The following is a 106,733-nucleotide window of genomic DNA, read 5'->3' as shown; positions in this document are numbered from 1 at the left end:
TTGGTCGCAAATGGGTTTTCCAAATGGACAATGACCTCAAGCATACTTCCAAAGTTGTGGTAAAATGGCTTAAGGACAACAAAGTCAAGGTATTGGAGTGGCCATAACAAAGCCCTGACCTCAATCCCATAGAACATTTGTGAGCAGAACTGAAAAAGTGTGTGCAAGTAAGGAGGCCTACAAACCTGACTGAGTTACACTAGTCTGTCAGGAGGAATAGGCCAAAATTCACCCAACTTATTGTGGGAAGCTTGTGGAAGGCTACCCAAAAAGTTTGACCCAAGTTAAACAATTTTAAAGGCAGTGCTACCAAATACTAATTGGGTGTATGTAAACTTCTGACCAACTGGGAATGTGATGAAATAAATAAAAGCTGAAATAAATAATTCTCTCTACTATTATTCTGACATTTCACATTCTTAAAATAAGTGGTGATCCTAACCGACCTAAAACAGGGAATTTTTACGAGGATTAAATGTCAGGAATTAAGAAACCTGAGTTTAAATGTATTTGGCTAAGGTGTATGTTAACCTCCGACTTCAACTGTACATGTAGAACACATTGAACCTTTACTTGGAGAATAGTAGCCTGAGAGCCTGGCTGTCACTGCTCTGTTTCCTGCTCCTACAGACACCGGCAACAGAGCACAAACACCTTGGCTCCCAGGCTAGGAGAAATTGTTAACAAGATGAGGAACCTTAGCAGAGATGAGCATTTTGTTGCCATGGGAATCCCAGTGGAACATCTTTTCTCCTTTTCTTTCAGACCCCTCCCTTTTTCATAATTTTTCTCCCATTGCAGGCGTATGGATTAAATAAGTATTCCTCCTCAATCTACACACAATACCACATAATGACAAAGTGAAAACAGGTTTAGAATGTTTTTTAGCAAATGTATTAAAAAAAAAACACCTTATTCAAAACTATTCAGACTCTTTTGCGATTAGACTCAGAATTGAGTTCAGGTGCATCTTGTGGTAAATTCAATGGATGGACATGATTTGGAAAGGTACACACCTGGTTATATAAGGGACTCTAACCCGGAAGCTTATAAGAAATCCTGCTATGCCCTCCAAAGAACAATCAAACAGGCAAAGCGTCAATAAAGGACTAAGATCAAATCGTACTACTCCGGGTCTGATGTTCGTCGGATGTGGCAGGGCTTGCAAACTATTACAGACTACAAAGGGAAGCACAGCCGAGAGCTGCCCAGTGTCACGAGCCTACCAGACGAGCTAAACTACTTCTATGCTCGCTTCGAGGCAAATAACACTGAAACATGCACCAGCTGTTTCGAAAGACTGATCACGCTATCCGCAGCCGATGTGAGTAGACCTTTTAAACAGGTCAACATTCACAAGGCCGCAGGGCCAGACGGATTACCAGGACGTGTACTGCGAGCATGAGCTGACCAACTGGCAAGTGTCTTCAATGACATTTTCAAACTCTCCCTGTCTGAGTGTAATACCAACATGTTTTAAGCAGACCATTATAGTCCCTGGGCCCAAGAACAGTAAGGTAACCTGCCTAAGTGACTACCGACCCGTAGCACTCACGTCTGTAGCCATGAAGTGCTTTGAAAGGCTGGTCATGGCTCACATCAACACCATCATCCCAGAAACCCACTCCAATTTGCACACTGCCCCAACATATCCACAGACGATGCAATCTCCATTGCACTCCACACTGCCCTTTCACACCTGGACAAAAGGAACACCTATGTGAGAATGCTATTCATTGACTACAGCTCAGCGGTCAACTCCATAGTGCCATCAAAGCTCATCAATAAGCTAAGGACCCTGGGACTAAACACCTCCCTCTGCAACTGGATCCTGGGCCGACCCTAGGTGGTAAGGGCAGGTAACAACACATCTGCCACGCTGGTCCTCAACACGGGACCCCTCAGGGGTGTGTGCTCAGTCCCCTCCTGAACTCCTTGTTCACTCATGACTGCACGGCCAGGCACGACTCCAACACCATCACTAAATTTGCAGATGACACAACAGTATAAACACCATGGTTCCAGATGATTGTGGACTACACAAAAAAGAGGACAGAGCATCGATGGGGTTGCAGTGGAGCAGGTGGAGCAGGTTGAGAGCTTCATGTTCCTTGGTGTCCACATCAGCAACAAACTAACATGGTCCAAGCACATCAAGACAGTCGTGAAGAGGGCACGACAAAACCTATTCCCCCTCAGGAGACCGCAAAGATTTGGCATGGGTACTCGGGTTTTCAGATCCTCAAAAGGTTCTACAGCTGCACCATCGAGAGCATGGTTGCATCAATGCCTGGTATGGCAACTGCTCAGCATGCAACCACAAGGCACTACAGAGGGTAGTGCGAATGACCCAGTACATCACTGGGGCCAAGCTTCCTGCCATCCAGGACCTCTACACCCGGCGGTGTCAGAGGAAGGCACTAAAAATGGTCAAATACTCCAGCCACGTTAGTCATAAACTGTTCTCTCTGCTACCGCACAGCCAGCGGCACCAGAGTGCCAAGTATAGGTCCAAGAGGGTTCTAAAACAGCTTCTACCCCCAAGCCATAAGACTCATGAACATTTAGTCAAATGGATACCCAGACTATTTGCAGTGCCCCTCCCCTCACACCCCTCTTTACACCACTGCTACTCTCTGTTGTCATCTATGCATAGTCACTTTAATAACTCTACCTACATGTACATACTACCTCAAATAACCTGTGCCCCTGCACATTGACTCTGTATCGGTACCCCTCCTGTATATAGTCTCGCTATTGTTATTTCACTGCTGCTCTTTACTTGTTACTTTTATCTCTTATTCTTATCCGTATTTCTTTTAACTGCATTGTTGGTTAGGGGCTCGTAAGTAAGCATTTCACTGTTCTGTTCTATTCACCCCATGTGACTAATACAATTTTATTTGATATGGTCCCACAGTTGACAGTGCATGTCAGAGCAAAAACCAAGCCATGAGGTCGAAGGAATTGTTTGGAGAGCGAAGAGACAGACAGAATTGTGTCGAGGCACAGATCTGGGAAGGGTATCAAAACATTTTTACAGCATTGAAGGTCCCCAAGAACACAGTGGCCTCCATCAGTCTTAAATGGAAGAAGTTTGGAACCACCAAGACTCTTCCTAAAGCTGGCCGCCCAGCCAAACTGAGCAATCGGGGATAAGGGCCTTGGTCAGGGAGGTGACCAAGAACTCAATGGTCACTCTGACAGAGCTCCAGAGTTCCTCTGTGGAGATGGGAGAACCTTCGAGAAGGACAACCATCTCTGCAGCACTCTACCAATCAGGTCTTTATGGTAGAGTAGCCAGACAGAAACCACTCCTCAGTAAAAGGCACATGACAGCCTGCTTGGAGTTTGCCAAAAGGCACCTAAAGGACTCTGAGACCATGATAAACAAGATTATCTGGTCTGATGAAAACAAGATTGAACTCTTTACCCTGAATGCAAAGCGTCACGTCTGGAGGAAACCTGGCACCATCCCTACGGTGAAGCTGCAGGAACTGGGAGACTTGTCAGAATCGAGGGAAAGTTTAACGGAGCAAAGTACAGAGAGATCCTTAATGAAAACCAGCTCCAGAATGCTCAGGACATCAGACTGGGTCGAAGGTTCACCTCTCAACAGGACAACGACCCTAAGCACACAGCCAAGACAGCACAGGAGTGGCTTCAGGACAAGTCTCTGAATGTCCTTGAGTGGCCTAGCCAGTGCTTGGAACATGTCTGGAGAGTCCTGAAAATAGTTGTGCAGAGACTCTCCCCATCCAACCTGACAGAGCTTGAGAGGATCTGCAAAGAATAGGAGAAACTCCCCAAATACATGTGTGCCAAGATTGTAGCGTCATACCCAAGAAGCCTCGAGGCTGTAATCACTGCCAAAGGTGCTTCAGCAAAGTCTGAGTAAAGGGTTTGAATACTTATGTAAATGTGATATTTCTGTTTTTTAAATTATTTTATTATACATTTGTATAATTTTCTAGAAACCTGTTTTTGCTTTGTCATTATGGGGTATTGTGTGTAGATTGATGAGGGGGGAAAACTATTGAATCAATTTTAGAATAAGGCCGTATTGTAACAAAATGTGTAAAAAGTCAAAGAGTCTGAATACAAATGCACTGTATGACATATCCTTATTGGCTCACTACTAGAGGGTGGTGTGTGTGTGTGTGTGTGTGTGTGTGTGTGTTTGGTTTCACTATCCTTGTGGGAACCAGAAATCCTCACAAGGATTGTAATTGGGACATTTTACCAGTCTCCACAAGGAAAAAGGTTTTTAGTCTTACGGTTTGGGTTAAAATTAGGGTTAGGCATTTGGTGTTAAGGTTTAGGGAAAATAGGATTTTGAATGGGAATCAATTGAAACAAACGTGTGTGTGTGCACAGAGCACAGATATTGGGAATGCCAAGCAGTGTGTGTGGGAGGTCTAAGGGACAGACCATGGGTGCGTCCCAACTGGTACCCTATTCCCTATATGGGTCCTGGTCAAAAGTAGTGCACATTATAGGGAATAGGGTGCCATTTGTGACAGAGCATTATATTTATAGATTGGCAACTTGACCTTCACTGCACAGTATCAGCCATTTTAGTGTCGCTCCTCCAGATACTGAATACAGACAGGTAGCATAATGGATTTAGCTGCAATGCAGTGCACTCATGTTTAGCTTCAAGCCTAAATTATTATCCCTATGTGTACTAGTACTACACTTAGTAAAGCAGTCCCATATACTCTATATCGGCGCTTTTTCTTCTTGATATGTTGCATTTTGATTAACTTCGTTTAGAGTAAATGTAAGTTGCACTTTGGGTATGTTTTAAAAGAGGAATTTAATGCAAACACCACAGGCCTAATATCTGGACAGAACTGTGAAGTTTATGTATAACGATAAGGGCATTTATATTATTTTCACATAACTGTTACATAAGTTTAGTAAGCAACCCTTTGTTATGCTGTGTAGGTTTTATGTTAACAATAAGCCTCTCCTAAAATGTTTTTAACTACAGTACATAAATGGTGCAAACCCTACCAAGGTCTCCTTTTCATAGCAGCATCCAGTTGTTCTCACCCAACAACACCTACTGAAACTGAAGAGGGGGATTGTCACGACTTCTGCCGAAGTCGATGCCTCTCCTTGTTCGGGCGGTGCTCGGCAATCGACGTCGCCGGTCTTCTAGCCATCATTGATCTATGTTTTATTTTCCATTGGTTTTGTCTGGTCTTCTTACACACCTGGGAGTCATGGCAGTTATTCATAGTTGTGTTAATTGTATTGTATTAAAAGGGCAAGATTCACACAAATGACAGAGATGCACATGTTGTATCCATAGTTATGTTACATGTAATGATTTGTGCACAGTAGTTCAAATACACCATGTATGTGGACACCCATTCAAATTAGTGGATTCGGCTATTTCAGCCACAACTATTGCTGACAAGTGTATAAAATCGATTGCACAACCATGCAATCTCCATAGACAAACACTGGCAGTTGAGTGGCCGTATTGAAGATTGGCAGATTCCAGGAGAACGCTATCTGCCCCAATGCATAGTGCCAACTGTAAAATTTGGTGGAGGAGGATTAATGGTCTGTGGCTGTTTATCATGGGTCGAGCTAAGCCCCTTAGTTCCAGTGAAGGGAAATCTTAATGCTACAGTATTCTATATTATTCTGTGCTTCCAACTTTGTGGCAACAGTTTGGGAAAGGCCCCTTCCTGTTTCAGCATGACAATGCCCTGTGCACAAAGCTAGGTCCATACAGAAATGGTTTGTCGAGATTGGTGTGGAAGAACTTGACTGGCCTGCACAGAGCCTTGACCTCAACCCCATCAAACTATTTTTTTGGATGAATTGGAGCGCCGACTGCGAGCCAGGCCTAATCGCCCAACATCAGTGCACGACTTCACTAATGCTGTTGTGGCTGAATGGAAGCAAGTCCCCACAGCTATGTTCCAACATCTAGTGGAAAGCCTTCCCGGAAGAGTGGAGGCTGTTATAGCAGCAAAGGGGGGACCAACTCCATATTAATGTCCATGATTTTGGACGAAGATGTTCAATGAGAAGGCGTCCACATACTTTTGGTCATGTAGTGTAGATCAAATTCAGTTTAAATTATAACTTTTTTTTTTAAAGATGAAAGAAATGATTGTAATTACGTTCATAAACAATTAATGCTTAAAAATGACTGTAGGTGTAGATGTGACTGCAGTAGTATAAAGGCTGCACAGTATACAGCCAGCTCAGACTGAACAAAGCATTGATAAGGGAACAGAACGGAACAGAGTTTTATTTCCCAACCAAGGATGGAAAAGTTCCTTTGGCATCACCTTACAAACTGTAGGCTGCACTTCTATATAATAAGACAGTTTGCTCTCCTGCGTTTGGTGTCCTAATTTTAGCCAACAAATTATGCTTTGGGACATTTTCACCGTCGTTGGTCCACTTCTGAATTCAAACAGTTTAACCACCAGGTTCGGAAGATAGAGAGAGCATGGCATAGGAGCTAACCAGACCGTGGAAGAGTGGTGTTAGGCTATAGTGATTCAATCTCATTCAAATTGCAACCCCCTCTTTATACTGTACAAGTGCATACCTATATATGATGAGGATATACAGTACCAGTCAAATGTTTAGACACACCTACTCATTCAAGGGTTTTTCTTTATTTTTACTATTTTCTACATAGAATAACAGTGAAAACATCAAAACTATGAAATAACACACATGGAATCATGTAGTAACCAAAAAAGTGTTAAACAAATCAAAATATATTTTATATTTGAGATTCTTCAAAGTAGCTACCCTCTCCACACTCTTGGAATTATCTCAACCAGCTTTATGAGGTAGTCACCTGGAAAGCATTTCAATTAACAAGTGCGCCTTGTTAAAAGTGAATTTGTGGAATTTCTTTCCTTCTTAATGCGTTTGAGCCAATCAGTTGTTGTGACAAGGTAGGGGTGGTATACAGAAGATTGGTCAAATTTGGTCCAAGACCAAGTCCATATTATGGCAAGAACAGCTCAAATAAGCAAAGAGAAATGACAGTCCATCAATACTTTAAGACATGAAGGTCAGTCAATCCGGAACATTTCAAGAACTTAGAACATTTCTTCAAGTGCAGTCGCAAAAACTCAAGTGCTGTGATCAAACTGGCTCTCATGAGGACTGCCACAGGAAAGGAAGATCCAGAGATATCTCTGCTGCAGAGGATAAGTTCATTTGAGTTAACTGCACTTCAGATTGCAGCCCAAATAAATGCTTCACGGAGTTCAAGTAAGAGACACATCTCAACATTAACTGTCCAGAGAAGACTGCGTGAATCAGGCCTTTATGGTCAAATTGCTGCAAAGAAACCACTAGTAAAGGACACCAATAATAAGAAGAGACTTGCTTGGGCCAAGAAACATGAGCAATGGACATTAGACCGGTGGAAATCTGTCCTTTGGTCTGAGGAGTCCAAATTTGTATTTTTGGTTCCAACCGCCGTATCTTTTTGAGATGCAGAGTAGGTGAATGGATGATCTCTGCAATTGTGGTTCCCACTGTAAAGCATGGATGAGGAGGTGTGATGGTGTGGGGGTGCTTTGCTGGTGACACTGTCTGTGATTTATTTATAATTCAAGGCACTCTTGACCAGCATGCCTACCACAGCATTCTGCAGTGATACACCATCCCATCTAGTTTGCGCTTAGTGGGACTATCATTTGATTTTCAACAGGACAATGACCCAACACACCTCCAGGCTGTGTAAGGGCTATTTGACCAAGAAGGAGAGTGATGGAGTGCTGCATCAGATGACCTGGCCTCCACAATCACCCAACCTCAACCCAATTGAGATGGTTTGGGATGAGTTGGACTGCAGAGTGAAGGAAAAGCAGCGAACAAGTGCTCAGCATATGTGGGAACTCCTTCAAGACTGTTGGAAAAGCATTCCAGGTGAAGCTGGATGACAGAATCTCAAGAGTGTGCAAAGCTGTCATCAAGGCAAAAGGTGGCTACTTTGAAGAATCTAAAATCTATTTTGATTTAACCCTTTTTTGGGTTACTACATGATTCTGTATGTGTTATTTCATAATTTTGATGTCTTCACTATTATTCTACAATGTAGAAAATAGTAAAAATAAAGAAAACCCTTGAATGAGTAGGTGTGTTCAAACTTTTGACTGGTACTGTATATCTTTGTAGTTGTCAGTGATCACAGGGAATTGTTTCCCATCACCCAGAGGGGAAGTAAGTGTCTGCTGTGTTTTGGCCCAATGAGGAGGGTAAATCCCTAACTATACTTCACTATGAACCCTGATTTTACTTGGGTCTGTCTTCTGTGTATTTGGGTCATCCCAGGTTATCAGACTAGTGTAATCAAGGATCCCAGACATTGGTAGAATCCCTTTTGGTGTATAAAGGACCCACACCGGGAAAGTGTAGTTGAATATTCTATTCCCTCCTGGACCCGCTGAGAAATGTAAGTGTCTGCTATGTTTTGAACCACTAGCTAAGAAAATGTTGCTGTCTGTTGTGTTCAGGTCGCTGGTAAAAGCAGTGTTTTGGTATATGAAGGGTTTAAACATTGTTTTGCCTCCACACTGAGAAAGTGTATCTGTCTGCTTTGTTTTGGACCCACACTAAAAAAAGTGTAAATGCTGTGTTTGAGAAAATGTCTTTAAACGTAGGCTGTTGTATAATCCCTCACAGGGCCCCTTTGCTATTTTTGTGCCTGGGTCTGTCCGCGTCATGCTTGGGTATTTTCTCTGTTGACTAGCTCACATCAATAGATATTTGAACGAATACTCAGTCAGCCTGCAGCAGCGGCAAAAACGTAAGATTTTTGAGATTTTACTCCTCGCTAAATCTGATCATTGTTGTTATTACTATAACCCAGGGATGGAGAATGGACCGCTGGAATTTGCAAAATGAGGTATGTCACATGTGACTGGCGATATGGGACAAGAAGGGAGTATACTAATGTCAGGTTTGTATGAGGATTATATTTGCATGTCTGTCTGTCTGTTGCTTAAGGAGATACTATTTTCTTACCACAGATCTTGTGCTTTAACTGCATGTATTCTGAGTAGAAAACAGCCTCATCTTGCATTGGTGTTCAATCTGCATGCTGTGGGCTGTCATGCCATGGGCTTTCTGCCTCAGTGTCCCTGGCGCTATGTATTTTCCTTATAAGATGTATAGATGAGGGGCTAGTGTTGGCCTACATGGCTGTCATCCCTGTTATGGGATATGTTCTGTATAGCTTGAACGTGATATGATGCAGTGGTATGATAAAGTCGTTTTCAATAACCTACATACAGTATACTTCCCAATGTCTCCATTCAACATGCTTCAGCTGCTGTACCATCCATGTCTTATCAGCATATACGGTCAGATCCATAAATATTGGCATCCTTGATAAAGATTTGCAAAAAAGGCTGTATAAAACTGATAATACAAATTCTGAGCTATATTGTATGCTAAAAAAAATGGGGAAATTATATTATGTTAATACAATTGCTCAGAGAAAGATATTTTGTTTAATGAGTAATACATTCAAAGAAGATACTCTAGCACTGACCACTTGCAAGGATAACCACACTGAGCCTTTTTCTAAATGTGTTATGAGATTGGAGAGCACATTGGAAGGGATCTTAGACCATTCATCCATACAGAATCTTTCCAGATCCTTGATATCCTTCGTCTGCATGGATTGCCCAATTCAACTCAAACCACAGGTTTTCAATGTGGTTCAAGTCCAGAGACTGAGATGGTCATTGCAAAATGTTGATTTTGTGGTCAATGAACAATTTCTTTGTGGATTTTGATTAGTGCGTGGGGTTAATGTCTTGCTGGGATCCACTTGCGGCTAAGTGTCAGCCTCCTGGTAGAGACCACCAGGTTTTTGACTAAAATGTCCTGGTACTTGTTAAAGTTCATGATGCCGTTGACCTTAACAAGGGCGTCAAGACCAGTTGAAGCAAAATAGCCCCATAAAAGCAAAGATCCACCGTCATATTTTACTGTAGGTATAAAGTACTTTTCTGCATTTGCTTTCGTTTTTCAATGTCAAACTCACCACTTGTGTGTGTGTGTGTGTGTGTGTGTGTGGCCAAAGAGCTCTATCTTCATGTCATCTAACCATAGCACCGGTTCCAATCCAAGTGCCAGTGCTATTTATCAGGGGCTCCCAAGTGGCGGAGCGGTCTAAAGCACTGCATCTCAGTGCTAGAGGCATCACTACAGACCCTGGTTTGATTCCAGGCTGTATCACAACCGACTATGATTGGGAGTCCCATAGGGCGGCGTAACAAAAAAAAATGTGGTCAGATTAAATCAAAATAGAGCTCTTTGGCTATGCACAGCAGTGGTACAGTAGCATCTTTCTGTGAACAGTTTTGATATACCATGAATGAGATATATTACTGTAACGTGCGACACGACCGTTAGCTTTACCCACATGAGGAATAGATAGACTTAAAAGAGATTGGGAAGTGTACATACTAAAGGGTCTGTTCCCTTCCCTCTCTCTCTCTGTGGTGTAATTCAGAGGCGAGGTATGCATTGTTTCAATGAGGCGGGCTTATCTCCCTGACACCCTGCACTTGTAGTTCCTCCTCTCATTGCTTTAGTTGGGAAGGATGGAAAAATACCCAGCTATGAGGTCAGAACGACCTTGAGGAGAGATAGATCCCCTGTCCCCTCCCTCTCAAGGCTTCTTACAATGTTGTCACCTCTGCCCTGATACCTCTGGAAACCTTCTCTCATAGAATGTTCCAAAAATCCACCTTTTACAGTACACAGAATATACTGGATTCTCCTCTTTGGTGTGTCTGTCGAAGTGAGGAATGCAAAACTCTATCTGATTACTGTAGTCTTTAGCCATATGTCAAGTGGGAGGATAAAGCACTTCCCATTTGAATATTAGTTGGACATACTTGCAGTATAAGCACAGCCTCTTTGATTTAATGCGTGTTTTATCTCTGCATCTTGAGTCACCTTGGATTTGTATCATCCCCGAGAGAGAGAGAGAGAGAGAGAGAGAGAATACTAGGATGGTTGTAAGAAAGAGAGCAGTAGGAAGAAACAAAAAGAGAGGGCGTCACTCATAGAATGTCCTAATTAAGAGTAGCTCAGTGGGTTTGAACCAGATAATCTTACATAACCTCGTTAAAGAGCACACAGCCTTTGATACAGAGAAGATGAAAAAAATGTTCCCTCTGAGACGCAGCATATTGTGGAGCCCCATGGTATAGAGCTGAGGTATGGGACAAGATTACATACCCAACCCCATTGCATTTTGCTGAGGTATGGGACAAGATTACATCTCATTCTACGGACCCTGGTCAAAAGTAGTGCACTATGTAAGGGATAGGCTGCCATTTGTGATGAAGGCATAGTAATAGCTCCGAGATCCAGATAGCCCCATGGTATGGAACTGAGATATAGGACAGGATAATATACAGTATGCACATCCAATGTCTTTGAGTTTAGAGTCCAAGTGCACACAAATACAGTACGCACACACACACACACACATTGTGATTGTAGTGCACAATGTGTGTGTGTAATATGAGATACTATCAGGTAACAGGATTTGAAAAAGTCTAGTAAAGAGCCAGATTCTTCTTTCCTGCTGTGAACACTGGTCATTATGTACCAAGTTTATTTGAGGAAGGAACATAAGGTACGTTATTTTTGTAAGTAAGCCATCTTTGCATCTACCGACTCATCTTGTATTCTGTCTTTGCTAGGGATAATGCTTGGGTGTCCTTGAGGTAATGTTTTGAGGTATGCAATTTCACTGATAATAATTTCAGCTTTCTGATGTCTTTCAGATGACCCTTTATCTCCACATATTACTACATTTACATCACAGACATTATTGTCTGTTGGATATCAACCCTGAAGAGGAACCGTCATGGAGTCACTAGAAGCTACTGTGGAGGTGAAATGCTCTAAAGAGGGTCTGAAAAAGACAGTTACACAGACAGAGTGGGCAGCACCAGAGCCTACAACTGCCCAAACTAAAATGCCCCCTTCGGCTGATTCTGAGGGGGAGGGGTGGCACCAATGCCCACAACCTGAGGAGGACCAGAGTAGAACCACATGTGGTTCAACAGACAAGCCTGACTCAGGGAAACTAAGACAATTAGGGAAATCACCACGCCAATTACAGGATCAAGCCTGCAGTCATCCTCATTACAACGTATTAACATCATATCCACCACTGGGGAGACAGGCAGTTCCCTTTGCTCAACAGAAAACGGCAGATCGCTCGGTTTCTGCACTTCCGCTATCCCATGGCAACTGTGAAGGGCCCTCTCCTCAGAGGAGCGCCCCCAGTTTACCCGCGTCTCTTCAACACTGTTCCCAGTCAGGGATAGAGGAGCTATCCAAGGACGTGTGTAGTAAGCTGGAGCAGAAACAGCAGCAGAGGCCTGGGAAGTATGTTTGTGATTATTGTGGGAGGGCATGTGCCAAACCCAGCGTACTTAAAAAGCATATTCGCTCACATACTGGGGAGCGACCCTACCCCTGCGTTCCCTGCGGCTTCTCTTTCAAAACCAAGAGCAATTTATACAAACACAGAAAATCTCATGCTCACTCTGTAAAAGCTGGGACCGTGCCAATTTCAGAACTGGGTTCTTACAATGCCAACATAGAGGACCGGGAATCTTTAGAAGGAGAAGGAGAGCTATACTCTGACGCTGAGCAGAGCTCTGACACGGATGATGACTATTCATCGTTCTTGGACTCTGTTTCAGTCGAGGAACCAGATAGCACCACTGCTGTGAAAGTACTGAATCTCATTGCCCAGAAACAGGGAGTTACATCAACATTATCTGAGGAGCGTTCAGCCAGGCTCCCAGAGATCAATGGTGCTCAAGCTCCAGCAGTTTCTCAGGTCAGTCGTGCAATTCAATCCAGCGCCATCAAGCAGAGGCTGGCACTCCGGCTCTCAGAGAAAAGGAGCAGTGACACTGACACATCTCTCTCCCTGCCTAGCCAGGGAAGCAAAGGCAGCACAGACTCAGGCTACTTCTCACGCTCTGAGAGCGCAGAACACCAAACCGGTGGTCCTCCCAACACAAACGCCAAGTCCTATCAAGAGATTATGTTTGGGAAGTGTTACAAACCGAACCCGAAACAGGCCATAACTGTTGTGACTTGCACTACAGACTTAATAAGTGATCGTAAGTCTTCAGAGCGAGGTGTTTCCCGTGTATTCACACAAGAAAAGGAATCAATGATAGAATCGATCAGAATTAACACACATTCATTTACAAGGGAAGAAATTAAAGAGGCTCAACTAGAGCTCTCCGATTCTGGGCAGCTGGTGCGGAGCAACTCGATGCCCACGTCCTCAGCTGCGTGTCTGGACATGCCACAAGGCCTGCGAGGCAGCCACTCCTTTGATGAGAGGGCGTCCCCTGGAGGTATTAGGAGACTCAGGCGACAGGCTGCCTTTGAACACTCTGCACACGATGGACACACAGAACTTCCTGACCACTACGGAAACATCTCTGATATTTCCAACCTTGGAGTAGAGATGGAATTTGCGACGAGGAAACGACGGAAGGAAAACTGTATCAGGGAGGAGGAGGATATAGCAAGCCAGTATCACACAGACTACGACCACACTGAAGAGACGAGGGACTGTGATTCAAAGCAAGCCTCTCAAGGTGCTCTAACCACGACTCCTTCAGTGAAAGTACATGCCCAAAGCGTGAATACACAGGATAGAGCGCACTGTGATAGACTGGACATGGAAATGTTGGAAGACACCACAGAGAAGAGAGCTTTAGGTAATGTCATCTCTGTGATTCAACACACAAACTCCTTGAGCAGGTCGCACTCGGACGAGTCTTACAACCGCCAGAGACGAGAAAAGCCTTCCTCAATGGAAGTGGTGGAGCAAACCGAAACCCGAGATAAAAGGACTGAGATCATTGCACACCAATTGAGTGACAGTAGATTGTTAGATCAATCATATCAAATGACACCTAAGCTAGTCCGTCAGTCCAACATACAGGTCCCAGAGATCAGGGTGACTGTAGAACCTGACAGTCCAGAGAAAGAGAAAGCAGCGGAGGTGAAACAGGTGAAGGCGAAGGAGCCCGATAGATATGTAGAGGAGTTCCAATGGCCTCAAAGAAGTGAAACCCTGTCTCAGTTCCCCCCAGAAAAACTCCCTCCAAAGAAGAAGAGACTGCGCTTAGCTGACTTGGAGCACTCTTCTGGTGAGTCTAGCTTCGAGTCGGCCTGTACGAGCCTCTCCCGAAGCCCTAGTCAGGATAGCAACCTATCCTACTGCTCCAGCTTCTCGTTTGACCGAGAAGAGAGAGAGCGAGAGTTAATCCCCAAGCCAGCTCCCCTGGCAGCTAGACAGGATGAGTTTGGAAAAGCGTTGGAGTTCTTAGCTGTGCCAGGAAGCGCCCACTCCCTCTCTGTCCTGAACCAGCGTCAACAACATGAAATGAGACGCTCCTCTTCAGAACAGGCACCATGCAACTCTCAGCGCAGAGAGCTCCCAGAGGTCCGAAGCGTATCATTTGACTACGGCAGTCTCTCTCCAATGGCCAAAGTTAGACATGCGGAACTCGGCGCCAGTTACTCAGAACCCAGACGGGGTAACTTGGTAAGACAGGCGTCCTTGAATGTTGACCCTGAATTTACACATCCAGTCCTTCCGCTAAATATTCTTCCTCAGTACCTCAGCAATGCCCTGTCGCTCTCAACCACTTCTCTGCTCTCGCAGTCTCTGCCAATGTTTGCCCCTCAGCCACCACACTCCGGTCTCTTAGTTCCTGTTAGAGTACAGGCTCACGTGCCATCTTACGGTAGCATTACATACACCACTGTGTCACAGGTTGTAGAGGATCCATACGAAAACTCTCTCACTTCTCACTTTGCACATTTATCCACAAATTTAGATGCGTTATTAGGACACCCCCGAGGACTGTTGACCAACAACCCAGCCCAGATTCAAGTTCTAGATCTGTCACCAGCTAAGTTTAAGACAGGCATCCCACTAACCCTGACCTCCAGGACTATCTCCACCACCAACTGTGGATCCAGTGGTGGATCCAACAAGCGCATGTTGTCTCCGGCCAGCAGCTTGGACCTGTTCACGGAGGTAAAACAGCAGAAACGTGTCAAAGAGGAGAAAATGTACGGTGAGATAGTGGAGGAGTTGGGTGCTGTGGAGTTAGGGAACTGTAATGTGACCGAAGAGAGCAAGTACAGTTTAAAGACTGAGTTTAAAAGTGACACCAACCAGGGAGCATCACTGTCAGGCCTTTCTTCTATATCCTCTTTGTCTGTGTCATCCTCACGTCATTCTCAAGACGACCGAGCAAGTGAAAGCTTCATCTCACCTCAGCAACAAGGGTCAGAATGTCCTGATTCCCCTATGGACAACTCCCCAACTGAAACACGCCTACATCCACCCTCTCTGATTTCCCTAAATGATTTCAAAGAGTCTGGCAAGGACAGCAAGGCACAGATGGAAATGATGGTGCAGGTAGTCAAAGGTCAGGGCATCCTCATCTCTGACGGTGAAAACACCAAACTGATATCTCAGTTTCCAAGTCTTCGCACAACGACAGTTGTGAGTTGGTGCTATCTGAACTACACCAAGCCAAACAGCACTCACAACACTTCTCCTATGTCCTCTATGTACACTACGTGGTGCGTCAGTTCCCATAACCCCAACCCTCCTAACCTCAACACCAGTGCAACCCTGGCTCTGCTCCGCTCCAAACAGAAGACCAACACATGGGTGTACACCATGGCTGCCATGTACCAACCTGGGACTGGGAAACTGGTCTCCTCCTCACTCTTATGGAGGCAGAGGCTTGAGCTGGTGAGAACCTTTATTGTTCATTTTTGATTTAGTCCAAATCACCCTAACATTTCCATATTGTAGGTTTACCATCCTTGACTCAAGTTACATCATAAACTATCTAATATTGTATAATATTGTAACCATATTACATTGTTAATATCCTGTATTACCTAACTCCATTACCTAAACATATCTAAACTGCATGTTAACAGAATGTATATTCTTGACCTCCCGAGTGGCGCAGCGGTCTAAGGTTGCTGCGTCACTACAGCCTGGGGTTCGATCCCTGTGTCATTATCGGTCGTGACCGGTAGTCCCATAGCCCAGCGTCGTCCGGGTTAGGGGAGGGTTTGGCCCAGCGTCGTCCGGGTTAGGGGAGGGTTTGAAACAGCGTCGTCCGGGTTAGGGGAGGGTTTGGCCCAGCGTCGTCCGGGTTAGGGGAGGGTTTGGCCGGAGGGGCTTTACTTGGCTCATCACTCTGACTTTGGTTGTCAGTTGAACGGTGTTTCCTCCGAAAACATTGGTGCGGCTGGCTTCCGGGTTAAGCAAACGGTTTGGCGGGTTTCTGGGGACGCATTACTCGACCTTCGCCTCTCCCGAGCCCTTTGGGGAATTGCAGCGATGAGACAAGATCATGGAGAGAAAATGGGGTTACATTTTTTATTTATTTTATTCTCCCTTCATATTAATGTTTATTTATCTGGCTCATTTAGCTACAGAGCAAACCGGAGCTCAAAGAGCTGGATGTGATCTCCTGTGGAAGGAAAGTGAAGGATGCCAGCTGCAGGGTAAAAGCAGCGAAGGAGGACTGGAAAGACATGGAGGTCTCCTCGAAACAAACAGCAGCGCCAACACCAACACCAACCCAGATCAAAATCTTTGAAGGAGGGTCAGTTATGATACTATCACATGAATCAATAAGCAAGAGAATGTTCATTATAATGTTAGCTTGTAATGTTTTATATAGGGGTAACGCCTGGTGGTACAAAATATTTGTAACTTTATTTATTTAACCCGGTAGTCCTATTGAGGTCAGAAGGGTGTTCTGGAATTAGATGAAATATATGTATTCACGTAACTTAGCTTTTTTTTATATAGAACATCACATTAAGGATCGTTTCCCTTCCCTCAGGTTCAAGTCCAATGAGGACTATGTGTACGTGAGGGGCCGAGGCCGAGGAAAGTATATCTGTGAGGAGTGTGGCATCCGCTGTAAGAAACCTAGCATGCTAAAGAAACACATACGCACCCACACTGACGTCAGACCCTACGTTTGCAGGGTCTGCAACTTCGCTTTCAAAACGAAAGGTGGGTATCCCGTCTTTTTATTCCATTGAAATGAATGAAACAAGAGATATAAAAGCACTTTGTGACAAATGATGATTTAATTGATTTGATTGATTGATGACAATAGGAACATTTATTTCCAAAATGTACAATTGAATGGTAATGAATGTAGTAAGCTCGACAAGATACATCTTTAAATGTTTGTTGTCCTACAGGAAACCTGACCAAGCATATGAAGTCAAAGGCTCACATGAAGAAGTGTCTTGAGCTTGGTGTGTCAGTCACAGTGGATGATACAGAGACACAGGAATCTGGTAAAATATTGACCAATGACCAGTATACTATACTTCACTCCCTAATATGAATTATTCAGATATGTAACACTGAGTTAATGACAGAAAGGAATTTGATATTATATTTGTCTTTATTTTTTCCTGTTCTTTCAAACAATACAGATGACATCCAGCAAGACTCGAAGACTGGGGTCTTGAGCTCAGCCAAACACCAGTTCTCAGACGCAGACGACTCCGATGGCATGGATGAAGAGATAGATGACATCGACGAAGATGACGATGATGATTACGACGGTGGCTCCACTCCAAAAATCCACTCCCGGAGCACCAGCCCTCAGCCCTGTGACATAGCCTCTCCGTCGGTCACAGCTACCACCATCACCCAGGTTGTGTCGTCGGCTCTCCATGGCTGTACCCTCAGTACCTTCCGTTCTCTCCCCAGCTGCCTCACCAACTCCATCGTGCCTCCACCGTGCCATCCCCACACCTCCATCTCAGGCAAGAGGACAGGGCCAGACCGGAGGACTGTCTTGGCCTCCAGCCTGGACAAGGAGCAGAGTGAGAGAGAGAGGCTTGTGGAGGAGGACTGTAGCCTGGCCATGCTGTCTCCTGACCAGGGTTGTCTGTTCACCGGTCTGCTGTCCACTGGCTGGGAGTCCCCTCTGAGGGAACGGTCCCCCTCCCAGCTCCGCTACCCATCACCCCGTAGAGACCTCTCCCCCCGGGGTCGCTTCTCACCTCGATGGGACACCTCCCAGCTGAGGCCCAGCTCCCCCAACCTCACCCCCATCCAGCACCTCTCCCCGGCCTGCATGGAGAGGCCCCTGTCCCCAGGCGGAGTGGACCTGCCTGGGAGGAGGGAGCCATCGGCCCGGGGCAGACAGAGGGTGGTGCTGAGGGCTGTGTCTCCACGTAGAGGGGGCTCGCAACACAGAGGGTCTGGCGATAAAACCAAGCGACAAGCCAAGGCTGAACTTGTCGACAAGGGAGGATCCATTGAAATGGATTTGGTATGTAATATAGTTGTATACACTATATTATACACACATGTTTAGATTGACTAGTATGCTTGTCCATGCAAAACTAGTTGCACTGACTTCATTTCAACCATCTTTGTCAGCTGGGTTGTTAGTATTCTTGATATAAAACCTTTATTCATTTTTTTTCCCACCCCTGGAGTCCCTGCATTAAACTATAGAAAACTGTCTTCTGGTAGTCACTATAACTTGTTGTTTTTAGGATCAGAGGAGAAGCACACTCCCCAAACTGCCTGGTCCCTACATCTCCAGTTGTACCCATCATAACGTCCTCAGCCACCTTCCCCTACACTCTCAGCAGCAGGCTCAAACTCTACTCCCCATGGTCCCTATCGGGGGGATCCAGGTACTGCGCACTTTGCCCTCCTGCAGCTCTGACCGGACCCATCTGTCAGCCCTGTCCCATCAAAAGACTGAGCTCCACCAGGACAGCAATAAGGAGGGATCTGTCTGTGTGGCGGGCTTCGGTGCAGAGGACTCAGTAGCCCAGCAGCAGGAGAAGGAGTGGGAAAAGGAGAGGCCGTCCCCCCACCAGACACCCTGGGACTCTGAGGAGGAGAAAGATCCTGTCTCTGTCCTCACGGTCAGGGACCCTAAGCAGGAAGAGGGTCTTCAGACCTGCACCAAGGCCATCGCCTCCCTCAGGATCACTTCTGAGGAGCATCTATAGACTGGGGTTGCATAGGGCTCTGGCCAAAAGTAATGCACTCTATAGGGAATAGGGTACCATTTGGGACATACGCTACATGACCAGAAGTATGTGGACACCTGCTCGTCTAACATCTCATTCTAAAATCATGAACATTAATATGGAGTTGGTCCCCCCATTGCTGCTATAACAGCCTCCACTGGACTTGCTTCCATTCAGCCACAAGATCATTAGTGAGGTTGGGCACTGATTTTGGGTGAATAGGCCTGGCTTGCAGTTGGTGTTCCAATTCATCCCAAAGGTGTTCAATAGGGTTGAGGTCAGGGCTCTGTGCAGGCCAGTCAAGTTCTTCCACACCGATCTCGACAAACCATTTCTGTATGGACCTCGCTTTGTGCACGGGGGCATTGTCATGCTGAAACAGTAAAGAGCCTTCCCCAAACTGTTTCTACAATGTTGGAAGCACAGAATCGTCTAGAATGTCATTGTATGCTGTAGCGTTAAGATTCCCCTTCACTGGAACTAAGGGGCCCTTCCTGAACCATGCAATACAGTTGGCACTATGCATTGGGGCAGGTAGCGTTCTCCTGGCATCCACCAACCCTAGATTTATCCTTCGGACTGCCAGATGATAAAGCGTGATTCTTCACTCTGGAGAACGTGTTTCCACTGCTCCAGCTGACGCTTGGCATTGTGCATGGTGATCTTAGGCTTGTGTACAGCTGTTCGGCCATGGAAACCCATTTCATGAAGCTCCCGACGAACAGTTCTTGTGCTGACGTTGCTTAGAGAGGCAGTTTGGAACTCGGTAGTGAGTGTTGCAACCGAGGACAGACGATTTGTACGCACTTCAGCACTCGGCGGGCCCGTTCTGTGAGCTTGTGTGGCCTACCACTTCGCGGTTGGGCTGTTGTTGCTCCTAGACATTTCCACTTCACAATAACAGCACTTACAGTTGACCGGGGCAGCTCTAGCAGGGCAGAAATGTGATGAACTGACTTGTTGGAAAGGTGGCATCCTATGGCGATGCCATGTTGAAAATCACTGAGCTCTTTAGTAAGGCCATTCCACTGCCAATGTTTGTCTATGGAGATTGCTCGATTGTATACACCTGTCAGCAACGGGTATGGTTGAAATAGCCGAATCTACTAATTTGAAGGGGTGTCCACATACTTTTGTATATATAGTGTACATTGGAGCTTCCTCCAGGAGCAGCTGAGCCTCTCATCCATCGCCCAGTCCCCAGCTTGCCTGGTCCTAGATCTGTTTATGCTGTCTTGCCAACTTCTATGGTCACATAGGAGTTGGCAAGACAGCACAAGAAGATCTGGCACCAGAATACATCCACAGTCCCTCTCAATCTCATTCCTCTAGACAGACAGACAGACAGACATACATACAAGATGACTTCATCCAGTCCCTTTTGGTTGGGTGTTGGAGGCTCTCCTCTCAGTCGGTTCAGGTTTCTGCATGCTAGTAGTGTAAAGGCCAGTCATCTAACACGCCCCTCCCCTCCTGTCTCCCTCCCACAGACTATATCTATATCTGAGCGAAGAACAAACCTTGAAATACAGGAACAACACAAGACTTCATGCTCTCTATGAATTTCTCTATGAATTAAGAGTTTTTGAACATTTAGGTCAGCAGAATCCTTATAGCGAAGGACAAGCAAGAAGTCAGTTGAAGCGGTGGACACAGGTGCAAAACATGGTGTTAAAGTAAATGCTTATATATTAGTTAAGCTTGCATACACTTGCACACAAACATAATTATTGATGTTGATTATACTCCATAACCCACTCTTAACACATACAGTATGTGCATACACATGTATATGTGGACATGTATACGTGGACAAGCATTTCGCTACACCCGCAATAACATCTGCTAAATATGTGTATGTGACCAATAACATGTGATTTGATTTGACAACTTTGAAAATAGGCTGTTATTGTATTCATATCGAGTGATGATAGTTAAGGGTTTGATTATTGAAAACATTGGAGAGGGAGTAACAACAGAAGTATCTGAAATATGAAAGTATTTGCGAATGGAGTCTGACCAAATTTAGCATAGACTTGCTTCTTGTCCAGTTTGGTGCTTTTGATTGAACAGCAAAGGTCTGTCTGGGCCTTTTCTTTGCTTTCTACCTATGTTTTGAACGAGCATATTAAGCAAGGGAAAAGTGAATATCATTTTTAAGGAACTTTTCATCAGAATTGTCTGACGTGACAGTGTTATTTATTATCAATGAATATTGCACTAAAACATATATTTTACTTTGTGGAATGAAATTGCTGATTTGTGCCGCTACATTTAATGTAAATGTATCCATTTGAAATGTTTTATGTTGCAGATTCTCAATGTTGTGTTTTCATCTTTATGCTATTGCACAAATAGAGAAGTGAATATTATGTATACTGTGAGATGTCTTTATATATTAGAAAAGTACTCTCTTGTTGACGATGGAAAATATTTGACTACTATTTATATGCTGTATATTATCTCCACTTATGCAACAGTGTGTCCCCACTGACCGAAGCGTATGAGATCCTTATGATGTCATGTCATTGCTTTATAACTTATGGCTTTGAATCAAAAACTTGTTTTTGTTATTCTGGCCACTGAACCTTTATGAATTGAAATAAGCACTTTCCTCCTAACTTTGATAACTGACTGAGGTGGTGAGTGAGGAGAAATAAAAAAACAATCATGTGAGCTATTGTGAGTTCAAACATTCCACTTATTTTAAGTGATCCTTACCTGCAGTGCCTTCAGAAAGTATTCACACCCCTTGACTTTTTCCACATTTTGTTGTGTTACAGCCTAAATGTATTACGTTTAGATGTTGTGTCACTGGCCTACACCCAATACCCCATAATGTCAAAAAGGAATTATGTTTTTCTAAATGTTTACAAATTAATTTAAAATGAAAAGCTGAAATGAGTCTTGAGTCAATAAGTATTCAACCCCTTTGTTATGGCAAGCCTAAGTATGTTCAGGAGTAAAAATGTGCTTAACAAGTCACATAATAAGTTGCATGGACTCGTGTCAGCAATAATAGTGTTTAACATGATTTTTGAATGACTACCTCATCTCTGTACCCCACACATACAATTATCTGTACGGTCCCTCAGTCGAGCAGTGAATTTCAAACACAGATTCAACCACAAAGACCAGGGAGGTTTTCCGATGCCTCACAAAGAAGAGCACCTATTGGTAGATGGGTTAAAAAATGTAAAAAATCAGACATTGAATATCCATTTGAGCATGGTGAAGTTATTAATTACACTTTGGATGGTGTATCAATACACCCAGTCACTACAAAGATACAGGTGTACTTCCTAACTCAGTTGCCGGAGTGGTAGGAAACCGCTCAGGGATTCACCATGAGGCCAATGGTGACTTTAAAACAGTTACAGAGTTTAATGGCTGTGATAGGAGACAACTGTGGATGGATCAACAATATTGTATTTACTCCACAATACTAACCTAAATGACAGAGTAAAAAGAAGGAAGCCTGTATAGAATATACATATTTCAAAACATGCATCATGTTTGCAATGTGGAAATAAAGTAAAACGTACAAAAATAATGGCAAAGAAATGTACTTTATATCCTGAATACGTTATGTTTGGGGCAAATCCAACACAACACATCACTGAGTACCACTTCATATTTTCAAGCATGGTGGTGGCTACATCATGTTATGGGTATGCTTGTTATTGGCAAGGGGGTTTTTTTGGGATAAAAAGAAATGGAATTGAGCTAAGCACAGGCAAGATCCAGAGGAAAACCTGGTTCAGTCTCCTTTCTGACAGACACTGGGAGACAAATTCCCCTTTCATCAGGACAATAACCTAAAACACGAGGAGAAATATAACCTGGAGTTGCTTAGAAAAACAATATTGAATGTTCCTGTGTGGCTTATTTACAGTTTTAAATATAATTGTCTTGAACATCTATGGTAAGACTTTAAAATGGCTGTCTAGCAATGATTAACAGCCAACTTGACAGAGCTTGAAGAATTAGAGACTTACCAAGAAAGACTCACAGCTGTAGTTGCTGCCAAATGTGATTCTAACATGTATTGACTCAGGGGTGTGAATAGTTATGTAAATGAGATGTTTCTGTATTTAATTTTCAATACATTTAGAAAAAAAACAAGAATACAAATGTTTTTTTTCTTCACTTTGTCATTATAGGGTATTGTGTGTAGATGGGTGAAAAAAAATCTATCTAATCCATTTTGACTTCAGGCTGTAACACACCAAAATGTGAAATAAGTCAAGGGGTATGAATAGTTTCTGAAGTCACTCTAAGTATGCATGTACAGGACATTTGCGTTTTACAATTTTCTTCCCTTTTAATTTTAAGTGTGAATGTTCTTTTAGGTTTTAGGTAAAGAAGATGGGTGGATTAATTAATTTGTTTCCGCTAATAATGTAAATAATTGTACACTGAAATTCATATTTCCTTTTTGCGCAATCGTTTTTTTCTGGGTTGAATTTGCAGTGTTGATTTCACAACTTTTTATGTGGATTGTAGATATCTTTTAAGAGGTAAACAAATAATGGCTGCGTTTTAAATATTGAAGTTATTAACATGACGTTAGCAAATTGACTTGACATTTACAGTTTCACAGCTGAGACATGAGTGTGGATTGATTTGAAATACGTTATACTCAGCTTTAACTCTCACCATGATGTCTGTGGTAGCTACAGTGCCTTGCGAAAGTATTCGGCCCCCTTGAACTTTGCGACCTTTTGCCACATTTCAGGCTTCAAACATAAAGATATAAAACTGTATTTTTTTGTGAAGAATCAACAACAAGTGGGACACAATCATGAAGTGGAACGACATTTATTGGATATTTCAAACTTTTTTAACAAATCAAAAACTGAAAAATTGGGAATGCAAAATTATTCAGCCCCCTTAAGTTAATACTTTGTAGTTTGTACTTGGTTGGGCAAACTCCAACTTTTTTTTTTAGATGCATGCCAGCAAAGTCACTGCACAACACAACACTAAACAATACATGAATTGCACTATAATGGTGTCTTGTGGTGCCCACAAACTATTAGGGCCTACATAAAGCTGAGCTTTCTTTTCAGCACCATAGAGTGAATCCTTACCACTGCTACACCTGGCTATCAGCAGAGCCTTGTCTAGCAGCGAAACAGACTAATTTTTTATTCATTTTTAATTCATCTTTAATTAACTAGGCAAGTCACTTAAGAACAAATTCTTATTTACAATGGCGACCTACCAAAAGGTCTCCTGCGGGGATATGGGCTGGGATTAAAAAATATATAATAATAAATAAATATAGGACAAAACACACATCACGACGAGAGACAACACTACAATAAAGAGAGACCTAAGACAACAACAAAGCATGGTAGCAACACAACATGATATTATTTCCTTAAAAAAAAAACATAGCTGATATGGCTGACTTGCTTAAACCAATGTGGTTTCTACTGACAATTGAGATGAACAAACTATGGCATAAGGTGACGTCGAGTGGATAAGAGGAATTCTGTAATTTCGATTAAGACATGATGAATGAGCTAGGATGGACATAACTATTTGGTCAGCACTTTTGAAATATACAGCGACAGAATTTAGGACATGGGCCATTCTTACAGTATTCTCCCTGTATACCAAGTCAGAACCGTAGGATAAATAAAGGGGGGCATATAAGCAGACAATTGTGCATCGCCCCATGGACCTGCCGGTCACGACAGAGCCTGGGCTCAAACCCAGAGGTGGCACAGCTAGCACTGCGATGCAGTGCCCTAGACCACTGCGCCACCCCGGAGGCCTGAATGTTTATCCTTTTAAGCTTGGAAAAGAGACCCTTAAACCCAGACTTGGACCACACACCCACTCCACAGATAGCAGATTGCTTTGCAACACTTGCTGTTAGCCACTGATTCCTTCCAAACCACTCATTGTTGAATTTGCAATTTCCAACTTGTTGTGTAATGTTTATGTCCAATGGCTGATGAGCACTGATATGTTTTATCTATAATTTCTCTTCATATGACAATGATTTGCCAGTAGATTGTTGACTTTTTTATTTTACCAGGCAGGTCAGTTAAGAACACATTCTTATTTTCAATGAGGGCCTAGGAATAGTGGGTTAACTGCCTTGTTCAGGAGCAGAACGACAGATTTTTACCTCGTCAACTCAGGGATTCGATCTTGCTACCCCTCTTCTTCCTCTTCGATCTTGCTAAGTCCAAAGCTCTAACGCCCCGGCTACCTGCTGACTTGATTCTTGATGATAACTGCTAGCTTGCTAGCTAAGATTTTGAAAGTACGATGATCACTCCAATCAAAGCTACTGTAGATATAATGTGATTTGATGTCATTTTATCTATGGCCTTGAGCCTTCTTGGATGGGCAGTTCTAATGTAACTCTATGGCAGCACCCAAAGGGGTTCTTGCCATAATATGGACTTGGTCTTTTACCAAATAGGGCTATCTTCTGTATACCAACCCTACCTTGTCACAACACAGCTAATTGGCTCAAACACATTAATTAAGAAGGAAAGAAATACCACAAATGAACTTTTAACAAGGCACACCTGTTAATTGAAATGGTTTCCAGGTGACTACCTCATGAAGCTGGTTGAGAGAATGCCAAGAATGTGCAAAGCTATCATCATGGCAAAGCCTGACTACTTTGAAGAATCTAAAATCTAAAATATATTTTGATTTGTTTAACACTTTTTTGGTTACTACATGATTCCATGTGTTATTTCATAGTTTTGATTTCTTCACGGTTTTTCTACAATGTAAAGAAAAACCCTTGAATAATTAGGCGTTTCCAAACTTTTCACTGGTACTGTATATATAACTGAGAATAAAAATACTAGGCAACAGGATAGATAATAAACAGTAGCAGCAGCGTATGTGATGAGTCAAAAAAAGGGTCAATGCAAAAAGTCTGGGCATCTATTTGGTTGACTATTTAACTAACAGAAAGTCAGTGTTAGTGTTAACTCACCAAGTTACAGACTTTGTACCTCTTATTAAAGCAGTCGCTAATTCCCTTGATTGGTTATTGACATCGTTACAGGACAGTCAGGATAGAGAAAACACAGTGATGTTTCAGATTATATCATATTTGTCCTGGGAGGGAGAACTCTCCAGAATAAAGTGGATAGAGATTTATATTATACTGACATCCTCTGGTGATGAATGATCAGTACAGACAACTGTTCCTTTGAGAAAGGGGAGAACGTCAATTGCACCTAAACACAAACCTTCATATTCCAGCCACTGTTACTAAGAATACCATGATCAATTATACAATGGATTTCGTGTGTGTTTTAGTCATATATTTTATATATATATATATATATATATATATATATATATATATATATATATATATATATATATATATATATATATATTGTTCTAATATGCTGGAGGGTGAGCAAAATATGATTGCTGGTTTTATTGTTTATGAATCTACATAGTACCATGGGTCGCATTAGCTTTCAGAAATCAGCATTTTATATTGAAAGTCAACAGTGGTATTTTGCGTTAATGAAGTGATTGGGGCGTGCAAGAACTAAAAGATGCATGGCCATCATATTTCTCAATGTTTATCGTAGAAAGAATTTAGCCAGATACATTTCCTAATGTTTTGTTTAAAGAATCTTGCATTTCAACTAGCTACCAGAGAAATACTAAACAGGAGGAAAGTACCGGACAAAATTAGTCTACAATAGTCTGCATATCAGTCAGAGCAAAAACATTTCATCCGAGTGTGGAAGTGAAACTAAAGCAAGACAAATTGTCATTTTACATGAATGATTTGGAGCGAACCGTGTCTGAAACCGAGCAGAATTTACAATAAGAAGCATTTTATAAAACGCAACAAAAGATGTAGCCTATTTTCTGCGTTGCATCTTTCCTTTTCTGCGTGACAAATGCGAATCCTGCGTTAACGCGACCCCTGATAATACTGTTACAAAGTCCTTAACGTTTCTTGGTAAACATCAACATAACTCATGTCCGTAGGTCATTGCAAGCTTAGAGGCATAAGGTTTGTGTGGTTTTCATTGTGGACGTTTTGAACAGGGGATGCGATTTATATATTATTATTTCTCTATGGCCTCTCTCTTTCTGTGTTGGTTTCAATATGTTCCCCCCTGTCTCTCTCAGTTGTGTCCCGGTGGTTTATTTTGAGGTCTTCTGCACAGCTGTTTTATCTGTGGGGCCAGAGTTAGAGCACCCCCTCCCCCTCTCCCTCTCTTACCCCCCTCTTCACGTTTCCTTTCCCCTCTGCTAGATCCTGGACCTTTTGGTAAGAAGCAGTTCAATATCTTCTGTGCGTTTGTTTGCAGATATTTGAGTTTTGGATGGTGTAGAATGAAATATTTTCATGGGTATATGTTTTCTGTCTTGTGCATTGTACGTTTGAATGTATTTAGGATAAGCTTACTTTTGGGGGGGAATGGGTGACTTGTCACACTCGTGAAGCAGTGCAATGTTTCTATCGTGATGGAACCTCTTGTTCTTTGGTATTTTATGAGAAGTTGTCAGCTACAGTATAGGCCAAATGCATTTTTACATGTCCCGTTGTATCAAATGAATGTTCTGTTCAAAGTTTTTCTTGGAATGGATTAGGAAGGCTATAGAAATAGATATGTCTTAATTTCTTCTGAGTAAATGTAAATTCTAACTCAGTTGGGTAGTCACTTAAGTACTTTGCTGGATATTTAAAGTTATGTTTTTAAGTGTCATTAATCTATCAAGTACTTTAACAAAAAATATTAGTGTACTACAATTTACAACAACAAGCTAAGATTGTGAAAAAAAATCAATAACATGCCCATATTAAGAAGTTCCTAAAATAGCATATGGGCCCAGGACAGGTGCCATGTGCTCGGACTACTCTGCTCTGCCTGTGAGTTGAGACTGAGTAGAGGGTATGCACCCAGGCAGCAGGCTAATTATATGCACATTAACAGGCCACAGTCAAGCACTATCAGACTTCGATAGGCAAACAGACAGTGGAGGTTGATAGATTATAAATTCCTCATCGACTTATGTCATGAAGGGTAATAAAATACATAAACAATAGAAAACAGTTTAAATAATATTGGAAAAGATTGTTTCAGCTATTCTGATAAAGATTGGTTTGACCTTGGCTTTTCTTATACAGCAGTATACAAAATTACTATTAGTATATAGCACTGCTTTTAATTTCCAAGCTTGAGAAACTAATCAGGGTGTTTTCATTGTGAGTGTGTGAAATAGGGCTATAAGATTCGTCTCATTAACCGTCATCCTTCACAGAAACATTGAACTTGAACAAGAATATGTCCATATTAGTTCAAGTAGTTCTAATTCTATGCTGTATTATATCATTATATCTTAGTGCAAGCCTTTCAGAATGGAGACATGTCAGGTGAGTGACCAGGTGGATCCAGCCCAGTGCCAGGGTCAGGTGGACCTGACAGAGGACCTGAGCAAGCAGCTAGAGGACATCATTAGTACCTACCAGGAGGCCAGTGAGGAGCCTGCTGAGCAGGAAGAGGTGGAGGAGGAGGTTCTGAAGGAGCAGGTCACCAAGACCTCCGCCAAGGACCAGAAACTTGAGAAGAAGATGCTGAAAAGCCTTGGTGGGTTGTGTGTTCTTCTTCATCTTTCTTCTTCTGTTCTATTTAGCATCCATTCAGCATCAATAGTTGTTAGTGTTACAGTGTATCAATAGTTTGTGTTATTAACTGTACACTAACATGATCTCTATTCAGGCAAAGAGGCCATGCTATTGATGCAGAGCTTGAACAAGCTCGGCACTCCAGAGCAGAAACTGGAGGCCATCATCAAGAAGCACGCTGATCTGGTGAGTGGACCATGCTGAATTATACACCGGAGGTAGTAGGCCGTGGTGTCCAGTAGAGAACTAGATGTGGTCTTTGCCCGTGTACATTTGTATCATCTGTTCATGCTATTTCCATGCACTGCTCGTTTCCCATGCTGTCCGTATTTGTGCTTTTGGTTCCATTGCTGAAAGAACATATCTATTTTCGTATTGATTTGTCCGTGCCATTTGACTTTGCACACAAGGTCAGAACAGCATATTGACTGCATGACAACTCGTGTATGAAGAACTTTATGTAGACTCAACGTTTTATATTATTCGTGGTGAAGCATATAGTTATATTTATCTAACTGGCTGCTAACCAGTACAATATCATTAGTCTACACCTATGCAGCAGTATTCGCTTATTCCGCACATATTTGTTTTGTGAAGAACAAAAATGATGTGTGTGTGTGTGTGTGTGTTGGTAGCTGGAGGAGCACCGGGGTGACCAGAAGCAGCTGAAGGTTCTGCAGAAGAAGCTTCTTCAGGTGATGAAGGAGAAGGACCAGCTTCAGAGTGAACACAGCAGAGCGGTTCTGGCCCGCAGCAAACTGGAGTCTCTGTGTAGGGAGCTGCAGAGACACAACAAGACACTGAAGGTGGGCCTCTCTTTGTAGCATATACTGTAGTACTATAGTACACAGATTGCTCTGTGTAACGTCCTAGGTGAGGCTCTCTTCTCACTGTTTACAGCCAACCAGACTTAATCAAATGCATATATCAAATACTAAACTGTGCTTGATTTCATATTCCCTATACAGTGGAACCAATGGAATAGTCCTGAAAGTTCAAACTCCAAGCTAAATCAAGCGCAAACTCCAAGCTCAAATACTGACCCAGGTCTGATGCAACAACCAGTGGTGCTCACTAAGTTAAAATTGTGTGGCATGTGTATGGTTAGGCTAGAGTTAGGGCTCTATTCAATTTGTTAAGCTGAAGCGCTACAGATTCCGCTGTTAGAAATGTAAAGGTCATTTCCGATTGAGCTGACATATGCAACATTTCCCCTGAATGCAGTCTCCACTCAAGCGGGAACATTGCCTTTAAATTTAAATGATGCTGTAAAGATGAACTTCCGGGATGCGGATTGAATAGAGCCCTTAGTATGTGCGTACACGGTCTATGTGTCTGCTTGTATGTGCAGCGACATTACAGTACATATTTCCTTGCATTATGAGTATATCTGTGAGTGTAACTTACTGTGCATCAGGTGTCTGTGAGTGTGAGATCAAGATTAAGATAACGTTATTGGTCAATTGCACACAAGGTCCAACCTAAATTTGACTTCCGCTTTTAACCCAACCCTTCCGAAAGACGCGCATACCTATAGAGGTTTTGGAGAGGTGCGGGGGCTGCCATACTGGGCGCTCGGGGAGCTGTTTTTGTGGGGGTTAAGTGCCTTGCTCAAGGGCACAACGACAGGCAATGGTGTCTAGGATTAGATACCAGGAACCCTCCGGTTGCTAGCTCACTTCCCAGCATTCTAGCTGGCAACCCATTGCTAGGCTACCTGCCACCCAACTAACTGCATCATCCTGTATAATGTGATCATGCAGGAGGAGACCCTCCAGAGGTGCAGGGAGGACGACCTGAAGAGGAAGGACATCACCACTCACTTCCAGAGCACGCTGACGGACATCCAGGTCCAGATCGAGGAGCACAGTAACCGCAACACCAAACTCTGTCAGGAGAACAGCGACCTGGCAGAGAAACTCAAGAGCCTCATCTCCCAGTACGACGCAAGAGAAACGGTATGGGGCCTTGTTACAGACGCTCCGGACTGGAGTTTGTAGTGCAGTTTAAACTGAATGTGTTTATTAATATCAACATGCTATAATAATCATATATTTATTTTGTATAGCGTTTTTCAATACAATGAGAATCTTAAAGATGCTTTAAAACAATAAAACAAATGTTACTATGTGCGTCTCTCTAACATACGATATGTCACAAACACATTTCAAATTCCTTAGCCACGGCATTCAGTACTCAACTGAGATAGAGACCCCCTCATTATTGACCACAACAGGCCCATGCCACACCAGGAGTCACTGTGTGACAACAACAAAAACTTGCTCCTCCATGATTCGAGACTCAAGAGCATGCTCAGTTGTTAATTTGTCTCATCTTACGTTTCCTTTTTAGTAATTTAGCAGTGCATTAATCTTAAGATAGCTGACTCTGGGTTCGCGCCCAGGCTCTGTCGTAACCGGCCGCGACCGGGAGGTCCATGGGGCGACGCACAATTGGCCTAGCGTCGTCTGGGTTAGGGAGGGCTTGGTCGGTGGGGATGTCCTTGTCTCATCGCGCACCAGCGACTCCTGTGGCGGGCCGGCCCAGTGCGCGCTAACCAAGGTTGCCAGGTGCACGGTGTTTCCTCCGACACATACACATTGGTGCGGCTGGCTTCCGGGTTGGATGCGCGCTGTGTTAAAGAAGCAGTGCGGCTAGGTTGGGTTGTGTATCGGAGGACGTATGACTTTCAACCTTCGTCTCTCCCGAGCCCGTACGGGAGTTGTAGCGATGAGACAAGATAGTAGCTACCACAACAATTGGACACCACGAAATTGGGGAGAAAAAGGGGTAAACATTTTTACAAAAATACAAAAAATCTTAAGATAGCTAGGTGAGACAACCACACATCACAGTCATAGTAAGGTAAATGTTCTTCAATCAAGTAGCCATCAGCAAAGTCAGTGCTAGTAAGGAAAGACAAGTGTGAGTGTTTGTGCAAAGAAGTAGTTTTTTTAGGTTGTTTTTTTTCACAGTGTTGTTAGTGTCTGATGAGCTTGGCTCTGTTCATCTCCTCTGCATAAATGTCATAGTTCTCCTTTCAAGTAAAAATGTTACCACTAGCAATATACCAATGATTAATACTAGCCCTTGGCTCCTGTCTTACCGTGGTTGTTGCGTCAAACGTGTAATGTTCGTCTCAGTGAAAGTGACCCAGTCTCCCTCGTCTTACCTTGCAGAACCTGGAAAAGGTATTCAAACATCGAGACCTGCAGCAGCAGTTGTTGGAAACCAAACTTGAACAGGCAAACATATTCATTAAAGAGGGAGAGGAGAAGCACAAGCGAGAGAGGGATCATGTAAGTTAGCATCTTTCAGCAAGTCTGGACTGGCTTAATTGATTTTATACAATTTAAGATATTTTATTCATATGTGTTTGTTATGTAAGAGTTTAATCACATGTTCAGTACATGTTTTAATACTGTATGAAATATGGATCAGTGCATGGAATAAGTTAGACACTGACATCAAATATTTTTGAGAAATTCCATTCAGTGACAAAGCAAATAATTATTAACTGATTTATTTTTTATAAATTGTATTTCTCCAAAGTTGATAAATAAGGCGGCACAGTCACAGGTGAAGGTGCAGATTCTGAAAGAACAAGAGGAAGGGATGCAGGCCCAGGTAAATGGAGACGGTCTCTGTCTGTCTGTCTGCCCGGCCCCCTCCCCTCGTATTTTTGTCTGTAATGTATTTTTCCTTGTGTGTCGGACTGTGTAAGACTAGCTGTCACCATTGACGTCGGCTAATAGGGATCCTAATAAAATACAATCAAAATCTCTTGTCTCTCTCTCTCCGGGTCTGTCTCTATATTTTACAAACTTAACTTTCCCATTTCTCCCCCCAGTTGTCCATGTACTCTGAGAAGTTTGATCAGTTCCAGGGGACTGTGTCGAAGAGCAACGGAGTGTACGCCAGCTTCAAACAGGACATGGATAAGGTAGCCTAAGTCTTGTTCTCCGTATATTACTATCTCCTTATCTGTAATCTTATGTGGTCAATTTTGTTGCCATGGCACAAATACATTCCCTTTGTTTACTCTTCGATTTAACTGACAAACTTTCAAATGGGATGGGTTTTTGTCTTGTAGATGACCAAGAGAATGAGAAAGCTGGAGAAGGAGTCTATTCAATGGAAAAGCCGTTTTGAGGGCTGCAACAAGGCTCTTATTGATATGCTCACAGACGTAAGATACCATACACATGGCGTACAGTTTTCACCCATTTTTTGAATGTTACTTTTACGTTCACGCTCTGTCATAAACATGATGATAGACAAACAAGCAACAGAGTTAAATATGACTCTTCTTTGACTCATGGTGGAGATAGTGGCTGCATACCAAATGCACCCTATTCCCTAGTGCCCTACGCTTGACCATAGCTGTGTTGACTTTATGCACTATATAGTGAATAGGATACCATTTGGAATAATACCTATGAGTGATCTTTATGAATATCAGTACTGATTTTCACCCTGTATATTTCTACTCCGTTCAGAAAACCCTGAAGGAAAAGGAGTTTGAGCTGTTCACCCTGAAGACCCAGAAGCTGGAAAAACTGTGCCGGGCGCTGCAGGAGGAGAGGAACAGTCTCTCTCATAAGCTCCAGGAAGCAAATCCAGCGGCTGCCACCAATGTAGCGGAGATGAAAGAAAATGAGACAAAGGAGAACCCAGAGGTACCTGCTGCTGAGAAGCCCATTGAGACACCCTCTGAAAACCCCTCGAAAGAAAGCCCTACTCTCAAAGTACCTGTTGCTACAGAAACCCTCGCAGTTGTAACTCCTGCTCCGGAAAAACCTGCTCCTGCAACACACCTGACCAGCGAGCTGGATAACCTGAAGGCCCAGAAGTCCCGTCTGCAGGAGATTCAAATGTCGTTCACCCTTTCCAACATTGTGCCACCTGAGTTCTTTGACCACGACGAAGAGGAGGAGACCACCACAGAGCCACATGGACACAGGGAGGCCCCAGAGGCCAGTAGTGAGGCCAGCAAGACCCCAGAGGAACATCACATAGAGGGGTGTAATGGAGACAAAATGACAGAGGAGACCACTGGCCCTTTTTCTTCTTCTTCTGCAGCAGCTGAAGGACACGAGGCCCAGGAGCAGAGAGATAGGGAACTGGAGACAGTTGACTAGACTATGGTGTAGTTACAGTAGGTTACAATCAGAGATGAAGAACATGAAGTGATCATAACTTATTTGACTGGATTTTTTAAGAATAAACAATAAAAACGTGCTCTTGTTGTCTTCTTTCTATGACTCCATGTTAGAAGAGAAGCTGAGAAAGGGGAGTTGTATAAATGGGAAGCCTAACACTGGATTGATTAGGAGTTGTATATCTTGTATTTATTACACATCTTTGCTAGTAGTTAATCATTAATCATACAACATGGCTGAGAAAGAGACAGATGCGAAGACTTATGCGAAAGCTTTGACAAGTTTTGTTGAAAATGGAAAAGCCCTATTGGAACTCGCTGAACAGGAGAGCAAAGAGGGTAGGTTGTGTGCTAGGCCTACAGCTAGCGCTATCTGTTAAAGTTTCATGATTCATTCCTGCTCAACATGGACAATATGTGGAAGGCTAATGAGCTGTTGGCAAATGGCAACAGTAAGTTAAAGTCAGCAATGTCCTAAAAAGAGGTTATGATTGTTAATTAAATAAACATATATCATTTATAGGACTTCTGCAAGACTACATCAGGAAGAAGATCCGTATTGAACTGGACCAATCACTACTGGGACTTATTCCAGCTGGGGCAAGGTTATTCACGAGGTTCTGTATTACATTAACAAGTTATTAACCCTTTACAATCTGTTTATAAGCACATATTGGCTGTCAAACTGATCGTCTTTCAGGCCCTGAAAATATACCCTGGAAATAACGCAAAATCTAGCCTATATAGATTCAATGATTATTATTGGAAATGACTACCAAATATGTTTGCAAACAATGAAAGACGTTGATTATTATACACCGCCAGCATGTCAGTGAAGAAGAAAAAGGACGCTGATGAACTATGGAAGAGAAGCTACCAGTAAGACATATAGCAAAGCTATGTTTCCCAATCCAAACCATTGACTTTTGAATGTCAACACCTTTGTGAGATCAACTTTATTAGAGCCAATGTCTTCAGTAATAATTAACTGTTTACCTCATTAGATTAACCTTTGAACAGCTCGTACAGAAGTTACACAGTTATTGTTCTCTCTCTAGATGCGCTGAATTGCAGGATGCTGTTGAGGACTTCTTGCAGCTGGGAGTAAGCTGATATGGCTGTTGCTAGGCCTGTGTTTGATATTACTTGCATGATTCTGTGTAAAAACTCTTGTGTATTAGCTTAGCAGGTTAGCGTTTTTTTCTTGCTCTGGAGGCAGCTACCGCGCATTAACACTTCCTTCTGCCGACATCCACTGGATGTGCTTGGTAATAGGTGCAGTGGGATAGTTTTCTGGAGTACTTGGACAAAGAGCTACATCTGGGTGATAGAATCTTTGGTCAAGAGCCACAAGTAAAATGCCTGTCGCCTGACATACCCCTCATTGATGCCCAGACTGGAGGGTGAGTTTGATGATTTTGTCTTACATGGCATCTTCTTTGTGATAGACAATAGGTCAAACCAGGGTATTAACTTCTGCCTGTCAGAAGTGACGTATTTCCTCTGTCTCTCTGTCTTTGTTTCAGAACTCTGACGTTAGGGAAGTACCTTGGGAGAGGTGAGAAAGTGCTACTTGTGTTGATCCGTCAGTTCTCCTGCCTCCTCTGTCGAATCCATCTGAAAGATCTGGAGGCCCATAAGGTGAGCCATGTGTTGACAGTTGGTTCTAAGGTTTATGACACACGTAGTTGACTCTTCTCATCAGCATTAGTTCTCTGTGCATAGCCCATAACCTTTATGGATACACAGAACTGTGATAAAGAAAGAATATGCACGTCCATATTCAGGTGCTGGACAGAAAATAACATATTCAAGTTGAGGCCATTACACAGAGCCCTGTGCCTTGTGTTGCAGATTGCCCTGGATGCATGTTCAGTGCAAGTGGTGGTGGTGTCATTTGGCTGCAGAGAGGGGGCGTTGCATTGGCTGGCGGAGACAGGTTGCCAGTATGACATGGTGTTAGACCCACACAGGAAGGTTAGAGTTACCAGGCAAATTGATTGATTTAGAACGAGGCACCACTTCCTGATACTTGTCTGACTGAAATTATTTATGTTATACATACTATATAGTGCATGTCCTACTACTATTAATTTACAATGCACTATAAACAGTCATGTTATGTCGGGGGATTGCAGGTGTACAGCGCTTTTGGCTTGAGAGCATCTCTAAAGAAAGTGTTGAACTTCAACAACATGCTCCTCTACGCTGAATACGTTGTGGCAAACCTGGAGTTTCCAAAAGGTCTGCCGTCTATAGAAGATGATATGTTTCAGGTGTGGTTGTGAGATGATCAGACACATAAAGAATACATTCACTAAGGAGTGTACTTTTATGGTTATATTTTTGCTCATTCTGTTTTCCATGTTTTCTCAGCTCGGAGGAGACTTTGTCCTGGATGACCAGGGGAGGGTGCTGTTCTCTCACTGCTGTGACAGCCCTATAGACAGACCTGCTGTAGAGGACATACTGAAAGCCCTATAGAATGACCTGCAGTAGAGGACATGCTGGGTGCCATTCAGAAGGGATACCCAAACCTGTCAGGTTCAACATTATGTAAAATGACCTCATCTCATCTGATACAGAAATGGCTTTATCACAGGGAGATATCAGCTATAGACTATTGCCCTCAAATTCTTCCCCCCTCTAATCAGGGACTGATTTAGACCTGGGACACCAGGTGGGTGAAATTAATTATCAGGTTGTAGAACAGAAAACCAGCAGTACTCCGGTCAACCATAGGGTAAGATTTGAATACCCTCTGGACTGAGATTATATTAGCCGCTCTCTTTCAATAGCTGCTGTACAACTCTGGCACTGGAGACTATAGTCCAGGGGTATTCAATCTTGCCCTACGAGGTTACTTCTGGTTTTCTGTTCTACTAATTGCACCCACCTGCTGTCCAAGGTCTAAATCTGTTCCTGATTAGAGTGGGAAGAATTTTTAAAAAACAGTGGAACTGGCTTTAAGTTCTAGATTTGAATTTGAAGCAAATCTTACATGCTCTAACAATCTATTAGAAGACTCTAGCTACACACTAACAGCTGATCAATCGAGAGAAACCTTATATGATATTCCCTAATTTCTTGTGAATTATGATTTTTATTGGTTTCCAATGAGATTTCTTATTATTTGCTTGCTGTTGTAGACCTGTTTGAAAGTGTTTCGGCTGGCGTAGATGTCGGTGATGTCACCATATGCTCTAACTTTGAGCTTAGTTCTTCTACGAACTGGGGCTACAAAATGTGGTACATAAGGTGCAAGCGTGCAGCACAGTTTTGATGATGTTGCTTAAATTCATGATTACACATAACCTACAGCACCAGTAACTAATATATTATTAAAGGCACTGCAGAAGAGGAGTTCACCTTATGGACATTCTTGGAAAGCACCCCCATGTCACTGCAATAGACACAAAGAGAAATAGTGTACTATTAAGGACCATAACTTGACTTCTTCACTTTTAAAAGGGCTAACTGCAGCAAAGATGGTGGATAAATGTTCACTCAGGCCATTTACCGTTGTCTACTTAAGGGGGTGGCTTAATGATGATTATATGATGTATATGTAATTGTATAGACATACAATAAAATTACCTAGGTGCATCAGCTCAACATTCTCAACACTACACTCTAATGGACATTTTGTCAAATGCAACCAGAAAGACCCCTCAATTTCAATGACTGTTTTATTGTCATCAGAGTCAAATACAGCAAAATAAACGTTTTTAATTTTGGTGAGGTAATATCTTTCTAAGTAAAATAATTGTACATGCTGTCTTACCCACTTCATACGTATATACTGTATTCTAGTCATGGCCCATCCTGTATAACTACTGCTGTAGATACCTTTTTCTATTAATATACTGTCTTCATTTCTTTATTTTTTATTTTGGGGATTATTTGAATATTGTTGTGCACCTGCAAAAACATATGCAAATCTATATTTGCGACCAATAAACTTTGATTTGAAAATGCAGCAATGCTAGCTTTCACTAGCAAGCTAGCTGATATCAGATTTGAGTCAAATGAAATTTACCATTTGATCATATTTAGAAAATGTATTTCTGTTAAGAAAACATTTATTTCATAATCCCATCCCATCCCCCCCCCCCCCCCCCCCCCCCCAAAAAAAAACTATTTCTCCATTAAAATGATCTATAGGAGTCAATAGGCAATTGGCATAAGGGGACATTGTTCAAATTAGTAATTTCAGTTCACAATTACATCCCATTACAAAATAATGGGATGTAATATCTAAATATCCTGAATATCCTTGCTTATTTATTTTTATAACCTTAACATTATTTACCTCAGAACGCTATGCCATTTTACTTACCATTATGCATCTGTTCTCATGGCCCTATGTTCCCTCAACCTATGTTCCCTCAGCCCTATGTTCCCTCAGCCCTATGGCTCTTTGCATTTTTTACCTTAAACTGAGGCTTTGGTGGTGGGTCACCTCCTCCCTGCGCCTGCCGGCCCAGTCGCACACATCCCGCATGGTAAGCCTATTTTATTGGTACAGTCGGTTTCCGCCTCATCTCTGCTGTAACACTTCGAAATCGGGTTCTGCTCACCATTCCCGCCTCTGGTGGTTGCACATGGTCATGAAACTCGAGTACTCGAGTATTTGGATATGCATCTTCATCATCGAACATGTCGTCCATCTTGCTCTGCAGTTCTTTCGCTAGCACCTCCTCTGAATGTTTTTTTTTTAAACATTTTTTTAAAATTATTATTATTTTTAAAATTAATTTCAAATCAATACATAAAGCACATGAGGGAACACAAGCATACATGGATTACAAACAATAGACAATCAAGCTAGGGGGTACAATATCACATTACAATTACACAAGGACCTTAAGGGACATGCATATACTTACAATTCTAACAGCTTTTTTGTTAGTAGAGCATTTAACCGTCTTAAAATACAGTTCAATTTCTTTTTCTAGGGTACGAAAATGTGGTTTTCTGTTTGTAAATTTACATTTGTGTATATGAAATTTGGCCAAAAGAATAATGAAATTAATTACATAAAAATGATTCCGCTTATTTCTATTGTATGTAAAGAATCCAAACAGTACATCTCTCCACAATAGTGTAAAATCTTCATAAATGTGTTCAATTATAAACCTACTGATGTCGTGCCACAGTTTTCTTACATGCATACAATGCCAAAAAATATGCACAACTGTTTCTGGGTGGTCATTACAAAAGGAGCCATTTGAGTTGATGTTTTCCTTAAACTTCTTCATATAGTGGTTGGCAGGATAATATTTATGAATAATTTTAAAGGAAACTTCCTTAATTTTGTTAAGGTATGTGTGTGGCAACATCCAAACTTTTTTCCAACAGATATTCTCAATAAATCCATTCCAATAAGGCATGACATAAGGTATAGCCTCCTCTGAATGTTGTCACCCCTCGTTTGGTGCCGGTGATACCTGAAGTGTGCATACTCATTTAAAAAAAAATCTTTGCTCGAAAAACGAGAGAAAAGCACCAATAGTAATGTTTGTCAATTTTGAGACGCCATAGTCAAAATAGTCAGAATTAATCTAAGATAACTCAAGAAATCTTTCATTCATTGTAAAGTTTTTGCTGGGGAGATCTTAGTCACACAATTTGACATCTAACTAAGATGTTTGGTGCAGTATTTCTCAATGAAAACATGTGCATGAAAATGAGTCGTCTCTCGTTGAACGACAACAAAGACTTTATTGAAGAATCCCTACTCTTGACCAATCACCAATGAAGGGGCGTAGACTTCGACTACGGACTTCGGATTGCCTCAATACAATTTGTGTCTTCATTTCTTTATTTTTATTTAGGGGATTATTTGAATATTGTTGTGCACCTGCAAAAACATATGCAAATCTATATATGCGACCAATAAACTTTGATTTGAAAATGCAGCAATGCTAGCTTTCACTAGCAAGCTAGCTGATATCAGATTTGAGTCAAATGAAATTTAACATTTGATCATATTTAGAAAATGTATTTCTGTTAAGAAAACATTTATTTCATAATCCCCCCCCCCCCCCCAAAAAACAAAAAAATTCTCCATTAAAATGATCTATAGGAGTCAATAGGCAATTGGTATAAGGGGACATTGTCCAAATTAGTAATTTCTGTCTGAACAGCTGAAAAAACTCCACAAAAAGTAATCATAATATATGCATGAACTTCCGAATTGTTTTTGGCTTGGAAGAATGGGAACGCCTTAAGTCGCTCTACATACAAAACGAGGCAACAGTGATACAAAACAGGGCAACGGTGTGCTTTAGGACCATGCAGACGCCTCATTACTAGACTCAGCTAAGGTCTAGAATTTAGGGAATGATTTGTACTAAATACAGTACAATGCTCTTAGTTTCAGAGATGTTCAGGACCAGTTTATTACTGGCCACACATTCCAAAAGAGACGGCAACTCTTTGTTAAGGGTTTCAGTGACTTCATTAGCTGTGGTTGCTGATGCGTATGTATTTGAATCATCAGTATACAAGGACACACATGTTTTGTTTAATGCCAGTGGCAGGTCATTGGTAAAAACAGAAAATAGTATTTGCATTGTGTCCAGCCAACCCCCACTCTCTGTTTATCATCTATGCATAGTCACTTTAACTATACCAAGCTTATGGGTCTGCTGTCAGAACCCGAAAAGGCCGCTTTACCACTCTTAGGTAGACAAATTACTTTGTCTTCCCTCCAGGCCTAAGGACAAAGACTTTCCTCTAGGCTCAGATTAAAGATATGACAGATAGGAGTGGCTATAGTGTCAGCTATAGCCATCCTCAGTAGCTTTCCATCGAAGTTGTCAATGCCAGGAGGTTTGTGATTATTACTTACAAGCCCTTAACCGACAATGCAGTTCAAGAACGAGTTAAGAAAATATTTACTAAATAAACTAAAGTGAAAAATAATAAAAAGTAACACAATAAAATAACAATAACGAGGCTATATACAGGTGGTACCGGTACTGAGTCAATGTATGAGGGTACAGGTTAGTAGGTATGGGTAAAGTGACTATGCATAGGTAATAGACAGCGCGTAGCAGCAGTGAAAAAATTAATGGGGGTGTGGGGGAGGGGGGGTCAATGTAAATAGTCCGGGTGGCCATTTGATTAATTATTCAGCAGTCTTATGGCTTGGGGTAGAAGCTGTTAAGGAGCCTTTTGGTCCTAGACTTGGCGCTCCGGTACCGCATACCGTGCAGTAGCAGAGAGAACAGTTTATGACTTGGGTGACTGGAGTCTTTGACAATTGTCTGGGCCTTCCTCTGACACGCCTAGAATATAGGTCCTGGATGGCAGGAAGCTTGGCCCAGTGATGTACTGGGCCGTACGCTTTACCCTCTGTAGCGCCTTACGGTAATGCAACTGTTTCTTTCATTATTTGTTTTTTCTATGCATGAATATGATGGCTCATTGTTCATTGTTGGCATTTCCTGCCTAAGTTTGCCCACCTTGCCAATGAAGTAATCATTAAAATAATTGGCAATATCAAATGGTTTTGTGATGAATAAGCCATCTGATTCGATGAAAGATGGAGATCAATTTGTCTTTCTGCCCATAATTTCATTTAAAGTACTCCAACGTTTTTTTCCATTATTGTTTATATCATTGAGCATAGCTTCATAATACAGTTTCTTCATTTTGTTTAGTTTTGTCAGCTAGTCAGATGTTCAGCCAGACTTATTAGCAACTCCTTTTGCCCCATCTCTTTCAACCATACATTATTGAATTTCCTCATCAATCCATGGAGCCTTAACAGTTCTAACAGTCAGTTTCTTAACAGGTGAATGTTTATCAATAATTGCAAGAAGCAATTTAATAAATTCATCAAGTGTGGCGTCTGGATGCTGCTTATTAATCACATCAGACCAACAAATATTTTTCACAGCAAAATATTTAGTATGATCTCTTATACACTATTTTAAACCCAACTTTTGGAACTTTGGCTTTCCTTGATATAGCCACTATTTTGTGATGCGCACTGCATCCAATGGGTATGGATACAGCTTTATAACGAAGTTCTACAGTATTAGTAAAAATGTGATCAATGCATGTGGATGATCTTGTTCCTGTAGTGTTTGTAAACACCCTGGTAGGTTGATTAATAACCTGAACCAGATTACAGGAACTGGTTACAGTGAGAAGCTTCCTCTTGAGTGGACAGCTTGATGAAAACCAGTCAATATTCAGGTCCCCAAGAAAGAAGGCCTCTCTGTTTAGATCATATACACTATCAAGCATTTCATACATACTATTTACATACTGACTGTTAGCACTTGGTGGCCTATAGCAACACCACAAAGGAAAATGCTTTAGATGAGCCAAGTGAACCTGCAACCGCAACACTTCAATAACATTTGACATAAGATCTTCTCTAAGCATTACAGGGATATGGCTCTGAATAAAAGCAGCAACACCTCCCCAATAAGCATTTATGTATCTTCTATAGATGTTATATCCTTGTATTGCTACTGTTGTATCACCAAATTAATTCTCTAAGTGTCACGATCGTCTTCCTCCTCGTCTGAGGAGGAGTAGTTGGAAGGATCAGAGGACCAAAATGCAGGGTGGTATGTGCTCATCGTGAATTTAATGAACAGAGAACACTTGAACAAACTATACAAAACAACCGTGAAGCTATAATAAGAACTGTGCTGACACAACTAACATAGACAATCACCCACAACGGCAAAACAGGCTACCTAAATATGGTTCCCAATCAGAGACAACGACTAACACCTGCCTCTGATTGAGAACCATATCAGGCCAAACACAGAAACAGACAAACTAGACATTCAACATAGAATGCTCACTCAGATCACACCCTGACCAAACAAAACATAGAAACATACAAAGCAAACTATGGTCAGGGCGTGACACTAAGTGAGTCTCAGAATTGGCTAATATATTCATGTTATCTGATGTTAGCAAGTTATTGATGTCATGAACCTTATTTCTAAGGCTACATATATTAAGATGGGTAATTTTCAGCCCTTTCCTGGGTAGAGACAGACATAATACTGAAAAGAGCAAACAAAGCAAAAGAAAAGCATATACATTCAGCAGTCCATTCATAAATTGGTGTGTGTGTGCTGCATTGTTGAAGCTACAAACCCATAGGCTTGGTTCTCCCATCCCTTCTTACCCCTGAACTTATTTAGGCTTGCCATAAAAAAGGGGTTGAAAACTTATTGACTCAAGACATTTCATATTTTCATTTTTAAATTGAATTTGTAAGAATTTCTAAACATAATTCCACTTTGACATTATGGGGTGATTATTTAGGCCAGTGACACAACATCTCAAATGAATCCATTTTAAATTCAGGTTGTAACACAACAAAATGTGGAAATATGTGAATACTTTCTTTTTTTTTTTCATTTTTTTTTTTTTTTCACATCGCACGAGCAACAGCGGTTTATATTTTTCATTACAACCGGAACACAACGTAAATAGCCTGTTATTTCAGGAAGTGCTTTTGTTTGTTCCCCTCAGAATAGCTTGGAAAATTGGTCTGGGACTGTCTATTGTATCACGTGTTACAGTGTATTTTATAAGAGCCCCTTAATATAGAGCACAGCCCAATCCCCTAGCCATTGGCAGGGCTGGTTAATATAGAGATCCAAATGCATCCTTTCAACCAGTACAGGAACCCCCTCAACCACCATCGTCCCTCCCAATGTAATGGTGGGTGTCAGCATGTGAAATACAGCCAGACTCTTTTACTGGGCTATAATAGAACCACTCCTATGGAAAGCTCAGTGTCCATGGCAAGACCTAGATAGACAGATAGCCTGGACAGAATAGCCCAGACAGCCAGAAGAACCTCATCCCAAACCAGGCCTAGTATCACTGCCAATATACAGTACCAGTCAAAAGTTTGGACACACCTACTTGAATACTTTCTAAGTATGTGAATACTTTCTTAAAGTACTGTATTTAGTCCTGTGAGTTTACATATAGTCAGTGCAAGATAGGGTCCATGCAGATAATCCGGGTAACCATTTAATTAACTATTTAGTATTCTTATGGCTATTTAGCAGTATTTTGACTTGGGGGTAGAAGCTGTCTTGGAGCCTGTTGGTCCGAGAGCCAATGCTCCGGCAGCGGTTGACGGATGGTATCAGAGTGAACGGTCTATGGCTTGGGTGGCTGGAGTTTTTGGCAATTTTTCAAGTCTTGATCTGACACGATAGAGGTCCTCTGGATGGCAGGTAGCTCGGCCCCAGTGATGCACTGGGCTGTCCGCACCACCCTCTATTGTGCTTTGCGGTCGAGGGTGTTGCATTTGCCATACTAAACGTTGACGCAGCCAGTCAAGATGCTCTTGATGGTGCAGCTGTAGAACTTTTTGAGGATTCGAGGGCCCGTGCCAAATCTTCTCAGCCTCCTGAGGGGGAAGAGACGCTGTCATGCCCTCTTCACGACTGTGCGGGTGTGTGTGGACTATGTTAAGTTCTTAGTGATGTGGACGCTACTGGTGCAGGGGTCAGCTGTTTGTTCACCTGCCTGCCATTGCTAATAACCTATACACAACTGCCAGACTACAGTGAGGGTAAAAAGTATTTGATCCCCTGCTGATTTTGTATGCTTGCCCACTGACAATGAAATGATCAGTCTATAATTTTAATGGTAGGTTTATATGAACAGTGAGAGACAGAATAACAACAACAAAATCCAGAAAAACGCATGTCAAAAATTTTATAAATTGATTTGCATTTTAATGAGGGAAAATAAGCAAAGACAAAAAAAAACCTTGCTCACCAGAATAATCGATAGAATGAATGCTTCAACCTAGTTGACATTGGTAAAGTTTTGTTTTCTCTTTCCTCTTTCATCTCTGCTTCTCTCATGCAGCAAAGACATTTAGGGACTGAGGAGAAAATGCAATAACATTTTGTTTTAACTGAAACTAACAGCTGTTAAAACGACCCAACATGCTTTAGATAAGATTTTAGTTGACTTGGATGGATATTTGATGTGGTTGAAATACTATCAGCTTTAATGTTGCTGATTACCTCAAATACCTCGACACCGGTGCCCCCGCACATTGACTCTGTACCGGTACCCCCTGTCTATAGCCTCACTATTGTTATTTTACTGTTGCTCTTTAATTAATTACTTTTATTTCTTATTTTTTGTAGGTAGTTTTCGTAAAACTGCATTGTTGGTTAAGGGCTTTTAGGTAAGCATTTCACTGTAAGCTGTTGTATTCGGCGCATGTGACAAATCAAATTGGATTTGGTTTAATTTGATAAATATAGCAGCTTTATGTCTCAGATGAAATCATTTTTTCCCTCATCAATCTTCACACTATACCCCCAAAATGGAGCTGCAGTCCAAACCGTTCAGACGCTACAGATGTTTTCCCGAGAAGACCGATTTTCAGGATGTCTCACAGTCTGACAAACACCGCTCTCGCTCTGCCACCTTTTACCGCAGATGTGGAAGGGCGATATCGGCGGGTGCGGTGGATTGAGACACAGCCCATGCAAAAAAAACATCTCTCTTGCTTAAACAGATGGATTTTGATGGGGATGTTTTTATTACGTTAATTAGATGTCCTCGGGGGCGCGGCCATTGTAAGCCAAGGTTAAAAATCCGTCTTTAATCTTTAAACTGATTGAAGTGGATATAACAGGTGACATCAATAAGGGGTCATAGCTTTCACCTGGTCAGTCTGTCATGAAAAGAGAAGGTGTTCCTAATGTTTTGTACACAGTGTAGATATGATACGTGAATGGATTTGTAATGCATTGTTTTCTCTTTATTCCCCTGTTCTCTCTCTAAGGTTCAAGAGCACCGTTGATTTTCAAGGGCTGGTTCTACGCCTGGGGATCACAGGATACAATTTCTTCCTGAATGTATTTATCTCTGCAGCTGTGGAGCTGCTCACTGGTCTCATCTTCAACTGCTGGTGGACAGGGTGGGATGGAGACCCCTCATGGCTGTCTCCAACTTCATATGAGTCGCCGCCTGCCTCATAGTCCCCTTTGTTTCAGTAGGTGAGTAGGTGTAAGTCTTTTTATTTGTTGGAGAATCCTTTTCCCGTATTTACCTATTTGATTTAGAACAGCTCCTAATGTAGATGTATGGGTACGGTAGCAGAATGGAGAACGTGGCTGGGGTTCCACTTTGCTCTTGGTGGTGGCAATTCAAACTGAATAGTGAGGTTAACCAATTTAACTCAGTTACCCATTTCCGACGATAACTGACATGGGAAAGCTGATCAGAATAGATTCATGTTGAAATGAGAGCTGCTTTTTCCCCTTTTATGGATGATCATTTTTCACTCTTTCTTTTTGATCTTTTACTGTAATTTTGAGATTGTCTGTTGTAATCCCATCATAAAAATGCTGGGATGACCATTCTGCTTCATTTGGCCATTACAAATATATATTATGTAGTTTACCACCCTGCATCCCATTGCTGGCTTGCTTCTGAAGCTAACCAGGGTTGGGCCTGGTCAGTCCTTGGATGGGAGGCCAGATGCTGCTGGAAGTGGTGTTGGAGGGCCAGTAGGAGGCACTCTTTCTTCTAGTCTAAAAAAATGCCCCAGGGTAGTGATTGGGGACACTGCCCTGTGTAGAGTGTTGTCTTTTGGGTGGGATGTTTAAATGGGTGTTCTGAGGTCATTAAAGATCCCATAGCACTTATTGTAAGAGTAGGGGTGTTAACCCTGGTGTCCTGGCTAAATTTCCAAGCTGTCCCTCATACCATCACGGTCACCTAATCATCCCCAGCTTACAATTGTCTCATTTCTCCCCTGTAACTATTCCCCAGGTTGTTGCTGTAAATGAAAATGTGTTCTCAGTCAACTTACATGGTTAAATAAAAATCTATTCAACCTTTTCTTTTCATCTTCCTACAGACTGTGTGGCTGATGAACCCCATAGCGATCATTGGTCAGGCTGTTGCCATTGGAATCGAGACTGAACTTTGCCAACTCTAAGCTGTATCCAACACCTCTCAGCAAATAATAAAATGAAACTCATTAATGCTGCTTAATTCTGTTTTCACAACCTGGATTACATACTGGTAGTAATACATGCAGTAACATACAATAATAAGGTATTATACTACATATATTGTGTAAACACATGATATGACGTAGTGTACTCTATATTGAGGCTCATATTCAGTAACGTTTTTTTTTTTTACACTGAGTATACCAGACATTAGGAACGCCTTCCTAATTTTGAGTTGCATGAACACTAAAAGTTGTCGAAGCCGTATTCACCTGGTCAGTCTATGTCATGGAAAGAGCAGGTGTTCTTAATGTTTTGTATACTCAGTGTATATTCAGCTCATATTTCTGCATTTCAGAACTGTCGGCTACACTGCTTGATAATACTGTACCATGTGTATCTGTAGGTGTCATGTCTGTGCTGTACAATGGACTGACAATTTGCCTGAGACCATAGAAGACGTGGAGAACTTGAATGGTTGTGTTAGTTTGTCTTAGTCGCTTAATATGCCCATTCTGCATTACCAGGAGATACAAACAAAACACAAAAAGGAAAAGACTCCAACAGAGAGGACTACATCATGTAAACTATTTCATATATTTGTGTAAATTATACACAGTATTACACAATTTTTTCGGTTACTCAGTGAGGCTTGGGAGGAAGAAAAGCAACATGTAGAGTAGGAGGAAGAGAATAACAAAAAATAAACACTTGTCTTTCAAACACTGTTTATAACATCATGAAATATTTGTTTCAAACCATAAGAATTGTGTTTAATGCACACTATTTTATGATGAGAATAAACATTGAAAGTCATTTTTTACAGTAAAACTTTCTGGAAAATACTACTGATGGGATACAAAAGCATTTTCAACATCCAGACGACAATAGCATATTTTTTTAAAAAGAACATTTAATTGGTTGTTCATGTATATTAGGATCTTTGTTCCATTGTGAGTTGTCCTGTAAGCTTCAAGAGCAGCAACAAAAGCTGCCCTACATTAATGATCTGGTTGAATGGGCTGGATTGATGACCTGTAAACCTACATTCTAGTGGAAATCACAGATATGCATGAGAAGTGGAATCCACTCAAGCGTGATCACTTCCTGGACCCCACTAAAAGAGGGTGGAATGCACTCATACGTACTGTAGCAAGCTGGGGCAGAGTTCTAGGGTTCAGGGAATACCCATAGCCTATAAATCATGCAACTATCTTCATGATCAATCTCAATGATTTAACTCTGTACAGTCCACCAGATGTCAGCCGTTTGAGTACAGTATGTGCACCACACACACACACCTTGATGATAAGCCTTGTACAGGGGCATACCAGAAACCACAGGGGTGTAGGGGTGTTCCCACCGACACCCGATTACCCAGGACACCTTTACAGTAAAAACAACAGTTATGGGTCCCTAGACTTGATGTTGCTGTTATTGTTGATGTTGTTATGCTATAAGACTTTACACAGGAAATAGGCCAGTCTATTGTGGTCACTGCCACACATAAGGGTGTGATGACCTGTCACTAACAGGGTTGGATCCCAGGGACCGCTGAAGACATTAACATGACCATGTATAGGCATTCAGAGCACTCCTGTCATCGCTATAGGTTATGCAGAATAGTGCACTGGCTGAAGATTGTGGCCAAAAGCAACGATCATTGTGAAGATATAAGACTGTTACTTTAGTATTTACTCGGTTGACTGGACATGGCAGGGAAGGAAGAGTGGCAGAGATTAGCTGACATCATCCAACATTGGAACAATACCCGACTGGACCTGTTTGAGATCAGTCTGCCATGCAAGGTGAGTGGACTTCAGAAATGTAATCAATCAAATCTACAGTGGAATAGGAAATTATTGACTCCCTTGATAAAGATGAGAAAAAAACGACAAAATAATTCAAATACTGAGCTATATTATACGCTCCCAAAAAATTGGAAAATTATATTATTTTATACTAATACAATTGATCAGATAAATATATTTAGTTTAATAGGTATATATATATATTATTCTCAAAAAGGTAGAGATTAAAATTATTGACACCCATGTTTTCAATACGTTTCAAAACCTCATCCTGAGAAGTTAACGGCACTGAGCCTTTTTCTAAAATGTTTTATGAGTTGGAGAACACATTGGGAGGGATCTTTCTATTTCCATCTCATACGATCATAGCATCCTGGTTTCAATCCAACATGCCAATGCCGTTTAGCAAACTCCAGATTTTTACATTGGTTGCTCTCAATAAAGGCTTTTTGTCTGGCAACCCTATTGGCATGCGTCTAAAGAGCCTGACTGCCAATATGTCCAGCCTGAGACTCCCACCTCACCATTGTTACAGCCCCCCTCCGTTTATTGTAAGTCTCAACTTTTCAAAACAGTACTGCATTTAAAATGGTATGGATTGGTTCACATGTAATAAACTAACCTGTCTCTGGCAAGCCACCTTAGCTTTTTGAGAAGATAAACTGAGTGTGGTGTATAAGAAATAAAAGTCAACTGGTTTTAATAAAATCACAACTTAAACCATTTACATCTCATATACTTCCTACTGCCAGCCTATTGCTTATGTGTTGCATGTGAGTACCAATTACTTCAATAGTTAATATTTATTTTGAGAACTGTGACACATTAAAATGGTGATAATGTACAGTACCAGTCAAGTTTGGACACACATGTAGTAACAGAAAAAGTGTTAAACAAATCTAAATATATTTTAGATTTGAGATACTTCAAAGTAGCCATGCTTTGCCTTGATGACAGATTTGCACAACTACACATAGACAAGATCCCACAAACACCAAAGGTAAATGGCTACCTAAATATGATCCCCAATCAGAGACAACGATAAACAGCTGCCTCTGATTGGGAACCATATCAGGCCACCATAGACATACAAATCACATAGACCTACAAAAACCCTAGATATACAAAAAAAACTAGACAATACAAAAACTAGCATACCCACCCTAGTCACACCCTGACCTAACCAAAATATAAAGGAAACAGATATCTCATTTGTGACATGATGTGTCCGCAGCAGGATTAGTCTGTAGGACACCCACTAGACAGTGATTAGCTAACATTTTACTACTTTGTCCCAAACAGGGTACTATATCCCCCCATCCCCCCATGTCAATAGATCATGCATACTAACAACCTTCGCACACAATACCCACCACCAACAGACACCAATTAGTCACCCACATTATCCCTTCCTCTGATTTTCTCCAATTTACATTTCAAGTTACAAATCTCATCACCAGATAGCAGCTGGCTAATTACATTGATTTGCTTTGGAATTTCTAGCCAGCAAATTATGGAAGCTAGCTATGTAGATTTTGGTTTAGATAAACAAATGAAGATTGCTAGCTAGTTAGCTAAGTTAGCTGCTTGACTTCGTTCATCTACTCTTTCCCCTCTAGAACTTAGAGTTCCATGGAGTGATGCGGTTCTACTTTGAGGACCATGTTGCAGGGAACGTTGCCACCAAGTGCCTGCGTATCAGCAGCACCACCACCACTGGAGAGGTTATTGAAACACTGTCAGAGAAGTTCAGACCGGACATGAAGATGTTGAATACTCCCTATTTCCTGTTTGAGGTCCATGCTAACAAGGGTAAGATGGATGGATGGATGGATACATTAATTAAAGAGTACACTTGGGGGCAGGGCATTTGTGAACAATCCTATATTTTGAATAGATTGAGTGTATTATCTGGTAAATTTGTTCATGTTACTCTCCCACTCTTCGCCCTGTTAACCATGGCAGAAGAACGGCAGCTGGACCTGAGTGAAAAGCCTCTGGTTGTGCAGCTGAACTGGAACACACACAACAGGGAGGGCCGCTTCGTACTCAAGAAGGATAAGGACATTATTGTACATGTTACTGACTGCTTACTGTATTTATAATTTAAGCAGAATTTGCTCAGTTAGAAATTACTTTTCATGCCCGACCTAGCTTGAATGTCAAGGCAAGGAAAGCAATTTAGCTGGCAAGAGTTAATGCTTTGATTTCCCACTGTAGTGTTGTGTCTCTCTGTGTGATTGTGTGGCCTTTATCCATACAGGACAACAGCCCAGAGAAAAAGAAGGGAGGCATGATCCAGAACTTCAAGAGGACACTGTCGAGGAAAGAGAAGAAGAAGGAGAAGAAGAAGACGGGAGATGATGCTGTTAACCACTCGGCAAAGCCTAATGGGTCCACTATGAGGAAAGAGAATGGGTAGGTCTACGCCAATTAATTCATTAGCAAACAGAGAAGCATGACAGTAAAATCTTTATTTTAAATTTTTACTTTTTTTTTTAAACTCCAAGCACCCCCACTCTGGTTCACAAAAGTTCATGTTCAATGTTAAGTCTCAAGTTATAGGTATAGTCTTCTCTCCACTGCAGGCAGATATCAGCTTCTGTACCTGTGGAGAAGTCCTGGACCAACAAGGATATTGTTTCTAACCCTGACACAACAGAATGCAAGAAAAGTTCCACATGGCGAGGCATGGTCCGGAAGCATAACCAGCAACAAGACTATAGAACAAGGAATGAAAGGTAAACATGACCCCAAGTAATGTAAACATTTACATTTATTGACATGACCATGTCTTCTGTGTGTGACAAAAATGTGCATGTTTCTGGCATCTCTTGAAGCTTAATAAAATGGCTACTGTGGCTTTTGTTTTTTCATGATTCCGGTTTTGAGATATTGTTGAAGTGACTATTGGCTGGACAACTGAAATGATTACATCTTGTCTTAACAGAGATCAGGACAACATGGACCAACTTGCACTTCCAGTTGGTATTAAATTCAGGGAAAATTGTAAGTAATTCAATTTGACCATTGTAGTAGCACTGTAGTAGCACATTGTAATAACACATAGTAATAACATAAAATATAAAACAATACGTTTGTTGTCAGTCTCATTATCATCCTGTATTAATCTGCTGTCCTCTACTGGTGTCCCTCTGTCATAACAGCTGAGGACCCCTTCCTCTCTGCAGTCATCAACTACACCAACAGTTCCACTGTCCACTTCAAGCTCTCCCCTGCCTACGTCCTGTACATGGCCGGACGCTTCGTCCTCCACCGCCATTATAGTCACAGTCAGGAGACATCACAGAGTCATCGCCCCTCAGAGCACGCACACAGAGTCACCGCTACTGTCAACAAGATGGTAGCCATGACTGAGGTGGTCATCCAGGCAAGTGAGACCATGCATGCACCATCACAAGTTTGACTGTGACTTATACAGCTCAACTGGAAAGAGCATACCTCTACTACTTAATGGGTTAATTATGGTTTTGGTAACACTTTGGCCTTGAAGGGATACTTAAGCAATACGGTTCGAGTGGGTGTGGTATATGCCAATACGCTGTACCATGGCTATGGGCTGTTCTTATGCACAACGAAATGTGGAGTGCCTGAACACAGCCCTTAGCTGTGGTATATTTGCCATATATCACAAACCCCATACACAGTCAAATAGTATCTCACAAGCTACAATAATGAACTAAATGGGTTCATAAGCATAAGTCATCACCTCCCAGTCTTAGAAACAACATGACAAATAAAACGCGTCCAGCTTCTAGAATTGTCGTTTCTACCAGTGATCCTAGCAAGCACTTGTTCATAAGATGCTACTTCTAAAATTGATTCTATCCATTGTTTCATAGTAGGAGTGGCATGACCCTTCCAAATGCTAAGGATTACTCTAGCTGCTGTAACCAGACAGTGATCAGTGCAAATTCCTCATTTGACACCCAAAAGTACTCATTTCATTTTCAATTCTTAGCAGTACAGGAAAATGGTCAAATTCACACACTTATCAAGGGAACATCCCGGTCATCCCTACTGCCTCTGATCTGGTGGACTCACTAAGCACAATGCTTCGTTTGTAAATTATGTCTGGGTGTTGGAGTGTACCCTTGGTTTTAAAAACAAGAAAATGATGCCATCTAGTTTGCTTGATATACGGAAGTTGAAATGATTTTTGATATTGATATTTTAGCAATTACATTTACTTTTGATACTTAGGTATATTTCAAACAAAATACTAATAGACTTTTATTCAAGTAGTATTTTACTAGGTGACTTTCACTTTTACTTTAGTCATTTTCTACTAAGGTATCTTTACTTTTACTTAAGTAAGACAATTGGGTACTTTTTCCACCACTGGATATTTCAAAACAACCTTCCAGAAAGGTAGCGCTAAAGTACACTCCCTTATGGACTACCGAAGTGCGCAGCGGTCTAAGGCACTACATTTCAGTGCAAGAGGTGTCCCTGGTTTGAATCCAGGTTGCATCCCATCCTACCGTGATTGGGAGTCCCATAGGGCGGTGCACAGTTGTCTGGGTTTGGCTGGCGTAGGCTGTCATTGTAAATAAGAATTTGTTCTTAACTGACTTGCCTGGTTAAATAAAGGTACAATTAAAATTGTGTGAAAGAATTTCCCAGTGTCTTTTTGGCATTTCCAACACAGAGAATTGTTGGTCAGCCCCATCTTATAAAGCCTTGTTGGGGTCCAATAAAATATATGTAGTATCTTATACTGAGTAAGTTTCCCCCTGACTTCTCTTATGTTCCTCCTTGGACAAGATCTTCAACCAGGTATCATCCTCAATTTCACACTTAAGGTCAATTTGACATATTGTTCTGAGGTTTTTACAGTCTTTACTCTGCAGATGACTAAATATTGAGTAAAAAAGGGCTGCCTTATGTTTGGGAAATTCCAGTTACTCAGCTATTGGGTTCTTTCCTGGATTTAGTTGATAGCTGGTTGTGGACCACAACCATTTTAATCATATTGATCTTTCTGCATTTTTATACATTTGTCTTAATCTTGACTACTAGTGGCTCAAAATGTAGTCTTAATACCCAAATATTTAATCCCAGTAGGAACCCATTTGATATTGCATGTGGTAACAGTTCCAGAGTAACATATGGCATTAATTGACATTGCTTCCAATTTATTCCAATTTATTTTGTAGCCTAACAAATAGAATATGATTCAATACAAGTAAGTTCATGTTACAAGTAAGTAATTGTGGTACTGTTCAGAAGAGACTGCATGAATCAGGCCTTCATGGTTGAATTGGTGCAAATAAACCACTACTAAAGGACACCAAGTAATAAGAAGAGACTTGCTTTGGCCAAGAAACACGAGCATTATACATTAGACCGGTGGAAATCTGTTCTTTGGTCTGATGAATCCAAATTTGAGTTTTTTGGTTCCAACCGCCGTGAGACGCAGAATAGGATGATCTCTGCTATTTATTTAGAATTCAAGGCACACTTAACCAGCATGGCTACCACAGCAATATGCAGCGATACTATGCATGCCAGTCTCTCTTAGCTAAGAGTTGCGTCACATCTTGTTTTTCTAAGAAACATTATTGTATTGGAAATTCCAAATTGTTTGCTAGTCAACTTACACACAGCACTGACACACACAACTACCCCACCAGATATGCCACCAGGAGTCTTTTCGCAATCCCCAGGTCCAGAACAAATTCAAGGAAACATACAGTATTATACAGAGCCATGAGTGCATGGAACTCCCTCCCATCTTTTATAGGGCAAGTGAACAACAAAAAACAAATAAATCAACACCTCGCAGGACAATGTCTCCCCATGAGACCTACTTGTTGTGTGTATGTACTAACATGTATGTGTAACTTATAGATTCAAAAACACACACACACACTACATGTTATTTATTTTTTTAAATGTATGTCAATTGTAAAGTCTTTTGTCTGTAATTATTTTTCATTATGTGTCAGACCCCAGTAAGATTAGCTGTCGCCATTGTCATCGGTTAATGGGGATCCTAATAAATAAAATAAATATACCACGGCTGTTAGCTAATCAGCATTCAGGGCTCGAACCACCCAGTTTATAATGCTTGATAACTTGTTACAAGCATGCATGACACTTTATAATGTCTCATAATAAGGCTTATAAAATGTCCATATTTATTCCATCTTGGTCTTTCTCTCTCTCCCTTCCAGAAGCAGAAGTCCATAGCTGGTGCTGTAGCCTTCTGGATGGCCAATGCCTCAGAGCTCCTGAACTTCCTAAAGCAGGACAGAGATCTAAGCCCCATCACTCTGCAGGCTCAGGAGAACCTGGCACACCTGGTGTACAAAGCTTTCAAGTAAGACATCACATATAGCACTTCTTATCTCTTCTAATCTATGTAATTTACTCTGACTTCAGTAAATAAGGAATTCAGTAAATAAGGATTGTAGCTGCTGTTCTACTGTGAAGACTTTGAACTGAGCACATAAGTGATCTTCCCTCATCAGTCCTGATGTTGTACAGTATTGATAAAGCCCCCTGCCCCCCTGTCTGTCTGTCTTTCTGTCTTTTGTTCCTCAAGGTGTTTGACTCAGTGTCTGCTGGCTGATCTGAGCAGACACTTGCCAGAATTCCTTATTTATCCTGAGGGGAGTCAATCACCTGCAGGAATAGGTACACCATGAATGTTAACCACAACACAATCTAGTTATAACCTCTAACTTATTTTGTTTTAACCCGCAGCTTCCATATGTTAGTTTTGATCCAGTAGATATAGAACCATCATATTAGCATGAAAATCAACACCAGTGTGCTTATTTTCAATGTTTTTTAAAAGTTTGTTTCAAAACTTTTGGTCACTCGATCCTCCCTCCACCAGAGGGCGTACTGCAAACCTTGATGGGTGCCATGTCTCTGCTGCGTCGCTGTCGAGTCAACGCTGCCCTCACCATCCAGCTGTTCTCCCAACTCTTCCACTCCATCAGTGCCTGGCTCTTCAACAGGTGAGAGAGGCAGACATACAGTAGTTGAGGCTTTTAAATCACGTTTTGAAAACCCACCCTTTTAGCCTGGCCTTTAATCACCAATATTTTACTCATCTTTTTTGTTTCATGCTCTTTTATTAATCTCTTTTATTTCTTTGTCTTGTTTTAATCTCCCTGTTTTTCATGATTTTATTGTAAAGTGTGTCATTTTAAATGCACTTTAAATCATGTTTGATTTGATTCAACAGGCTGCTGAGCCCCAGCCCCCAGGGAGAGGCCTGCTCCCTGGGCCTTAGGTCCCACTACTGGGGGGCAACAATCCGCCAGAGGCTTAGCCTGGTTGAGGACTGGGCAGAGAGGCAAGGTCTGGAGCTCGCCGCAGACTGCCACCTCAGCCGCATCATACAGGTGGGTGACTTTATTTTAGTTTATTTGATCAGGTTAGTCAAATGTGTCTAAATTCCTCAAGGTGGGCGTTTTTAAGCTAGTTCCTATGTCACAGTAGGGCTGTTTAAAGGTCCAATGCAGCCGTTTTTATCTCAATATCAAATCATTTCTGGGTAACAATTAAGTACTGTTTGTTTTAAATTCAAACGGTCAAAAAAAAACAAAAATAGCTTCTCAGCAAAGAGCAATTTCTCAAGCAAAAATGTAACTAAGACAAAGTTATTTTACAGTAAACAGACTTTCAGCATGCTTATAGGGAAGGGCACTCAACATGCTTGGCACTGACACAAATGACTGATGATTGGCTGAAAGAAGATTGTGGCAGCTGTTTTGTTAGACTTTAGTACAGCTTTTGATGTCATTGATCATAACCTATTGCTGAAAAACTTCAGTGTTATGGATTTGCATCCTCTGCCTTATTATGGATTGTGAGTTACCTACTGTATCTAATAGAACAGGGTTTTCATTAATGGAATTATCTCTCATGCAAATTCAGTTGAATGTGGTGTACCGCAGGGCAGCTGGCTAGGGCCATTATCGTTTTCTGTTTTTACAAATTACCTTTCACTGACCTTGAATAAAGTCTGTGTGTCTTTGTACACTGACGGCTCAACAGTATACATGTCGGCTGCAACAGTAAAATAAATAACTGAGACATTTAACATAGAGATCCAGTCAGTTTTAGAATGGGTGACTAGCATTAGGCTGGTGCTAAATATCAAAAAAACTAAAAGCATAATTTTTCAGACAAATCACTCGCTCGATGCTAAACCTTGTTTAGATCTATTATTGAATAATATGGCTAATGAGCAAGTTGAAGGGACAAAACTGCTGGGTGTAACCCTAGATAGCGAGCTTTCATGGTCAAAACATATAGAATCAATGGTTGCTAAAATGGGAAGAGGTCTGTCCATGATAGGGTGTTGCTCTGCCTTCTTAACATCTTAGTTGAGCAGACAGGTCCTACAGGCCCTAGTTTTGTCGCACCTGGACTACTGCCCAGCTGTGTGGTCATGTGCGGCAAAGAAGGACAGTTGGTCCAGAACAAAGCAGCACGTATCACACTTAGATGTACACAGAGGGAACGTTGAGGAAAGTTGAGGAGAGGTATTGATGTGTTGAAGTTACCGAACCCCGAACTCTGATGAGGGCAGCTTGTCTGTTGAAACGTTGGTTATTAAATTATTGCATCTGAGATCCTAGAGTGTGCAGAAGTTGCAGCAGTGTTCAAGCAGTTGGCAAGCAGTTCGGACACACATCAGTACAACACAAGACATGCAACCAGAGGTCTCTTCACAGTCCCCAGGTCCAGAACAGATAATGGGAAACGCACAGTATTAAATAAAGCCATGACTACATGGAACTCTCTGCTACCCCAGGTAACTCAAACTAGCAATAAAACCAGTGTAAAATAACAGATAACACAAAGGGGACTGTGAAGAGACAGACATTTTACATACAGTTGAAGACGGAAGTTTGATGTCTGAAAATGATGTCATGGCTTTAGAAGCTTCTGATAGGCTAATTGACATAATTTGAGTGTGGATGTATTTCAAGGTCAACCTTTAAACTCAGTGCCTCTTTGCTTGACATCATGGGAAAATCAAAGGACCTCCACAAGTCTGGTTCATCCTTGGTAGCAATGTCCAAATGCCTGAAGGTACCATGTTCATCTGTACAAACAATAGTACGCAAGTACAGTATAAACACCATGGGACCACACAGCCGTCATACCGCTCAGGAAAGAAAACATTCTGTGTCCTAGAGATGAACGTACTTTGGTGCGAAAAGTGCAAATCAATCCCAGAACAACAGCAAAAGACCCTGTGAAGATGCTGGAGGAAACAGGTACAAAATTATCTATATACACAGTAAAACAAGTCCTATATCAACATAAATTGAAAGGCCGTTCAGCAAGAAATAAGCCACTGCTCCAAAACCGCCATAAAAAAAAAGACTACGGTTTGCAACTGCACATGGGGACAAAGATCGTACTTTTTGGAGAAATGTCCTCTGGTCTGATGAAACAAAAATAGAACTGTTTGGCCATAATGACCATCGTTATGTTTGGAGGAAAAAGGGGGATGCTTGCAAGCCGAAGAACACCATCCCAACCGTGAAGCCCGGGGTAGCAGCATCATGTTGTGGGGGTGCATTGCTGCAGGAGGGACTGGTGCACTTCATAAAATAGATGGCATCATGAGGATGGAAAATGATGTGGATATATTGAAGCAACATCTCAAGCCATCAGTCAGGAAGTTGAAGCTTGGTCACAAATGGGTTTTCCAAATGGACAATGACCCAAGCATACTTCCAAAGTTTTGGCAAAATGGCTTAAGGACAACAAAGTCAAGGTATTGGAGTGGCCATCACAAAGCCTTGACCTCAATCTGATAGAAAATGAGTGGGCAGAACTGAAAAAGTGTGTGCGAGCAAGTGTGTGCGAGCCTGCAAACCTGACTCAGTTTCAAGAGCTCTGTCAGGGGGAATGGGCCAAAATTCACCCAACTTATTGTGGGAAATTTGTGGAAGGCTACCCAAAATGTTTGACCCAAGTTAAACAATTTAAAGGCAATGCTACCAAATACTAATTGTGTGTATGTTAACTTCTGACCCACTGGGAATGTGATGAAAGGAAATACAAGCTGAAATAAATCCTTCTTTCTACTATCATTCTGACATTTCACATTCTTAAAATAAAGTGATCCTAGCTAACTTTAGACAGGGGAATCTTTACTAGAATTAAATGTCAGGAATTGTGAAAAACTGAGTTTAGTTTTTAAATTTTTATTTCACCTTTATTTAACTAGGCAAGTCAGTTTTAAGAACACATTTTTATTTACAATGGCAACCAGAGAACAGTGGGTTAACTGCCTTATTCATGGGTAGAACGACAGATTTTTACCTTGTCACCTCAGGGATTTAATCCAGCAACATTTCAGTTACTGGCCCAACGCTCTAACCACTAGGCTACCTGCCGCCCCTGTATGCTATGTGTGACTTTTTAAATGTACTGTATGTATTTCAGTCCTTGACTAATAATGTTCTGTACTATGTATTATGTCAGGCTTCATGTGGACCCCAGGAAAAGTATCTTATACTTCTGCAGCGGATAATGGGAATCCTAATAAATACCAAATATCAAGATGAGTCCTAATTGGTCTGTCATGTCACAGGCTTCTGTCTATAACAGAATGGGGGCCTCCCTGGTCAGTACATTGTACATCATTTTTAAACCGCAGATTTTAGGAAAGACATAGCTATGGAAAATGGCTACAGTGTTGCTACAACTCTCAACAACATTGCTGCCCCGAATTCAGCTGGTGCTATCGACAAAGCTCAGTGGGAGAAGAAAGACTAATTTCTGGAGGACAATGCCAAGCTGACTCACATGCGCTTACTTGTGAATTGTTAAAGAGATGTGAACAATGCTGAATGGGTGTAAACAAAGAAGAGCTCTCTAGCAAGTGTGAAAATCTCCTTATGAATCTTTCAAGGCCATTTTCTCCTACTTGTGTGTTTACAAGTTTATCAACTTTCAAAGCAGCATAACTTTCCCACGTTTCCCTGGTCGACTACAGTGTATGATTTACCATAAAGCCAACATTAGAGATGTGCAGGAAATGTACCTTTTCTAGTTGACATTTAGAATCTCCTTTTCAAGACCTGTGTTTGCCCCAACCACTTAACCCATGCCATTTATAAAAATGTGTATCTTATCAGGTTCAAGGTAGTAAAGAGGTGATTTGATTGATGGATACTTTCTAGGTAACAATGCTGTTGACCATGAACAAGTATTCCATGCAAGATTCGGAGAACATCCAGAATACCTGCTTCAAGTTAAACTCCTTGCAGCTTCGAACACTGATGACAAGCTACCTCTACGATACCAACGAGCCCCGCATTGCCCCTGTGAGTACTAGCCAAGTCCTTAAATTTGTAAAAAAATGTTCGTAAACATTTCTAAACATTTATGGGCATTTATAAACATTATATGCCTTGTAATTCATACTGCGGGTATATGTATTTTTTATGTAGATGTATTTTATATGTATTTTTCTTAAATAAAATCAATCAACATCAAATAAATGATAAAGCATTTATAATGGCTTATAAAGTCTAACCAAAAACACAGGTTTTTCAAATATCTTTCATGTCTTCTTCTTCCGCCCTTTCAGGGTGTGATTGACAGGGTGGTGGCGGCTGCAGAAGCCAGTGCTGATGAAATGTTGCGTAATGAAGGGCAGGACCTCCAGCTGGAGGAGGGGCCAGACCTCCACCTGCCCTTCCTGCTCCCTGAGGAAGGCTACTCCTGTGACACGGTCAATGGCATCCCGCAGGGCTTCAGAGAGTTCCTGGAACCTATCTGCCGCAAAGGTACTGTAGCTACATGCTTTTTAAAAAGAGGTTTGCTGAACTGACTAATTACTTTCAATATAAAACAGAGAATGACTTTTGTCTAAACTGGTATACAACGTCTGCCTTGTAGAGGCATTATCCGGGATGGTAAAAGGCTATATTGTAAGTAAAATGCATGATACAAATGACACAAAACAATGCACTCACTGTACAACATGCGTTGTGTGTTGTGTCTGTGAACAGTTATCTAAATAGGCTGTGCTCTCTCTTCCTTTAGGCCTCTGCACTCTGATGTCTCACCCCCAGTCTGGTGGCACCTGGACCATCTTCTTCAACCGAGCAAACAGTTTCTTTGCACAGGACGCAAACCCGGTGCATTTAAAAAAAAACATATACATATTTTTTACCATACCCTTTTCAAATGTTAATACCTCTTTCTTATTGAGATCTCCTCTGTTTCTTTCATTTAGCCACTGCATAGAGAACTTGAGGTTGTGACTATTACACTGACGAAACCCTTGAACAGTGGAATGGGGGTCAGCATCGTGGCGGCCAAGGTACAAATTCCTCCATCCATCTATCCATCCATCCATTCATTAACCCAATAATCAGTGACAATAGTCAATCTTTTGCCCCATCTACAGGGAGCAGGACAAGACAACCTTGGGATTTACGTCAAGTCTATCGTCAAAGGAGGACCAGCAGAAATGGTTAGAAAACTATAGTAATTCAAATAATGCCTGTTGACTGGATGCAGTATGCAATAACATTTCACATCATTTGAATGAACAGCATTGGTATCTAATTACAAATCTTATGTTCCACATGTGTTTCTATGCTGTTGTGTTGGACAGGATTGCAGGTTAACTGTTGGGGATCAGTTGCTGTGTGTGGATGGACACAGTCTCGTGGGCCTCTCACAGGAAAGGTTAGATAACATTCTAACTTTCTACTGTTCAGATCAGAGTTGAGCAGTTGGAAATCCCGCTCATGATTTCCTTTCCGCTAAAACTGCTTGTTGCTCATAGGAAAAAAAAACTGCTGCTCCTAATTCGCTCCATTCATTAAAATCACAATTTAACCAACACCCATCTATTTTTGTGACTACCTGTACCTGCCATTTGGTTTTGAATTATTGAAACCAAACCATATGGATTTTAATAAACTGTAATGCGGTGCGTGCTGGTGGCAGGGAAGTCAGGCGCAGGAGAATGAACTTGGTAAAAAACGGAGCTGTTTAATAAACATACAAAAAACCTCAGAAAACCAAAGTATACAAAAATAACATAATTGGGTGCAAAACCCGTCGCACACCAGAACAAATAACACCTACATACAACAAACAATCTCTGACAAGGACATGAGGGGAAACAGAGGGTTAAATACACAACATGTAATGAATGGAATTGGAACCAGGTGTGAAGGAAGACAAGATAAAACCAATGGAAAATGAAAAATTGATCGATGGCTAGAAGGTCGGTGACGTCGACCGCCGAACACCACCCGAACAAGGAGAGGGACCGACTACGGCGGAAGTTGTGACATAAACATGAAAATGTGAATGTAATCGTTATAGTCTATAAATTGCACATGTAGGCTGTTATTTATAATTAAATACAAATTACATTTAAAAAAATTACTTATTAGTGCATTTGAATACATTTTTTGAATTCATTTTTAGAAACATGAGTTTGGTCAGTCTGTGGTTTCAGGCTCTTGTGATGGTGGCTGGACAGCAGGCCAGCAGTGGAGAATATCCTCTCTGAGCTTGCAGAGCCAATGGGAATGCTAAACACCCTTTTGGTCACTCTTGCCAGGCTGGGTAGAGATCTAGAGTTGTTTGTTTAGATAGGCCTAAATGTTTTTAGGCAAAATAACCTAATCAAAATGGAAAGGTCCTTGAACGAGGGGAATATGCCAGGCCTAGTCGGCCAAAATGGCCTATTGTATAGATAATAGAACAAAAATGAACGAAAAGTTTAAGAGATCAGATTTTTCGCTTAGAAATACTTTGCTACAATGACAAAGCATGTGCACATAGTAAGTACACCATCAAGCTTTCGGGATAGGTGTCTTTTCAGAAGGATTCTTTAGTTGTGGACACTACATTACCGCACTCCCTGTTGCTCTTGGTCCTCCTTTTTATAATTCACCTTAATTTAGCACCTGTGCTTTATCAGTTTCTTTATGGAAATATTTAGCGAACTCCCTGACAGTAACTAAAGCAAGGGGCTAAAGCAGCACACAAGTAGACTACAAATGCATGCTGGGCCAGGCATGACCCCCTGAGCTCGTAAAGTGATCGCTACTGGAGCGAAATTGGAGGGTGAGAAGGCCGACACACCAGCCTTTGGGAATCGCACTCCACGCTCCAGTCAAATTGGAGCGATCCGTGCCGCGCTCCGGTCAAGCAACGCTCTGCTCACATACTCTGAGTTCAGATAGTCTGGCTAACACCAGCCTCTCTACATCCTTGATTTTAGTCAGCACGAAGCAACAATACTGAGGGGCTGTGCCCTCAGACTTCAAGGCGGCACCCTACGCTGGTTGGATATCCCCGTTTCAAATTGAACAAATCATGATTTTTGCTTTACATAGGACCGCTCCAGCCCTTCAGTTTCCAGCCAGCCCTTTCGGATAAACAAACACACGCAGTAGCTAGCTAGTGGTGACGGGCATTCCGGCTCATTTCAGTGAGCCGGCTCGTTGGGCTCAGCTCACCAAAAAGAGCCGGCTCTTTTGGCTCCCAAACGTCTCTTTTAAAAAAAAACATGTTTTGCGATAGTTTGACTGTGATTGGTGTTAAAACAATTCTAATTAAATTATTACATGAAATCATACTCTACTTTAACCACAATGTATTTAAAAATGCATTGGTTTGTTATAAAAAATAATGCTATTAAACATTTACATTTAAAGTATAACGTTTTAATGTATATAAACAAAGTGCATATAAATGTAACAATTCAAAATGAATACAATCTGAACAACATAATAATAGAAAATTGCACCATATCAAAGAAAAATAAATAACAATGTGCAAAACTGCATCATCCCACTTAAAATGTTAAAATTGTCCCTCTTTTCTCTCTCTTCTTTATTGCTATGTTATAACCAGCAGCACACAGCAATGCTGACCATATTTTACTTTTATGAGAGATTTGCATTCAGAAATGCAAGCTGCCTCACTTGAGGGGCTAATGCGGTTCCTTCTCTCAGTAATTATTTGTACCGTTTTCGAGAAGACCCTCTCAGAGGGAACGGATGTGGCCACTATGCAAAGTCTCCTTGTCTTGTCATTAGTAAGCCGTGGGTAGACAGAGGCCTTGTTCTTCCACCAGCTCAGAGGATCTGCAGATCTTTGGAGGAGGGGCTCCTCTAAATAGGATCGGACCGCCATTATGGAGGGGATTCCTTCGTGCTGCATCCCCAGTTGCTCTCTCGTCAAACAGAATCCAAACAGCAGACGTTTGTGGCACTACTGCTGGTGCTTCTGCTCCATCTGATCCCTCTTCTTCCTGTTGCCCTGGTGCCTGAGCCAGCTGACTGCTGGGGCTGTCCCTCCCTGCTGCTGAGGTTATTCTTTGAAGAGCTTCATCAATCACTCTGGCATCACTGAAGGCTAACTTCTTAAAACTGGGGTCGTGCAGCGGTTTCTGATAGCACGTGATTATATTCCATTCTGTGGAGCTTTCTGTCCATTGATGAACATAGGGTGTCACATGTCCTGTGTTTACCTCCCATTCCTCATGGGTCAGAGCATCAACAGGTGCATTGACAATGGCCAGGGTAGAGATGATGGCATCCTTTGACTCAAGAAACAGCCTCAACATATTAAATGTTGAATTCCACCTTGTAGTGCAGTCTTGTTTCGGCCTCAGCTCAGGCATCCCCATCTGGCGTTGTGTAGACTCGTTTTTCAGCACATGCTGTGCTCTGTGAAAGTATTTTACAGCTGATTTCACTTTGTCCACAGTGGGCTTCATCACCTTCAGAGCATCTCTTACAATCAGGTTGATTGTGTGGGCAAGACATGGTTGATGATTGGTCCATTTTAACAGTTTCATGGCTTTGTTTATGTTAGCTGCATTGTCGCTAACACAACAGACCTCTTTTCCATCTTCTTGCCATTCTCTGGCCACTCTCAACAGCTCCTCTGCCAAGTTCTCTGGGGGTGTGTCTGTCGCTGAACTCAAAGCAGTCCAGATGAGAGCTAGACATCAAAAAATCTTCAATGAAGTGACATGTACTCTTTCCTCTGGCACACTTTCCTCTGGTCTAAAAAATATCCCAATTCCCCAGGGCAGTGATTGGGGACACTGCCCTGTGTAAGGTGCTGTCCTTCGGATGGGACGTTAAACAGGTGTCCTGACTCTCTGAGGTCATTAAAGATCCCATGGCACTTATCGTAAGAGTAGGGGTGTTAACCCCGGTGTCCTGGCTAAATTCCCTATCTGGCCCTCAAGCCATCACGGTCACCTAATAATCCCCAATTTGCAATTGGCTCATTTATCCCCCTCCTCTCCCCTGTAACTATTCCCCAGGTCGTTGCTGTAAATGAGAACGTGTTCTCAGTCAACTTACCTGGTAAAATAACGGATAAATAAAAAATAAAAAAATGTAACCGGCATGTAAGAAGTGGTTACCCTTGATGTCCAACAGTCAGTGGTAAGGCAAACTGCAGTAGCTTTTTGGACTCTTTCCCGCACTGAAGCCTGTGTGCTCTCGTACAGTTGTGGAATAAGGGATGTTTGAAAGGGTTTTCCTGCTTAGAATTGTGTACATTGGATTTGGACTATTGCTATAATTTCTGAAACCTCTGTCCTTCACAATGGAAAATGGCTGGAAATCAGTGGCAATCATTTTAGCCAATGCAACATCAATTTGGCCTTGTTTTGCTGCAGACATAGACTTGGGCATAAACTGGTCCATAGAAGACTTGACTGAGTGGATACGCTGACTCCACCACTATGTTGAGCCAACCTCCCCTTTTAAAAGCCCGAGATACTAGACCGGTGAGTCACAGCGAGCTGTCTAGTCACGTGGTTCGCTGTCAGCAAGGCTAACTTTCAGGTCCTTTTTTAGTATAACATTTATTTAGGTCTGGCAGATAACTATTCGGTCATTAACCCTGATGTGAAAACAGTTTCTGTTGGAACAATCTGCAATAGTTCCACCTGTTCAATGGTCATTTCAAATACGCTGAAAAACAAATAAAGGACTATGCTTTGAAAGCATAATGAATTGACAGTGATTGATGTGATCTTGTCTTGATTGTAGGGCAGCAGGCATAATGATGCACACTGGGCCAGTTGTGACTTTACAGGTTGCCAAGCAGGGGGCAACATGCCATGGTCTGGCTGCCTTGCTAGATGAACCACCTTCAGTATCAACTACAGGTACGAGCAGAACAAAGGCATTATTCTCTCTGCATTGTTATAATTTTCCCCTGAACAGTCCCTCAACAGAGGTCTAATGATCTAAGACCAAAACCAAATTCAGATCATTTAATTTCATGGCTTCCTGTTAGTAGTTGTTTTCCAAAATGAATGGTAAGAATAGTCTTTCTCAATTAATAGTAGACCTACACCTAGATGTTCTAGATCTAACCAACTTTTCTATGATTCTCCCAGCTTTGGATGGTAGTGGCCCCACCAGCAGCAGCCATGCTAAGCTGAACTGCAAGGCCCCGATTGTGTATGATGGCATGGAGCAGAGCTCTGGGCCCTCAGGACTATGGGGTAATAACTCCCATGGAGGGAACAGGAGACAGAGAGAACAGACCCTGCTGAAGAACAGACAGCTATACCGCTCCAACCCTAACATGATCAGTGAGTCTAACAATAGTGTTATTTTTGAAAAGTTGACTTAACACCCTTTTCACACTATTGCGTCGATCCAAGCCAGTCAAACTGTGCTGTCTCTGATATTTTCGTTTCACATGGTATTTCTCAGCACAGTCCCAGCAACCATGGTAGGTATAACCAAGCCAGCTCAGTACAGCTTGATTTGGCTTGGCTCAGTTGGGCTAGTATTTTGCAACCCTAGATGCAAGTCACATTATGGTGACTTGCAAAGTTATTGGTAATTTATATTGGAATCCAACTCAACATACTGCTGCCACTATATAAGCCGTTGTCCTGCACAGTGGCATTTACCCCTGCAATAGCACACACAGACAAACGTTGAGAACCTGCAGTGGTCAATTTTTTTTCAGACAGCCCCCTGGTGGCTGAAATGTGTTAGGACACTTTGAGCCTGGCTCTATAAGCACAGAGCCTCCTTTGAGTAATTAAAAGCAGGGTTGTCAAACTCATTCCACAAAGGGCCGAGTGTCTGTGGGTTTTTGGATTTTCCTTCCAATTAAGACCTAGACAACCAGGTGAGTGGAGTTCCTTACTAAATAGTGACTTTAATTAATCCATCAAGTTCAAGGTGGAGTGAAAACTCACATTTTATTGTACCTTTATTTAACTAGGCAAGTCAGTTAAGAACAAATTCTTATTTTCAATGACAGCCTAGGAACAGTGGGTTAATTGCCTTGTTCAGTGGCAGAACGACAGATTATTACCTTGTCAGCTCGGGGATTTGATCTTGCAACCTTTCTGTTGCTATTCTAACGCTCCGACCACTAGGCTACCTGCCGTGCTTCAGAAAAATACATCCTTCCTTCTTTGTTTCCTGGAGGTAAGCACATATCTATAGGTGAATAGGTTCAAGAAAAGTTCACCAATCCAACCAATTCAGATCTGTGATTACTTTGAGGAAAGTAAGAAGGGAGGAAGCATTTCTGAAGAATTCAAACAGGGTCAGGGTCTTGTTTGAATACTTTTCGGCTAAAGGTTAAAATCCTTCTAAGATGCACTCTTCCTCCATCCCTTCCGCTCAGTCAAATAATCACTGATCTGGCTATATTTGAAATGTGAAAATAAGGGTTCCACCACACCGCTTCCACCAATCCACTTCATTACTTCAAGGAATGGAGAAGCAAAGGATGCTTTCTGAAAGTATTCAAACAGGGCACTTATTTGCATCCTCTCTTCCTTCCATCCTTGAGGTAATCACTGATCTTTAAAGACTAGATAGGTGCAGGCAAGGGTTCCATCCCACAGCTTTCACCTTTCCTGTCATGTCTGATCAGTGATCCCAAAGCCACTCCTGCGTTGTCTTGGCTGTGTGCAAAGGGTGGTTGTCCTGTTGGAAGGTGAACCTTTGCCCCAGTCTTGCCCCAGTCTGAGTGCGCTGGAGCAGGTTTTCATCAAGGATCTCTCTGTACTTTGCTCCGTCCGTCTTTCCCTCAATCCTAGTTTCCCAGTCCCTGCCGCTGATGTTTCGTGGCAGTTCTGTCATTTTCTTTCTTTCCTCGCTTGTTCTAGGCCCAGAAGGAGAACCAGTTGACCCAGCCATCCTAACAGACAGTAAAATCACTGCAGTCTCCACCAGCAACCTTCTGTGCTCTGATGTAAGTAATTTAATAATAATACAAGGGTTTTATATAGCGCTTTCAAGGACCCAAAGATGCTTAAACAGTGGGTCAATACTTGTAATCCATGGCTTAGTGGGTTTGTCTACATTGAATCTGTAATGGTATAAAAACACAGGCACCTTAATGTTCTCCCATCAGATGTACCAAAGGGAATACCTGACTCTACCAGCCCCTAGGTCTCAGGACAAGAAGACAGTAGCCTTTGAACTCCCACCTCAGGAGCCCAGAGTCTCGTTTAATCTAGATGGACAGATCTCCAACAAGAGGACCTTGATGGTATGAGTAGCTACATCTTATCCTTTATAAAGCAGTACAAGTATGGACCATTTCATATATGCAATTGTTACACTTACACTTAATCACTTATTTCCTTCCATAGCGGCAGGCCCTTTCACAGGAGAATTTGTGCATGGAGAATGATCGTCCCCTAGTGGACAATATACACAATGCATGGAACCAGAACCAGCAGGAAAGCTACTACACCTCTTTTCCTATGAAGCCTAGCATCTCTACCCACGACATACATTACAATCATACTGTCAGCCTTTCCACTAAGACCCAACCGAGCCGCCACAACACAGGGTATGGCTACTGGAGAACTCCTACGTCACACGACCCTTCGTCTGCCATCCAGCCAATACACATAGACATCCCTGCTACACGGCTTTCCAACACCCAGCCGCGCAGTCCAATGACTACCTTCCAACAAACTCCCACTCTACTGCCCGTGAAGTTGAACCAAAACCCTGAGGGTAAAGGCCAGGGACAAGCCCTCCTCAGCAATCAAAAACAGGGGTCTCATTATCAACTGCCAGCCCAGCATCGCCAAGCTACATGTCCTCCTCCATCCTCTGTGTCCATGAGGCAACCTCAGCCCTCACTCTCATCCTCACAGAAGATCCAACAACAACAAGCCTCGAGGAGGGTGCAAACAGCGACGTCCCAACTGTTCCCAACCCAGTCAAAAGACACATCCCTCCAGAGACCTCCAGCTAAACCACAACCAGGGACCACCCCAGGACATCAGGTACTGTACATTCTTTTTTTGTGATCAAAATCTAACTGTCTTAATACACACGACAGTGAGAACTCAAATGCATGTATGAATAAGGAATATACAAATAAATAGTATACACTTCCAGTATAACATACACAATTAATGCCGAATGTCGAAATCAGGACCAATACTTCAGCATGAATAAAGAGCCACCATCAGAAGGCAACACAAGTCTGTCTCCAGACCCATGGAAGAGGGATGCACGGGAGAAGCAGCAGAAGCAGCAGAGACTACAGGTAACATAATAATAATGAACATCTTTATTTGAAGTGTGTCTACTATATTATACTCTACAGTATTGTGTTGTATTGTATTGATTTTGTGTTTTTGTGTTTTTGATGTGTTGCTGACCTCACAAAATGAACTTCCATGCAAATAGAGTATAACGTAACGTATTGTCCATCAAAATCACAATTTGCTTGTTGCTGGCTGTTCTTACATGGAAATGTGTCTTTTTTTGCCGTCTGTTACTTGATCTAGGTGGTCGACCTGTTGGAACAGGAGATCCAGGATCTGCAGGCTAAAGCCCAGCTCACACCAGAGGAGACCGACAGGCTCCGTAGGCTCAACCTGGAGTGGCAATTTCAACAGAGACTGCAGGAGTTCCAACAGAATGGAAACGATGATGATGATGAGGATGATGACGAAGAAGAAGATAGAGACACGTCAACAGGAGAAAATGTTCAAGAGTCGAATGGACTCAACGTAAACTTTGATGAGAAGTGCTCGAAGGAGTAAGTTTCAACTTCATTTGAATGTACATTTGCATCCCACAAAAACAGTTTTTTTCCCCCCAACAATGTCCCTGGCTAAACCAAAAGTTAAATTACATCATTTGTTCTGAAAGTAATGCATCATGATGTATAACAAACCATGATATACAGTATTGTTAACCTATAGGTATTGATCTTCTCAATTACATCCATATGTGTGGGTTATTGATTGGTTGCAGAGGCCAGGAAGAGAACAACTTCAAAGGTGACGCAACACCTGAGAATCTCACATTTAAGGAGCGCCAACGTCTCTTCTCCCTCGGATCAAACGCCTCCATCAAAGTCAAAGCCTTGTAAGATGAGGATCCTGAGAATATGGCCTTAACATTCGGTCAAGGCTCGTCGATCAAGGCTCGACCTTTTTATAAGCTACAGTAGAAACCAATTGGAAGATATTAGAATTGATATTATAATCTATATTCTGTAGAAAAATGTGGACTATCTTTGTGATTTCTCGGCATATTTACTTCTCTTTTCTCCTAATAGATCTTTACACTTAGACTGTCGAATGCACATGTTCATGTTTTTCTGTTATGTGTTTACTTAAATGAAAACTTGATTCATTTTTTGGGAAAATGTACAACAGCAGTCATGGTATACAGTCACGGTACATCACATGAGGCTGCTGAGGGGAGGACGGCTCATAATAATGATTGTAATGGAGAGAATGGAATGGCATCAAACACATGGAAACCGTGTGTTTTATGTGTTTGATACCGTTCCACTTATTCAGCCTCAGCCTTTACCACGAGTATGTCCTCCCAAATTGAGGTGCCACCAACCTCCTGTGCCGTACTCCTCCTTTACAACTCAGGACATCCTACTTGTATGAATAGTTCACTATGTTTAGGGGTGACTCCACAAGAGTCCATGTGTACAGTAATCTGAGCCCTCCTGATCTCATCGGTGCCTGAGATTTTCCTGGTCTTTGCCAGCATGGTTCCTGTCCTGCCATGGCCATGAATACAGTAGACAGCTACCCCCTACAGCAGAGAGAAGTACACATGGTTGAGTACATAAGTAAACATACAGAAGGCTATGCGTTTATACACATCACTGTTTGAGAATAATTAGCCTGTTCACTGTCCAGACCTGTCACATTGAAATCAGTGGTTAATGTTAATTTAGCTTCATGTGTCAGAAATAAGAACCCCTTTGATGTATTGACTGAATAATGGGTTACTAAATACTTTTTAACTGAATCCTTATATAGCCTTTTGCATTTATTCCTCCACAATGGACATAAACCTCAGAATCTTCTTTGGAGTTGGTAAGGTTTAGGAGCTTTTCTCACACAAGCACACCAGGTGTCGTATGCAATTGTCCAGTAGGTACAGGTAATAGGAAGTAATTTGTGGGAGTGCCAATCTGGCCAATTTGATAGGTCGACCCAGGAAAAATTGGGGGATGGACTACAGTCAATCTGAAAATAGTGTGAAATGTAGATATTGTTTTACCATCCAATAGTGTTATATATTCACAGCTACAGTGCCTTCAGAAAGTTTTCACACCCCTTGACTTTTTCCAAATGTTGTTGTGTTACAGCCTGAATTTAAAATGGATTAAATTGGGATTTTGTGTCACTGGCCTACCAGAATACTCTATAATGTCAAAGGAATTCAGTTTTTCGAAATGTTTACAAAATCATTAAAAGTGAAACGCGGAAATGTCTTAAGTCAATAAAGTATTCAACCCCTTTGTTATGGCAATCCTAAATCAGTTCAGGAGTAAACATCTGCTTAACAAGTCACATAATAAGTCACTGTGTGCAATAGTAGTGTTTAAACATGATTTTTGAATGACTTCCTCATCTCAATACCCCACAAATACAATTATCTGTAATGTCCCTCTGTTGAGCAGTGAATTTCAAACACAGATTCAACAACCAAGACAAGTGAGGTTTTCCAATGCCTTGCAAAGAAGGGCACCTATTGGTAGATGAGTAAAAATAAAATAGCAGACATTGAATATCCCTTTGATCATGGTGAAGTTATTAATTACACTTTGGATGGTGTATCAATACACCCAGTCACTACAAAGATACAAGTGTCCTTCCTAACTCAGTTTCCAAAGAAGAAGGAAACTATCAGGGAGTTCACTATGAGGCCAATGGTGACTTTAAAACAGTCACAGCGTTTAATGTCTGTAATAGGAGAAAACTGAGGATGGATCAACAACATTGTAGTCACTCCACAATACTAACCTAGATGACAAAGTGAAATGAAGGAAGTCTGTACAGAATAAACATATCCCAAAACATGCATCATGGTTGAATTAAAGCACTAAAGTAAAACTGCAAAAAATATGGCAAAGAAATTAACTTTATATCCTGAATACAATGCGTTATGTTTTGGGAAAATCCAACACAACACATCACTGTGCACTCTTCCGATTTTTAAGCATTGTGGTGGCTGCATGTGGTGGCATCATGGGTATGCTTGTCATGATCAAGGACTGGGGAGTCTGTACTTCATTTTCAATAAATTTGCAACATTTTCTCAAACATGTTTACACTTTCATTGAGTACGGTTACATGATTATTGAGTCAGATTAATTTAATAATGTGAATAAAACGTTGACATGCTTTGCAAGTTGAACGACACATCTGAAATCATGCTACCTGATGGCACTCTGATAAATGCAGAAATCGCTAATCAACATAAACGTTCCACCATAGCAACCATATTATTTTTGGAAAGCGTAATCTGCCATAATCTGTTTATTATAGAAATATTAGTGTGCATGTAAACATACTAGGAGTGCACTCCTTGAAGGCTGAGTATGGCATTAGTCATGTAAACACCTTACTCTGCTTATTTGAATTGGCATAAGGTCATAATCTAAGTAATCATACGCTGATTATAAAATCTTGTTTTCTGAACAATCTTTCGAATTATTAGGACATGTAAACAGCTTAATCGGCGTTCCAGTGGTGTATTTCATCTGCGCATGTGCCAGCACAGGGTAACACAATCTTCTTATGTGCGAGTGAATTGAGTTCTGAAAAACTGAACATATACATCTTATCTGAAATCTGAATCAAATAACATGGTCACTGTGGTAGAACGTTTATTTGGATTGGTGATTTTCTGTATTTATTAAGTCCCATCAGTAGCCTGAGGGGTCATTTTAAATCCACGGGGGGGGGGGGGGGGGGGGGGGGGCAACTCGTATTGTTTTAGAGCCCTAATAAAACAAGGTGGATGATCTGATCTACACATCACCTAGCGTCATAAACATCTTCATAACATGATTTGTAGATCAGTCAGTCAGTCAATCACAATATACCCATGTTACAGTACATTGCGTTTTTGACCCTTTTGAACACCACCCATTTCTAAAATCTATCTTCTTAAAATCTGATCTTAAAGCTAACCCTAATCTTAATCATAACCTTACCCACACTGCTGACTTTTTGCCTAACCCGAACCTTAAAAAAAGACCAAAAGGCCATTTTTATTTACACAATTTTGACTATGTGGCTGTGGAATCTAGTGTAAACCCTGGGCACATTCAAGCGGATCACGTTTGTCAAGTCGTCACCACCTTTTCAAAGTGAATTGCATTATGGGGATATTTGTCACATGCTCTGAATACATGTTACTGTTAAATGCTTGCTTACAAGCCCTTAACCAACAATGCAGTTTTAAGAAAATAAGAGTTAAGAAAATGCTTACTAAATAAACTCAAATTTAAAAAAGTAAGACAATAAAATAACAATAACAAGGCTATTTACAGGGGGTACCGGTACCTAGTCAATGTGCATGGCTACTGGTTAATCGAGGTAATATGTACATCTAGGTAGGGGTAAAGTGACTATACATACTGTAGATAATAAACAGTGAGTAGCAGCAGTATAAATGATGTGTGAGATGTGGGAGGGGGAGGCTGTATTAAGGGAAATTGGTGACCAGAGTGATATATGGTCTGGAATTACCGCCTTGCATCTTGCCAAGCTAAGAGTATTTTATGTACTGTCAAATTGTCAGATAAGGCCTGGATCTTTTCAAGGCTATTAATAAATGGTAAGGAAGCTAATGCTCTCGGATGACATGCTATCGATTCCATCCCAAACCAAAGTGAGTGGCATCTGTCGAGGAACCAACTAATCATGTGCTTGATCTGAGCAGACCATTAATATAGTTGCAGAGTTGGCAAAGAGTCCCCTCCTAAATCCTTAGACTTAATTTGTTTGGTCAATTTGGTTCTAGGTTTCTTATTGTTCCAGATATATTTAGATATATTGGCATTTATTTTCTGAAAAAAAGGACTGAGATAGATGGCAGGGGATATCTTGGAATAGATCCTTTAGTCAAGGAAGGATATTCTTCCCGACGACATTAAATCCTGCCAAAAAGAGAGTTTGGTAGGGTAGACCAGTTAATCAGGTCCTGTTTAATCTTTGTGAGCAAAGGCATATCATTTGAAGTGAACAGGTCTTTAAGGTTTGGAGTAACATATATGCCAAAGTATTTTAAGCCTGTTTCAGTCAATTGGAATACAGATATCGTTTCTAAGTTGATTGTAAGAGGGGATATTCAAAGGTTAAGCAATGGATTTATCCATGTTAATTTTGTACCCTGACAGGTTACCATATTCAGATATGATGTCCATTCCTGCAGTGACAAGAGGTCTAGACGTTTAGGTTTAGATGTTGTCATGACGTATGCCTCTTTGGGTATAGCAAGCCCATCCCCCTCTCCCTGCCTCTCCCTTTCCTCCTTCAACTAGGTTGCTGTGGTCAGAGAGATGTCGTAAATTCCTGAGAATCTCCTCATAGACACATAGTAGAGAGATAGTAAACTTTCATAGAGGACAAAGGAAATCCTTCCACCTCACAGAACTTTAGGTACGAACAAATTTCATGTTCCGGAGAAAGTATAAAAGATCGGTGAAGAATCCAGCTACGAACTGGTCTGTTTGTCACAACTTGGGAAAGCTCATGTGGGAGACGGTGTGGCCACATTACCATAACACTGTTTATATAATAGCCTCAGATATGAGGTTTACATCTAATTGTTGTATAAGATGAATGAGTGAGTATGATACTGTTTGTATAATGGTGTAATATGATTTTGAACCAACTGCCGCAATTATGTATACAGTGGATATGTACAAATTAATGTGATATTAGGGTCTCTCTCAGTGTTTCACTCTCTCAATTGATTGTAGGCTACAATGTACACACGTGATTTCAGTTCGTGTGTGTCTGGTATGGGAGTTGGAGACATGTTTATTTCGACATTATGAAGAAACACTTTTATAAGCAATGCCAACTCAGCCACATTGGACTGAGTCTTGCTGTTGAAAAAACACATTTTAGTGTCCGACTTTCGGCTGTTGCAGATGCGCCTCCCCCGACCTTCCTCTAACGTTACAGTATGTTGCTTTAGCCTTACAACTCAAACGAGCCCCTTAGCTACGCCACACCCACGTATAGAACAATGAGCTAGGTAGTTATAAACAAACAACGTGTTAATTATAAAATCTCTGCCACAGCTGCTGGAGTTTCCTCCCGTTTTCTTTTGCTCGTTGCCAAAAGTCATCGGTTTTGAATATGTCCGTTTCGGCAGAGAGATTGGGGTAAAGTGAAAAAGCGTTAGCACCTGGTGTGATAAAAATCTAGCAGTTTCGAAATCATGCAAGTTTAATGAAACAAAAACCATATAATGTTTTAAAAATCAAATAATTGTTTTCGTTTTTTTTAAATCTTTAAATATGGAGATATACAGTTCAACAGCATGTGTCAGGATGGCCGAGCGGTCTAAGGCGCTGCGTTCAGGTCGCAGTCTCCCCTGGAGGCGTGGGTTCGAATCCCACTTCTGACAGTATTTTTTTGTGACTGAATCTGTTTCAGATAAGAATTGCAACTATGTTTATAACCTTGGCTACAAGTAAATTATTTTACATTTGCATTTAATGTAATACTAAATAATTAGGTATAAAATTATGTTGGAACTGTTATCCATGTGAGGGCACTAAAGTGCAACAAATGGTAACTTTTCACATTTTAGGGGTGAAATTGACCTAGGTACAGATCTAGGATCAGCTTTCCCTCCCCCCAATCCTAATTTTAACCATCAATGGTGGACATGCAAAACTGATCTAGAGGCAACATCATCCTACTACTGTTTTAAGAAGCATCTATTAATTTCAATGTATTGCTATTGCTCTTCACTTATGCCTAGTCTACATAGACTACACAGTCTACATAGGCTAGGCCTACTGAGTCGTTTTTATGGTTGAATAACTCAAGATAGAAAATGTAACTGACATTTGTCGAGACTCTTTTCACTGCACTTCGATAAAAAGTGATTTTCGTTGCAGGTTAGGAGAGCATTTTCACGAACCCTAACCGTTTCCCTAACCTGAACCTCAGTCTCCTGACCTGCTTCGTTACTTCTCCGAACCTGTTACGAAAAAGTAACTTCGGTATCAAAGTGCTGTGAAAGAGTTTCCCTACATTTGTCTTGTCTCCTGCCATTTAGGCTGCACAATTAGTGAAAAAAATATAATTGGTCTGCCTGTCTGAACGCAGCCTAAACAGAGCCTTCGAGGGACTACTAGTGTAACAGCGTAGAGGTGCATTTTCCAGTCACACCTTATTAGAGTAACTACAGTAGTAAATGTGTATGATTTGCTATTGGTCAGTTTGAATTAATTGTGTGTTTGTGTGCTCTGATTTGTTTCTGGTGTGACTCTAGAGAATGCACATCCTTTCTTTCACACAATAGTTATAGCATCCGCAATAACATCTGCTAAAAATGTGTATGTGACCAATACATTTTGATTGGATTTGATTCGTTACACTGGTTGAACCAGACGAATGTGAACGATTGTGTTAGAATTCACGGACAGCAAATCTCCACTCCACAACGATCATCATTCTCCTTTTCTACCTTTCTCAGTTTGAGTATTTTGTTTCTGCAATACTGCAGTGAATCAAAAAAAAAAAAGAATCACTTCTTATGTGCAACTTCATTCATTTATTTAGGCATATGGACAATTGGCAAGATTCTAAATCTGAATGTACCCCATAATATGTGTTGGCCTACCTTTTGTTTTGTGATGAAGGGAACAGTTATTCAACCAAAACTATGGTTCAGCAATTATCAATCACCTATTATAGATTCTGCACAGTCTGGGATTATCTACTGGATATCTACTGGATTCCTCCTTTCAACTCGAAAGGGTGATTGATACATTTGATATGGTTTTATGAATAGCCCTCACGATCTTGGGGCATGTGAATGGAAATGGTCGTCGCTGTCTAATACTTCAACTAGTAGCTTCATGTTCAAAGTGCTGTACATATCCACCACCCAAAACACTAACCCTGACCCAAACCCCCCAAAATACTAAACTTAAGGGACATTTCTGACCAGCATCCCATTAACAGCCCAACTAGTCAAAACCTAAAACTGACCCTATTTTAAACTCAAAAATGTAATCCAACCCTAACTTTACCCCTAAGCCTAACATTAGGGGTAAACCTTAATCTAATGTTAACCAATTGTGAAATTCATCATCGGCTTGCAGCTCAGTTACGTCACTTTAGTTTTTCCCATGACAGAGATGTCTTTATGGAGTCCATGTTGAATCATTATTATCATTTTAATACAGTTGGCACTACCAGACGGAGTCTGCCTTGTTCATACAATCTCTACATTAAAACAAAAGAAAAAATTGTTGTTTGATAATTTCATGCAATTATTAATGGTATCAACACAAACATTCAGAACGCACAGCACAACACACGTTTACTTGCTAGCATTTTTATACAAATAGTAAAAAGAGAGCTTGTATCTGAAGGAAACAAATACCGTATCACATTGCCAGATATATGTTTAGATACTGAAGAAAAAACTATTCTCAGAGGTTTAAAGAAACATGTCTGTAAAGAATATCACTGAATTGAATGTTCAAACTTTCCATTAAAAAGCTTTCATCAACTCGGATGTAAAAAAAGAGAAGTTTAAACAGCCGTTTCAGTAATCACATACAGTACCAGTCAAAAGTTTGGACACACATACTCATTCCAGTTTTTCTTTATTTTTAATATTGTCTACATTGTAAAATAATAGTGAAGACATCTAAACTATGAAATAACACATATGGAATCACGTGGTAACATAAAAGGGTTAAACCAATCAAAATGTATTTTATATTTGAGATTCTTCAAAGTAGCCACACTTTGCCTTGATGACAGCTTTGCACACTCTTGGCATTCTCTCAACCAACATCATGAGGTAGTCACCTGGAATGCATTTAAATTGGCAGGTGTGCCTTGTTAAAAGTTAATTTGTGGAATGTCTTTCCTTCTTAAAGAGTTTGAGCCAATCAGTTGTGTTATAACAAGGTAGGGGGGTAGCCCTATTTGGTGAATGACCAAGTCCATATTATGGCAAGAACAGCTCAAATATGCAAAAAGAAATGACAGTCCATCATTACTTTAAGACATGAAGGTCAGTCAATCCGGGACATTTTAAGAACTTTGAAAGTTTCTTTAAGTGTAGTCACAAAAACCATCAAGCGCTATGATGAAACTGGCTCTCATGAGGACCGCCACAGGAAAGGAAGACCCAGAGTTACCTCTGCTACAGAGGATAAGTTCATTAGAGTTACCAGCCTCAGAAATTGGAGCCCTAATACATGCTTCACAGAGTTTAAGTAACAGACACATCTCAACATCAAGTGTTCAGAGGAGACTACGTGAATCAGGCCTTCATGGTCGAATTGCTGCAAAGAAATCACTACTAAAGAACACCAATAAGAAGAAGAGACTTGCTTTGGGGAACGAAAAGCAGCTCAGCATATTTGGGAACTCCTTCAAGACTGTTTGAAAAGCATTCCAGGTGAAGCTGGTTGAGAGAATGCCAAGCGTGTGCAAAGCTGTCATCAAGGCAAAGTGTGGCTGCTTTGAAGAATCTCAAATATAAAATATATTTTGATTTGTTTAACCCTTTTTTTGGTTACTACATGATTCCATTTGTGTTATTTCATAGTTTTCATGTCTTCACTATTATTCTACAATGTAGAAAATATTAAAAATAAATAAAAACCCTTGAATGAGTAGGTGTGTCCAAACCTTTGACTGGTACTGTACAATAATATAAAGATTTCTAAGCGATATAGCCAAACCAATGAACCTCAGAATCAAAATCAACATGAAATAAACAACAAAAATAAAAACATTCAGATACACAGGTGGTAATATCTCATGGTAAGCAGCTCAGTTAGCCAGCACACCTACCCTACCCAGCCCACCACAAACCATTGAACATAACACTTGGATTTCAAGTTCCAAAAGAACCACACAATATTTTGTTGTTTTTTCCTTCATTTTTAAAAACCCAACACAACCTGAAGACTTGGTTGATTGGTTGTCCATCATGTTTTTGGGTGGATAACCACACTTATCTTCTGTTGTAATCTGACTACACAGATGAATCCATCAAACATGCTGCACACCCCTTAACCTCTGTAAATGGTAACGTGTTACTCTGTGGTTTTTAATTGCACTCTTTAGGTGCCATTGTAGAGAAAGGGGCACTAGTACTTCACCAAGCCCTCCTGTTAGAAGATGTCTACATATTGAACGTCCTCGTTCATGTCCCAAGATGAGCAGACCAAATAAACCACATCCTGTTTACAGGATGGCACAGAAGAACTTCTTCTCCCTAAAAGGGTTTTCGGATGCGGGCACCGGCGATAGGAGCGGGTCTTCTTTGGCATGGGCTTCACAGTATGACATTAAGTCTGCTGCTGCTTTGGACACCTGTAATGAAAGAGAGCAGGACACACACACACACACACACACACACACACACACACACACACACACACACACACACACACACACACACACACACACACACACACACACACACACACACACACACACACACACACACACACACACACACACACACACCCACAGTTTGAGTTAGATTCCACACAACAGATTGGTTGGTACTTTTACATGAACTCACAGACTAAAGTGCTAATAAAAAACCTGTTGTTACTATATTATCACAATGTTACAATGTCTTCCATGCTGTAATGTAAAGGGCAAGTGATGCCTCCTATTTCGGTAAGGTTGCTATATCTTTTTGGGCAGGGATGCTACAGGTTTCTCCTATATCTGTTACGTCCGTTATCCTCTTAGCCAGTGATGTAGGCCTAATTTCTCACCTTTATCCTGTCGATGTTGGCCTCCATCTTCAGCTGCTCTACCAGTTTCCTGGCCTGGGCGATGCTTGCTGTGTTGTTGGATGCCATGATAGGGCTTCTGAGCTAGGCCTTGTGTAGTCTGTCTGTCTGTCTGTGGTGGGGAGAGAGAATACAGTTTTGGTTCCTAATGAATCCAAATACATACAGGCACTAGAGATAAAATCCTATTCAAGGGAGAAGATCTTAGTTGGCACGCTGACAATACAAAAGAGTATACTGAAGGAGAGATTCATCCACACACACACACCGCAGACACACACAGACATATTATTTATGGTGGCAGTTGCTAGGCAGCACATGACAGTGAGGGGGTGGGACAAAAAGATAGTGTGAAGAGAGAGAGACCGAGGGGACATTGCTTTGTCCATTGTTAGGTTTGCAGCCAGTACTAATGTTATTTGGTGTGTGCTTCAAGGAACTGCAATTATGTGCTGACCATAGGGATGGCGTGTGTGTCATAGGGTCATAAAACAGGTTTACCCTCCAGTCTGCTTGGTGGTGCATGTGAGAGAATTTAGTAACAGCCATCCCTGCTCACTGTGTTGGTCGTATCATAAATCAATGTACAGTAGTCTGTCTCTGGTGTATGGTGTGTGTGTAGGATACACAAGTTGTCCTCTCAGTCAGCATTGCTAAGCAATAAATTAGTACTACTCCCCTGCTGTAGTAGTTTCAGGTAGCAGTCTGATTCCTTCTATCAGGCTGTGTCCCAATAGCACGTTATTACCCACACAGCGCACTACTTTTGACCATGGTAAAGAGTAATGCGCTGTATAGGGAATAGGGAGCTGAACTTATGAAACATGAACAGGCTGCATTATTGCCACCATTAAACATCAATAGGAATCTGATGACAAAGACACAGCTTGATCATCTCTATTTACAATATTCACAGTGATGATCATCCGACTCATCAGTTGACACAGTGCTGATCCCCTGACAGTGACCTTATTACACCAAAGGTTACATCCAGGATACTTTGAAGGTCAAATTCAAAAAGTGCCCCAATTACATGTTGCTGTGTGTGTATGGTGTGTGTGTGTGTCACTGACTGGCCTTCCCCAGTGCTTAATCCCATCAGGGTCTCCTACCACTCTGCCCCATGACGCAGCAGGGTAGGGCTCACCGTGGGATCAGATGAGTCGGTGTGTTGTTAAAGACTTATCTCAGATCTCTGCGTGGTGTTGGAACATCAATATTGATGTCCCACAGTGGCACACCACAGCGCCACACCTGTCCATCTCACTGTGGCACACCTGTCCATGTGGATGCCTTAGGGACAGCCCTGTAGGGGGGCCAGTTTCCACTGCTGATGCAGCATGGCCGCACCCTGTCCCTGATCTGCCTCAACCACAGGGTCCAGCCCAAACCAGTTACCACAGACTGTAGTGTTTTTGCTGACATTGCTGTAGTATTTACTAGTGTTTTTTTGCGGATAATACTGTAGTATTTACAAAAGTATGATCAAGTATAATATAACATTCTAAGTACTACACATGATCGAGGGATACTAAAGTGTGTAGTATTGAATTCTACAGTATACTACAGTTTACCACAGAATTACATAGTAATACTGTAGCATTCTACAGTAAACTGTAGTATTTTTTCATGTGGGTTGAAGGATATCGCCGCTGAGCGTAATTCTTCAGACCCTGTCGAGAAGTTGAGTACTAAACCGGACAGTTTTTGCTTTTGAGTAGAAATTTCAGTCTCTGTTGGTAGCCAGTGTCACTGCTAGCTATTGAGACTCTGTTAGCCAATGCTGCAAGGCTACCTTACCTGCAACATAGTAGCATTGCTAGCTCCCTAGTCTCGTTCACCCGTTGTGTTACTACGGGAGCCCTCTTTCTGAAGGCTAACTCGGTCACTCGGTTTCCTTCAGCCAGCACTGAGCTAGCCACGGCACACCTTCACCATGACCCTTACAAAAACAAGATTGCCATTTGGAAACTGCAGTAAAAGTGCAGTAACTGAATCGACTGGTATTTTGGATGTATTATTTTGGACGTATTTTGGATGCAGTAATTGCAGAATAACTGTAGTTAGACTTCACTTTAACTGCATTTATACTGCATTGTACTACAGTTAAACTGCACTCTGACTGCAATCTTTTTTCGTAAGGGGAAGCAGCTGCTAGCTAGAATACGCTAGGTGGGACTAGCTGGGACTCTTTATGACTAAAGAGGCGTCATGCATAGCTTTCATTTTTACCCATAAGAGTAGAGGTAAAATGTCTCTATTCACAGCACTTATGACCAATTTTCTACTCTGAGGCATTTTGTGGATACAGCTCCAGGTCAGAAGAGGAAGCTGAAACGTGCATCTATCTCGATAGCCCTTCTTGCCTCCGCGACAGTTGAGGCTCAGCTCTCAGTAAACGAGCCCAGTTAGGGCAACGTCATGGATAGACTTGACTAGTGTCAGTGGAAGGCGAGTTAAGGGATGAAGAGGATGACAATGGAATTAATCTCATGGAGTTCCTCGAGATAGTCCATAACTCCTGCGCTGACGACCCCATTCTCCCGCCCTCTCAGGCCCACACACCTGATGGCCCGAGAGCAGTGGAGCTGCCCCTCCTCCAGTGGAGTTTGGGCTCCTTCATGTCTGCAAGTGGATTGCTGCCTGACTCAACATCGAGTGGCCGTCTTCTGTAGGGGATCAGGTCTTTAAGTGACCTGAACGATGGGAAGCGACTCCAGTCCCATACAGCCCGATACAGGAACTGCTTCCCACAGTACCAGCTTGCCTCAGTGAAAATAAGAGCTTGTGGAATAAACCCCTCACTCGCAGGATTCTTGCTAAGCTTACCCCGGAGCTGGACATGCACAATATAAAAGAATCCGGGTTAGGCAACACTCCCATGGTGGAGCTGTCACTGGCTCGACACTTCAGCCCCTTTCGTTGTTTTACTAACAACACCAGCGCTTCACTCCCTAGGAAAGCGGAGCACTTTACTGCCTCCGTTTTTCAGAGAACGTGCAAGGCCCTCAACGTGACCTCTTTATTGTTGGCTTATTTTATGAGTTACTGGAGGAGGTGAGGAAGCAACTGAACTAGGAGACCCTAGACCCAGATGCTTTGGAAGAGATCTGTTTGATTACAGACCTGAGCCTCCATTCGTCCTGTAGTGCCATCCAAGGCTGTGGTTGTACCATGAGCCTAGCGGTGGTGGGAGAAAGGGCACTTTGGCTGAGGTTATCCAGCTTAACCGACAAAGGGAGAATTGACCTCCTGGATGCCCCAGTTGTTTAGGCCCACTGTCGCTTCAATGTGGCAGAAGTGTGACATGTGCAAAAAGGAGTTGAAGCCTTCAATTTCTGCTTGCCCCACAGACTTGGGCACCGTGGCAGCCCATTGGCTTCTGCAGCTCGCGCCAGCCTCACAGCTGGGAGGGGGAAACAAGCTGGCCTTGGGGGACTGAGGTCCCTGGCGATGCTGCAGTCTGCCAAGACTCAGGCACTGAACCAGGCCAAACCTATAGGGAAGCAGTCTTACGCTGCAGCCACAGCAAGGATCTGCCCCCTACCCCTCCTATGGGATGTGTGAAGTGCAGCAAGGCCTACAGCTCTCTGCCCTACCCTCTCTCTTCGGGATTCTGAGGGGCGTTTTCTTTTCTCCACTTGGCGAAGACGACTTAGCTCTGTTATGGAGAACACTCTCCATTGAGCTAGAAATCAGTCAGTATTGTTGTTCCTTACTTTAGTTTCTGGGTCTCAGGGAAAAGACGGGGGGACCGCACCCTCACAGGCGTCAGAACCCTAGACAGCTATCTTCTGGTACTCCCGAGCCCACAAAGCTTTGGCTTTTCCTCGTCATGTTTTTACAGCGATTGGTTCACGCAACTGGGCCGCTGCCTGCTCTACCTCCCCGTCGCACGTGTGGCTGAGTAAGCGTCTTTGCTCATGACAACCCTCCTCCATGGAACGGGGCCAAGATATACCAGTTATGTAACTGTCCTTCAGATATATTGCCCGACGTCATGCATCATGGCGCTGGTTGCTCTTTCCCGAGAAAGCCTGCTTCCCGTATCTTTCCAGATTGTCTTACTGTAGCCTGGTAGAAGCCACGATCCAATAGGGGAGACCCTATCCCATAACATGGTGACCACATGCTTTCCTTGCTCCTCTTCGAGCCCTCGATGACAAGTGATTTCCCGGTCAGCAGTTACAACCCTGCCTACGACCAGTCCTGGCAGCTATTGTTATGCAGGGCGTATATCCTACAGAGAAAAAGCAATTCTCCATCCTCACCCAGATGCTTTAGCTTTCGGGGCACAGGCAGAAGAAAAAAACGAAAGACAGGCCCGAGACTCTTGGAAAAGAGTGCCAGCTGCTTATGCACACTCTGGTTTTACAGTTGGTGCATTTTTGTCGTGGAGATGTTGTGTGACTTGTTGTGTGACTATACAGATTGTTCCTCCCCACAATCAGTTGTCCACGTCCTGTGTCCTTTTGGACGGAGAGAAGGTTAATCTCGTTAAGGTCCCTTTGCCACGTTCTCAGCCTGCCAAGGTCCCGACAGTAATACAGATTATCCATAACTGTGGTGCAGTCTCTAAGTGGGGCATGTCGCTTACGCCCAGTCTCTAAGCTTTTAGCTCGTCCTGGGGTGTGACTATTGTGCTTACAATCTTTTTCACAGCATCTATTAGCCGCTGAAAAGCTTGGTAATGTCATATTCCTCCTTTTTTTGCTTTACTACTGCCATAAGCATATGCGTGGACTATGTTCTACCAGCCACTGTTCGCACAGTCTGCCCAGTGGTTTTTCAGGTTAATGTACCTAACCCCATCTTTGGCTAGGGATGACTTTTATCCATTGCCATACCTTGGAGCCTATGGCTTTTCGCCTGTAGCCTAATCGTTGTCCAGTACGTGCGGTTCGCATCTACTTGAATTATAAGAAAGCTAGAGCAAGGGTGTCATGCTCTTTGCTCATTGGGAAACCACCCTCAGAAGAGGGCCTTTTCGACTGTATCCTGCCTGATCCTTGGGACCATTATATTGATTAATAATGGCAAGGGAAGGGCTGTCTCCTACAGAGGAGTTGACCTCTTGGGCAATGTGTTTGGGACAAGTCTCATTATACTGAGATTTATTAGGGTTTCCCTCACTTTGTTATATGTTTTTTCCAGATGGGCTTTCTGCAGCTTCTTGGTGTGAACTCCCTCTGAGGGTTACTGATGTTGGGACTTCCCTGGCTTCAGAGAGCATGTTTCTTGTGATATGGGAGTTGGCCATATCACCACATGTGATACATCAAAACGATTATTTGAAAGAGAACTCAAGGTTACGTAACCCTGGGTTGCGTAACCCTGGCTCTCTGATTTGTAGTCAATTTTGACAGTAGAGTAAATGTTTCTGACTCATACCGAGGCCACATAGGCTGTTTGAAAAGTCGTTTTTTAGGGGCAGTTGCTCTTTAATGCACATTGTCCTCAATCTGAGAAGACAAACTGCAGAGCAGGGATTCACTTTTGACAGGTTAAGATAATTCAGATATCCCTCAATTATTTTAGCTACATATACAGTTGAAGTCGGAAGTTTAAATACACGTTAGCCAAATACATTTAAGCTCAGTTTTTCACAATTCCTGGCATTTAATCCTAGTAAAAGTTCCCTATTTTAGGTCAGTTAGGATTACCACATATTTTAAGAATGTGAAATGTCAGAATAATGTCAGAATCACATTCCCAGTGGGTCAGAAGCTTACATACACTCAATTGGTATTTGGTAGCATTGCCTTTAAATAGTTTAACTTGGGTCAAATGTTTCAGATAGCCTTCTGCAAGCTTCCCACATTAAGTTGGGTGAATTTTGACCCATTCCTCCTGACAGAGCTGGTGTAACTGAGTCAGGTTTGTAAGGCCTCCTTGCTTGCACATGCTTTTTCAGTTCTGCCCACAAATGTTCTATATGATTGAGGTCAGGGGTTTGTGATGGCCACTCTAATACTTTGACTTTGTTGTCCTTAAGCCAATTTGCCACAACCTTGGAAGTATGCTTGGGGTCATTGTCCATTTAGAAGACCCATTTGTGACCAAGCTTTAACTTCCTGACTGATGTCTTGAGATGTTGCTTCAATATATCCACATAATTTTCCATCCTCATGATGCCATCTATTTTTGGAAATGCACCCGTCCCTGCTGTAGCAAAGCACCCCCACAACATGATGCTGCCACCCCCGTGCTTCACGGTTGGGATGGTGTTCTTTGGCTTGCAAGCCTCCCCCTTTTTCCTCCAAACGTAACAATGGTCATTATGGCCAAACAGTTCTATTTTTGTTTCATCAGACCAGAGGACATTTCTCCAAAAAGTACGATCTTTGTCCCCATGTGCAGTTGCAAACCATAGTCTGGCTTTTTTATGGCAGTTTTGGAGCAGTGGCTTCTTCCTTGCTGAGCGGCCTTTCAGGTTACGTCGATATAGGACTTGTTTTACTGTGGATATACTGTAGATAATTTTGTACCTGTTTCCTCCAGCATCTTCACGGGGTCCTTTGTTGTTCTCCTGGGATTGATTTGCACTTTTCACACCAAAGTGCGTTCATCTCTAGGAGACAGAACGTGTCTCCTTCCTGAGCGGTATGACGGCTGCGTGGTGTTTATTCACAATTACTGCCACATCAAGTGAAGTACTGGATGTACTGGATGTGAGGGAGTCTATAGTTTTAGCAGGGGCTGTAACATTCTTTTTTTATTGTGTTTGTAACAAAGTCCATGTGCCCCAAATGGCACCACATAAGGTTCTGGTCAAAAATAGTGCACTATAAAGGGAATAAGGTGCCATTTGGGAGGCAGCCCATGCACTGAAGTATGTCTGTGACAGGGACAAGGACCGGACTTCAGTATGTCTGCTGAGTAAGCTGCAGCCACAGCATGCTGAGGTGGTGGTGTGTGGGTCAGCTGGTCAGCTACCTCCCTATCATGCTTTATTCAGTCTGGTTCTACCACCGAACACAGTGTACCTGAGGTAACATACACAAATATATGTAATTTAGCAGATGCTTTTATCCCAAGTGAGTTACAGTTATGCATGCTGCATGCATCTAATGTATGGGTGGTCCCAGGTGAACATTTTCTAAGCCCCCCCCCCCCCCCCCCCCCCCCCCCCCCCCCCCCCCTTGGTTACTGTTGCAATCTTGGACATTTTCTAGGGAAGCCCAATTCTCCATTCAACCACTGCCGAAATTCCCTCACAATGATCTAACACAATGAAATTAAACACAGACTTCCCTTGCTAATCATGAAACTCATGGGTATGTTGCAAGGGCATAGGCACAGGCTCACTGAGGAGCCAGGCCCACCCAATCAGATTGAGCAAAAACACCTTTTTTTAACTATTAAATGTTTTCTATGCTCTTTACTTGTCAGTGTTCCAAACGGGGCATTATTTATATTTTTACCTAAACATGGAAATATCATCAGATAGATTTCATAGCAAGCAGTGCACTGGGTTAGTGAGATGTGATGAAATATCACAGAACAGATGAACTGGAATGACATTCATTCTCACGGGATGGGTTGCCAAAAATAACTAACTGAAAGCCACAACCCCAATAATCCATGAATGTGACTATATTGAGGCTTCTATGACTGTATTGTGCTTCTGTGGCTAAATGCACCACGGCACTGCCTATTGCATTTGTTCCTTTAGTTTACAAGACAGCTCATAATCCAATGCCTTATCACAGTCAACAAACCTATATTTTAGCTTTAATTTGCTTTAAAAATGCTACATTTTCTCTCAGCCTCATTGCAAAATGTGTACTGTAGAATAGCAAGAGATTAGCTATAAAAATTTACATTTACCTCTCTGCCCCATGACATAATGTGTAGAATTGCAGGAAAATAGCTTTAAAACAGCAACATTTTCTCTTAACCTCATGGCAAAATGTGTAGAATAGCATGAGATAAGCTATAAAACTGCAAATGTTTCTATTTGCCCCATGGCAAAATGTGTAAAATTGCAGGAAGTTAGATGCCCTCACTGGCTTTCATGTGTTTGAAACAGAGCTTGTCCGAGGTGTCGGACTCGACAACAGTTGCTATCCATTGGAGTGCTGTGATTGATCTCTCAAAATGATGGGTGGGGCTGAGCGAAGGGTCAAAGGCAAAGGTGTATAAAGATGTCAGAATTGACCCTTCACTAAGCCCTGCCCACGAATTTTGGGCAACCAATCGCAGCGCTCCAATGCATATCAACTACTGTTGAGTACGGCACCTCTGACAAGCTAACTTTTAAACCGCATGAAGCCAAAAAATAAATGTTTAAATGGCTTAATAATTGAACACCAGAAGTACTTACTACTGTGCACCAGAAGTAGTTACTACTATGGTTCCTGAAATGCAGAGTCCGTAAATCCAAAATTATACTTTTTTTTACATTGTTAGCTAGCTCAGCTGATTAGCTGACTACCTCTACCAGTCTCATTGACCATCAAATGTTTTTTTTTAATGCTAGCTATCTAGACTAGCTATTAATATAACTTGTTTTCTCAAAAGGTATGTTAGCAAGTTAAGTTAATAATGTTATGAATACAACTCTCATCTGCTATCGACATCAAGATACGATTTGAGAGCACTAGTTAGCTCCAAAAGTAGCTTTACTGCATACTAGTTAGTTCCAAAAATAGCTTTACTGCATACTGACAGTGAATTCAGACCCATTCAGTGGCTAGCTACAAACATAATTTTACCAGGTTCCCATAAAGCAATTGTAATGAGATTCCACCACAACATACCCAAGAGTTTCCTGATTAGCAAGCGGTAGTATGTGTTTAAATCAAATCAAAACACACACACACACACACACACACACACACACACACACACACACACACACACACACACACACACACACACACACACACACACACACACACACACACACACACACACACACACACACACACACACAGCGGGGCAGTGTGAGAGGAAGGTGACTCAGAATGGCGATGGAACCCACTCATAGAGTAGACTAGAGCGTGCGAAGCTATGATACAGTACATCTCAATGGTGCCAACAGAAGGGGGGCGGGCAACAACCACTGCACCAAGGGTCACATTGATTGGTTGGGTGGGCCGTTCTACCATGTGCCCCTTGAATAGTGTGATGGAAATTTTAATGTTTGTGTTTTTCTTATAACTCATTTCTGTGTTCTATTCATGTGCTGTTCTATAAACCAATTTCTGTGTTCATGCAAGTGGCTGACTGATCAAATCTTCACTATCAGTAGCTGCAATTTGGCAGTACGCCCAGACCTTGTTTTGAGAAACGAAAAAGATATCTCAGTTTCAAGGTCTCAGCTTAGAGAGAAGAAGCCTCGTGAGGTATTGGTCTGTCACACATGTTATGAACCACTATTGCTCGGTTACATCAATGAAACAAAACGGTAATGATGAATTAATTACTCAAATATAACTTGTCTGTGTATAGCCGTATATAAGACAACTGCTGGGACTGCCCAGGGAAAGCTTCTTGATCGACATGTGTACTATGGTGCATTGAGTTGGATGGAACCTCTCCAGCGTGCTGAAAAATAAAGGATGATTCATTTAAGATTGACTTTGTGTCCCAGTGTGAGAATTTCCATGACAACAGTAAATACTACAATACTAGAACAAGCGAATATATGAATTGAACACTACAATGGAATATTGAAATAGGAATACTAGAGTACTTAAAGCGGCAATCAGCAGTTGAAACAATTACACATCGTTCACCCTTCTACTGTCTCTGTAGGAAGCTGAGGGATGGGGCTGTAGAAATGTAACCACTGTCAAATTCATAGACAGATCTATGGATTTAAGGAGTGACCATCCAGGACATCACGTTTTGAGGTTATACAGTATTTGTTTGCGTTTACTTCGTTTACAAACAGTGGAGTAAAACAAACGTATGGGTGCTGATGGGGTACGACAGTTGATCTAAGATCATGAGGCTATATTCTTAAGCTATAAGTTATATTCTTCAAGAATCAATGGGTCCATATCATTCATTTCTAAGTCCAAAATGGATGCACTATAGAGCAACTGCTGATTGCCTCCTTTAAACTGCTCCTATTTTATGATTTTAAGACTGTAACCAATCTCACTATTTATCTTATGTGTATATTATTTGGATGGTTGTCACACATTTGAATGAATGTTGTTTTTATTGTTGTAACCCTGACTGCACTACACATTTCCCAATCAAGGACAATAAAGATATCGATTGATTGAATACTGAATATATTAATTTAATACCCAGGTGGTAAGGGTAGGTAAAACATAACATCTGCCATGCTGATCCTCAACACGGGTGTCCATCAGGGGTGAGCGCTTAGTCTCCTCCGGTACTCCCTGTTCACACACGACTGGGGAGGTAGTTTTTCCTAGCCACTATGCTTCTTCACCTGCATTGCTTGCTGTTTGGGGTTTCAAGGCTGGGTTTCTGTGCAGCATTTTGTGACATCAGCTGATGTAAGAAGGGCTTTACAAATACACTTGATTGATTGATTGATTGACTGCGTGTCTATCATGACATTTTCTGATGACATGACGTTGGTAGGCCTGATCACCGACAACGTTGAGACAGTCTATAGGGACGAGGTCAGAGACCTGGCAGTGTGGTGCCAGGAAAACAACCTCTCCCTCAATGTGAGCTAGACAAAAGAGCTGATGGTGGACTGCAGGAAAAGGCGGGCTGAGCACGCCCCCATTCACATCAATGGGGCTGTAGTGGAGCGGGTCATGGTCCAAACACACCAGGACAGTTGTGAAGAGGGCACGACAACACCTATTCCCCCCAGGAGACTGAAAAGATTTGGCATGGGTCCCCAGATCCTCAAAAAGATCTACAGCTGCAACAACTGCTCGCCATCCGACCACAAGGTGCTACAGAGGGTAGGGCATATGGCCCAGTACATCACTGGGGCCAAGCTTCCTGCCATCCAAGACCTCTATACCAGGCGGTGCCAAAAAATTGTCAAAGACTCCAGCCACCCTAGTCATAGACTGTTCTCTCTGCTGCCGCACGGCAAGCTGTACTGGAGCTCTAAGTGTAGGTTTAAAAGGCTCCTTAACAGCTTCTACTCCCAAGCCATTAGACTGCTAAACAGTTAATCAAATGGCTACCCGGACTATTTGCATTGTCCCCCTTTTTACGCTGCTGCTACTCACGGTTTATTATCTATGCATAGTCACTTTACCCCTACTTACATGTACATATTACCTCAATTACTTCGACTAACCTGTACATTGCACATTGAAACGATACAAATTGGTGGAAACACACATTCTTTCCCATTGACCCCCGTTGTAAAAGAGCCAACTTCTTCAACAAACATGCCGGAAAGCTTCTGTGTTGTTCAATTTACATGTAAAAAGGTCCAAAATCCCGACCGACGGTTCGCAATGTTCCCACATAGGGAAATAGAGCATACGAGAAGAGCCCAGTGGCTTCAGGCTAATCGGCGTGGGAGAGTGGGAAATGTGGGGAACCGGTGTCCAAGTAGGCTACATGTGTGTGGAAAACATTTCATCACAGGTAAGACATTTAACTTGTTTAGTAAAGTCTGTTTGTTTGTGTTGCTGGTCTTGGCTAGCTTAATGTGCTGGTCTTGGCTAGCTTAATGTCCGGTTGGTACAGTACCTAGCTAGCACTCACTCACTCACATGGCTGCTAGCACTTTCATGAAAAGGGGCATGAGGGCAATGTTGAAAAGTAATCTTTGGACATATTGTACTTTTCTTAAATGGAGTTTTGTAATTGATGAAAACAAGCAGACAAGAAGAAAATTGCATTTGAAAAAGGTTAAGCTTTTACTGTGGCCTACTGTAGGTATCCACAGGTTGTTTTCCCCACAGGCGGGCGGGGCTGCAACGTTTTTTCTAAGGCCGACTGGGACTATACTATACTAAAAACGCTAGAATTAGTGAATACTACAACGGTAATTATTTCAGAGAGGTAACACAGAGTTGTATGTATTCATATTTGTGAGCAGGGTGTTATAATCTGTAACCTGGCTGGAACACTATATAATAATAATCTGTTCTCATCTGGGTCCCCTCTGTGGAGGCCATATGCCTGCCCTTCTCCATGTTGGCCCCTGATGGGTGTCAGGAAGACCAGCACTGTGAGGGTGAGGTCCCCGGGGGCCACGTCATATGTTGGACCAACGGAAGGTTACTGATTAAGGGCTCTGTTCGAAAGTTCTGAGTTACAGCATGATGGAAATTTAATGGCAAATGTTTAGTGGAGACTGCAGTCATGGTAAACTCTGCATTTGTCGGCTCAATTGGTAATTTCCGACAAATGCTACTATCGCGTAATGCTTCAGCAATACAGATTAAATAAAGCCCTCCAAGGTTTGTTTTAGAGAAGCGAGTCATTCTTGACTTTTAAAGGTAATATACACTTCAGCCAACATTTGCGACGTCTACTATGAATGTGATCTTCGTGAACATCGGGAAGAATGCCTTTAAAAGGTGCATTTAAGACAGACCAATGCGCTTCCCTACAACTCGCCTTGGATTGAATCCCGGACTTAGTCTTCCAAATGAACATGAGAATGTAATTTAAGTTACCCCACTTATTGAAATAGGGCAGAAACTACATGACAAGGGCTTCATTGACAAAACTCTGAACAACTCTCAAATAATGCTATAATGGGGCCACAATATCATAATGTTCAATGCTCATGGGAGATGTCAAAACAGGCCATACTATCATCAGCCAGTTGATAGATACCCGAGTCACTTGTTGAAGGTTTCTGCAGTGTATCAGGGAATGTAGGTCTTATGGAAACAATTCAATTGGGAATGGCTGAACACTACAATATAGTTTAGTGTACAGTGCATTCGGAAAGTATTCAGACCCCTTGACTTTTTACACATTTTGTTACGTTACAGCCTTATTCTACAATGTATTAACTCGGTTTTAACCTTCATCAATCTACACACAATAACCCATAATGTCAAAGAGAAAACACGTTGTTAGAAATTTGGGCAAATCTATGAAATATAAAAACAGAAATACCTTATTAACATAAGTATTCAGGCCCTTTGCTATGACAATCAAAATTGAGCTCAGGTGTATCCTGTTTCCATTGATCATACTTGAGATGTTTCTACAACTTGATTGGACTCCACCTGTGGTAAAATCAATTGATTGGACATGACTTGGAAAAACACACACCTGCCTATATAAGGTCCCACAGTTGACAGTGCATGTCAGAGCAAAAACCAAGCCATGAGGTCGAAGGAATTATCCGTAGAGCTCCAAGACAGGATTGTGTTGAGGCACAGCTCAGGGGAAGGTTACAAAAAAAAATCAGCAGTGAACACAGGGGCCTCCATCATTCCATCAAGTTTGGAACCACCAAGACCCTTCCAAGAGCTGGCCGCCCAGCCAAACTGAGCAATCGTGAGCTCCAGAGTTCCTCTGTGGAGATAGGAGAATCTTCCAGAAGGACAACCATCTCTGCATCACTTCACCAATCAGGCCTTTATGGTAGAGTGGCCAGAAGGAAGCCACTCCTCAGTAAAAGGCACATGACAGTCTGCTTGGAGTTTGCCAAAAGGCACCTAAAGACTCTGAGACCATAAGAAACAAGATTTTCTGGTCTGATGAAACCAAGATTGAACTCTTTGGCCTGAATTCCAAGCGTCACGTCTGGAGGAAACCTGGTACCATCCCTACGGTGAAGCATGGTGTTGGCAGCATCATGCTGTGCGGATGTTTTTCAGTGGCAAGGATTGAGAGACAGGATCGAGGGAAAGATGAACGGCGCAAAGTACAGAGAGATCCCTGATGAAAACCTGTTGCTGAGCGCTCAGGACCTCGGACTGGGGCAAAGGTTTACTTTCCAACAGGGCAACGACCCTAAGCACACAGCCAAGACAACGTTGGAGTGGCTTCGGAATGAGTCTCTGAATGTCCTTGAGTGGCCCAGCCAGAGCCCGGACCTGAACCCAATCGAACATCTCTGGAGAGATTTGAAAATAGCTGTGCAGCGACGCTGACAGAGCTTGAGAGGATCTGCAGAGCAGAATGGGAGAAACTCTCCATGTACACAGGTGTGCCAAGATTGTAGCATCATACCCAGGAAGACTCTAGGCTGTGATTGCTTCCAAAGGTGCTTCAACAAAGTACTGAGTAGAGGGTCTGAATACTTATGTAAATGTATTATTTCAAATTTGTATTTTTTTTTAAATAAATGTGCAAAATCTTCTAAAAACCAATTTTTGCTTTGTCATTATGGGGTATTGTGTGTAGATTAATGAGGGGGAAATGATGTAATACATTTTAGAATAAGGCTGTAGCGTAACAAAGTTTGGAAAAAGTCAAGGGGCTGAATACTTTCCGAATGCGCCGTATAGTCTACTTGGTATTGAATTGTTTGACTAGACAACTGCCAGATTCTGAAATAATAATTTGTACCAGAGGACTCATGATCTTGTGCCGTATATATCAAGAGTCTTAGAGTAGGAGTATTGAACTGGGATCAGTAACCCCCTGTTCGTGTATTCATTGTGATCTAAAAGGCCAAACTGATCCTAAATCAGCATTCCTACTCTGAGAAACGTGATACATATGTCCCTGAAACCTAATCTTTTAATAGGACTAGATAGAGGATGAATGGATGGAGTCTTGGCTATCAGTGTCTAGACTGTTAACACTCTTGTACCCTGTCCTATCTGCTGTCCAAAATACCACTCTGAAATGTTACACATGGTGTCAACATGCTGATAACGATGACATTCTATTATACAGTGATAACGTGGGACATTCTAAATGGGCCTCAAAGACCTTAAGTGTGTCCCAAATTGTGTATAGTGCACTATTTCTGACTAAACCCTCCTACACCTTGGGTGTGCCCCAAATGGCACCATATGGCAAATTGCACCCTATTCCCGATAATGCTCCCTATAGGGCAGCACTACTGCCTTAATGGTCCTGGTCAAAAGTAGTACACAATATAGGGAATAGGGTGCCATTTGCGACGCAGACCTTATCTCTCTCCGCTGACCCCTTTGTGAACAGCTCTCAAGCACTTATCATTGGCACAACTTTTAAAAACGTTCATAGTTGAGAACACAATAAGTATAAGTACAGAACAAAGTGTTAGTACAGTACAGTATGTGTAAGATGGGATCTCCCTCAGTTTCGCACTGTAACATTACAAGACTCACAGACACATTCATTCTTCATGCACACGTTCTAATATCCCGGGCTCGCCCATTTCTCAATGTGCATTGTGGCACAGACGCTCTCAGGCAGGCAGGCTCTACAGCCTGCTCTTTTCTGTGTTCTCCGTCTTACATTGTCTGCTCACTCCGCCGCACACTGTCCTGGTGTCCTTCTGGCCTGCAGTTCTGTCAGAACTCTGGTTCAGCCCTACTCTGTAGAGAGAGTGAGAGAGAGCAGAGTACAGTCATTCAGAACAGCACAGCATAGAGAAAGTACAGAGATAGTAAAGTACAGACACTGACTGCATGCTTCTTCCTTCCATCAGAGGCCTGCTGTATCCCAGTTAAATTATATGGAGGCCTGTGTAGCTTCTCTTGTCTGGTCACTTACACCATATACAGTACTGAAGGGCTCTCTCTCCCCCTCTCTCTTCCCTCCCTCCCTCCCTCCCTCCCTCCCTCCCTCCCTCCCTCCCTCCCTCCCTCCCTCCCTCCCTCCCCCCAGTGGATCCATTCTTCTTCATGCATCTGTGAGTTGGTTTTCTGCTGCCTCTGTTAAATGGGGCAATTACTCTACAAGAACAGATCTGCAGCGGAAGGGAATCCCACCACCGCAAATCATCTCCTCACACAATGTTAAAGCAACTAAACCTTGTTTGTACCTTCCACTAACATGCATCCTTTGTCCTGATCTTTTCCACATACTGATTGTGCCCACATTTTCAGAAATGTTTACACATGGTATTAAAGTGTGTCTCATATTCGTCCACTGTGTCCGCATTGTGACCACTTGTAAGATATCCAGACACAATGCGTTCCTGACTACCTCCGGATGTGCTCAGAAAATATCTGATCAGAATCAGATCACAATGTGTCTTTTAATCGTTTACACCTGTCTACAAATGTGGGCACAATCAGAAGATCAGGACAAATGACACATGTTAGAACCAGGCTTCTGTGGTCCTATGGGGTCTGCATCATGTGTCCATGTCACTTCCTTCCAGTGTGGTTAAACTCCACTCATAACAAATGGGCTGGAAGATGCTGTCATCCATCATCCATTTCTATCACTGTCTATTTTGTCTTTACTCTCGCAATTACTCTCTTCTTTCCTCTCATGTCTCCCAGTCTCTTCTAATAAAATTACTTATTGAAGAGCTACTGAACACGCCAATTGGCACGTGTGTTTTTCTGTTGCTTGTTTAAAAAATGACATTTCAGTCTTGGAGGTATGTTTCCTAACCAATTCTGCGGTTAGTGATGTTAATGATGTTTGTCCCCCATGAGACACTGTAGATGTGGAAGCCTATTTAACTTCCCAGAAGTTAAAATCTCCAGAATGAGCCAGAATAAGCCAACAAAAATCTGTAATTCATTTGGAGGTTTTTGCTGAGGATGTGTTTGTTGTGCAATTTTTCATCTATAAAGGTGTTTGGTGCAGTATTTCTCAAGTTTAAAAAAATGTGCGAAGTGTGTTGTCTGATATAAACAAAGTCGGAGCTGCAAGGCAGGTCTGTCTCACTGCGCTATTGGATAGAGAGCAATCACCGCAGCTGTTCACACCATGTTAGTGGGCAAATGGACATTGTCAAATCAAAGCCCAACCTTCGAGACGCACAGATGTTCCAAACTTCGTTTTAGATGACACTGACTTTACGACCAAAATGATCCTATTTACACTTTGTAGTCAATGATCAAATCAAACTGTATTTGTCACACGTGCCGAATACAACAGGTGTAGTAGACCTTACAGTGGAATGCTTACTTTACAAGCCCTTAACCAACACTGCAGTTTTAAGAAAAATGTTGACACTAGAATGACTGTTTCTGAATTATATCGATGCCACATGTGCCGTTTTCAAAGGGATTAGTTGCTTTTTTAAAAGACGTCGCTTTTTAAATCTGTGTTTCAATGAAGCTCCCCTGCCTGATTTCACACCCTGGGCTTCGCAGCATGGGGCAGAGGTGAGGAACTCTGTGTGTGTGTGTGTGTGTGTGTGTGTGTAGAAGGCCTGGGACATTAGAAGGGATGGGAGGGAAAGAGAGAAGGCTGGGACACAGGAGAGCAGAGGAGCAGGAGAGGGAACTGGATCACTAGTCATGATGCCCCTTGTACATCCTTCTTAGTCCAGATTCTACTACTCTGCTCTGCCCGGGAGCATGACTCAACCATGATGACGGCGTGCACAAACAGTAACAGGAAAAAGAGTGTGCTTGCTTCAGAATAATTACTATAAGTGAGAAGTATGTGGAATATTCAGAGTGGTCTTGCTCACCAAGAACAATAATAACAACAACATGATCAATTCTGCTACCTCCACTAGTGCTGTATACAGTCTGTAGTGCTTGTGCTGTTCAGTATTAGTCCCAGACATCACATTTCTGATTTCTACCCAGTCTTGTGATGATGTTGATATGGGTGTGTTCCAATGACACCCTATTCCCTATATGGCCTATATGGCCAAAACCCTATGGGCACTGTTGAAAAGTACTGCGCTACATAGGGAATAGGGTTCCATTTGAGACACCATTTTAGTCTCTATGATGCTCCAGCTGAACATTAGTGCATAAATAGATCCTGTCCTATAGTGTCTCCATCAAAGTCAGACTACCACCCCCCACCACCATTAGATTACCCCAGACATCTGTGCCCTCCCCTGGCCTCAGCAGGCACTGCTCTGCCCAGCCTGACTACGTGGGCTCCAAGGTTTAGGGGGGAGGGGAGAGGGCAGTGACCCAGGAAATGATGCCTTCCCTGGGATCCGAGGAGACAGCAGGCAGGGCCCTGCCTCCAGGGTATGGAGATACTGTGGTTATTTTAGGTTATTATTATCAACTGGTCTAGGGCCTGCCTCACGAATAGGATTGTAATGGTGAAGGGACAGAGAGACAGAGGACTAATTCTAGATCAGGTGCTAGAGAAAGCATGAGAGTGACCAAGGAGGGTAGAGATGCAGATAGCTTTGAGTATGTGCACATTTGGATTATAATCTTTATTATAGATTCTATACTAATAGATTGACTGAAGTATTTTAAAAATCCATTAGTGGGGTGTAGTGTGTAGATGCGTTCCTTTGTCTCTGGATGGCACTGACTGATGGACTTCACATGAAGTGCACTACTTTTTGACCAGCGTCCTATGGGGAATAGGCTGCTATGGGCGCTGGTGCTATGGGCCCTGGTCCAAAGTAGTGCACTAAGTAGGGATTAGAGTGCCATTTGGGACACAACCCTGGTACAGGGTTCTACAGGGGCCATGTGCCTTCTATCAGGGAGCCGTGTTGGGGATGATGCACATTGCACAATTATCAGGGCTCAGAGAGTTTTGAGTGAGAATTTCACCTGTTCCCTACATAGTGCACTACATTTGACCAGGGCCCATAGGGGTCATATACCTTTATCCAAATGAATCCAGCCCTGCATGTTGCTGATAGCTAGTTTCCATTAGACAGATGTGTAGTTTCTTACCATCAAAATGACCTGCAAGCCACTTTTTCAGTAGTTTAAATCTGTCATGGCCAATGTTGCCATCGAATGCGTATAACCACTGGCGTACCACGCAGCCCCCGCAAGGCTGGGGGGCCTAAAGGCTTTTTTTGTGTGTTGGAAGTCCCAGATAGCATATGAACAAGTCATAAGCCAACAATGTGTAGAAGTACAGGAAATTAGCTGTAAAACTGCAACATTTTCTCTCAGCCTCATGGCAAAATATGTACACTAGTGAGTGGAATGTAGTGCTATGTTACGTTGCTCCGGTTGAGGAGGAATAAACATAGTTTCCTCTGGCATCAATCAGCCAGCCAACAATAACACTGTCTGACTCACTCCGCTAGACTGTTAACAATAATGTCTGAATCCCAAATGGCACCCTATTCCCTATACACCACACTATTTATGGGTCCGGGTCAAAAGTAGTGCACTAAATAGGGAATAGGCTTCCATTTGGGACACAGCCAATTTTACAAACATTCAGGCTTGTTTAGAGTGTGCAGGACTGGAGTATGCTCTTAATGTTTCAGTACATAAACTAACCATGCTGTCCAGATAGATATGGAGGCGCTGCACAGAGGGAATCATAAAACTAGTACTAAAGCTTGTTAAAACTACGAGGCCTGACAAAAAGACTGCAAGGCACATACATACCATTGGCTGTTTGATAACTTGGAGAAAAAAAGATGGAAGGGAAGCGCTGCTAGGATACAATATAGATCTTTGTAGTGTCATAAAAAAACAGCAGGACCAAGGCACATTGTTATGGCATGTTCAAGAAAAACTGGTTTGGCATGGCCTTTCTTTTCAAACATAGCCTTTGACCAAGATACAACTATAAAAGTGCAATATACTGTACAATTTCACTTGTGCAATGGTAAGTATGAGGTCAAATGTGTCCTTTAAAGGTTATAAAAGGGCTGTCCGTATATCTTCCCGGTAACAATTTGCTCACCATTTATTTATCATTACATTTTTGTATGCTAGTTATTCACAAATGTATTTTTATTTCCTTAAATATACTGTGTTGTGTGATTATTCTTTTACCAGGTACTGTTGGAATGTCCATCTTTTTGTGAGAAATTACACTGGTCACTCAAAACGTTGATGAAGTATTTATAAATTTATAAAGCATAAATAGCGCTCACTTTAGATTAGGGGCTGCAAAAATACTTTACTAATGATTAGTATCCAACTCCCCGGACAGGGAGTCTGATTGACTGCAGACCTCCAACCCTAACCCATAGGTACAGTATGCGAGGCTACAGTTATTATTATTATTTTTCACCTTTATTTAATCAGGAAAAGCCCATTGAGAAACAGGGTCTCTTTTGCAAGGGAGACCTGGCCAAGAAGGCTGCACTTGGCAATACATTACAAAATGAATAACGCACGAGGGGGTGTGATATATGGCCAATATACTATGGCTGTTCTTATCCACGACGCATCGTGGAGTCCCTGGATACAGCCCTTAGCCGTGGTATATTGGCCATATACCACAAACCCCCGAGGTGCCTTATTGCTATTATAAACTGGTCACCAATATAATTAGAGCAGTAAAAATACATGTTTTGTCATACCCGTGGTATAAAGTCTAATATACCATGCCTGCCAGCCAATCAGCATCCAGAGTTCGAATCACCCAGTTTATAATGTAAAACATATTATACAATCATCCACACAATCCAGCCTATCGGAAACATTTCAAATCAAATCAAATTTTATTGGACACATACACATGGCTAGCAGATGTTAATATGAGTGTAGCGAAATGCTTGTGCTTCTAGTTCCGACAGTGCAGTAATATCTAACAAGTAATCTAACAATTCCCCAACAACTACCTATTACACACAAATCTCAAGGAGTGAATGAGAATATGTACATGTAAATATATGGCTGAGCGATGGCCGAGGGGCATAACCGAGGTGCAATAGATAGTATAAAATTCAGTATATACATATATGAGTAGGGTAAGATATGTAAACATTATTAAAGTGGCAATAGTTAAAGTGACTAGTGAACCATTTATTAAAGTGGCCAGTGATTGGGTCTCAGTGTAGGCAGCAGCCTATCTGAGTTAGTGATTGCTATTTAGCAGTCTGATGGCCTTGAGATAGAATCTGTTTTTCAGTCTCTCGGTCCCAGCTTTGATGCACCTGTACTGACCTTGCCTTCTGGATGGTAGCGGTGTGAACAGGCAGTGGCTCGGGTGGTTGTTGTCCTTGATGATCTTTTTGGCCTTCCTGTGACATCAGGTGCTGTAGGTGTCATGGAGGGCAGGTAGTCTGCCCCGGTGATGCCTTGTGCAGACCCCACCACCCTCGGGAGAGCCTTGCGGTTGAGGGCAATGCAGTTGCCGTACCAGGCTGTGATACAGCCCGACAGAATGTTCTCAATTGTGCATCTGTAAAAGTTTGGCAGGGTTTTGGGTGACAAGCAAAATTTCTTCAGCCTCCTGAGGTTGAAGAGGCACTGTTGCGCCTTCTTCACCACACTGTCTGTGTGGGTGGATCATTTCAGTTTGTCTGTGATGTGTAGGAACTTAAAACTTTCTACCTTCTCCACTGCTGTCCCTTCAATGTGGATAGGGGGTGCTCCCTCTGCTGTTTCCTGAAGTCCACAATCATCTCCTTTGTTTTGTTGATGTTGAGTGAGAGGTTGGTTTCCTGACACCACACTCTGAGTGCCCTCACCTCCTCCCTGTAGACTGTCTCGTCGTTGTTGGTAATCAAGCCACCTACTTTTGTGTCGTCTGCAAACTTGATGATATAGTTGGAGGCGTGCATGGCTATGCAGTTGTGGTTGAACAGGGAGTACAGGAGGGGGCTGAGCACGCACCCTTGTGGGGCCCCAGTGTTGAGAGTCGGCGAAGTGGAGATGTTGTTTCCTACTTTCACCACCTGGGGGCGGCCCGTCAGAAAGTCCAGGACCCAATTGCACAGGGCAGGGTTGAGACCCAGGGCCTCCAGCTTGATGATGAGCGTGGAGGGTACTATGGTGTTGAATGTTTAGCTGTGGTCAATGAACAGCATTCTGTAGGTATTCCTCTTGTTCAGATGGGATAGGGCAGTGTACAGTGCGATGGCAATTGCATCATCTGTGAACCTGTTGGGGCGGTATGTAAACTGAAGTGGGTCTAGGGTGGCCGGTAAGGTTGAGGTGAAATGATCCTTGACTAGTCTTTCAAAGCACTTCATAATGACAGAAGCGAGTGCTACGGGGCGGTAGTTACTTAGTTAAGTTACCTTTGCCTTCTATGGTACAGGTTCAATGGTGGCCATCTTGAAGCATGTGGGGACAGCAGACTGGGATAGGTAGTGATTGATATGTCCGTAAACACACCAGCCAGCTGGTCTGCGCATGCTCTGAGGACGCGGCTAGGGATGCCGTCTGGGCCAGCAGGGTTAACACGTTTAAATGTTTTACTCACGTCAGCCACGGAGAAGGGGGGGGGACACAGTCCTTGTTAGCGGGCTGCGATGGTGGCACTGTATGATCCTCAAAGCGGGCAAAGATGGTGTTTAGTTTGTCTGGAAGCGTGAAGTCGGTGTCCGTGACGAGGCTGGTTTTCTTTTTGTAGTCCGTGATTTCCTGTAGACCCTGCCACATCTTGTGTCTGAGCCGTTGAATTGCGATTTCACTTTGTCCCTGTACCGGCATTTCGTGGTCTGATTGCCTTGCGGAGGGAATAACTATACTGTTTATATTCAGCCATATTCCCAGACCTCTTTCCATGGTTAAATGCGGTGGTTTGCGCCTTCAGTTTTGAGCGAATGCCACCATCCGCGGTTTCTGGTTATGGTAAGTTTTAATAGTCACAGTGGGTACAACATTTACAATGCACTTCTTAATAAACTCACTCACCGAGTCAGCGTAAAGATCAATGTTGTTCTCTGAGGCTGACCAGAACATATCCCAGTCCGGGTGATCAAAACAATGTTGAAGCGTGGATTCCGATTGGTCAGACCAACGTTGAATGGTTCTAGTCAGTGGTACATCCTGTTTGAGGGTCTGCCTATAAGACGGTAGGAGCAAGATGGCATCATGGTCGGATTTGCCGAAGGGAGGGCGGGGGAGGGCTTTGTATACATTGCGGAATTTTAGAGTAGCAGTGATCGAGTGCATTACCCCCGCGAGTACTACAATCAAGATGCTGATAGAATTTAGGTAGCCTTGTTCTCAAATTTGCTTTGTTAAAAACTCCAGCTACAATAAATGCAGCCTCAGAACATATGGTTCCCAGTTTACATAGAGTACAGTGATGTTCCTGAGGGCCGTCATGGTGTCTGCTTGAGGGGGAATGTACACAGCTGTGACGATAACTGACGAGAATTCTCTTGGGAGGTAATATGGCCGGCATTTGGTTGTAAGGAATTCTAGGTTGGGTGAGCAGAAGGACTTGAGTTCCTGTACGTTGTTATGAGTCATTAATCATGAGTCGTTAATCATTTACACTCCTCCTGAAGAGTGTTTTGCACCAGAGTTTTAATCTAGGTGAGCAATACTTAGTAGACTAGACAATTCCTCTGCTGCACAAGAACCCTATGGGACACAGACAAAACAACAAGAGTGCAGTAATATAAAGTGTGACACTCAGTCTTGGCCTCTATACTGTACCCTCTCCACTTGTTACTGTAACCAGAACTAGGCCACTGACTCAGTAGTCTTTTAGAAGGAGCCACTGGGAATGGAAGGCAACAATGAGCATTTAATGAAAAGAGAGAAAAAGTAACAAACAGAAATTATTAGTCTTTTGTCAAAGTCAAGGCCTTTTGTCTCCCTACATTTGTATTCTTTCACTCTATCTCTCTATCATGCACACAGAGCGTGAATTACGGTGGCCCACGTGGGTCTCAGACCCCTGAATGAGACATGAGAACCACTAAATGCAACAAAGTCCAACTTTGGGGTTGTCTAAATAATGGTAATTTGTTGTTTATAAAAGCTTAATCTAAATAAAATGAAGGCTCCCACCTCTGTGTCATGGTTTAAACCATTTTTTCCCCATGTCGCTGCACAGTCATTGGTCTGTACTTATCATTCTGGGAAAGCCCCATATCTTAGACCCTTTTCAAGTGTCCCAATTTTTCTTTCTACAACAACGTCCTTTTGTCAGCAAGACACATCAATTACTTCAGGCTACAAGAGTCTAGACCCAATGACAATTATCGAATGTCATTACACTTTTTGGTGTTTTGTAACAGATGTCTCTTTCCATTTATCAGGTAGCCTACTTTTTGAAGTCATTTGTTCGACAAGAAGATTAAAACATCACGACTGGTTGTATTCATGCCAAATGAAAAGGTAACACACTTTTATTACAGTTAAATGACAGGTCTTTACTATTAGGGCTATAGGCGGCCGCCTGAAAAAATATTGAGAGCCCCCGAACTTCACTGTATAATTTGCACTCTGTGTATACACACTTACACACACAGTCCATTGTTGCCTTTTCTCATAGTGGGTAGCTATGGAGTCTGTTGACATTTAGTGTGCCATTGTTTCAGTCTCAACATGAATGTGTATCAAACAATATGTGGCCTTGCAGCCGGTCCAGCACTGCAAAACATGCCAGCTCGGCGCTCCCTCTCCCCCTCCCCCCACACACACATACACACGCTCGCACACACACACACACGTCCCTTCTCCAACATGTCGGTTCTGTTCTGGTTCACAACAAGAGCTGAGCACCCCGGAACGGAGTGGTAGCATAATTCTGGCCCTCGATTTATAGTGTGCCTCTATAATGCGAGGACTGAAAACATTAATCTATCTTAGCAGTGGCGGTGAGACCATTTTCACATGCTCACCACACAGGGCTAACAGATACTGAGATACAGATGTATTAAGTGAGAGCCTTATAATGGAAGCACACTTAACATGGCTGACTGGGGATGTGAGAGTGTGAACGTGTGTGTTTTGTGTGTGTGTGTGTGTGGGCGCGTGCGTGTGCATCTATACATCTGAATGTGCGTGAATGTCTGTTTGTATCTGCATCTGTAGCTCATCAGTGTGTGCTTATATTTCCCAACAGTACTGAATGGCCACTGCCTTCTGAATAGGAACGACCAGAGAACCCACGGGAGGGTTGAGGGATTCCTCTTCCATTCTCAGCTGCCCCCCCCCCCCATCCTCTCTCGTTCTCTCTCTCGCAGCATCTCTCGTCCAGTCCTCTCCCTTCCCCCCAACCTCAACCTCAACTCTCCCCATCTCTCACCCCCCACCTCATGCTAATTTTCCCCTAACCAGATGCTCCTAATTTCTCTCCCTCCTACAACAGACCTGTCCAATGTGACAGGAAAAGGAGGAATAGGAAAAGAGGAAAGGATTCCATTCTCTCATTCCCTCACTCTCTCAAACACACAGAGATCAGAAATCCAAAGAGAGCAAATTATAAACACACCCCAGAGAGAGAGAGATACAGAGGCTTTAGCCTCCCTAATCTAGAAGGAGGAAGAGAAGGGGATTCCATGATGTAGAGACCAGGGAACAGAACACAGGCATCTTTCTCTCCCCTACAGCACTGACACAACCACTGACTGTAAATCAACACACGCACACGCACACAAACAGACCAACGTCTCCTCTAAAGCACACCCTCCCTAATAAGCCATTGTCTTACAACCAAACAAAGTGAAAGACAACAAAAAATGGTTAGAAAATGGTGGAAATGTGTGTCTTACCTCTGTAATGTGTGTGCTGCTCCCCTAGTGTCGCCAGAGACATGCAGTCTGGTGGAGTAGTATCCACACGCTTACTGACTCTCCCTCTCACATACACACACACACACTCACACAGTCAGGCAGGCTAGCAGGAAGGCAGGAAGGCAGGCAGGCAGGCGGGCTCATACACACACACTCTCTCACTGTGCTGTGCTGTGGCTCCCTCTCTCCTGCTCTGCTCTGGCTGCTCTCTCTTGCTGATCCAGCTGACACACGCCCTCCCCGCTGCTGCTCAGTCTCCACCCTTCAGCCAGCACCAACCCCACACTACACACGGCCTACAAGAAGCTACCAGGAGCCCTCCTTCCTCCCCCTCCCCCTTTCTCTTTCTCTCTCTGGTCGGCTATCAGACACAGTGCTTCTCTGAGGCCACAGGAAAAGGCTTGCCTGTCTTTTGTAAACACGGACTGTAAACAAACACATACTGTAGGTGCAGCTAACAGTGACACCCATGACTTTTTCATCTTTGCATGTAGATTGTTCATGTATTATGGAATATATTCATCTTCCTTCTTCTTCTTCCCTACTCTGACACTGTGCTGTTACCTGTCTGTCAGAAAATTGGAACGGAAATGGCAACACACCAAACTGGAAGTCTTCCGACTAGCTTGGAGTCTTCTGACTAGCTTGGAAAGACAGTACCGTGCAGTATCGAAGAGCCCTTACTGCTGCTCGATCATTCTATTTTTCAAACTTAATTGAGGAAAATAAGAACAATCCGAAATGTATTTTTGATACTGTTCCAAAGCTAACTAAAAAGCAGCATTCCCCAAGTGAGGTTGGCTTTCACTTCAGCAGTAATAAATTCATGAACTTCTTTGAGGAAAAGATCATGATTATTAGAAAGCAAATTACGGACTCCTCTTTAAATCTGCGTATTCCTTCAAAGCTCAGTTGTCCTGAGTCTGCACAACTCTGCCAGGACCTAGGATCAAGAGAGACACTCAAGTGTTTTAGTACTATATCTCTTGACACAGTGATGAAAATAATCATGGCCTCTAAACCTTCAAGCTGCATACTGGACCCTATTCCAACTAAACTACTGAAAGAGGAGTGTGCTTCCTGTGCTTGGCCCTCCTATGTTGAACATAATAAACGGCTCTCTATCCACCGGATGTGTACCAAGCTCACTAAAAGTGGCAGTAATAAAGCCTCTCTTGAAAAAGCCGAACCTTGACCGAGAAAATATAAAAAACTATCGGCCTATATCGAACCTTCCATTCCTCAAAAAAAATTGAAAAAGGTGTTGCGCAGCATCTCACTGCCTTTCTAAAGACAAACAATG

At 42.2% G+C, this 106,733-nt stretch overlaps 5 protein-coding genes and 1 non-coding gene across 16 annotated transcripts; 5 read left to right on the top strand and 1 right to left on the bottom strand.

Annotated features, from left to right (window-relative positions):
• The first annotated feature begins 8,722 nt into the window (after positions 1-8,722).
• Positions 8,723-19,235, top strand: LOC110497570 (human immunodeficiency virus type I enhancer-binding protein 2 homolog). Of its 3 annotated transcripts, none has more exons than XM_021573738.2 (7): positions 8,723-8,806; positions 11,811-15,841; positions 16,537-16,712; positions 16,956-17,131; positions 17,326-17,424; positions 17,566-18,413; positions 18,643-19,235. In XM_021573738.2, exons 2-7 carry the CDS (start codon positions 11,894-11,896, stop codon positions 19,108-19,110), a joined length of 5,715 nt encoding a protein of 1,904 aa, XP_021429413.2. In that variant the 5' UTR covers positions 8,723-8,806; positions 11,811-11,893; the 3' UTR covers positions 19,111-19,235. The 3 variants fall into 3 exon arrangements, with proteins under 3 accessions (XP_021429413.2, XP_021429412.2, XP_021429411.2); XM_021573737.2 differs by having other exon boundaries at positions 8,740-8,905; XM_021573736.2 differs by having other exon boundaries at positions 8,740-8,959.
• Positions 19,236-27,300: 8,065 nt separating this feature from the next.
• On the top strand, positions 27,301-34,018 carry LOC110497567 (beta-taxilin). Of its 3 annotated transcripts, none has more exons than XM_021573729.2 (10): positions 27,301-27,418; positions 28,496-28,739; positions 28,872-28,963; positions 29,413-29,583; positions 30,541-30,735; positions 31,957-32,076; positions 32,330-32,404; positions 32,628-32,720; positions 32,871-32,966; positions 33,277-33,918. In XM_021573729.2, exons 2-10 carry the CDS (start codon positions 28,511-28,513, stop codon positions 33,916-33,918), a joined length of 1,713 nt encoding a protein of 570 aa, XP_021429404.2. In that variant the 5' UTR covers positions 27,301-27,418; positions 28,496-28,510. The 3 variants fall into 3 exon arrangements, with proteins under 3 accessions (XP_021429404.2, XP_036810419.1, XP_021429405.2); XM_036954524.1 differs by lacking the exon at positions 27,301-27,418 and adding an exon at positions 28,151-28,175; XM_021573730.2 differs by lacking the exon at positions 27,301-27,418 and having other exon boundaries at positions 28,502-28,739; positions 33,277-34,018.
• A 102-nt stretch (positions 34,019-34,120) lies between these two features.
• Positions 34,121-37,562, top strand: LOC110497568. 5 transcript variants are annotated; one of them, XM_021573732.2, is made up of 9 exons: positions 34,121-34,277; positions 34,462-34,543; positions 34,764-34,817; positions 34,997-35,042; positions 35,214-35,341; positions 35,465-35,579; positions 35,793-35,915; positions 36,077-36,214; positions 36,315-37,562. In XM_021573732.2, exons 1-9 carry the CDS (start codon positions 34,172-34,174, stop codon positions 36,420-36,422), a joined length of 900 nt encoding a protein of 299 aa, XP_021429407.2. In that variant the 5' UTR covers positions 34,121-34,171; the 3' UTR covers positions 36,423-37,562. The 5 variants fall into 5 exon arrangements, with proteins under 5 accessions (XP_021429407.2, XP_021429410.2, XP_021429406.2 ...); XM_021573735.2 differs by having other exon boundaries at positions 34,462-34,555; positions 36,077-36,182; XM_021573731.2 differs by having other exon boundaries at positions 34,462-34,555.
• Positions 37,563-48,496: 10,934 nt separating this feature from the next.
• LOC110498692 (afadin) lies at positions 48,497-71,577 on the top strand. 2 transcript variants are annotated; one of them, XM_036954522.1, is made up of 25 exons: positions 48,497-48,735; positions 50,358-50,550; positions 50,704-50,816; positions 51,002-51,156; positions 51,327-51,479; positions 51,689-51,747; positions 51,906-52,129; positions 54,939-55,084; positions 55,310-55,401; positions 55,607-55,730; positions 55,961-56,120; positions 59,928-60,071; positions 60,338-60,536; positions 60,796-60,890; positions 60,989-61,075; positions 61,163-61,228; positions 61,373-61,446; positions 65,799-65,917; positions 66,152-66,349; positions 67,895-67,980; positions 68,143-68,280; positions 68,384-69,031; positions 69,184-69,297; positions 69,542-69,795; positions 70,014-71,577. In XM_036954522.1, the coding sequence occupies exons 1-25, from the start codon at positions 48,640-48,642 to the stop codon at positions 70,129-70,131; spliced, it is 3,855 nt and encodes a 1,284-aa protein (XP_036810417.1). In that variant the 5' UTR covers positions 48,497-48,639; the 3' UTR covers positions 70,132-71,577. The 2 variants fall into 2 exon arrangements, with proteins under 2 accessions (XP_036810417.1, XP_036810418.1); XM_036954523.1 differs by having other exon boundaries at positions 50,704-50,810; positions 70,014-71,576.
• Positions 71,578-75,579: 4,002 nt separating this feature from the next.
• On the top strand, positions 75,580-75,662 carry trnal-cag. The gene has a single exon. It is a non-coding gene; the product is annotated as a tRNA-Leu (tRNA).
• Positions 75,663-77,431: 1,769 nt separating this feature from the next.
• On the bottom strand, positions 77,432-105,647 carry gbg2 (Guanine nucleotide-binding protein GI/GS/GO gamma-2 subunit). 2 transcript variants are annotated; one of them, NM_001165104.1, is given in 5 exon segments: positions 77,432-77,852; positions 79,123-79,612; positions 80,029-80,158; positions 95,371-95,450; positions 105,410-105,630. In NM_001165104.1, coding segments are annotated over 2 exon segments (216 nt in total). In that variant the 5' UTR covers positions 80,116-80,158; positions 95,371-95,450; positions 105,410-105,630; the 3' UTR covers positions 77,432-77,852; positions 79,123-79,483.
• Positions 105,648-106,733: the final 1,086 nt, after the last annotated feature.

Source organism: Oncorhynchus mykiss, chromosome 19 (assembly GCF_013265735.2).
Source record: "Oncorhynchus mykiss isolate Arlee chromosome 19, USDA_OmykA_1.1, whole genome shotgun sequence".
NCBI classification, from domain to species: Eukaryota; Metazoa; Chordata; class Actinopteri; order Salmoniformes; family Salmonidae; genus Oncorhynchus; species Oncorhynchus mykiss.
This window is presented reverse-complemented; position numbering and strand designations above follow the sequence as displayed.

What these genes read in the sequence shown, in the direction of transcription:
- LOC110497570 (XM_021573738.2), top strand. Translation starts at nt 11,894, where the DNA reads ATGGAGTCACTAGAAGCTACTGTGGAGGTGAAATGCTCTAAAGAGGGT. An exon ending in CTTCGCTTTCAAAACGAAAG is followed by an intron (nt 17,132 to 17,325) that starts GTGGGTATCCCG and finishes GTTGTCCTACAG; the next exon opens with GAAACCTGACCAAGCATATG. An exon ending in TACAGAGACACAGGAATCTG is followed by an intron (nt 17,425 to 17,565) that starts GTAAAATATTGA and finishes CAAACAATACAG; the next exon opens with ATGACATCCAGCAAGACTCG.
- LOC110497567 (XM_021573730.2), top strand. Translation starts at nt 28,511, where the DNA reads ATGGAGACATGTCAGGTGAGTGACCAGGTGGATCCAGCCCAGTGCCAG. An exon ending in TCAAGAAGCACGCTGATCTG is followed by an intron (nt 28,964 to 29,412) that starts GTGAGTGGACCA and finishes GTGTGTTGGTAG; the next exon opens with CTGGAGGAGCACCGGGGTGA. An exon ending in AGTACGACGCAAGAGAAACG is followed by an intron (nt 30,736 to 31,956) that starts GTATGGGGCCTT and finishes CTTACCTTGCAG; the next exon opens with AACCTGGAAAAGGTATTCAA.
- LOC110497568 (XM_021573731.2), top strand. Translation starts at nt 34,172, where the DNA reads ATGGCTGAGAAAGAGACAGATGCGAAGACTTATGCGAAAGCTTTGACA. An exon ending in GGGGCAAGGTTATTCACGAG is followed by an intron (nt 34,556 to 34,763) that starts GTTCTGTATTAC and finishes ATACACCGCCAG; the next exon opens with CATGTCAGTGAAGAAGAAAA. An exon ending in CTATGGAAGAGAAGCTACCA is followed by an intron (nt 34,818 to 34,996) that starts GTAAGACATATA and finishes TTCTCTCTCTAG; the next exon opens with ATGCGCTGAATTGCAGGATG.
- LOC110498692 (XM_036954522.1), top strand. Translation starts at nt 48,640, where the DNA reads ATGGCAGGGAAGGAAGAGTGGCAGAGATTAGCTGACATCATCCAACAT. An exon ending in ACCTTCAGTATCAACTACAG is followed by an intron (nt 65,918 to 66,151) that starts GTACGAGCAGAA and finishes TGATTCTCCCAG; the next exon opens with CTTTGGATGGTAGTGGCCCC. An exon ending in GGACCACCCCAGGACATCAG is followed by an intron (nt 69,032 to 69,183) that starts GTACTGTACATT and finishes TGTCGAAATCAG; the next exon opens with GACCAATACTTCAGCATGAA.
- gbg2 (XM_021573136.2), bottom strand. Translation starts at nt 80,115, where the DNA reads ATGGCATCCAACAACACAGCAAGCATCGCCCAGGCCAGGAAACTGGTA. An exon ending in CCAACATCGACAGGATAAAG is followed by an intron (nt 79,613 to 80,028) that starts GTGAGAAATTAG and finishes CTTTCATTACAG; the next exon opens with GTGTCCAAAGCAGCAGCAGA.